Source organism: Halichoeres trimaculatus, unplaced genomic scaffold, assembly GCF_033239565.1.
Source record: "Halichoeres trimaculatus isolate MK-OKI-2021-1 unplaced genomic scaffold, fHalTri1.1 fHalTri1_scaffold_11, whole genome shotgun sequence".
Classification (NCBI taxonomy): Eukaryota; Metazoa; Chordata; class Actinopteri; order Labriformes; family Labridae; genus Halichoeres; species Halichoeres trimaculatus.
Window position 1 is genome coordinate 21612958 of NW_027437189.1, and position 131646 is coordinate 21744603.

Below are 131646 nucleotides of genomic sequence, written 5' to 3' on the forward strand. Positions count from 1 at the left end.
AACGAAATATAGCTTCTACAGGGAGCTTCCTTTTGAAGTTTTAGCAACCTTTTCTAATGTTAGTAATTGGCTTTTTCCATCACTTCCAGAAGTTTCTCTTCGTATTACGGTTATCTTTTGTTTCTTACTCTGCTTCAGTGATCCCATAGTGGCATATATTAAGCTCCTGGACTCTGTGGAGACTAGTTTATAACTATCAATACTTATCTGTAAAATTGATCAGATATACCCACATACCCTAAATCTTTTGTTGCAAAAAGGTTAAGTTCAGTCAGTATCTATAATGAATAGAATGGCAACTCATAATCTCTCGTTGATTTGTCACTGTATAACACCCTTTCAACCTCTATTCTTGGGCAGAATATAAAAGGGTTCATTCATTCTGTCCCATCTCCTAAAATGTGTTATTTTTAATAACTGTGATAATTTAACTTAATGTTGTCTTTTCTCATCTTAACATTGTTCATCTCATCCCCTGTGTTTTCCTGGGGTTGTGTTGTGTAAAGACTGGTAACTACAATGCTTAGACACAGGCAGGGGCGTTTCTTGGGACAGGGAACATTGGGGGCTGAGCCCAGATTCCACTGGGAATTTTAGGGGATCCTTCCCGGGACAAAAGGTACATCTCAATGCTTTCTCTAGCTCTGTTGCGTCTTGTCTACAGCCTGGTACTGCCAACATGTACTTAAAAATGTGTCAAAATTAAGTTATATTATACTCATAGTTCAGGATGATGCATGTATAGATAACACGATTTAAAGCCAAAAATAGATGTTTGGTAAATATTTTGACTGAAGCCCATTCATATTCCCCCTCATTTTCAAAAAAAGTGTTAGAGGTTACATGATTTGCGATTTAAGTTTGTTTTTGTTTTGTTTTGTATTTTTTTGTTTTGTTTTGTTTTGTATTTTTTTGTTTTGTTTTGTTTTGTTTTACACACCAGGCCATTAAAAAATATTGAGTGATGATGCCCACAGACTATATCAGGACTATATCAGCCATATTTCCCCCAAAAAAGCACAACACATGAGTATATTTATTTAAGATTTAAATAAGATTTATTCAAAATTTATTGTACTTACTACAGTAAGTGAATAAGTGTACTCCCAAGTGGAATGTTAAATGAAGATCTAACAATATAAAAAAGAATATATTAACAAAACACTCTAAGGATCAATAGTGATGATGATTTAAACATATTTTTTCTTTTAATATATTGTAGCAACTCTGCTGTTAGGCTTTTTTTTTACACTTTTCACTGGTAGCACTGGTGCGACCAACTTTCTCAGTTGGTCGCACCAGCACATGATTTGGTTGCACCATTTATTTATTTATTTATTTAGTTAGTTAGTTAGTTAGTTAGTTAGTTAGTTAGTTAGTTAGTTAGTTAGTTAGTTTAGTTTATTTATTTATTTATTTGTGTGCAGTAACTCTAGATATGATTTCCTAAATATGTTACTGGAAATATGAAGTGACGTCAACAAGCACTACTTGACAAAACAGGTTATTTCTTTTATGTACCTTTAAAAGAAGACAACAAAAATGCTTCTTAAATAAAAGCAAAGAATTGCTACAGACATGCCTGTGTTAACATTTTAGGGTTATAATAGTTAAAAACATTTTTGTTGAAAAATAAAAGCAAGGCTAAACATAAAACAATGACTAAAATTCTTCAGTGAGTTTACAAAACTTACTAAAGTAACCCAAAATGAAAGAGAAAATGTCTTTAGTTTTTGTCTTTATCAATCTGTGTCACAAATAAACTCTTTACTTTTAATGATCAGGAGTGCTGACAGGCTGCCAACACTCCTGAATACGGAGGGAGTCTCCCATTTTTTAACTCTTTCTCCAGCTGGTCTCCCAGCTTGTTATTTCTCCTGATTATCCTCCAACTTTAAGTTTGCTCCTGTGAGCTCTAATATTTTTCTAAGTCAAATCAAGTCCTGTATTTGGATGTTATATCCAAGACTCAAAGACCACCCACCCCTCTCTCTCTTAGTTGGAGTTAAAATTGATAAGTTGATGAGTTAAACTCTTGCACTGGTTAAAAAGTCGATTCATCCAGTGATTAGCCCTTATATGCACAACATGCTCTAACGTACATTGTTGAGTTACATCTGTCTTAAGCCCTGGTTCTCCTGGCCTCATAGAAGTGCAGAACTTTATGTTGCAGTGAAAAATGAGTCCATAGTGACTAAAAATGTGACAGAAATGTGACAACTGTGCCGTGCTTAAGCAGGATTCACTTCTCTGCTTTGGAACGCTTCAGAGAGGTAGGCTTTGGCACTTGGCTGTGGCACCACCCAAAGTGTCCCTGGGTCAGCGCCACCTTGCATCCTGACAGAATGTGCTGGAGGCTCGCCTTGGTGGTACTGCACAGTGGACAGCCTTCCTTGCTCCCGCACCACCGAGTAAGGTTCCAGGGGCATGGGAGGGAGTCGTAAGCAGCTCTGACCAGGAAGCTTATTCTGTTCTGCGGTGTCCTCCAGCTGATACGCCTCTGCACAGTAGCCTCCCATCTTGTCCAGGCTCCTTGGCTACCCTGGGATATGGCCTTTATGTGGAAGCGCTCCTGCTCCACCCTGGTGACCTCGTCCACCACTATGGTCTTCTGCTGCCTCTTGGTGGCTTTTGACCAGAACTGTTGAAGACCAGCCCAGCCTGGGCCACCGTGACCTGTCTGAGTTGACCCCATCACCTCTTTGTGTTGCAGGCTGGAGATGGCATTCTCAACTACAGCAGGCGCTTTCCACTTGGGGCCTGTGCGGATTGGGACTTTTGCACTTCTTATGAGTTGGTCAGCGGAGTTCTTCATCTCTAGTACAAGGTGTGCCTTCTCCTGCTTGTACCCGAGACTGATGGATTTCAAAGGGAGCTCCAGCGTGTTCCAACCAAAGAGGCCTGCGTCAGAGAAGCAGTGAGGCAAGCCCATCCACTTCCTGATGTACCTGTTGGCTAGGCTGTCCATCCTGCTGACCTCTGACATGGGGACCTCACAGCTCTTTAGTGGCCACATCACACGTTGGTGTAGCGTGTGCTGGTAGCACCACACCTGGTGCTTCCCTGGCTGCGGTCGATCTTTGATAGCCCCTCAGCAAGATGTTGCTTAGCCTGCTTCCCCATCTGTCTGTCAGACAGGTCTGCAGTGTACTGCCTTTCCAGACTCTTGAGGGGTTTTTCAGCAAGTTGTCAAATTTGCTCTCCTCCAGCAACAAAGGTGGTCTTGTCTTGGGGCACTCCTTTTCTTATTGAAATACTTCTTGATTTTGCTGCCTTTACCTTCATTCTTGCCCATGAGATCAGCTCATCAAAACGCTTAAGGAGTCATGCTGTGTATGGCGCTGTCTGGAGGATCACTGTGACGTCGTCCATGTAGCTCCTTTGCGGTGGGAGCCTCTCCCCTGATGGTAGCCTGATGCCTCTGACAACCTGCCTGACCCCTCTGAGGATGACTTTGAAGGCTGTCACAAACAGGATGGGGGAGATGGCAAATCCCATGACCATTCCTCGCTCCAGCCGTTGCCATCCAGTTGTGCAGCTTTCCAGTGAAAAGCACATCTGCAGGTTGTTAAAGTATCTGGTGATGATGTTCTTCACACACTCAGGGACATGAAAGAAGTCCAAGGCAAAGTCAATCAACTTGTGCTATACTGAACCTTACGCATTGGCAAGATCAAGCCACACAACGTGCAGGTCCTGCTTCTCCCTCTTTGCCTGTTGGATTTGTTCCCAAATCATGGAGGAGTGTTTAACACGTCCAGGGAAACAAGGGATTCTTGCCTTCTGGCAGCTTGTATCAATGTACTCATTTGCCATGAGGACGTTGACCATTCTCCTGGCCAAGACAGAGAAGAATATCTTCCCCTCAACGTTGAGCAGGGCAATGCTTCTAAACTGGCTGATGGTACTGGAGTTTTCCTCTTTAGGTATAAATATGCCAACTGTAAGAAGCATTCCTAGTGTCATATCTAATTCAAGGATCTAAATATTGATCTAAGAACATCTGTTTTTATTTCTGAAAATGTTTGGGCTCATAACTCTCCTCCACAGACGGGTTTCCCTCGCCGCACCCCTCAAACTCAGACCTGGCCTGGGATTTGAGCGTACCCGGCACCCAGGTAAGGTAAGGTGAGTGGGCTTTTTCAGCAAGCCTCTGCTCACTTAATACAGACTCTCTGATCATTAGCTGGATGTTCAAACTGGTCGGTACAGAAATCAGTGGTTAGAGTCTCAGAGAGTCTGTCGGCTCTGTAACACAGGACAGGTAGAAACTGAGACCCATTTCCTCATCACCTGTCCAAATAAGACATATATTGGAGACATATTTTTCCCCAATTGGAAAAATTTATAGCTCTAATTTCTTAATATCTCTGAAGAGGAACAGATCCAGACAGTTAATCATGTTTTATTAGGTAACAAAAACATCCTGTCCATGTAAATATAGATCATTTTTGTCTATTTTTGTTATCTTGTTATTGTTTGATTTATTTTTATTGATGTAATTACTCCTTTTGCTGGTGATATGTGTTTACTTGATGCTTTCTCAATCCTTGTATCAGAATACTGGCTTTGACAGCTGTTGTTATTGTTTAAAACTTCATGCTGATAAAGTTTATTTTGAATTGGAATTTTCAGACATCAACACATGGAATGTTGATGATGTCATAATGTGATGTGACATACAAGAGTATCCCTTCATCTCTGCATCTGTCCCCTAATCTCTGCATCTGTCCCTTCATCTCTGCATCTTTCCCTTCAAGTCACCTTCCAAACAGCTTCACCCAGACACTGGTTTTTCATTTTACAGCTAGACTTGGATTGGACCACGCACACTCTGACATTATCGCCCACACTCTTAAAGATGTCCTTTTTTAAAAGAATGGCGTTATCTTTCACCCAGCTAATGTGGGCTGGCCAGGATTCTACAGATCCATCTGAGTTAGACCCAGAAAATATTTCAGTTGTTGAACTGGACGACAGGCCCAAACCCCCATCAAGAGAGGAGGCTCTTAGGATACTTCACGAGGAGGAGCTACGCAGTAGAGGCTTGGTTTGCGGCTTGAGGGTTTCCGCCAAAGATAACGAGCCCTTACATTGCACATGTGACAGAGTTGATGAGTGTCCTGTATTGAGACGAGTTGAAATCATGAAAAAAGAGGAGAAACCAGAGACCAGAACAGAAATTCCTACAGGACCAGACCACACTTTGACACCACAGCCTGCTGACCAGCTGCCGGAAATGGAGGCCAAAATGTCACCTCCAAAAGAGCTTTCAGCTCCAACATCTGAGGGAAAATCGGACATCCAGAATCTCCAGCCGAAGGTAGGGACAGAAGACAAACCAGAGACACCAAAGCCTGCTGACCAGACAGAAGATAAGGAGAGAACACCAACCCCTCCAAAGGACAATTCAGCGCGGAAATCTAAAGAGTCATCAAAACCCAAAAAACGTAGATCCACCAGGTGGTTCAGAAGACTCCTTGACCGTCTTAGAAATACTCTTGAGCCCTTTTTGGAGGTACCTTTGGGGACTTACCTTACAGGGCTCTTTGTAATTGTTAGTGTGACTTGGTATACTCTTTTGGTATTTCTGTGAACTTGTCTAATAGGTTCATAGCTTTTTCCTGAAAAAGCTAGGAACATATAAGACCTTTTACTAAGTCACAAATACAAGGTTTACTCCGAGAGCTTCGGTTTCTTCCTATGATGAAAAGATTCAGAAAAAAAAACTTTAGAGGTAAAACTTCTCCATGCTGAAGAACTTTTACCTCTAAAATAGAAGAGCACCAAGTCACCCCAAATCTAAGCACAAGGAGGGTTTTATAATATCTTTTCAAGCAGGTCCCCGGAACCGTATTGCTGTTTACCGTAATTCCTTTTACTTCGCTTACATTGTTTTTTGTTGTATTATGAATTGTTTTATTGTTGTATTATGAATTGTTTTATTGTTGTACTTATGTGATATTAACTTCTTTGTCTTTTATTGTTAAGCAGCTTGTAACTTTTTTTTGAAAGGTGATCTACAGAGAAGGCTGGATTGGATCGGAAGTTCCTGAAACATACCACACCAGAGGTTTACTCCGAGAGCTTCGGTTTTCTTCCTTTGAATTAAAGATTCAGAAAATAAATTATGGGTAAAACTTAAGAGCTAAAACTTCTGCCTGCAGCAGAAGTCTAAACTATTATAGTAGAACAACCAACAGACATCCCAACTGTATTGGGTTTTTTCTTTGTCAAGCAGCTTGTAACTTTTTTTAAAACTGTTTCATTCAGCATTAACTGTGAGGCTGAATGTTGAAATGATGCTCAGCATTTCATCTTCCAGCATTTGCTGCCAGATAATGCTTGTTAAAACAGGGCCAGGCATTTCAACATTCAGCATTTGCAGCCAGGTAATGTTTGTTAAAATGGGGTTAGGCTGTTCATTAGTCAGCATTTGCCACTAGGTAATACTAAATGCTAATATGGGCCATGCATTTAAATATGCATCATTTGCTGCTAGGTTATACTGAAAGTGGAAATTGGGGTCAGCATTTCAACATTCAGCATTTGCTGCCAGGTAATGCTGAAAAGGGGCTCAGATTCTCATCATCCAGAATTTGCTCTGAAATTGCCTACCCCTAGTTTATCTTATTCTTTCACACATTTTTGGCATACTACTCCTCCAAAAAGAAGAAGTAAGACTTCTCTCTGCAGAAAAAGTCTAACCTAATATAAAAGTTAAAAAATAAAAAAGAAATGCATGAGGATGAGCTTTGATAATTTGCATGTTTTCTTGTTGCTTCATAGGATTTCTGAGACTCTTTAAATTAGTTTTTTCTATGACATGTGTAGGAAACTCACGTACAGTCCCAATTCTGTCTGACTGACAGGTGGGTCTGTGGGAGTGCAAAACATGTAACACTAAACGTGTTATTGTGGGTTTAGACAAGAAGAGTGTTTTTCAAGTTTCTGTGAAAGTTTCATCAAACATTTAAACAGTAGTGCTGACACCTGTTGCCATTTATCATTAATATATGAGTGGCGACAGTATGGCGGATGAGCAGCTGATCTGGCCTTTAATATAGGAAACAAGAAGCTGTCCAATCTTAAGGCTTTGGGAAGTTGTTAGGCTGGGTGTGCAAGCCTCTGCCCTTGAAATATTACCTAAAACTTTGATTAAGGAATATCCACATGTAGAGGTTTGAAAATCTGCCCACCTGTAGTCTGAACATTTAGCATTATGAACTTCCTCTTTAACCCTTGTGTGGTATTGGTATTGTTGTTACTTAGCCAGTGTTTATGGGTCTATTTATGGGATAGTGTATGAGAAAAAAAGTTTGGTTCTCGCAAGACAAAAGAGGAAAATGTGCGGGAATGTAAGAGTAGAATGTGATGAATTTGCAACACTGTTTCAACTTTCAAGCATGCACGCACAAATACACACAGACACTTACACACACACCTTGTGATGGAACAGGAGGGGCAGAAAACACTATCAGTACACCCAGAAAGGAGGAAGACAGAGTGGGCGCACACAGGACCTACATGTTCCACACTTTTATGAGCCCCGGGTCTAGTGGACCCAAACACCCTGTATGTAATATAAATGTGTAGGGTGTGTGTATAAGTATGTGGTCAGAGAAAATGTGTTTTGATTTTGTTTTTTCACAAAACATGAGCCAAAGCCAATACATTTTAGGTTGAAAAAATAATCGTTTAATTTTTCTTTTGATGAAAACAGGTCCCACAGACCCGAATGCCATACAAGGGTTAAGTTAGGCCAGTGGTTCTCAAACTTTTTATCAGTGACATACGCCCTATGACATGTATTTTTTCCGCCAAGTACCCCCTAAAAAGTGTAAATTAGTTTTGGTTGGAAAAAAAAAAGGTAAAACAGTGCTGTACTATTAATGTCTATTGGATAAAGTACTCAGTTTAGGAAACCTAAACTTATTGGGATTCAAACATTGATTGAATAAATAAGGTGCTCTACACATGTAGCAGGATGAGCTGCATTAGCCTACTCTGGGTGCTCCATAAAATCCCAGGAATCCCCAGCCCCCCTCAAGTGTCCTGCAATACATACCCCAACAATAAGCACATGTGTACAACTTAGTTAGTCAAAGCACATCTGTGTAGTATTGTTAATAAAAACATGTCTACATAGGCCAGGGGCAGACTGGCCATCTGGACGATCTGTAGAAGTCCAGAACGGCCGGTCCGTTGGCGGCCGGTTCGACCAGTGGCAGCCGCCGTCGGGCAGAACCGGCCGTTGACAGACCTGCAGCACCTGAACCGGCCGTTCATACACCGACAGCCCCCCCCCCCCCCCCGCCGCCCCCGCAGACAGCAACGGCCGATTCTGTTCGACTACGGAGAAACGACGATCTCAAGTTCCCCCATCATCCACCATGTTGCGGTGGGTGGATGACATGAGAAAGTGGCCGGAGATGTCATATGGTGACATTTTTAATTACTTTGTGTTGTCCCTCGGCGTCGATGGTGCAGCTATGAAGAATTACAAGGGCACAGAGGCATACCAATATCTTCATAGCGGCAAAGTTGGTCGGTCGTGTACTTTTGCACACAGAGGGTGAGTTTGTCTTTTTAAAAGCAGACGTGAACCCGAGCCACGCCAGTAGGGCAAGCCACTCGGCATGGGTGTTAGTTAGCGCTAGCGGAGCTGTGGAGACAACCGGATGCCCCTGCATGGCTGGACTGGGACGGCCGTGCAGTCATGCAGCCGCAATATTGTGGGAGGTAGATGTCAAACACTTTGTTCTTCTTTTGATCATTACTATTTTTATCAATATTTTTATCACTACTGAAGAATTTTTTATTTATTTAACCTTTATTTAACCAGGTAAAAGACCCATTGAGGTCAAGACCTCTTTTACAAGGGCGACCTGGCCAAGAGAGGCAGCAACACATGTCACAGTAGACAAAACAGAGTACAGCAACAGAGATTAGAATACAAACAATAAAATGCAGGAGTTATTATAAGAAACAATTTAAGAACACAGGCACTGTTGAATGAATTCACGTTGTCGGTTTCTCAGGGTAGAGCGGAAAACTTCCAAAGAAACAAGTTCAGTCAGTTTCAGTTCAGGTTGGAGGGCATTCCAAGTAGAAGGAGCAGAGTAACGAAAAGCTTTTTTTCCTGTTTCAGTTCATACACGTGGAACAGAAAGATACAAGATGTCATTTGACCGTAAAGCATAATGGCTTTTATTTCTCCTAAGAAAAGTGCTTAAATAGCATAGACCCAGGCCAAGAAGAGCTTTATAAACCAGAGTCATCCAGTGTGTATATCGCCGTATATCCAAAGAGGGCATGCCAGCTTTAGCATACAGTTCACAGTGGTGGGTGAGGCGACTACAACCTGTGATAAACCTCAGAGCACAGTGGTAAACAGGAGTCAAGGACTGAAGGCAGGTGGTGGAAGCAGACATATACACAACATCACCATAATCAAGAACCGGCAAAAAAGTAGCCGACACCAAAAGTTTCCTGACTCTGAGAGAGAAACACGACCTGTTCCTATAGAAGAAATCAAGTTTTGCCCTAAGTTTAGAAAGTAGATTTTTCATATGCACTTTGAAAGAAAGGTCCCTATCAATAGTTAATCCGAGGTACTTATAGCTGGTAACCAGCTCTGGGGTTTTACCTTGGAAAGTTCTAATTGAGGGGATTTCCTCCAGGGGAACAGATGCCTTTGAAAAAAGCATTATTTTAGATTTATCAGCATTTAAAACCATTTCCAAGTTTTTCAGACGAATCTGCACTACATCAAAAGCAGTTTGCAAGAATTCAAATGCCTGTGCAACTGACTGTGAACAGCAGTAAATTAGAGAGTCGTCAGCATAAAGATGATGTGACGCATTTGGCAAGTTTGCACACAAATCATTGATATAAATTGTGAACAGAATGGGTCCTAAGACTGAGCCTTGTGGGACGCCTTTTGTGACCTCAAGAAAGGGAGAACTAACTCCAGCCATCTGAACACACTGTAACCTATTTACTAAATAGTCGGCAAACCAAGCGACTGCTTGTTTAGAAGTTCCAATCTTGAAGAGAATTTTTTAAAGTAGATTGTGGTCAAAGGGTTGTACTATTAAAAATGGTGGAGCCAGAGGCAGTAATATGTTCCTTTATGTATGAAATACATGTTAAAGGTTGTAAGTTGAAACATTTGAAACTTTGAACTAATTATTAGCTCCACTGTATTTTGTCTGCACGTTAGGTCGTATTACAGTGTTTCATGGATATAGTGGGAGTTGAAGTGGTAGTTTTCTAGCTGTTGTGATACACCACTTGAGGAAAGTGATATTGATTCATTGTATGAATACTTAAAGTTTGAATATGTTTTGCACTTTCTGTGTTATTAACATGTGTTTTTGAATATATACACAGCTACAGAGGTTGTGACAACCTGCAAGCTAAGTATCTGGTCAAATTTCTTAATGGTACAGCAGAACAAGGTAAGTAAATAAAATTAAGGTAGGTAAGGCCTGCAAGAGGTACGGTAAGCGGAGCAGGAAGAGGTACAGTAAAGGTAAGGTAATGGTAGGTATACATTATTTATAACAGTAATTCTAATCACTTGATCACCTGGTGTGGGAAATATTCAAAAGGTAGGTACATAATTAGGTAAAGTTTGATATTAATGAATGCAATATTTTTCATTTACAGTTTTTCTCAGTTGCTTTGGTTCACTTCTCAGATCAGAATTAAAATTCTCATAACTATTTGTTCAATCTTCACATCATTGTGTCACTTGTGAACATCAAAAAAAGCAGTTTCTCATTTCTTTGAACAAGTTGTAAATGATTTGCTACATCAGTTTTAATGACAGACAATTCTCTGGTGTTTCCTGTTATGTCATGTTGATCAAACTTTATGACAATAGGTCACTGTTGACTAGTGTCAGCCTCCACAACATTTAGAATTCTAAATCAGTCTGAAATTTTTACAGGACTGCATGTACAGTTTTTCCCTAAAGAAACTGTCCCATGTCTACATTTCTGCTTTTTTGTTCTATGCAGTGCAGTCTTTTCCTTTCTTTTTTTTTACAATGACATGGTCTGTCAACAAATTGCAGTGCAACAGTAAAACCATAAAAGTGTAAAATACATATCTTGCCCAGTCTCTTAAAATCTTTCTCTCACATACACCAAGGTGTAACTTAGAATTTACAATAGTTGTCATCAAAATGTTCACTGTTACTGACAACATGACTAAGCAACTTGACAGTCTTATCAGTACATAATGACACAAGGACTCGACATTTTGATGGAACTGACATGTTCCTGAATTTCCCCACAGGGATAAATAAAGAATTTTCTATTCTATTCTATTCTATTCTATTCTATTCTATTCTATTCTATTCTATTCATTGACACAGATATTAATTTTTGAGAGATGAACAAAGGATTCTGAACAAGAGGCTGGCTTTGGCAGGTAACCATAGTGATTTGCTATTTGTACAAATGTTTTGAGAAATCATTTTGAAAATGTTGAGGGACCATTTGTGAAGTGTATCACAGCGACTGAGAAAAAACAGTAAGAAAGCTGTGAAAGTTTGAGGTGTCTTTTGTTATATCTCAAATATATTCTTATCAAATGATCATTTCTGGTGTCAGGTTGAAAACGCTGTGTCCAGTGGGGTAACTGGCATTGCCTGCTCAGATGAACAGCCGCTCTGGAATGTGGCTCCTTAGCGGTGGGAGCCTCTCCCCTGATGGCAGCCTGATGGCTCCGACAACCTGCCTGACCCCTCTGAGGATGACTTTGAAGGCTGTCACAAACAGGATGGGGGAGATGGCAAATCCCATGACCATTCCTCGCTCCAGCCGTTGCCATCCAGCTGTGCAGATTTCCAGTGAAAAGCACATCTGCAGGTTGTTAAAGCATCTGGTGATGATGTTCTTCACACACTCAGGGACATGAAAAAAGTCCAAGGCAAAGTCAATCAACTTGTGCTGAACTGAACCTTACGCATTGGCAAGATCTAGCCACGCAACGTGCAGGTCCTGCTTCTCCCTCGTCACATGATGGATTTGTTCCCAAATCATGGAGGAGTGTTTAACACTTCCAGGGAAACCAGGGATTCTTGCCTTCTGGCAGCTTGTATCAATGTACTCATTTGCCATGAGGACGTTGACCATTCTCCTGGACAAGACAGAGAAGAACATCTTCCCCTCAACGTTGAGCAGGGCAATGCTTCTAAACTGGCTGATGGTACTGGAGTTTTCCTCTTTAGGTATGAATATGCCAACTGTTAGAAGCATTCTTAGTGTCATATCTAATTCAAGGATCTAAGTATTCATCTAAGAACATCCGTTTTGATTTCTGAAAATGTTTGGGCTCATAACTCTCCTCCACAGACGGGTTTCCCTCGCCGCACCCCTCTCCACTGACATGAAACCTGCATACACAAACTCAGACCTGGCCTGGGATTTGACTTGAGCGTACCCGGCACCCAGGTAAGGTAAGGTGAGTGGGCTTTTTCAGCAAGCCTCTGCTCACTTAATACAGACTCTCTGATCATTAGCTGGATGTTCAAACTGGTCGGTACAGAAATCAGTGGTTAGAGTCTCAGAGAGTCTGTCGGCTCTGTAACTGTAATTTCTTAATCTCTCAGAAGAGGAACAGATCCAGACTCTCCTGGGTTTGTCTGGAGACCCTACATGTAACCATGGCTGCATTGTTTACATGTGAAATTAGCTGTTAGCAGCCTGTAGCATGTCAATGCTAACTAGTGTAAGGCTTGATGATTTCCCTCAAGGTGAGGAGCAGGAGGTGAGGACGATGTGCTGGTTCTCGGGTGTGAGCTGGGAGGTGATGACGTGGACTTGTCCTTCCGTCCATCGTTGTTGGGAACATGGGATCTATCTCTGGTGGGATGGACGAGCCGTGCTAGCCCAGCAGCATCGTGCTGTTCACAGACGTGGCTGACAGAGCTGACATCGGATGCCTGCGCCACATTGGAGGAGCTTCGCCTGCTGTAGGCAGACAGGATCCAGGAGACAGAGACTGAACAGACTGCTGGGGAGGCTCAGTCCTGGACCCTGTGGAGGTGGAGAGTGGCTGGGCTGGAGAGTGGTGGACGGGAAGTCGTCATCTATTTTCATATGGACCTTTTTGCACTTTCTATACACTTTCTTACTTTTGTTTTCTTAAATGCTGATGTGACTCCAGAATTTCCCCTCGGGGATAAATAAAGTATTTTCTATTTCTATTTCTATTTCTAGACAGTTAATCGTGTGTTATTAGGTAACAAAAACATCCTGTCCATGTAAAATATAGATCATTTTTGTCTATTTTTGTTATCTTTTTATTGCTTGATTAATTTTTATTGATGTAATTACTCTTTTTGCTCGTTATATGTGTTTACTTGATGTTTTCTCAATCCTTGTATCAGAATACTGGCTTTGACAGCTGTTGTTATTGTTTAAAACTTCATGCTGATAAAGTTTATTTTGAATTGGAATTTTCAGACATCAACACATGGAATGTTGATGATGTCATAATGTGATGTGACATACAAGAGTATCCCTTCATCTCTGCATCTGTCCCCTAATCTCTGCATCTGTCCCCTAATCTCTGCATCTGTCCCCTCAAGTCACCTTCCAAACAGCTTCACCCAGACACTGGTTTTTCATTTTACAGCTAGACTTGGATTGGACCACGCACACTCTGACGTTATTGCCACCCATACTCTAAAAGATGTCCTTTTTTAAAAGAATGGCGTTATCTTTCACCCAGCTAATGTGGGCCGGCCAGGATTCTACAGATTCATCTGAGTTAGACCCAGAAAATATTTCAGTTGTTGAACTGGACGACAGGCCCAAACCCCCATCAAGAGAGGAGGCTCTTAGGATACTCCACGAGGAGGAGCTACGCAGTAGAGGCTTGGTTTGCGGCTTGAGGGTTTCCGCCAAAGATAACGAGCCCTTACATTGCACATGTGACAGAGTTGATGAGTGTCCTGTATTGAGACGAGTTGAAATCATGAAAAAAGAGGAGAAACCAGAGACCAGAACAGAAATTCCTACAAGACCAGACCCCACTGTGAGACCACAGCCTGCTGACCAGCTGCCGGAAATGGAGGCCAAAATGTCACCTCCAAAAGAGCTTTCAGCTCCAACATCTGAGGGGAAATCGGACATCCAGAATCTCCAGCCGAAGAGAGGAACAGAGGACAAACCAGAGACACCAAAGCCTGCTGACCAGACAGAAGATAAGGAGAGAACACCCACCCCTCCGAAGGACAATTCAGCGCGGAAATCTAAAGAGCCGTCAAAACCCAAAAAACGTAGATCCACCAGGTGGTTCAGAAGACTCCTTGACCGTCTTAGAAATACTCTTGAGCCCTTTTTGGAGGTACCTTTGGGGACTTACCTTACAGGGCTCTTTGTGATTGTTAGTGTGACTTGGTATACTCTTTTGGTATTTCTGTGAACTTGTCTAATAGGTTCGTAGCTTTTTCCTGAAAAAGCTAGGAACATATAAGACCTTTTACTAAGTCACAAATACAAGGTTTACTCCGAGAGCTTCGGTTTCTTCCTATGATGAAAAGATTCAGAAAAAAAAACTTTAGAGGTAAAACTTCTCCATGCTGAAGAACTTTTACCTCTAAAATAGAAGAGCACCAAGTCACCCCAAATCTAAGCACAAGGAGGGTTTTATAACATCTTTTCAAGCAGGTCCCCGGAACCGTATTGCTGTTTACCGTAATTCCTTTTACTTCACTTACATTGTTTTTTCTTGTATTATGAATTGTTTTATTGTTGTATTATGAATTGTTTTATTGTTGTATTTATGTGATATTAACTTCTTTGTCTTTTATTGTTAAGCAGATTGTAACTTTTTTTTGAAAGGTGATCTACAGAGAAGGCTGGATTGGATCGGAAGTTCCTGAAACATACCACACCAGAGGTTTACTCCGAGAGCTTCGGTTTTCTTCCTTTGAATTAAAGATTCAGAAAATAAATTATGGGTAAAACTTAAGAGCTAAAACTTCTCCCTGCAGCAGAAGTCTAAACTATTATAGTAGAACAACCAACAGACATCCCAACTGTATTGGGTTTTTTCTTTGTCAAGCAGCTTGTAACTTTTTTTAAAACTGTTTCATTCAGCATTAACTGTGAGGCTGAATGTTGAAATGATGCTCAGCATTTCATCTTCCAGCATTTGCTGCCAGATAATGCTTGTTAAAACAGGGCCAGGCATTTCAACATTCAGCATTTGCAGCCAGGTAATGTTTGTTAAAATGGGGTTAGGCTGTTCATTAGTCAGCATTTGCCACTAGGTAATACTAAATGCTAATATGGGCCATGCATTTAAATATGCATCATTTGCTGCTAGGTTATACTGAAAGTGGAAATGGGGGTCAGCATTTCAACATTCAGCATTTGCTGCCAGGTAATGCTGAAAAGGGGCTCAGATTCTCATCATCCAGAATTTGCTCTGAAATTGCCCACCCCTAGTTTATCTTATTCTTTCACACATTTTTGGCATACTACTCCTCCAAAAAGAAGAAGTAAGACTTCTCTCTGCAGAAAAAGTCTAACCTAATATAAAAGTTAAAAAATAAAAAAGAAATGCATGAGGATGAGCTTTGATAATTTGCATGTTTTCTTGTTGCTTCATAGGATTTCTGAGACTCTTTAAACTAGTTTTTTCTATGACATGTGTAGGAAACTCACGTACAGTCACAATTCTGTCTGACTGACAGGTGGGTCTGTGGGAGTGCAAAACATGTAACACTAAACGTGTTATTGTGGGTTTAGACAAGAAGAGTGTTTTTCAAGTTTCTGTGAAAGTTTCATCAAACATTTAAACAGTAGTGCTGACACCTGCTGCCATTTATCATTAATATATGAGTGGCGACAGTATGGCGGATGAGCAGCTGATCTGGCCTTTAATATAGGAAACAAGAAGCTGTCCAATCTTAAGGCTTTGGGAAGTTGTTAGGCTGGGTGTGCAAGCCTCTGCCCTTGAAATATTACCTAAAACTTTGATCAAGGAATATCTACATGTAGAGGTTTGAAAATCTGCCCACCTTTTGTCTGAACATCCAGCATTATAAACTTCCTCTTTAACCCTTGTGTGGTATTGGTATTGTTGTTACTTAGCCAGTGTTTATGGGTCTATTTATGGGATAGTGTATGAGAAAAAAAGTTTGGTTCTCGCAAGACAAAAGAGGAAAATGTGCGGGAATGTAAGAGGTGTTGAATTTTCAACACTGTTTCAACTTTCAAGCATGCACGCACAAATACACACAGACACTTAGACACACACTTTGTGCAGGAACAGGAGGGGCAGAAAACACTATCAGTGCGCCCAGAAAGGAGGAAGACAGAGTGGGCGTACACAGGACCTACATGTTCCACACTGTTATGAGCCCCGGGTCTAGTGGACCCAAACACCCTGTATGTAATATAAATGTGTAGGGTTCAAGGGTATAAGTATGTGGTCAGAGAAAATGTGTTTTGATTTTGTTTTTTCACAAAACATGAGCCAAAGCCAATAAATTTCAGGTTGAAAAAATAATTGTTTCATTTTTCTTTTGATGAAAACAGGTCCCACAGACCCGAATGCCATACAAGGGTTAAGTTAGGCCAGTGGTTCTCAAACTTTTTTCAGTGGCGTACCCCCTATGACATGTATTTTTTCCGCCAAGTACCCCCTAAAAAGTGTAAATTAGTTTAGGTTGGAAAAAAAAGTAAAACAGTGCTGTACTATTAGTGTCTATTGGATAAAGTACTCAGTTTAGGAAACCTAAACTTATTGGGATTCAAACATTGATTGAATAAATTGTGTTAAAGGGATGGTTGCTATTTTTTGAATATACCATTTTGAATCTTGCGTACCCCCTGGAGTGCCCTCGCGTACCCTCAGGGGTACACGTACCCCCATTTGAGAACCACTGAGTTAGGCCCTCGACCCGGATAACAACAACAACACTGATGCTATCCTCTCTGCATGGCCCTTGACCTCCCCCACCACCTAAATCACTGCAGAAAGAGGACAGAGCTGGGACAAGCGGCCTGTTGAGGCTACAACTCGTCTCCCCTGGGCCAGCTGTACACTGTGAAGTATATGTATATAAGTAAAAAAAATTGTCCTGAGCACGACGTGTTCAGTAACGGTGTACTCTACACTGTATGTTAGTTGGATCCACACAGGTCACGTGTACCAACGACTACCGACACAGAAACAGACTCGGTGGTACAGGCAACTTCAAGTTATTCTGATCGTCTGCGCACAGTGAAGTGAAATGTAAAAAAAAAACAAAAAAAAAACGATAGCTTTCTTTTAAAGAATACGTCGGACAACATCAGTAGACATGAGCACATTATCGCCATCACCGTCCAGACGTTCATCAAATAAGCCTACAAGGGCCTTGCAGTGCTCGTCGGTTGTGATAAGATCAGAATCGCTTCTTTACTCACGGTTCTTTAGAGCCTGAGATTGACCCAAGCTCGTCCAGAACTAGTATATCTGATCAATTCATCATCTCTGACCACAACATAAAGCGTGGAGGCCCTGTAGGTTCTCAAGCAAGCAGCTCATCGCCACGAAGGCTCGAGAGCATGTTTCCTATCATCTCCGATCGGAGCAGAGCCAAACTCAGACCAGATCAAATAAGATCACGGTGTAGGTTTTACAGAATACTCACTCACTTTCAAACACACCTTACATTCACTCGAACAAGCAGTCGCCAAACTCTCACACACTCGCTCGACACTCACACCATTCAGTCTTAGCGGGGAGTCACTTCCGGGTCAGCTTTTAAAAGTAGAAGGGGCCGCATTGAATCATGGGATATTGAAACCAGTGCACGGCAGTATGTCGCCTCCATGTGGTCATTCTTGGGAAAAACTCCCACCCTTAAATTCTTCTTGTTCATATTTTATTTACTCTTTGAAACTTTAACTGCATATTTTAAGCTGTTTTGAATAAAAATGATAAATTCTTCGGAAAATTTCTAACAAGTTATGTTTTCAATATTATTACATTTTTTTATCACCATATCATACAAAGTTATCCATCTTTATACAACATCAGAGTGTTTTGGTAGAGCAAAATATATTATTAGTTTTTATGTACTACAATAACAATGATAAAGCCACCATACATTTTGAATATCATACCTCCACAAAATTGATGATTCTTTAAATGAAACAACAAGTGCATGCATGTACTAGTAGACATACTTGAGTACTTTTTTATACAAAAAATAAAGATTTATTCATATCCAAAGGACATATTTTTAAGTTTGTCCTGTCGTTTGAATCCTCTTATCCATCTTATGTGTTACATTCATTAGATTACTTAGATGTTTTTGCACTTGAAAGACCTTACCAGCTATCTGCTTTAGCCCAATATCCCATCTACATAACATGGAGTAAAAGATCTCACTGTTTGACATGTACTTAGTATGTTGACTTTGCCTGAGAGCTGTTGTTGCTGTTGTTTTTGTTGTTGTTGGGGTGTCTGTCAGCATCAATGGGCTGGGTGGTAGAAGAGTTTAATGTTACTAGTGCCGTGCTAGGCTGGATTTAAGCTGCATTTGTGTCTTCTGCAATTAACTAATCTAGCCTTGTATTCCATGTGGGGGTTGTGAGGTAATCTTGAATGGCGTAACAAGATTTCAGTGTCTACCACTATTGACTGAGGCTGGCACAGAGTTGGAGGATCCTTCAGCAACAGAGACATGTTGGACTAAGATGCTGCTAAGGAAAAGACAACAGAGAGACTATGTGAGGAGGTGTGATTCTATGAACATGGAGTAGAAGAGGGCGACTGTGACCAAACAGAAACTAAGGACCTCCACCGTCCTGCCATGGAGGGGTCAGCTGCAAAAAAAGTGAGTCTTTGGAGTTGTCCTTTAACCTAACCCCTGCCTGTTGTGGTGACCATCTGTCAGTGGGTTGGATAGATTAGACTGAACATGCACTTTTATTCCAGTAAAGCTGTACTTTGTGGGAACCTTATATTCTAGAAAAAAATCTTAATCTAATCCGTACAGTCTCTGTAAATTCACTGTTGAGACAATACCAGATTGTTTATACAAGCGATACAGCCACATAGTGGGACCTAATATAGATATGTTGTGAACATTTGACACAACATTATTTAGTAGGTTAAATCTATTATTCTCACATTTAGAAACATTTCAGATGGAAAACTTTTAGTCTATGAGTCTCCATATGAAATCTGATTTCAAAATTTAATCTTTGGATTAAGATTTTATAGAATACTTGAATGCTATGCCAAACAACATCCCCACCCATTATTTAATGACACTGATTTTACTTGTGGTTAAAAGTGAAATGCTTTTAAAACATATATGATTCATGTGTATGTTTTACAGTAAGAGTCATTTTTTCGTTTTAACTAAAAGTTCCACGATGTCTTAAAACTGCTTATTATCAGAACAATAGAGCCATATGTTGCATGTAAACATTGACTTCTGACGATTATACAATTCAGAGCGCTCTGGAAATCGGGTGGAGTGATTTTGCTGGAATCCATCCCAGCCCCACAGGATCTGACTGGAACAATGGCTTCTGTCATGTCAGGTTATCTCCCAGCTCAACCTCTCTGCAGGGCCAAATGTTAGACAAGATTTGGAGGCTTAGGCCGGAGACAGGAACAGCAAAAGGCACGATCTCAAAGACAGGTCTGAGCTACTAGAACCCTGGCATGAAAACAGTGTAAAGCAGAAATATTCAGTTGCTATTAATGGTGGATTTGACTTTATCTGAGATAGGCATCACAGTTCAATTACATCTACCAGCTTCTACCTTTTCGATGTGTCCCTCCCCTCCATGTTATCTGGTTTCAGTGGGTGTGTTCAAGGTACCTGTCCCCTTGTATTACAGTGAGACCTGAGGCTGAGAGTCCACCCTATGTTGTTTGTCTACTATTGCAACCCGTTCAGATATTTACATCCTTTTTGATTAACCTCCTGCCGACTGTTTTGTGATGTTCTGCCAAAGACAATGACTGTCAGTCCAAATTTACTGTTACATCACCTTTGTGCCCCCAAGTAAACCCACCTCACCTGCTTAAGCAGGGCATTGTCCCTTTATCTCTTACGTCATCTAATTATGACCTCTGTCCCATCAGGTGAAGATCAAATTAAATAAGGCGCACTGACAGCGAGGTGCAGCAGAATTAACGTCTCTGTCACAGCTAGTGTCTGTGTAATCAACAACCTGTTTAATTACTAACAGTGTTCTTTTCTTTCCTCTGTTAATGCTTCTCTACGAATAGAAAATAGGATTTGGACATCTCAGAAAAGGTATGTTAACCGAACAAGTGCATAATAATGTTTAAGATTTGTTTGTTTTAAAATTATGATAGGGTAAGTATAGGTTTGATGATGCAGCAGGTTAAAAAAAATGCTATTATTTTAGCGCAACCATTCATATATTTAGCCTCATAAACTCGGTCAGTAATTAACCAGAACATACAGAGATGAGATTAATTGAGTTTTAAACTCATAACTAATAGATGAATGATGGAACTATATAATGTTAGATAACGTGTCATGGAAAAAGACTGTTTTTCCATGTATTTCAGTTAAATTGAATGACTTAAAATTTATTTTAAAGTATTGTTTAAAAAAGATGGATAAGTCTTGTCTTGTGCAAAGTAACTTGTTTAATCTTTTTTTTTTATTGTTTCCTGAAATGAAATACTCACAAGATAGGAACCCCCCTACTGAGAGGCCTTTCAGAATTTTAACAAGTGTAAATGTTATTAGTTTTAAAAGTTAAACATTCAAGTCATCATATAGGAAATTGTTTTGTTTTGGTTTCCTCAGAGACCAATGCTGGTCATGGGCTGTTGTACCGTCAGTCCACAGCAGACTGCGGCAGTGATGAGATCACTCACCCCAGGAAACTGAACGGTTCCTCGGTGGAGACACCAAGCTACCATCACCTGCACCGAGAGCTCATGCTAAGCCATAAACGGTAGAGAAAAACACCTCTATCACTTTTATTTTCAGTTGTTTATCTTTGCATTACAGCAGAGCAGTGAGTGTGTGTGCCTTTGACTGACCGTGCAGGGGCCTACTACCGGAGAAGAAACCAGAACTGAAGCGAGTGCTGGAGCAGCGCAGACTGGATCTGCACAAAGAGGAGGAGACGGCTCCCTCTGATCTACAGACAGAGCTCCGTAAGAGGCAGCAAAAACTGCAGGAGGTGAGAGGCTTGAAAACTTGCTGAGCCATCTCATACAAAGAACAGTTCACATTGCATACACAGGATGAAGTTAATGTTGCTTTGAAGAATGCACTCTGGCTTTATTTAACTTTATTTCATTTTGATTTGCAAACCTCCTGCTTCTTTGAACATGTAAATGTGTTCTTTGTTTGCCCAGTATGAGCAGGAGGAGATAAGGCGGCGAGAAAACCAGCAGAAGATCCCAGAATTTGTCAGAGTGAAGGACAACCTGAGACGAACACAGACGTCTGAACAGTGAGGCTCCCAGGCTCCCATCAGCCCCTGCAGTATCTCACCAGAGTGGCCCTATCTTTAAGTTCACTGTCTGCTGTGTTACACATAAAAGACCACAGAGACACAGACACAGGACACTTGTCTTAGTGTAAACTAATCTGCAGAAAAGGAATCACGCAAACCAGGGAACAAAAGTGAAAAAAAACAGCATTTAGAAAAGACATATAAAAGCTCTGTCACAGTTTTGTCTCAAATGAGGGACTGGCCACCAATTTTTATTTAAAATTGTGTTGACGAGTATTTGTAAAGGGAATGCTTCTACTGTTCAGGGGCTGACTGTTTTGTATGTTTTTTATTATACTTTTTTCCAAATCAAGTTCTCATTCATCATCCTGAATACAAGGAGTATAACATCCTATTCTTGTTTAGATAGGTCACATCATTTCAAGTCTTTACTCTCTACAAGTCCAAGATATGGTTGTTAACAGAGGTATTTCCAAACACGACTGTTTTATATCAACAGAAATCCCCCCATTGTTGCACATTTTGCTCTGTTTCTGACTTTCTTTTTAGTGTGTCCATATGCTGTGGAAATAAAGGCTTGTATGGTTTGCAGAGAAGTGTTGTTTTGTTGGACACCATTCAAAGCAGTGGGGATTGATTTGCATGCAGCTCTTCTCCCCGAGGACTCTCACGCTTCTTTCACATGGATATGGGACTTTGTTTAATTAGCCGATCTTTTCATTCCATCACGGCACAAGAGGAGAAAGCACAGGCCATCTGGTGGAGACTGTTCAGGATGTATAGGCTGGGAATACCCCAGGGCCTGGTTAAAGCACTGGAGACATTTGGGATAGTCAAGGAAGCCATCGACTGAAGGGAAACAAAAGTAGTCTACTTGCTATTTCAGGAGCTATTGCATTTCATCATATCTATTGAAGAAATCTAACCCAAAGTGCTCCATGCAGGCAGTTATCTGTTGTCGCAGTTGCCTGAGGTGAAACTAAGTATAACCACTGCTGACATTGATGGTTAACTTCCTGTTGAACTGTGTATGTTTTCAAAGCTACATAAAATGGCTCTAAATAATTATATTAGTGTATTTGCAAGTCTTTAATTATCCAATTATTGATCACTAGAAATCATAAAAATAAACCAGTCATTTGTAGCACCATACTGACATAGAATATCCATCAAAATGTGAGTTTTTGAACTGGTAGATTTTCAAAATTGAAGGTTTCTTTTGTGCCCTGCTGAAAGTACAACTTGTTATAATTGCTGCCTTTATATTACATACAGATGCTGTATACCCAACAAAGGGTCAGTGTTTATTCAAAAAGGAGATTCAATATACAGTAACATTAATTTTGATAGAGCAACTGTGAAACAATGTAAAACTTTCCCCACTGCACATGATGTTATGTTGAAAATTTCTCTTTAGGTCATAGCACGACAAACTATCAAAATGTCTTTGTCTTGTTTTTACTCTTGTGTAAGAAGGAGCAAGCAAAACAGTGTTGCACAGTCTGCAATGAAACCCAACAAGGATCAGTCCCTTGCTTATCTGAAAATTAATTACACTTTGCCTTACATCCAAAAGTGAAAGTCAAAAGGCGAGGTAGTTAAAAAGATGTGCCAAGGAAAACAAAAAGACAGTTCATCTAAAGGTGAACAGAGAAACAAGTTTCATAATTAATTGTCTCAATTTCATGCTGAGTGCACTTAAAGACTTCCCTTTATCACATCAATGTTATGAGTAAGGAGATGTTTACCTACTAATCACTTCCCCTGTGATACTAACCATTAAGACAATGAACTTTATGATTTTTATTACATTCCATAAAGATATGATATACATGGTTTATATCATCAGCACTATCTTGCTGTAGGAAGAACTTCTAACCAACTGCCAGTTGGTCGTATACCAATATATGTATGTGTTCTAGTAGGAGCATACTGGAGGGTACTGCATGGCGCAGAAGAATATTGTGCAGCTGTTTTATTTCAGGATGCCTCTCACTCTGTACAGGTCACAGACCTCAGATCCACAAAAAAAAAAAAAAAAAAAAAAAAAAAAAAAACAGCCTAAGGCCATGCTTCCTCTTCCATGTTTACATTTAATGTCAGACTGAGGAACCATCCTTTCTTCTACTCCGTGACATAGAAAAATCCTGCATGGTGAACCAGAAATTTCACATTTGGATTTATCCATCCATTTCATCTACTTCCAGTCTTCAACAGTTCATTAGTGTTGTTAAATGGCCTAGGGCAAGGCTCTTTTTCTTATTCTGATGTCTGAATGATGACTTTTTTGATGAAGCTCAACTTATTGAACCCACATCACAAAGTCTTCTCTTCATTATTAAAACTGAGACTTGCTTTTAACAACCACTATGAACCTGTGCTTGAAGCTGTTCTTTGCAATTTCTCTGTAGAAAAAACTTAAATCTTTAAGTGTTACAATGGTCTGTCTCTTTTCCATTATCAGTTGCCTTTTCCTCGCTGTTTTACATCGACAATACTGTTTGTATAATGCTCAGGAGAATATGGTATCACAATGTGTTCCAGCACGGTTTTAATAAATAAAAGAAAGTTAGGACACCTTTAAGAATTAGTAGAACCAACTTTCAAGGCTCGGTGAATCCTTGCTGCTGTGGAACAGCTTTAAGTTGTTGAGCCATCGCTGGTTCACAGAAAAAGTCTTTTTGTACAATTGTTTAAGGTTTGGCAAACTTATATTTTTTAACCACTGTTAGTTCACATTTGCACCATCTCAAGCTATTCACTGAACTTGAAATGCTTGAATTTGAATTAAATCAGACAATACAAAACAAAACAAAATAACACAAAATTTAATTAAAATTAAATAAAAAGGAAAGGGGAAGATTTCCCTAACTTTTGACCAGTAGAGTAGCTCCCCAACAACAAGAAGGAAAACAAGGGATGAGTTTGTTGTTCACTCCTGGCTCACCAGCTGTCCCTGGTTTTACCCAAACTTGTCTGTGCCTCCAGCCATGTGTCTTTTGTGCTGCTCCCTGAATTAAAAGCCCCCCCACCCAGTGTGTCGCGTGGTCGCGTGCTGTGTCAATACGCAGAGCGTGTCTGGAGAGTCAGCATCGCCAGGCCAAACCATTTCAGAAGAGTTGAGGGGGGTGAGGATTCGTTATCAAGTTAAAAATAGTTTTACGTCATCAAACTTTTTTCTTCAAAAACCCAATTTTTAACCTAAGTGATATTGAAACAGTGACTCTTGAGTTAAAAAAGAGATAGGAGTCGTTTGAACAGAAGTAATAAGTAAAGTTTCTTTGCGCCCCCCTTCGACAGGAAAATGGAGTCGACTGAAACAGATGTCCAAGCGCTACTCCCACATCTGACCAGAGAAAGTAGGAAGAATTTCTGCTTGCGGTGAAAGGATGCTGTAGAGGGGACGATATCACTCTTTACGGTAGGTACATAATATTCTGAAGTTTAACAGCATAATATGAAGAAGCAGGAATGATAATATCAACCGTTATAAGCCAAAATCGTGTGTGAGTGTGTGTGTGTATGTGTGTGTGTGTGTGCTTAAGTCGGTAAACTTTGGGGAACCCTTAAAAAAGTGCATGGGTTAGATATAACTCTTAAGGTGTAACGTCTGCTATGGACATTTTACTAAGCTAAGTGGGTCAACTTTAGCACAAGATGCTCTTTATTTACTTGGGTAGCGTAATTTAATGCTGTGCTGTTTTCGTTTTATAAATAATCAACCGTTTGAGTTTAGAGAGGAATTTGTTGTTAGGTTGTTTTTCGTACATAAAATCTACTCGAAAGTACAGTTGAAGATTATATCTCAAAACACAAACAAATGATAAATTAGTGATGATGCATTAACGTCGAGTGCAACAATTTAAAACTTAGGACTTGTTGCAGATTCAATTTGACCTATATCGCTCTTTTTTGCTCAGAATAGTTCCTGGTGATGAGAAAAGCCAATTTCTGACATGGCTGCACTTTTCTATTTTTTTTAAACTCAATAAATTATATTAAAATAGTGTGAGAACCGTTAACTGTTTCAGTTTGCCCATAGGAAAGAGCAGTGAAATGAATGAGTTCAGAGCAGCTGTGTTAGGAAACTACCTTGAGCTTTTTTTTTTTTGTTTAATCCTTCCCAGTGAATTGGACCACGTATATTGAACAGGTTGCATCCACAGATAAACAGGGCTTTAAGAGGGTCAACAAGCTGGTTGTTGGCAGTTGTTTGTGCCAGCAGCAGCAGGATAAACACAGTCTCCTACAGTCTCAAACAATCCTCATGTTGACAGACCTGCAGTGCTGCTGTGGTGCTAAAGACAACACAATCTGTGTTGTCATGCTCCTGGAGTCCACCAGCTCTTTTGGCATTAGGGGGTGAAAAATTGAAACCACATCCTGTCAGGGACCCCAAGCTGGTCATCAGTGTCCGATCGGGGGCCTCAGAAATGATGACTCAGTAGGACAAGAAGTCGTGAACCCCAGGCAGCTCATCAGCCTCTGGAGAACAATGGAGCATCTCTTCTTGTCTTCTGTTTTTACGCTGTTGTTGGCCTGCAACAGGGCTGGTGTGTCTGGCCAGCATATGGCCTCCAGTGACTGGGAGCAGACTGATGCGGTGCCTATTACCCCTGTATTGTCTCTTCTTGATAACCAAGACCCTTTTACAACAAAAAGTTTTACTCTAAGAAGATACAGATACAGACTATCCAAGCTTTATGTAATCACAGCCTCTTTCTGCATTTTGCAGCAGTCTGCAGACTTTCCTCACTAAGCTCTGCTCCTCAACACAAAGATAATAGTAATACAACACTTCATTTTTTTCCCGTTCTGCTGCTGCTCTCCCACATTGATACACTTTTCTTCAGGCGGCCTATATTGTGCACAGTGGATTCATTTTGCTGAATGGATTTTGGCTTTTCATCAAGCTCTGAAATAAGGCATGCTGTAAAGTCGTTTGGTTTCTTCCATAGTATCAGCATTCAGTGGAGAATCTTAATTACAGGGTTCGAACAGGCCTTGGTCTGGTTTCAGGCATCCCTCACTGTTTCCTCGGTGAGGCCGGTCCCCATTGGTAATTCCAGGGCCGACCACAGTGGTAATGAGCGAGGCGGCGGTGGAGGCATTCCAGGGGATCGCAGCTCCCGGGGCTCATGGGAAAGGGCGGTGGGGGAAGTCTGGGAGACAGTGAATCCACATCATGATCTCTTGCTATAAACACTCACTTCCGTAGATGTTAGGCTTGTGAGTGGCAAGGATGGGAGGGATGGTCAGCTTTCTTGTCTGACACACTCGTAGAGAGTGGTCATCAGCAGTGATCACAATTAAGATGTTTTGACTACATCAATGAAGGTGGAGACAGTGCTATCAGCAGCCATCCCTTCAGGAAATGGATTTCTATTCCTGTTACTCTGGAGAAGAATGAATTGTTTTTGGTTCTCCCTTAAAGTAAAATCTCAACACTGCAGGTATTCATAAAAACTCTAATGAATCGGCATCAACAACTTGGAAATATGCTTCCCAACCACACACCCACTTACTCAGCCTAGACCTCCAACCACAGACTCTTGTGAAAGTCTTCAGAGACTTATGGGGTGAAAGTGGGTAAATCCCATATCACCCTGCCTGTCTCTGATTACCAGGCTGGATTCCTGTTGACGTCTTTAGTTTAAGATCTTTACAGTGTGGAGCCATGTGTCTGTGAGTACAACCAGCAGAGTGAAACAGTTACAACGCTCCCCTCCTACCACTACAGCCTTGTCTCAATATCAGCTAACAATGTGTCATCAGCAGATATTGCACCCACAGCAGATTATTGGGGCCGGCTGGTGGATACAAGCCCTTTGTTGCAGTGTTGTTTCACTAACTCGGGCTGCCTGTCTTTTATTGTGCTACCGGCTGCTCATCGCTGCGTCAGTTCACATGAGCTGCTGTGCTGAATGGCTCAGGCCTATGGGATTCACAGTAATATCCTGTTAGAGGAGGTTTGCATCCACACCAATCTGTGTCTTCCTGGTCCCTACAGGAAAAGGCCTGATACTAATCTACAAACACAAGGGATGAGACAAGAGCTGGGATTCAAAGCAGCTCTACAGTAGCAGCCCTTTCATTCTATGGTATCAGCTTTCACATCCCCTTCCCTCTTTCATCTCAGACTAATAACACATCTTTCACGTCTTTTATGGATAGATTTAACATGAGACTGCTTGAGGAGTCATCAAAAAGAGGAATTATAAATCGTGTGTGTGTCAAACTGCAGCAAGGCTGGATAATAGTGTCATTTAGTCGTGCTAGACACGAAACATTTTCTCTTGTGATAAGCCTTCTAGGGGAAGTCCAGAGTGGTGGTGGGCATGTGAGATGCAGAAAAAACAGATTGACCTAAAAAAGAGAAATAAATAACTGTTTTTCTCTGAAGTGGTTTCACTTCAACAGTCAGCCTTAGACCTCCATGCCAGGGCTTAATAACTTTGACTTTTTACCCAGAAGTTATCTCCAATTTGTTGTTGTCACTAGAGCTGAAACGATTCCTTGAATGATTCGAGGTACTCGATTACAAAAAATACTCGAGTAATTTTCTCCGCCTGGAGGAATCGTTTAATTTGAAAACACATCAAAGAGTGGTATTTCAAATAGAGCTGAGGCCATATTAAGAGAGTTTTCAGACCCCTCAAGCTAACTCTTATACAAAATAGCAACTAGCAACAAATCTAGCTTCTTTTCTGGAGTTTGGAGACTAATGGGTCATTCTACGAAACAGGTGCCATTTGGGTCCGCAACATTTGATGAGATGTACAAGGCACAAAAAATGTGTCAAAGTGTGTTTACAGATTTTGGAGCTACCAAAGCAAGTGCTCTTATTCACATGCTGTATCAGAAAATTCTATTTCTTAAAGAGAAAAATTTTATTTGAAAAATAACTGCTCTTTAACTAAACAAAAATGTATTTTATCCGATTACTCGATTAATCGATGGGATTTTCAGTAGAATACTCAAATACTAAAATATTCGATAGCTGCAGCCCTAGTTGTCGCTTGTTTTCTCGTCCTGTCATAAACCCTCTCCCCATCACGTTTTTGTTTATTATCAGTCAGATGTTGTGTTGAGGGCAAACAAAGCTGGGAGCAGCCATAAACCTGAATAGTGCTCGCCTGGTTGTGAAAGTGTGTCAGTGAAATGGGCAGCAGTGCACAGGAGTCAGCAGGGCCCCTTGTGATCTGACGCTGCGTGGACAAGCCCAGCATTGAGACATTCTTCCACTTCAAAGCCCCCAGAGGGTTTTCTGGACACTGGTTGAATAGGAGCAGAGGGAGGGGCCCGCGGGGAGAACAGGTGCAGTCCATGAGTGGGGTAATTCCTGCTGCCATCTGCTTTCTCTTTCGGGGTCCAAGCTCTTTAAACGCCCTCTGACACGCCTCATGGCAACACGCTCCCCTCAGCCTGCCGTGCCGTGCCCCGTCACCATGGCACCATGATTCAGATTAACCTCTGCACATGTGCCGAGTCAACCGTGGGGGTCTGCCCCTTTTGTGACAAAGCATAGGGGGTGAAAGAGAGGGTGGAGGAGGAGAGCTGCATTGATAAGTGTGTGAAAGGACACTCGCCAGTCATCCACTTTTGTTAAGTAGAGGAGCAAATCTGAATGATGCCATGTGGTAGAGATACAACAAGAGAATTAAACGGCCTGTTTAGACTAACATGATAAAAATGTGCTCATTTCCACAGGTATTTATCTACACTCAAGGCTCAAGAGTCACGATGACAGCCATCGAGAGCAGAGAGGAGATCAGTGACACAGACAGTGGGATTATTGTACACTCTGGTAAGAGCTTCAATTAATCCTACTTTAACATCTGAGTTCCAGTCATCAGTTAACATCAACGTGAAATGATACAACAAAAAAGGCTCAGTTATCCACAAATGGAGCTAAATCCGGCACACCGTGTGTTACTTTGTACTCACGTCATTACTTCAAAGAAATTTTGATTTACTGGGGGTGCAACATTTGAAATAATATAAAATTGGGGATAATTTTGCAGCATGACAGTGACTTGGTGTTGTGGAAAATCTAAAAGACTTCTCTCCATGCAGCAAGGAGAAGAGATAATGCAACAGCTATATAATAATACTTCAAAAATAAGCAACATATAACCATCATTTACAAATAATACAGGAATTAACATCAATAAATTCCCAAATGTGCTTCAGTTATTCACTTACAGGTGTTTTTAAAATATGATACCAGGTGGAATTAAATAATTCTTGTTTGCAGTGTAACTGGATGTTATGTTAACGGCTGTGCTGTGCTGATCTAAATCCTGAAAAGGAAGCCTGATCTGATCTTCTGTGTGTTCCTGCAGGTCCTGACAGTCCCACGTCCCCTGTGAAGGACCTCACCACCAACACCAGAGCCCTGAAGCTCAAACATCAGTCTCTGGAGGAACGCCTGGAGCTCTGTCTGCTGGAGCTCAGGAAGCTCTGCATCAGGGAGGCTGTAAGTTATTCCTGGATGAGTTACCACCCAGACCTTATTTCATATTTCTCACGGATACAGAAGCTTGTAATAGCTTTAGATCACTAGTCTTTATTGTGTTGTACTTTTGTGACAAATCTTTTTCTTTTTGTATCAAATGCACTTATATTATGCTTGTATATGAATATATTTTGTCAGCTTATTTATTGCCACCAGTCACTGACCTGTGATGATTATTTCACTTTTATCCATGGTTTTATTTCTCTACTTGTTATATAATTTTTTAACTTATTTCTACATATTTTACTTATTAGCTGCTTCTACTTGTTCTTTAGCTGTTATTATCCGACTTTTACCCATGTTTTGTTTTTATCATCAAAACTCAGTTTTTAACTTGTTTCTGCTTATCTTCACGGCGTATTGTGATGAGCACTGCACGTTAACATCCTTGTGCAATAACTTCTGGCCATGCTTGCCACCGACCTCTTGCATATGTTACTGTTGTATGTTGTCTAGTATTTTGTTATTTATAATACTGCGTCCTTGGCCAGTAGTACTGCTGTCTAAGACAAATTTCCTGCAAAGGACAATAAAGTTGATCTATGATCTATGATTATTTCAAATTTACAGGAGCTAACAGGTAAACTTCCAGCAGACTATCCCCTGATGCCAGATGAGAAGCTCCCTCGGGTCAGAAGGAGGATTGGAGCTTCCTTCAAGCTGGACGAAGGTCTCATCCATCTTAATAGACAGGTACAGGCCACCACCAGCTCTGACCATTATGACAGAATAGAGACGGAAGCATAACAGCCTGAAGTTAATGTCTGGATGTGTCTTTGTGAAAGGACTCAGAGCTTCAATCTTTAGAAACTGACCTGGCGCTCCAGCAGCAGATTTATGAAGCAGCTCGTAAACTCTCTGTGGAGGAGAACCTCAGCAAACCGCAGAGGAAAAGCCGACTGCAGCAGTGCAAGAGGGAGGAGAAGAAGGTGAAGGAGCTGCGGGAGGCTGTGATTCAGCACAAGATCAAGAGTGAGTGCAACTCACCCTGCATCCCCATCGCAAGCAGCCAAAGCAAAGGTGAGTGACACTGCTGCCCCCTTTAGGCCAAACTTTGAGTTGCATTATTGAATAGAATATGAGTTTGACACACGCTAAAAAACCTCTCTCTGCAGATCTGAGCATGTCTGATGACAGCTCTCTTTCTGATGTCGTGGCCTTGGATGATGGTGAGTCGCAGTTACATTTACATATTTATTCAGTCTCAGTATAATTTACTGCCAGACTGAATGTGACCATCCTCCCTCATGTGGACTGATGTTTTCTATCATTTTGCACAGATGTGGACTCCCCTAGCCCACCGTCTCCTCCAGAGTCCAACTCTTCCTTCTCAGACCCCCTACATCTGTCAGCTAAGACCCTTCAGTTGTCCCAGCAGTCGTCAAGTCAGCTCAGCATTGAATACGAGCCCTCCCCCATCCAAAACTCTCCCTGGAAAGAGTCCAGCTTGGATCAGCCCTACCAGAAGGTCACTAAACCTCAATCTGCTCACAGCAGCAGGTCCAGGTAGGAGACTCAACATTATATAACAGCTCCTCAAATACTTAAACACTCGAGTGCATGTGTGGCTGTGGCGAGGCAAATATAGAGAAGTTTGTCAGTAATAATCAGTGTTTAATGTCGTTTGTGGGACAGTTATGTCAGCGCCTACTGAATGTGTGTGTCTGACATAAGATCTTTTCTGTGTGTGCCGTGTGCAGCAGTCCAGCGGGGACCCAGGTGTCTGCAGAGAGCTGCAGGATTCCTCTCTCTCAGTTTGTCAGGAACTCAGCCCTGCGTCAAAACCACTCCACCAGTGCTCCTTCTACCCCAGAACTGCACATCCGCAGACAGTACTCCCAGTCCTTCAGGTAAACACAACACAGACTTTTTTAGTCGTTCATACAATCATGAGTAAAATCTCATCAATCTTTTTTTTTTTTTCATTTTTTGTCTCCTCAGACTTCCCAAAAGTAAGCCAGCAATTGACAAAGAGTTCAGCTCGGAAAACAATCGAGGGCGAGTCAGACTGCCGCAGCGGCGCTGTGTGGCTGACTACACACTGCGTTCTCCAGAGTCCTCTCCCCTGCGGCCTTACCAGTCTAGCTCTGAGGACAGCAGCTCCGAGCACTCCTCCTCCTCGTACATCAGCTCACCTGGAAGAGATGGACCTACTGAGATCCCAAAGCTCTGCCCTCCGCCCTACGGGTTCCACTTTGGAGCACAGAAGAAAGGTTACTCCAGCTTCTCCAGCCCACAGAAGAATAACAACACGTCTCAGTCCAGCCCCGGCTACACCAGGCCTACAGCAGAAGATGGTCCACTCTCCCCTCAAGAACTGGGTACGGGGAAGGTCTTTCTGTCCTCACCTCCTGTGACACGCAGTCCACAGCCGAGACAGTGGCAAGAAGGAGCGTCGTCTCCAAGAAGGATCCTGAAGCCCCCTCCGCCTTACACCAGGTTGGTCAGAACACCGTCGCTGAAGGAGTACCCCAACCACGCCATCAGGCTGATGCCCCGAGAGATCGTGTCAGAGGAGCTGAAATCCTGGCACCAGAGGAACCAGCTGCAGAAGTTACGGCCGAGCTGTGGGGATCAGCTGAGTGTCAAGAGTCCCACCTCACCTCACCTGCCTCCATTCAGACAGGTGGGTACTAAGATTGATACAGCTTATACACCTGAAGCTGATGTGCTCTTACATCATTGGCAGGTGAATGAATCAATCCCTAATCTGTCAGTTAAAGTCTCATTTCATGACTCTCTCCTCAGGGTTTGGGTAACGTGGTTCTCCAGAGAGCTGCAGATGGGACTCCAGTCCAGTGGTTCATTGCAGAGGATGCTGAGATTGTGAGCCAGGTGTAGCTGACAGCTGCCTGCTCTGCCTTACATTCAGTAGGATGCGTGTTATTCTCTAATATTTATCTTTGTATTTATTAAGGCTTTGGACTCTCTGCGAGATGTATGTCGATCCAGAAAACTTGGACCTATCAGTTCCCTGATGAGCCTTTTCTTCTCTTTTAACTTAAAACTTAATGTAAGGTGTTGCACCACTTTTATTTATTTGATTTGTTTGAATAGATGTTCCTAAAGTTCATTCCTAACATTTCCTGAATGTGTCAAGTGGATCAAAGTTACTGTGGTCTTCAATGTGGCTGACACACTTTTTGCACAATATAATCACTTACAGATTCTTTAGAACATGTTCCCATTTTCTGACTTAATTTCTAAAGATATTTAATTATATTTATCTGAGCAGGAACTTCCCCTTGCAGTGAATAGACTTAGGGCCAGAATGTCACCATGTCTTCCAAAGCAAAACGCTCTTTTTAATATATATATATGAATAGTGAAGTCTAACATCTGTCTAACCATGACGTGTAAGCTGAATTTTAATGCTACTATAAGCTTGTAAAATCATCCACTTTTATTGGTGGTTTGATGAATGTTTTAAGTGCAGTATGGAGTATTGATACTAACCCAGTGATTGTATCAGTTTTGATATGTTTTGTATTTATAATAATAAAAAAGTCGACTGAAAGTAATACTTGTGTCTGTCTTTGGGAGGGATTTTTTTATTATAAAAACAAAAAATGTTTCATGAAACCATAAAATGCCATCATAAAGTGTTATAGGTTTACTTGGAGTGAGGAGGGTATTTCAGCTGGTCTCTTCACGGTTAAGTCAGATGTTAACATTATTACACATTCAGGGATACATCATAAAGTTTCCAGTATCAAGTAAGTTAATGTTACCACACAGGAAAGCACAAACAGGTAGGTGAAGAGGAGCGCCCAGCGACAGCGGTACAACCAGTGGATCAGGGGACGCTGTCTCCACAGAGAGGCAGACCTGAGGAGAGCAGGCAGTCAGTCAGAGGAGAAGCATGAGGGGAAATCACAGAGTGGACCAAAGAGTTCTTCAACATATGTTTGACTTACGATCCTCCAGAAAGCCGTCTGTAAATATTCAAACTCTTTTTATCCTTTTCCGCCTTTTTCTTTGCTAACACTTTGTTCTTGTGTCTCTGCCGCAGAGTATCCAGCGGGGAGCTGGAACAACAACAACAACACAGAGAGATACTGTTTCAGTGAGATAGTAATGTACGAGTTGAAGAGCCTGTATTGGGGAATTTTGGGCTGTAGTGTAGCAGAGGTAGCAGATAAACTGTTACAGCAGAATTTATTTTTTAACAAATTAGATACAGTCTTCATATAACATGAAATAGCAACTCTCCATGCCAATTACCTCCATTCTACAAGCTTAAGATGTTTTGGTTATGAATTTTACCTTGATACTTGTAACTATTTTTAATTCAAATTATACAAATTATAATTCAAATCAAAAAAAAAATTTAAAGTACACTGTCTGGGACCCCCTATTTTTCAGAGGAAAAAATATTTGAGGTCTATTTCTGGAATTTTCAAGTCGCAGAGCAGCTTTGACCACTCATCTTTTTCCAGTATTAAAGCAGCTGCTACTATTTGCTGCTATTGACTATTTGTTTTTTTAATAATGTAAGATTAATTTTTCCATCAGTTCTTTACTTGCTCTAAAAGTCAAGGAATCTGAAGAGAGGGTGCTCTATTTTATTTGAGTCAAATGTCGCCTCTAAGTAAAGTGTGTGGTTACTTCGGCTTGTTTCTTTCGGTTTTTACTTTATTAATATTCCTGATGTACAGTGAATACACGCCGTACTTCTTGTTCTGAGTCTTCCTGGTGGCTTTTGAAGGGAGGCACTCTGGGTCAGGTGTGGTTGAGGGTGAGGGCTGTGGAGAAGGTTGAGCAGCTGATTGTTCTGGTTCAATTTCTTCTGGATCCTGAGGCCTGAAAAAAGAGACAAACGACATTAAGGAAATCCTGTTTCACCCAGATGCAAACTTTAAAAGTGAATTGAATTCTGACTTGTCTTCTGCTGAGTAGTTGTTGTCCTTCGTGGTAGAGAAGCAGCTGAGCTCTGAGTCTGGGGACGGTGACCTGCAGGTTGAGGAGCACTTCTTGCTGGAGGAGAAGCAGTCATGAGACACCTGCTTCCTCAGGTCTCGCTTAATCTTCTCCTGTGGAGACATATTTTTGAGTCTCAGGATGAAAAATGTTAAGAAAGTTTCTGACACCACTGGAGAAGCCTTACCTGAATTTGTGTTGGAATTAGAGATACACTGACTCTACGCCTGCCGCTAGTCTGACAGAGGAGAAAAAGTAAAAATCAGAATGAAGGAGTTAAAAAGTGTCTGCACTCAGGTTGGAAATCAGACCAATTACGTTTGTACCTGCAGAAAGCATTTCTTTCTGGTGTCACTGTCTTCTGGATCTACAACAGAATGTGTATAGTCAGTCAACCACAGCACATCAGAAGAAAAAGCACGTCAAAATAGTGAACTTTTAGAAACCTGGTGATATCCGGTGATCGATGGAGTTTCTGCAGGAGTTTTGCTGCTGGATGGTCTTCCTGGCTTCCTCCAGCTCTGACACATTTCTGTCGTGTTGTCTCTTCAGATTCTCCACATGAGCCACCATGAGCTCGACAGCCCGACTCACTCGAGCCTCCTGTTACGACAGCATTACCCAAACGGTTATCTACATACATACTCCAGATTTACTACAAATGCAGAGTGAGGCACTCTGAGGCATGAACAGGGGGTCATTTGGAAATTCTGGCACTTTTCTGGATCTTGTTTTGATAGTTCTTTTGTCTTGGTTTTAGTTGGGTAGATCTTTTTTTATGTTTTATCACGCTTTTTTCAATCAATAAGTTATTTCAAAATTTGATACAAACCATGCCGGAGAAAAGAGTCTCAGCATACCTGGTGCACAGCTCCAAGCACCTCCGCCGTGTTGGAGATCCGCTCCACAGTCCCACCAAGGATGTCCAGAGACAGTTCCAGCCTTTGCAAGATCTTACTACGCTTACTGTCCAGACACAGCCCCTTCAGCATCTGAAAATACACACGTGTTAACCTGCTCCGTGATGGTGATATCAATGCTCGTTTTAGATCACCTAGCTCTGACTGCACCTCCAGTGTCTCTCTGCCTCTGGTCAGTTCCAGCTGGATGTTCTCCTCAGCCAGGTTGCGGGCATGTTCCTCCGCCTGCAGCCTCTGCTTTAGGGTGTACTGATCACACCTGAAGGCCAAGGCGATCTGAGCAAAGGTGCTCTGAGGAAAACAAAAATTTAGTCAAGAACAAAAACAGTCTTTACATTTAATGTAGCAGTACAATTAAGATGTTTTGTTTTTGTTTTAATTTATGTTGTCAGGAAAATATGTAAAAAATTATCTAACATTACTTTTTTACTTATGCCCCAGCTTTGGAGGGTAGTTAGTTTAAAGTCACAGCCTGCTTACTACTATACAAAAAAATGCAACATGAGATTGTAATTTAAACATTAAAGGGACATATAACAATTTCAAGATCTGTTAACTGAGAGCATTAAAAAAAAAGACATAGACTTTGCAAATATACTTTATGATTCCTCTTTAATTATATATATATATATATTATTTATTTTAGGTATTTTTTTAATAATTTGTTCAATATTATTATTATTATTATTATTATTATTTATTCTATTGTATTTTATTTTATTATCATTATTTATTTTTATTAATTAATTTATTTTTTCACTGTTATTGTTTCACTTAAGTCTTCTAATTCTTATAACGGTATTTTATTATTAATTTATTTTCTAGTTATTATTGTTATTACTATTACTTTGTATATGTATGTATGTGTATATAGCTTATTATTTTCTTTTCCTTTTTTCTAAATATTTAAAATATTTTATTGAATTATTTTGTTTCATTTTATATTATTATTATTTTTTATCTTATCTTATTTTATTTATTTATTTATTTTTCTTTTTCTCTTTTATTCTGAAAAACTTATATGCATGTTCATTGTAACAAATGGTAAATTTCTGCTCACCTTGTGCCAAAAATTCAATAAAAAAAAAGAATGTTGAAAAAAACAAAAAAAAACAAAACAAAACTTAAAACCAAGACTACTCAAAGCTTATTTGATTGCTCCAGCCTTTAAATAAACAAATTACATTGAAGACCATAACCACCGTCCATAGGCTCATACAAACAGGGAAAACAGTTCAACTAGTTTTAATATCACATAATTAAGGTATCTAAAGGTGGACAAAAAGCGGTCAACCTCACCTCCAAATCTTTCTCTGACATCTCTACGCTGTCAGAAAACAAGACATGTGAAAGATGAATAAAAGGCAGATCTTATGATGTCATATAAAGCTGCTGTGAGAGTCTGTATTACAGATATAACAGAATGACAGTACTGTACCTGTTCAGGCCCACACGCTCTATGATTGACAGCTCGTTCCAGCTGATGACTGGCTGCTCCTCTTGGCTGGTGTCTGTTTTAAAGATAAATCCCAGTTTAATTTCAAAACCCTAAAAGTGGGACTTTTCTTTTTCTTTTTTATCCATCTGTTGCTGTTACCTTCATCACTGTCCTCACTGTCCGGCACGGTCACAGGACAGAAGTTGCTAGTCTGTGCTTCAGGCTAGTTAGGAAATTATTAGTCGAGAAATATGACTCATCTTGCATCAAAAACATGTGCAGTTAGTATGAACACGAGCCAGCAGGACAGTCAGTAGATTATCGTACTCACCTCTGTACTCATTGTGTCCTTTTAGAAATAATGTGAGTGCCTCTCAGGTGAAATCCAGGCTAGATTCCTCAGATCTTCTTTTCAGTCAGCAGTGGATTTCCCATTGCTAGTGAAATCACTAACATATTTTTGTATGTATCCAAGACCCAGTCCGTGTTTGTATCATTTCTCGCCTCAGGCTTTCTCCAGCACTGAGAATAGATAATCCTATTAAGAGATCCACAGTCAAAGCAGAGCAGGGTGACTGCCACGGGAGGCTCATGGCTTTACTTGTTGCTGTGACTTTATGTTCACGCTGGTGTTCTCTAAAAGTGATGATTCAAATGTAAAGCTTATGTAGTCTCCATGTTTCACATTAGACACTCTACTGCTGGTGGCTTAAAACACAGAGTATTTGACTGTTTTGATTTCACTGTTGGAAATAAAAAGCTACATTTTACAGATGACCATGTTTTCCAGTCTGGAGGGTGTCCTTTAAGACTCTGTTGTTCCTGAAGTAATCATTTTCTTTTGAGGGCCTCTAACTGTTTTCTGTTTTGGTTAATTCAGACTGTTGTATTCAAAGTATTCCATAAACAATATGTAACTGTTGAAGTCTGTCATTGTCAACTCTTATAAATTCATACTGATATTTAACTATTTTGTATCTTTGTATTTGCAACTTGCACTTTTTTGTGTAAGATGTCTGAGTTTTTGAAAAGCACTCTATAGAGAGGCAGCATTCAGCTTCTATGCTCCAAATATCTGGAACAAGCTGCCAGAAAATATTAGGTCTGCTGAAACTCTTAGCTCATTTAAATCCAGGTTGAAGACCCACCTTTTTACAGCTGCCTTTTGTTAGAGCATTTTAACAAATCATTTTAATATCTTGTCTTTAATTTTGCACTGCAAATTTTATCTTAAAATCTGTTTTTCAAATCTGTTTTCAAATCTATTTTAATCTTTTGTTTTTTTTGTTTTATTGTATCTTTTTAATTAATATCATTTTTAATTGAATTTTAATTGTTTTCTATAATTTGTTCTGCCTGTAAAGCACTTTGAATTGCATTGCTGAAATGTGCTATAGAAATAAACCTGCCTTGCTTTGCCTTGCCTATAAAGTGTGTTTTACAAATGGACTGTGGCAGTAATTTGAATGTAACTTGAAATAAGCTCGTTTGAAACACGATCTTCACATTGAAGATCATAATATCAAAATTAATGTTATTTTCTTTGCCCAATACCAACAGTTATGGAAGAAAAAATGTGGATAACTGCTAGATGTCTTACAAAGACAACTGTGAACTTAGTGACAGTAGACCTACAAGTTTGTAAAAATTCTTAAAAGGTACCTGAATTTTAAATAAAAATCTACCCATTAACATTTAACAGAGTTAAGAAACCAGAGTTTTAATTCATAACCAACCACAGAAGAAATGAAAACCCCACACAGCCGTCTTTGGAGCACGTCCACATTTTATTAACAGAAAAGCTGACATTTTAGTACAGGCGCTGGGGCTTGCCCATGGTGCTCTTGACGTAGAGGGCACGCACGTTCTGCCAGTTCTTCTTCAGCAGCGACACCAGGAAGTTGACAGCCAGGTGGATGTTGTACACAAGCTCATCCTCAGTCATCTTCACGTGTCCTACTGCGACAGCCAGACAGAGCACCTACACCAGGGAAGTAAAACATTCAATGACCAAAGAGTTGAATACACACAAAACAAAACAAAACCAACACGCAACCTTTGACTTATGATGGAGGGATCAAAGTTACAAAAAACAAGAGTCAGCTAATAAGCTAAAGCTTTAAGAACCAATCACTGCTGCCTTACCTTCTTCATCTGGAATTTGATGGTGGATTTGACCTCATCCACTTTGGTATTCATGTTCTCGTTGTGGGTAAGCAGGGAGGGGAACTTGCCAGCCTTGTTCAGCCCAGGGCCCAAGATACGTGGGATCTGCTTGATCAGCGACTCTGAGGCCAGGAAGGCATCGTACTTCTTGGCTAATAAAGGGAAAAGTAATGATACTTAAAGACAGTCTGACTTAGAGGTCACAGATAAGCCTGTACTGGGTCATGTTGTCAATTTCATACCAAGCTTCTTGACCAGTTTCTTGTTCTTGTTGAGCTTCTTGAGAGCCTCAATATCCATGTGTGGCAGGTCGGCAGCTTTGGCCTCATCACAATGCTGCTGGTCTCCCAGGACACACACAGAGAACTTTGGCCTGGGCAGAGTCTTCAGCCTGTGTGTTGGAAAAAAATCCAGACACTGTTCATAATATTTCAATAAACTCAGAAGCATCCAAACAAAACAAACCAGTACATGGAGAGGAAACTTGGTTGATCCAGTGGCAGAATAACTATAATGCACCATGCAATAGAAAATTTCTTACCCATACCACCACTGTAGCTGCGTCCAGCTCGCTTCAACAATATGTTAAATGGTCGGCTAGAGGACAGGAACTTACCAGCTCCGCCACTCAAAGCCTCCCCTCATGTTTTAAGACCCAGGGTAGGGGTCCGTCTGCTTTGCCTCCACCAGTCAGGACTGGGTCAGCTCAGTCAGACTACCCAGAGTACTTCTCCATGTCTGCCCCTGGCCTGTCTGGACTATTTTACTTTGTTTTCCAAAGCTATATTTGCCATATGTCAGGCTGTTTTGATACTCAGACAGGGCTGGAAGCACACAGGGAAAAGGTTGGGTGAGACAGTAAAAGGTCGAACCTGACAGTGCCGGAGAAACGCTTGTCCTTCTGGGGATCATAGTTTTTCAAGCTGATCTGCAGCTCCACTGACTCCACAAACCTAAAGCCAGACAACAAGTTAATAAAAGCCATTCTGACATTTAGCTAACAGGCCCCAAACAGGCTCTCATGTATAACACTTTCATACAAACTTACTTCCTTGGCTTGGCCAGAGAGCCCTGAAGGACCTCTTTCACAGCTTCATACAACGTATCCCTGGAGACCTTACTGTAAAATAAAGGTTTAGTAGAATTATAATGCAGCAAAACTAATGTGGAGATTAGCCCAAATCATACTTCTGATCAACAGCAGCAAAGATCATCAGACAGATATATAGCTTAACAAGATGCATAAAAATATAATCTAGGATGTGTAATGTATACATTCGATACAATAATGTTTCGTCAAATGTGTCTTAAATCTTCCGATGGCGATGGATTGATTATAAATCTTAAACGTGATGTGTTACACCGGCAGATGAAACGATGGCGTATGTAATGTTGCTTCATATTTGAGGGAAAAAACACCCAAACACACTAAAATAACGCAACGGGAGAACAACAGACGCTTGTATACGCCAAAAATACTTGATAAAAATATATAAGTACAGTTATTCTGGATCATTTAAGCTCAAAGTGTCTCTTACCTCATTTTAGCGGCTGGTGCCTCTGTCCTCGCTACGCTGGAAAAGGAAGTTCCGTGGGAAGTTACGCACAATAAAAGAGACCTTGATGACGTCACCTGACGCGACGTGTAGTTTTAGTAGTCTTCAGGCATTGTACAACAGCACATAACTTGCAGATCGGCAGAAAGATACTAAAGCTTTACAAGACGTTTTTAAGGATTGGAACTTCCTTTTTGTCTGATACGGCTAAAATTTTGTCGGCTGCATTGCTGTTGAGGAAATAGGTCTACAGGTAACGGTTAACAATAACAATTTCTGTTATGGAAATGTCTTTTTAATGTTTGTTTTTTCAGCCAAAAAATAAAGTTAAAAAAAGCTTCGAGTTAATAACTCAAAACTGAGAGATATTATCTCATTATTTTGACTTCCATTTTTTTCAATTCATATTTATTTACTAATTCATTAATTCATTAATTTATTTATCCTGCTGGTGAAAATGGGCTTGCCTTAGATTTTGATAAATAAATCAACAGCTGTGGATTGTGTTTTTAAATTGGAAGTATTTTATTTGCATTCAAAGTTATCACACACATATTTATACCGGGAAGGTAACACAACACAACAAGTTTAACAACTTTAACAACCACAGTCAGGAAATGGAAGGTCTTCATTTGTCTGAGATTCTTTTCAAAGCCGCTTGAAGAGGTTTTTTCAGGAAAGTCTCATTTAGCATCAGGCAACTGGACAGGGAGTGCTTGTGTGCAGCATTTACCTAGAAAACGAGAGCAACAAGATTAAAAATTCAATTTTATCCTAAACAACAACAAAAAAAAATGCAAAACTATGCAAAACTTACATTACTGCTGTATTTAGTGAGGACTGTCAGCATCATCTTTGCAAACTTTACAGACTTTGTGAATTGAAGACCCTGGCTGACGAGCTGTTCAGTGAACTGTGTAAACAGCTCTTCACTTAAGTCCAGCTAAAAAACCCCAAAGTAAACTCAGTGAAAATAGATATTGTTAAGAAAGCAGAAAATAAGTGCTCTTTTCATGAATAAATGACAGATACCTTGGAGTCTAACAGGCAGTGGATAATAGAGAGCACAGCCTCACTCCACTCTACTTTAAAGGTCATTCTTGCAGAAAGAAAAGTAAAAGACAAGGTTATTATACACTAAAAAACAATACGTTTGTTTTTAATATGTGCATGTACATATAGTTTATATATCGTCTTTTTTTCTCTTACTGAAGCACCAGCAGTTTGTAGTGGGAATCAATGCAGTCCTCTATCAGTCTATTCAGCAGTTCAGCCTGTGGATTCCCTAAAAACAGGATAACATAACAGAGGATCAGTTCATACAAGCCAGGGGTCAGGAACATGATGTATATTAGAACCAGAGCAATGAACCAATGACAGGTCCAGAGCTGCAGTTTTGGAATTTATTTTGGTAAGTGGCATTAGTGAGTGACTGTAACAACATATTGTATAAAAAGACAGACAACCTGACAGCAACCCAAAAGTGAAAGCGAGTAAAGTACAGGTAGTCAACCTAACCTCTGCTTTGATAACAGATGGGACATGGGTCAAACTTAAATATCAAAATCCATGATGTTTATTTTTTTCGAAGATAATCTTTCTATCATTACATTATGCTCTTATCATGGGGGGTTATGTTCAAACATTTATGTTTCTAAGAAGGTAAACTTAATTTATAGATTTAACATATTAAAAAAGTATGATTTCATGACTGACAGCTCCATGCAGCCCCTGTGTGCTATTGAAGCAGTGAAGGTGGAAATCCTTTGTCTCTGTCTATATGCAGTCAGTGATTATAACTCTTCCTCACCTATGTTTGCAGAATGCAGAACTGGCTCAATCAAAGCATGGCACATTGGTCTGGGGCAATGGCTGCAGAGTGACATCACTGCATTGACTAAACATCTCGAGGCTGGCTCTGACAAAGACAGCACCTGCAGATACAGAAGGATTAAATCTAGTAAGCACATGGCAACAAGGTTAAAATAGTTTTGGATTAGTCATTATAGTTTAGTTTTAATTAGTTTTAGAGCAGGCATTCTAGTTTTTATTTAGTTTTAATTTTTGCAAAAAGGTTTAGTTTTAGTTTTTTCATACCTTATTAACCAGGTGCAGGATTTAAAAAGGTTAGTCTAAATATTTTGTAAAACAGATTATTTTCCAGTCCAACATAGTGCTCACTGCTCAGTCAATGCTGATACTGAACTGTTGGCTGCTGCCTTAAACACATAAAAATAATATAAACTTAGTATAAAAAATATAAACATAAATTATATAAAATAATGTTAACATGAATTAAATAAAAATATAAAAAACATAAATTATATAAAACAATATAATATGAGCTTTAATAATTAGAAACTTGGACTCTGTAACAATAAAGTCAGACTCACATGAAATTAAACTATTACAGATGCTCTGATTCATTGCTCCTGTACGTTTCGTCGCAGCACAGCGCACAGCCAGTCAGTGCAGTAAACAAGCACGTCCCAGTATGTTGCTATGATGGTGCCGTACGGTGCTGAGAACTGCCCGAAAACTGTCGTAAAATTGGTTGGGAAAATGTGTCGGATTAATTTAAATCCTAAAGGCTATTAATATTGTCAAAAACTATAACTAAGGACATTTTGTCTTTAATTTTAGTTAGTTTCAGTTAGTTTTGTGAACACAAGATACAGTTTTAGTTTACTTATCGTTTTTGTTTTCTTTTCTAGTTTTTATTAGTTTGAGTTAACTGCAATGTATTTTAAATTTTAGTTTTCCTTTTTAGTTTCGTTTTAGTTAACTATTATAACCTTGCATGGCAACATGTGGTGCGCCCTTTGTATCATAAGTGAAGTACCCTTTCCAACAGGAGGCTCTTGATTACTGTCGTTGCTGTGCTGAAGCCTATACCGAGTGAAGGGGCTAAGATGCAGCTGCACAGTTTGGACAGAGTCTGCTCAGGTAAGTCAGCAAAACCCAGCATGCGACAAAACAATTCCACCTGTGGAGGAGAAGTGTATAGACTATTGTAAACTCTTATATTGCATTTTACACTTGTGAATAAAAATATTTTAAAGACATCTTTTATGCATAAACAGCTACCTGGGCAGGATCACACTCATTCAGCACTTTGAACACATTCATGGAGCTCTGATCCCACTGAACAGAGACAGGAAGAGAAGCAATAGCTGTTGGACAAATGCAACTCTCCACTTGCATTAAATATGATGGCTGTATACAAAGAAATTTCCCCTTACCTCTGTCTGACCTTCCAATAAGTCTTTTATCTGCAGAACAACGACCTGAAGAAACACAAACAAGACAACTGATTTTCATCACCAACCTGTGTGATTAAAATAAGATTATCAGCCATTCAGTCTCCACCTTTGTATGTTCAGGAAGGTCATCGCACACGTCCGTCATTGGCTGAGGTTCTTCGGCAGGAGTCTCTGTTGGAGCATCCCTTTTTGATGACTCTTCTTTCAAGCTTTTCCCCTCCGTTTCAGGGCTTTCACTGATACAAAGATCCATCTTCATACGTTTGCACTGTGGTCCTGTTTCCCCACAATCTGAGTCCAGAGAAACAAAGCTCTCCTTTCTCTTTCTTTGAGACCCAAGCTCTGATAAACCAAACACACCCAGAGCTCCAGATCCAGGTGTTTGGCTTCCAAAGCACTTTGCCCATCCTCCAGTGTCATGACAGCCGACCAAATGCTGTGAGAGCTCCTCAAGTCTCTGGCTGCAATGTGAAGTGTAAAGAGACTCCTCATCGTGTGCCCCCTTGTTTCTCTTCAGCTGTTTAACCAGGGCAGTGACCCAGGGGCCTGAATGGTGGTCCTTGCTGAGGCATTTGAGCAGATGGAGGACAGTGGTTTCAGGAAGAAGTGGCTGGACCAGATGGATGAAAGACAGCAGGTTTTGTTTGAAAAATGTTGGAAACAGACATACCAGGGGGTGACTAGAAAAAAAAAAAAAAAAAAAGATCACTTCATGGAATTAATCATGAGATACTAAGATGATATGTTGAGGTTTATCGCACAGTTAGCAGGTCCCAAGTTAAAGCAGGGATATTGTTTTGAGTGAGTTGACTACACTTCATAAAACACCCAGGTGAATAACAGTGATAGAAAGAAAAGGATTTCCCTAAAACTTAAAACAAATGTCAGCTGTATTGGAGCTGTTTACCTTTTCCGGGATATTTCATTGATGATCTGACAAGTTAGACTTTTATGCAGGTTTTGAATCTTGGACTTAGTCATTAATTTACAGATAGATTCTAAAGTAGTCCAGTTGAAGGGGACAAACTCCACTGCTAATATAGTTCTCTCAACAGAAAATGAAATATTGAAAAACCCTTGAAAGTGAGGTGGCCGTTTAAGACCTTTTCTGCTCAGCAGTGCGGGGTCGTTACCAAGCCTTACACAGATTTCCTGTTTATCGCCAACTCGTGCTTTGTATTTTACCAACGTAGTGTAGTTGAACTTACACAGTCAGTGTCTGGTCTTCGGTTTTACCACAGTTAATTTCCTCCTGACACAGTGTTTGTATAAAGCTACACAGGGACACCTCGCTGGTTCGCTGCAGCCTGTAGAAGAGGTCCAGAGCTCTGAATGGACCGGAGGCTCCAGAGAGGAGCGCCCGGACCAGCAGCTTCGACTGTCCGTCCAACCGACTCAGAAACCTACTTTGATCCATTCTTAAACCCAGTTCTCATGATGGTAACCTGCTGTCATACTCTGAAGATACCCGCTGTTGTGTCAACCGACCCTACCCGCCACTTTGGTTTACTTCTTCGAGTTTTTCCTCTCTAAAGTGTGGCACCACACTCCCATCTAGTGGTCAGAAGTAACTGCAAGAGGTAAATGAGGAGCAGCACACATCTTTTCAGTGACACAAAGTGTGAAGCAATGTTTTATTTTCAGTGTACAAGTCCAACTTGTTTAAAAGACATAAAAGCTTAAACATTCAGTTTTCACCAAATGTAGAAAAGGAGGGATCATCATTTGAGGTGGGAATCATCAGTAGTGGATTTAAGCAAGTAGGGTTACAGTACACTTTCTATCTATAGAAATTTAAAACTACCATCCACTCAAGACTTTAAAACAGCAAAGTGACAATCTGCTTAGACAGAGATCTCATCTTAGCATTTAGGGGGAATTCATCAATCTGCTACAAAATTTCAATTACTCTGATGAGAAGGCCAATTTAACCCAAGTAGCATCAAATTACAGTAGATTCAAGGGGCTTTATCTGTCCAATGGAAAAGGTTTTTTCTTTTTTAGGGCAGGGGAAACAAACTCTTTGCTTCAGAATATGTAATTATATCCTAGATCTTGTTTAAGGCTCCTCAATGTGCTTCAACAAGGATCCACAACAGGGTCAAAACAAACAAGCAAATCTTAGGCCAGTTTTTGGTTTCAGTCACAGACAAAAAGAGATAAAAAAAAAGACTCCAAAAGCCTAGCAACCATATTCCCCAGCTATGTAATAATGTAAGTCATAGTCATCATTGTCATCGTCTTCGTCATCATCGCCATCTTCAAAGTCATCACCACTGATTAGGGTCATGGCTATAAAGAAATTGAGCAGATCTACATCATCATAGTCATCTTCATCATCAGTTGGATACTGTTAAACAAGAAAAAAATGTTAGGGAAAGCACATACCAACACTATCATGTTCATATCAACTTGAGGAACAGCAGGTAATGGATTATATTTACCTGAAATGACCCACGGCGTGACTCTTTGTTATGGCGATAAAGGCATTCTGTTTTGAAGGGGCAGGATCCGTGTCGAGAATAATAGCTGCAGCTTTTTTTACTAAAAACAGAGGAAAAAGTTGCATTTATATCCACATTCCCAAACCAATCTCAACAGTTTAATGACTGGTGAAGTGTATCATTTTGGATTTAGTTGTATCCGTGGCAGATAGTGTGTTACAACAAAGCTGAAACCGTTGGAAAACCAGTTCTACAAACTTCATTTGGTGGGCTCACAGCACAATAAAGCTTCAGAATTTAAGTTAAAAATACTTTTGTTTTAATTAAAAATGTCAAAAATGCATGCAACTCAGATCTACAGGGAATGTTCATAATTCACTAAGTGAGCATAAACTAAACTGAAAAAAGGCAGAGCTAACCTTTGGCTCTGTAAAGGACTGCAAAGTTGCAAAAAGAAAAAAAAGTTACTCCATGCATGTCCATTATACAGTGCACGTCAATACTTCAACTTTTGGATGGCAGTTATATCTATTAGTACATTATATTATTATGTATATTGTTATTTTTTATATTACATTCCATTGTAGTCCTTTAATTTGATCAGTGCCCTTTTGCAACATGTTTTTTCTCACCATGTGCAAAAAAAAGCATATTTTGAATTTGAATTATATCCAGACCTGAGGACAATCATTTCAGTACCATTTAGAAAGTACTGCATTGAGCTAAACAGCTAAAATTAAGAACACTTTCATTAGTGGATACTTTACATATTTACATCTCATATCCTTCAATTGTCAAATGTGGTGGCAAAAAAAACTGTTTGTTGTCCTACCTGCATTTGTCTTTAAAGGCAGAAATTACTCTCTCTTTTTCTTGTCCTTCAACCCAGTATTTGTAAGGCACATAAAAAGCAGATCTCACTCTGCACTGTGGGCAGCTCCTGATAAATCAGACAGTGATGTGTTAGAGTATTTCCTACAGCACTGTACTGTGCACTCTGCAATGCATTGAAATATTAATGACACCTACTTCACTGTGTCTGGCCCGAAGTCTTTTGTTTTTCTCCACGTCATGATGCATGGTAAACAATAGGAGTGGTTGCAGTTGGGCAAGAGTCCAAACATTTGGCTTCTTGCATCTGCTCTTTCATACACCGTTTCCATGCAGATGCCACAGGTCACGTTTTTACTTCGATTGTAGGCGTCTGAATCTTTCACTGACAGATGGGTACTTGGGGCCCCCACAGCAGCAGCACTAGCAGCACCAGCACAAGCTCCCCGATCACCATCATTACCATTGTCTGTTGTCTCACTCATCAAAGCCTCCTGAAAACAAAACACTGTCAGCCAAAGCTCTTTATATTGTTTGTAACATGCCCTTGTAAGGTAGATCACACCTGCTTATTTTGTCTGTCATGGACACATGCTTGAACAAGGTCTGACCGCAGGACAGATCCCACAGAAGCAACAAGATTCGAGCCAGGATCTACTGAGAAGAAGGAAATAAAAAGTTTGGGGGACATTCTCAAAACAGTAGAGTTGTTTCACCTATGATATCAGATACCTTGAGTCTGTGCCTCAGCAGTATCGGTTGCCAGGCACCCAGCATTGCGTTGAGGACTTGAGTAATTAATCACTGACTCTAATCTGCTGATTTTCTGCCTGGACATCCCCTCAGCCTGCAAAGGAGCAGGCACTGACCCTCTCCTGTTAGGCGGAGAATTAACAACACTGGAGGAGGAGATGGTAGGCACTGAACTTCTTCTGCCTGTCGGCACTCCAGGTTGTAGAACATGGAGATACCTAATGGTTTAAAAAGTTGAATTAGTCAAGGAAATACGTGTGCACCATCACAATATTCAATTAAAACACAACAGGGGGAGAGACCAATGTCTTACCGGCAGAATGGACCATACCAGCATCCACCTTTCTGAAAGTACCTACATACTTGGGCTGATGGTAGAGCTGGCAATTCATGTCGATAATGACACCTTGAACCAAAACTGCAAGAGCCATTTATAAAACGTCTAGAATAAAAAAGGATGAAAAACAAAACATTTTAAGTATTTTTTTAAAGACTTGAAGGCGTCTGTCACCCTTCATTGAAAAAGTAAAATCACGGTTACATTTCTGACTTATAGAATTTACTCTACATTGCTAAGAAATGGATGGATGGAAGAGTGTAGTTTAGGTTGAACTGTATCATGTCAACAGCTTTTGGAAGCCAATGACAAAACAAGTCGAATGGATGTTGCAATAAAAAACAGGATTTAAAAAAACAGCTAATTTATTTTTAAGAAAGTCTTTTAAACGTGCTAGCGTGTAACATTGCGCTAAAATTAGATCTCATTTTTCCCACGCAGCCGTTGGTCCTTGAACACCTCAACAGTTACTGTTTATATGCTGAAGAAAACCAAGGCCTTCAGCTGCTGGAAGAAGGTTCCAACAGCCACTTCGACAGCTAACTTGCCGTTAACAGCGGTTTAGTGTAGCCTTAAAGCAAAAAATAACATGTAACTTTTACGTTCAAAGAGCAGTACTGCTGCTAGAGACATCAACAGGCTAACGCTGTACAGAGACGTTTGATTTAAGTTCTTTGCTTACAACCACCCCAATTTTCCTTCCTGTTGTCTATGTGTAACGGCTGTGTAAAAGTTGGTAATATTGTCAAAGTGTACCCTCTATGAGTGTATCTTTACACGGATACCGGAGTTGAATGGCGGCATAGCAGTTTAGAAAGTTACCAACAGAGGCACAAAGACACCAGTTTCCTCAAAGATAAAGCTATTTCTGTTACTTCCCAAAAAATCACCTCTCCGTTGTTTTGTGGGTTATATTTCTTCTTACCGACAGATACTTCCATTACGGACGGAGTCCATCCTCCGTGTGTTTTGTGCCTGCCGCCAAGCCCACTCCATCCTATTACAGGGCTAAATAGTTAACAGCCGGCTTCTTCAACTAATTAACATAGCAACGAGCCAATAGCAACGAGACGTTGACGCTCGTGCGTTACGTCCCCCCATTTCCCCCTATTCGCCAGTCATTTACACGCACGTCTGAATTCCTCCACAAATTTAAGAATATGGGGTTTTTTGGACAAGAAATTGAGTTGACAATATGTAGGCATGTACGGTGTCATTTGTCCCACATGGTTAAAAAATGGAGAAAAATCAGTATTAATGTTTCTAACAAAGTTTATAAGTGAGATGTGACTAAACTAGATCTGCATATTGGTTACAGGTGACTAAAAGGATGCAATTAATTCAAGTCGTAACATTTTCTGTGATAAAAATGTCCATCCATCAGTTACACAGGTATAGAGGTAGCTTACATCAACAGCTTTTTGGTGAACTTTCTTGTTTTATCCATCCACACTCATTGCTATCTTGGCACACTGCACTTCAGTCAATAATGTTATATTTGCACCAATAGCAGGAATTAAGGCAAATAAACAGTCAGATAAGATGGGACAGTGGAATAATGTAAGAGGTCATACATTAGAGGTAGATAGGGATCAAGACAGAATAAGAGCACAAGAGGAGAGGACTGTGTGCACCAGTGCTGACATACTGAAGTCCATCCAGAATGAGTACAGTGAAATAACAGAATTACAACACAGAGCAGAAAAACAGAGGGAAAGATGAACCCTGGCTACAGTATAGTAAGGCTGTCACATGTTGGGCCTCTCAGACTGCATACAGAGAGGGTACGAACATATAGGGAAGGTTTATGATACCAGTAATTGGATGGTAATTCCATCATTTTTTTGATAATGACATTGTGGTACAGTATGCTGGTTTAATGTTTATCCTGCTAAGGTGCAAAACCAAAATTACTTATCAGGGAAAAAATGTTGGTATGCTTGATGATATATTTGGTACAACCTAAACTAAATAGGTAGGCATGTAATACAAAAGAAACAAATACACTTAATACATAAACAAGATGATAATTCATGTTTTGTCCTAACAAATATAATCACAATTACAAATAATTAGTAAAATAATTACAGATAACCTAAGAAAAACTGTAAAATGGCAAGTTTATGATCATCTGCATGTCAACAGAAAAGAAAAAACAAAACATGCGGTCCCTTGTACTTCAGTGGGTCATGTGTTTATAGTGTCAGCTTCAGGAACAAAATCTGTGCAGCATAGTCCATATTAAGTTACCGCTTAGGTATATGGCTTTAAGACAAAACCTGTGTAACTTGGATCTCCACATTTACTGACAAATCAAAAAAGGGTATTGCACAGACAGCTGCTTCGAGAGAGTTCTACACTGCTGGAGCCAGCCCAGTTTGTGTTCTAGAAACCATATGGCAAAGTAGCAGTCACTGATAATGATGGTGATGATGATTATGATAATCATGATGATAATGATGATGTAAACAAAAACAAATTTGTGCATCATCAGCTTTACCAAAAGTCTGAAAACAATCATTCTATTTCAAAGGCATTATGAAACTCTTGCACAGTATAAATTTAAACTTGTTTCTAAATTAACTCTGCCAATGGTGTCAGGCCATGAAATGCTTTCCCTTCACTGGAAACACAGAGCCGAGGTGAATGAAGAGAAGCTCTCTCTTGACACTGCTCTGGGGTCAGCTTTGCTATTAAGATGTAACAGGAGCAGCCTCAGTTAAAAAACAAAACAAAACAAAAAAACATACCACTCTCTCTGTTAAGTGACCGTTGTGGGAAACCAGGACTTGCAGCAAATGATTCCAGATGCTCATCTCTCTCTTACACATACACATTCACAGACACACACACACATACACTGCTGTGCTGAGGGTAATGCTGACATTGAGAAGACTGCTGATTGTTTTAGCCCTACCACGTGACTTTGCCTCATCTGCACTTGTTAAAATCCATGCCCATACTGTATGTGGAACAGTGCTTGAACTGAATGCAGTGTATTATTACAAATGTCAATTCAGTTTGTAACAGTATTGCTTGATGCAGTCCGTGCTGATGAATACTAATACATGTCTTTGTAGATCTCTTGTAGTAGAGGGTGAAGTGAGGTCTCTGACTCAGTCTTTTTGATCTTTTGGACGAGGTGAACGTTCTCTGTAACCAGCTGACGGAGATCGGCCATCTTCTGAAGCAGCTTGGGGAAGAGGTAGACTGAGTCAGAGTGGTTTGCTTGTAAGTGAAGGTCCAGGGCCTGGAGGATGTTGTCCTGACTCTGCTCCACCTGCTTCACGTTAATTAGCCCAGGACGATCTAAGAGAGGAAAGGACATCCTTTGAGCCACATTTCACTCTGAGCAAACACACAACAGGGTTCAACAGGAGAAGTCACTCCTTATCAAATGAAATGTTACGTACAAAGAGTAGCAATACTTTTTCAGATTTATGTGTATTGTGTTGAAAAGGATTAGAGCGTGGCTTGACTGATCATGTCTCAGCCTTGACTTAAGTAAAACCAAAATACAACTCAACAACTGAGACTGTCATTCAGGCTGAGAAGATTGAAATAGTAAGTTTTAAAAACTTGGCTAAGTTTTGGACTCAAACCTTGGTTTCATGAAATATGTTACCATCAAATGCAACCTGGAAAACTGACACAAAAACTGTCACTCAGTCAATGCAACCACAACTTGTATGCATGCCATATCACTTCTTGGGGAAACTGTCAATAAAGCACTTGAATCTCTGTACAAACAAAACCTAAAAATACTTGACAAAAACTGATACGATATATGCACTGAAGGCTACTGGAGAAACATCTTTTGAGCTTTGAGAATTTCAACTTTTCAAATTTGTGCCTTATTTATGAGATTGTAAATGGTTCAGCCCAAGATTCACTGCATTCACAAGAATATCTTTGATAAGACGTTGCTCTGTACCCTGTTACCATACTGCCTTTGGGAAACCAGCTTTCTCAGTAAAAGCCTTAACTCAGGGGAACGCCTTATCAGATGACATAAAGAACAGTGATTCTCTGAGCAGCTTTAAAACACAACTTAATAATGTGCTAAAAGACACCCAACACTGTAACCACAAATCTAATATTAATGCTTTCCAATAATAATAACAAAGTTTGTGTGTGTTCAACACTGTAATACTTTTAGTGTGAACTGTCTAGGGAAAGCAGATGTAAACAAACTTAAAACTAACTAGTACGATGCATTAAATGGTAACATTTATGTTCAATATTATACATGGTCCCTTTAAAAATAAAATAAAATAAAATAAAATAATTTCATTTTAAAAGAAATAATTATAAAATCATCTTTCATTAGGCACTGTTACATGAGGAGTTTTTCGTCTTTCCGAATGGAATCTTTCCGAATGACTTTTCCGAAAACAATAGTATATATGGAAAGGAAATATTCCAATCTCTGGTCTACATGCGCCGTTGTAATCAAACAGAATAGTCAATGGGACATGCGCAGAAAAACGTTAACATCACGAGATTTATCAAAGCTGGAGGACAACAGTTTGTTTATTAAGGTGTTGCAATAGTCCGTATTGCGAGTTTGTCGTCCGTCCAGTCTTGAAATTATGTTAATTTCTTTCAAAGTTTGGATCAAAAACAAACTTTCAGACGCCATTTTTAAAGGTGAGGAACGTCTCTAGTTGCGTGTACGTCATATCTGAGCATGCCCTGAAAGAACGCACCCTGACAACTTTCTGTTTGAGTGGATACATGATACCTCAATGGGTTTGGGGAAAGGAATATTCCACCCCTGTGAAACTGATTAAATGTCCTTTTGGATTGGTGCTTTTCTTTCGGAATGAGGTGTATACAAAGGTTAAACTATTTCCGTTTGAGCAAACAAACCGAATGCAAGCGGAATATTTGGGTCCATGTAAACGTGGCTACTGTTTCAGTCAAAATAATTAATATATCATCTCTCAGCATAAACTGCTTGGGTTTGCCGAATGTCAGTATTTATGCTTTATGAAAACACGTGAAGATGCCTTCAGTGCTCTATCTGTCAATCAAATTTTGGTCTGAGTGTTTTCAACATGGCTTACCTCATTTAAAATATTGTTATGCCACCCTATAAGAAAACTGGATGTAGTGCTTCTTGTAGTAAAACTTTTGGAGACAAGTTGACCTATTTACAAAAAAAAAAAATGAATGTGACAAACCTATTCTTTTAGTAAAAAAGTTTTCAGTCTCACCTCCACAGAGGATAATGGCAGCGACAAACAGGGCCAGGTCGCTGTCATCCAACTCTAGAGCATTGAACTTAACAGCAAACTCAAACTTGGGCTCCATGATCTCACTGAAAGGTTTTCTTAAACTGCGCAGGAACTCCCTGGTCACAAAGCCTTTACCGTTGGCCACCAGCAACCCGTCTTTGTTCATAAGGGAGGGCAGCATGGCAAAAATAGCCTCATGGACGCCATACTTCAGTAGAGTCACCTGCAGAGAGCCAAAAGGAAACAATTCATTAAGTAATGATTGAGCTTGTAGTGAAACACAATGAGCAGGCAGGAGACTCACCTGATCATTGAGGAAGAGGTCCACAAACCCTGGAATGCACTTGGCAAACTCTGTGAGCTCTCGCACAGTCTCCACCGTAGTACACTGGCAGCGGTAGAACACATGGACCCCGATCTCCTTGGTTAGAGGTGCACCTGGGACTAACTGGCTCCATACCAAACCACTTTCTGCCTTCCAGAGTGTGTCCACATCGTAGATCACAAACGGCTGAAAGGAGGACAGAATCATTTTTCTCATGTTACCAAGTTACTTTAAGTATTGCAACTCCAGTCTACTTTGTGTGACATTTTTGGAAGGTAAGGTATGAACATAATAACTCGCTATAAATTAAAAGTAGGTCCTTTCACCTGTTCTCAGGTTAGTCTTTTAATCAGAGACAGTTGCAGTTAAAACTCCTTCATTTTAAAGTTATTTCTAAAACCAGATCTTACTGAGGTGCTGCTGGTTTTTCCCGTCAGGATACTGCGGGCCCTCTTCTTGGTCATACTGAGGTTCTTCAAGTAGGCTGTGTTGACCTGTTTAGCTAAGGTCTTTAGGTCTGAACCACCTGGTTTGCCATTGTTCAGTTCTTCTGCTAGGAGACCTGCAACCAGTTTCTTCCTCTCCGCCTCAGGCATTCGTCCATATCGAATCGCTGGGTAAACACACACGTGCAAACACACAGACAAAGCTTATTTTGAGTGGATATGTAAGCAATAACTCACCTCATCAGTATTATAGTTGGGTTTTATCTTGTTTTCTGAGCATGTTCAGGTTAGAAATGTATACACTTCAAAATTATTATTGAAGAATTGGCCAAAATCATTTCATCATATTTTAATCTCACCATCATGGGACATTCCCAAAGACAGGCACTTCTGGAAGCGACAATATTGGCACTTGTTTCGATTCTTCTTCTGAATCTTGCAGGACCGCTCACAGCGATCATATTCGAGTTTCATCCGTACAGTCCGTCGAAAAAAGCCCTGAAAAAAGAAACAAAACAACTTGTTCAGCAACTTGGACAGCACAGACCTGCTTTTATTGAACTTTGTAATCTAAATGAGCTTTCCTGTCTTATTTAAACAATGAGTTACCTTGCAACCCTCACAGGCATGCACACCATAGTGGAAACCAGAGGCCTTGTCTCCACAGACCTTACATTCCACACTTATCCCAGCCCCTGTACTGTCTTCACGGCCAAGACGCAGCTGTTCGGACAGTGAGGGTGAGGAGGTGTGGGATAAATCTACAAACAAAATAAATGAAAATCAAAACAAATCTATCATCAGCTATTTCTCTTCAGGTTGTGGAAATGGGACTTAAAAAAAAAAAAAGTCCTACCCGTGTAGCTGGATGTGGCACTGCTGTTCTGCTTGCTGTGGTTGTTCTCATCCTGATCCGGCGTTTCTTTCCCTCTTTTCTTCTTATCCTCTTTCAGACCTTTAGAGGCAGGCACTATGTCTGCCTCTTCCTTGCCCTCCTCATCTTCACTTTCCCTGCTCTTCAACTCCTGAAGGTCTGTGAGCTCTGACACACTCGTCCCCCCACAGCTGTCTGAGCCTCCAGACTCTCCCTCGGGTGGCGTCCACCTGACATCAGCCGCGTCCTGGGGGGATTTAGGTTCAGAGTAGCCGTTCACTCGGTCATTCTTCTCTGTTGCAGTTTGCTGAAACCCTTCCATGGCTGCTGTTGAAGCTGACTCAGCGACCCCCCTCCTGTCACGTTGCCATCATAACTCCACTGTTGAAGAATGAAACACTTTGTTTATTTTTTATTTTTTAAAGGCAACATTACAGAAACTATGTGTATGAATTTTTGGATTTCATTTAGAGCAGTAATTACCACCAAGTAACTGTCATCTAGCCTAAAACATTTGCACATCTACTTTCCTCTTGAATTCAGCACGCCAGTGATTCACAGTTCATTTACAGTAACCTGCCACCAGTCAAACTCACTGCAAAGCTACCGTAGCTTTTTAAGATGTTCTCGCACCAAACACTTCCCTAATTTTCCATTTGATTATGTTTGCAAAAAAAAAACATCAATTATTTCTTAAAATTTGTTCTTAGCATATCAATTTAACTGAATGCATTCAACAATCTGACACTACTCTTATAGATGTCCTCTCCAGAGTTAACCCTATACTATTGGTTTTGTTTTCAGCAGCCAGGGTATGTCCTTGATAGTAATAGGCTTATGACATGATATAGGCACGCCATGCAGGCATGCCTGGATTACACGCAAGGCAAGTAGAAAGACAAGCAGGGGCCCCAGACCATTAGGAATCATGAGTGCCTGTAGTTGAGCATTAAAATAGACTTGCAACACCATGCTAACATGAGTGATGGGCATAAAATTTTCTCTCATATGGAGTGCAAATGAAAAAAGATACATCGTAAAAAAATATGACATTCTCAATCGAGAAAATATGTAAACAGAACAAGTCTCAAATATTTATTTGTGGTTACATCAGCTGGTTGAATGGGGGAACACACACAGAATGGCTCAATCTGGTAAACATGTTGACATCTTTCATCCCTGACTGTCACAGGAAAACTCTCCAATGAGGTGAAAGATTGGGCCTTAAAAATCACAAGATTTCAATAAACGCTGAGCACCTGCAACTAAGGATTTGTATGGCAACTGTAGTTTGTGGTCTCAGTTTACACTGAACATTTCAGTCTGTTCTCTCCTATCTTGAAAACAGTCAACTTTGTCTCTTCTGGAGCTGGGAGACATCTGTATTATTGTTTGTCTGAGTTTCATGCTAGGGTGCACAGTGTACTTGGTGGGTGCGTTGAGGGAACACGGTTCATGCACTATGTACACAGTGAGCTGTGTTGATCGCTGGTGCAGGCAGTAGAGGGAAAGGGCTTTGGGGGTGGGGGGTTACATACTTGCCCCGCGGCCCCCTAGTGGATTAATCCGTTCATGTATGTAGCTGCGCTTTCACTAACAGTTTCATCCCTCAGACGTTCAATAATGTTTTTTCAACATGAGTCCTACCATCACATGATCACCCAAAGCGGGGCAAAGAGGAAAAACTTTGTTTGACAAGGTTTTAAGAGAGAGCTTCTCTCATTAGGATTGTTAGGACTTGTCCACCAGTCAACCTGTCACACTGGTTTCTCGGAAATATCTGCTAATAAAACAGAATAGTATGAGTCACTGGTAGGACGGTAATTAGATAAAAGCATTTTCGACACGCGAAAACTCAGTCATGTTAAACCGTGTTTACCTTAAACGTTTTTGTCTTTGTTAACTGAAACATGATCAAGAATAAAACTGAGGAGCCCCAGCCGTCGAAGTGTCAGCACTGCTAGCTAACTAGCTAAGTTAGCTAGCAGCACCTAACCTTGAGTGTTGACTGAACTACTACTAGCTGTTAGCGTGGAGCTGCTGCTGCTGCTGACCCACATTCCCGTGTGTGCCCTTAAATAACGTTAGCTCGCCTGCCAAGTTAGCTTACCTCTCTCAATGCAGCTGCTGGATCAGGAGACTTTTCGCTGTGGTCAACTACCGACAGTCAACGCAAACAAGCGACGAGCACAGTCCTGATTCTGGTCCCCGGATCGAGCGGCTGTTGACAAGTTGTCTGAAGTCGCCCACAGGAGTGAGCTAGCAGCAGGAGCTAACGTCAGACTGCTAACATAAACTTTAGACTGATTCAGGCCTTCGTGTTGTAGAAATCAAGCCGACAAATCACCGAAGTCGTGATAAGAGAAAGACAGTTTTTCTGTTGCTGTATCACATGCAAGTAAGCATAGCTGTCTGATAATCCTTCACCGACTTTCTCCTTGTTGCTCGTAGCTTTGCTTTGCTTTGCTTTGCTTCACCCCCTTCCCTCTAACCCCAACTCTCCTCCTCCTCCTCCTCCTCCATCGTCACATGCCAGGACACACACACACACACATACACACACACACACACACACACACGCACACAGGGGTTGAGTCCTGTAAACAGCATTCTAGACTCTTAATACTTTTGTGGGTTACCGTATCATAAATTTATTCTGCATTTTTAATGATTTAACGTTAAAAGCTTTTATCGTATCTCTTGATTTACAAACATGGAGGGTCAACATGCAGTGAAACCCCCAAGCTAAATTTGTACTTTAAATCAAAAAGAATTCATTTGACCAGAGTTATTAGAGTTAAATTGCAAGCTGTAATTGTGGAATAAGATGTTTTATTTATTTATTTTTTAATTTTTGTGATTTTTTTTTCACAGATTATAGAATACTATACAAAAATATTTGTTCCAGCCAAGGATTGACCTAAAAATAACGCAGGACAAATCAAGACTTTCAAAACAACTAGATTACTGAGGTTTTAATGTAGTTTGCACAGTTTGTCTGTGGATGTCTCTGTTTACTCATATGAGCCTTCATTTCCTGACAGTGCTATCAAACCAGTCAGTGATGACACATTTCGAAACTGAGCCGATGAGGCATCAAGCTCAAATTCAAACCAAAGTGGATGGGTACTTTTACAAAGACAGCAATGTGAACTTCACCCTGTTCCACCACTGTGTGACATATATCAACAAAACTTTTAGTTGGGCACTATTACTTGAATACAGTGTGATTTTTTTTAGCACTGTATTGTTGCGCTGTGCCATGAGAAGTTTGAATCATTAGTTCACTCAAAATGAAATTTATTTCTCTGAGTACTGCAAGTCATCAAAAATAGAAAATACAACCAGATCAATGCTTTACTTCGCTCTTTTATTTACAGATATAAGTAACAGAAGAAACAGGAAGTATGATGTGTCTGTCTTCTCTCTCTTTCCTGTTTATCAGAAGTCATATTCTTACATTTGTGGTAAACTTTAATACTGATCCAACTTTTTACTTCAAAGGGTCAGCCTACACTCAATCCTCCAAAACTACCAAAACTACCATTACAAAATGAAACTGTGTTATGTTTCAGTATTACAAAACAAACAAGCTCCATTGTTATAAATGTAACTTTAGCCTTAAAACATGCCAACCTCCTTTCAGGATCTTGCTTACAGCTCATTTTATTTGCACCGAGGTATTTTTTTAGGTACTTTCTTTAGGACTAGCCCAGGTTACAGTTAGAGATTACTGTAGTTAAGCAGTTGATTTTTTAACGCAGCTGTCCAATAAAATATCTTAATCTTTTGTGAAACAAGGTCAGTAAATTCAACATCAGTAGAAATGGCAGCACTGTAAAGTTTGGTTTAAAGTGTATTTTGTATAGTCATTTCTTGCACCCTCAGTGAAACTCCTGCAGCCCACTGGTTCTGATTTTTTAAGGGATATCCATGTCCCCATTTGAGGCATGGGAGTGACGTTTCTCTGAATCACACACGGCCCTGTTGTCAACGTTTTCTTTGCTCTCCTCGTCCTGATTCTCTGATCCTGATCTCCTCCTGAGACGCAGCCCAGGATCCCTCTGGGACGGAATCTGGATGGCCGAAAAAGAGCTTCCCAGTGACGGTCTTTTTTCTACAAGCAAAAACAGAACAAAGCACTTCAGAAAAATGTAATGAGACTTCCTGGGAGAAAGATAAACTGATGCAGGTCAGCGGTAGAAAAGTTTGTCGGAAAGGATGCTAGTATAGAGAGAAACGTAGTGAAAGATCAATATCAAAATATCACATATATTTTCAGACGGGCTATCCAAATTAGCGATTATCTATGTTTTCAAAAAAACAAACTCTGATCTTGAAAAAAAACAGTATCACACAACAAAACCACTTAATAAAGCACCTTTAAATTCCAATCCCACTGTGCAACACAATCATTCTTCCATTAGTTATCAAGGGTTTAATGCTTGTTTATCAAGCAGATCCTTCGTTAGGTCAGGCAATGCAGTTTTAGCCCTTTTGTGTATACTTTTAATTTGCAGAAGCTATTGAAACAAATTTCTCTCACTTTGCCGAGGTCAACAAATCATTAAAAGAATTTTAAAGATGTGTTTACAAATTTTTCATTGAAGTCCAGTGCCTTCCTTTTATGCAATGCTATTCGAAGCTTTAGAAAATAAAAATGAAAATGAAACTAAGTGACGTTAAAAAGTGGCCAATGCTTAGTTGAGTTCAGTGGCTTGTGGCCTGACCAACAGTATGTCACTGGGCCAACAGCATGTGCCAGACCCCCTTGCTGTATACCACCATTGTGACGCTGCACATATTTTGTCTTTGTTGACAGTATGATCACAACAAAGTGAAGTAAATAACAAAATGCACACGTGTTATAAAATCTAGTTTTCACATGCTGATGTGATGGGAGTATTTAACAGCAGATAAAATGTGATTCCACATCACACTGTTATACCATTACTTGCAGCCATCGACAGTCATAAATGTGCCTGTGAGAAAACTGCTTACTTTTTGTTGACAGAATCAGGCTGGCTATTCAAAGTATTTCCTCAAGGCAAATGTGTCTGTGATGTGGGATCAGGTCCTGTCTGCTTTGAATTAGTCTGACTGGCTGTGGTGGCTAGGCTATCAGGCTAGCTGCTGGCCAGGGCTAAATAGCTCTTATGTCGTCATCATCAGTGCTCTGCTTTTTGTGAAGAAAACTTGTCTGTACCAGGAAAAAAAAACATTTTTATAATAACTACAGCTGGCTCTTCTATATGAATATTAAGTCAAGTAAAATACCTGTGACAGACAGAAGGAATGGACAGGAAGAGTCTCAGTGAGCAGGTAATGAAATTCAGGCCCTGTCATTTAAATAATATTGTTTTCTTTTCTAAATCACAGTGTCCAACATCCCCTATGGACAAATATTTTGCAGAACCTCAGCTGGCTCCACATTTGTCATTTTAAATAATTCATCACACTGCAGAGGCAGCTCATACCTCCTGGTCCAATTGGTCGCATCAGCCTATTCATCTGTACGTTCCAGTGTTTGACGTTGGTGCTTGCCTGGCGAAGTTTCCTCTGTGCAGCCTGATAATAAAAAATTATGCAACTTATCAAAACACATCTTTGTCTGCTAACAATAATAAAAAAAATCTGCTGCTGGCAGTACCCCAAACTGCAGCTACAGCACACTCAACATAAGGAATCTGTATGATGTAACAAAGTTCTTGTTTTTTAAAGAAGAAACGTCTTGGCAGTTATTGAAGGGGCACTGGCTGAAGTAAGGAGAATAGATATAAAACTAGCACTTTTACCTTGTAACATTATCAGCTATACATATTATAAACAAACTTAAAAAAAAGAAGTCATTTAAGGATAAATGCCTCAGTAAACTGAAAATAGATCACAAGCCCAGGACAATCAGTTTGACTCTATTGACCAGAACATCTGTTTGGACTTTGAGTTCATTGAACCGTTTTGAGGGAAAGACCACAACAGTTGTCTGTTTTTGTCCTTAAAGGCTGCTCTATACTGTATACTCTAATATGTTGTTCTGTCTGTCTGAATTTAAAAGCCACAGTCTCAGTTAAATTATTATTTGTTTGGTTTTAGTTTTTTTTTTATCTTTTAATGTGAAATAAGAGAAACTTGTATCTGTTTTTACCACAACATCCTGGTCCACCCTGTGCCGGTTGGCTCGGACCTCCTCCAGCTGCCTCTGCGCCTCGTCCAGGGCCCGCGACTTGTTCTCCATTTCCTGTTTCAGCTCCTGCTTCTCTCTCTGCGTCTTCAGGATGTACTCCTCCTGTTCCTCCTGCAGGGACATCAGGGCCTTCATTTTCTCCTCCTCCTCGGCAAGTAACCTGAACAAGAAAGAAATCAGGAAAATGAAAGAATAAAGAAGAAAACAAAATGTTATTTAACCATTTCAGGCATGTGTCAGAAATCTGTAGTTTTTTTTTTATTTTTTTATTCTTTACAGATTTATGTGATAAAGTCATCGGAAATTTAAACTTAGACAAATTAACCTAAACCCAGAAACAGCAACACAAAAGAAGTGACTGATGGCAGCATTTAACAACTTCCTTTGTTTGCAGCTCAACTTCCTCAGGAACATAATGCAACATGAAGTCGTTCTGCCTGCTCACAAAGATTTATCCCCTCTCACAGTCAGCAGATGATTGTTTTCAGGCTCATAACCCAAACAAATGACTTCTTATCATACTGAGAGAGTGTGTCTAGGTGAGAGTTAATAAGAGAGATTTAAGGCAGTATTAAATACCCTACCCTGCTTGAGCGTAGCGGAAAGCCTCTTCATCCAGCCTGGCCTTGATCTCCTGCTGCAACGCTTCCTCCAAACGCTTCTGCATCTCCTCAAGTTCCTGGATCCTCTTCCTTTGTTTCTCTGCTTCCTCCTCTTTCAGAGCCATCTCAGCCTGCATGCTGACCCGTGCCTTATGTCACAACAGAGTTAACAGTTAAATCGATGTGCCTTTGAAATAAAACAGTTTCATTCATCTTCTCCACCTGCACACTCACCTCCTCAGCCTCTCGGAGCTGGATCTCCAAAGCTTTCTGGAGCTGTTCATGCTGCTGCCGCCTCCTCTGCTCATCTTGCTCCAGCAGAGCCTGAGCCTGTTTTTGCGCCTCCTTCAGGAGGTCCAACTCTGCTAGCTTACGTTCCCGTTCCTCCTGCAGAGCCCGCAGCCTCTGCAGCTCCTCCTCCTTGGCCTGCCGCCTCTTCTCCCTCTGCTCTCGCTGTTCACGTCGTTTCAACTTCAAATCTTTGTGGAGGGATGTTTTGCCCTCCACGTGCAGCCTGATGGCTGTTTGAATGGCTGCACAGAGGACAGTGGTGAAGGGTGATGGTAATGACGGGACTCATCAGTGATCAGAATTAGTAAAAGTTAGTCTGCTCTGACCTGCTGTCCACTCCTGTCTCTGCTTGGTGTCTGAGGCGCTCATCTCATAAGTCTTGGAGAGGGTTTTCAGACAAAACATGCATCTTTTTCCATCCCGATCTGGCAGCACCTGGTCAAAAAATACAGGAAAGACTAATTTCATCACAAATATCCTTTCCTCAAACAATGTTTTTTCTTTTTAAATCTGTTTTGACTATTTCTTAAAAACAGAGAAGTGATGAGGAAAAAATGTTGAACTCACTGGAAAAAGGGCGTTTATGATCCATTTTGTACGACCAAACAATATTTGCTCATCGTCTACTTCCTATAATGAAGCATGATTTTAGAATGATGGCTTGTTTTTCCTGTGTATTAACATAGCAGAGTGTAAAGTGCCCCTGATGAAAAATAACAGTTTTTTTTTAAAGGATCTTGTTTGTCATTACTGCATGTGGCATTGATGGGCTAATAATTGACTTTCAGACTGTGTCAAAGCCCCCAGAACAAACCAGGTAAGATCTGTTGGAGCTTGCAGCAAAGGCCTGACTCATGAGAGAGGCTGGCCGGCTTATCTGGAGTTCAGCTCAGTTGAGCTTTGGGAGATTTATGGGGAAATCTTATGGGGAAACAAGGAAAAACTAATCATGGAACTTTAATAAACTTAGTGGCTCCCGAACTTTTTGGATTATGGCACACACATATGAGGCTACCCTGGGAATGTGAACAGTTGTGGTCATTTTTTTTTTCAGCTTTAATCTGAATCTAAACAGACAAAAAAGCAACAATGAATGATACTGGATTTTCTATAAAGGAAGAAACAACTAAAATGTCCAGCTTGGACCTGCAGCCAATGAATCACGTCACATTTTGACACTGACTAATTCTGACTTAAAAGTGCAATCTAGGGGATAGGGGGATTTAAGACCTACATCAGCATGTTTAAGGGGAACTGGTGTAACACATGAAAGCTTGTATAAAGCCTTGTGTGGCTGCAAAGAGAGCTGCTTGAAATCTAGTAAAAAATAAAATAAAAAGGCTAATACAACACTATAGAAGAAACTGTCAGCATGGATAGAGAAAAGGATTAATTTACATAATTAAGGTTCTTTTTTCCCACTTCTTATCTTAACTCAAAGCTAGAGACTGGAGCCTACATGAGCTGCTACTCAGAAGCATGTCCAGAGGGATGGCACAGAGCCCCTTTGACTGAACATCCTTAACTTTGACTATTTACAAAGTTTGAGGCAAAATAATAAAATATATTTTTTTACAATTTACCACATTTATTCTTCAATATATAACCTTGAAATGCTGTGTTCATGTCCAGCATGGAAAATCGCCTACTCTTCCACTCCCTCACAGTCACAAGGATGCATTTGGGTACCTAAACATGGTACCTTTTGATTTTACATGAATCGATACCCGACCTAATTCAGTAGCCATCCCTACTCAAATGTCTCCAGGTGTTGGGCTTTCTTTCTTTTAAACTGAGGTTTTTCTTACACCGTTATTTTAAGTCCTGGCAAGAGCTCCAGTGATAAAGAGGTATGCAAAAGAAAATTCAAAAAAGCTGTGATAATTACGTATCCATCAACCAATATGAAACTCTCCCAGCTTCATCTTGAAACACCTTGGGGGAGTCCCCACCCCCTGACTGTGAAAGGCTGATGTAAGTGATACGTTTGTGTGAAATGTACAAAAGAAAGCAAATGAGCAGAGTGTTTTACTTCTCTGAACAAACTATCAAAGGATAAACTGGTATCAATAGCCACGGTTCATTCCTGTTTTAACAATGTTTAGCTTTGAAAGATGATCGTCCCTGCTTGCTTACTTCCACACAGCAGTTTCCATCCAGCGCTATGTTGCCCTGGCAGTCTTTACGGTCCTCCCCTGTGTAGTAGGACAAGTTGCTGGGCCTTAAAGTGAACCAGCGTTCCTTCCAGTTTCTCCTCAGCTGACCTTTCTTCCACAGATAACCCTGCAGCAACCCAAACCAACACACACATGCAGTATACTGTTGCCAACACAATGCAAAGCAAGCCAGGAAGCGAAACATATTCCTCTGCTGTCTGACATGCCCTACCTCTTTGAGGACATCACCAACTATCTCTCTGTAAACCTCCTCTATAGCCATACTGATGCTGCCTTTATCCATTCCTCTGGTGAGCTTTCCTGAGTTCATCATCCCTAGAAAAACCCACACAGTGATGCCGCTCTGCTGCACTGAATCTTGGGAAAAGAAGTCCTCTAATTCCCCGCTGTTGAACTCCATGCTCATAGCCATGCATATCTTCTTAAGGAGATACTCCACCTGAAAGGAAAGTAAAACAAACACCTCAAGATTCAGCATCAAATTTTTTAATGTTGTTAACAAGTGTCTTTCTGGTGTGTTTTTCTATTTTTTTATATACATTTTAATTATTTTACAAAGCCTCCCTCAAAAGTTTCTTTGGGGAGTGAGGCACACTGAATTTTTAGCAGGCAGATTAGAGCAGTTCAGCCTAGTTGTGTCGAGGTGACTCTTGATAAAAATATATTTCAGGTTTTAAACATTATTTACTGCACTGTAAGTACATGAATGTGTTGGTTTGTGAATGTTGTACCAAAATTTAGCTGGCGAACCTCTTTCTTAAATGTACTTAAAAAAAAACTCCTTGCCCTCGAAATTCAAGCTTCTCTCTTGGCAGCTGCCATACAAAACACACACACACACACACACACACACACACACACACACACACACACACACACACACACACACACACACACACACACACAACAGGAAACCAAAACGAGACTTTGCAAGTGAGAAACAAGCCCACACTGCTGCATGAAAAAAACACCGTGTTCCATGATGGCAAGAAATGAGGTTTCAGCCAGGGTGTATTTAGCAATTGTACAAGATCCAACACAGTTTTGAGGTCACAGATTACTAACTACAGTCTCCAAATGTAACCCAAAAACAGAGCTCAACAACCTGAGATATCCATTTGGTTAAATTTAGAAACAAGTGTCTCTGTCACCCATAACAGCTACTGTAACCTCAAGACAGGTACATTTCGTTCCCAAGAGCAGAAAAAAAATTGTTTGTTTCTAGTTATGCTTAGGTCAGCAAGAAATGCCATATTATGAAAGTAAAACACATTTTTGAGACATCCACTGTGTAAAGACAGTGAAATAAGAAAATATCTGTATTTCCTAAATTTTGTAGTTGCACTCACCTCATCGGGGACCATAACCAAAGGGTATTTGTCTTCAGACAGAAAATTAAAAAGGCACCAAAGACGAAAAGCATCCTTCTCTGGCAGAACCGTGTTACTAGTTTTGTCTGTCTGGTAGTTTTTTTTAGCTGTGAGAGTCCAACAGAGCTCATCCACGTCTTCCTTTACAAAAGAGCCATCAACAACCTACAATAACAAAGTGTAGGGATTGAACAAAAGATATCACTAGAAAGCATTGTGAAATCATTTAATTAAAAAATAAGAGATTTTTTTAATCACCTTATCCAGAATGTACTTGTTAAGGTAAGGCATATAGCCTTGACTGGAAACTGGACCATCATCATCATCCCTGAAGTGCTCCTCCAGAGCCACTGGGTCATGTGGGATGGACAACACTGTACACAGATTGTGTGACAGAACCTGGTGCCAGAATTAATATATGAATATTTGTTAACAATACATAAATAAAGTATTTGGAATAGAAAGCAGAAGATTGAAGAGAACTTTTGTTAGAGTAAGTAGATCCTACATATATCTGCTACAAAGTCAGAAGATTACATTGTGAGTGACTGCACAACAGGTAACAGCACTAACTTGAATAACCATTGTTCTATTGTTTCAAGGCTTTACTCAATAAAGACATTCGTTTACTGTTACTACTTTAAATTTCTCTTTAACTGGAGGTGTGCAACCCCCAATGATATCTGTTGCATGTTATCAGACAACCAGTCTCTGTGTGTTGAGCCATAACCACATCCTGTCTCTAGACTCCACTGCTCTATGACATCTGTTAGTTTTGAGGCCACTGCACGCAAACTGCTTGCTTCTGAGTGCCTCTTAAGATCACAGTGCTTGTACACAGGCTGCATGCATGGAGGGGATAAGCCCAGTCATGAGGCTGGCGGCTCATTGTAAGCTTGGAGGGGCAGGCATCACTCTCAAGAACATGGAGGTGGCTGGAAATAGAGTCTGATCTACAGCAAGACCAAGTGACATAATGATGAGATCAACAGAAATACAGTGGCCTCATTGAAGCTCTGTGCCAGAGACAACAATCGCCAACATGTTTCAATTTTGTCCTCTCTCTAACTGTAACAATGTCTGTTAGACGTGCACAAGCTCATGGGGTGAAGATACTCTATTCAGCAGGCTGTTCTCTGCTCAGGTCCAGTGTCAGAGAGCCCTTTGCACTACAAGCTGGTACATGGAGACCCAGTGCAAGCACAGCTTGGTGATGAGGGCGCCCATTCATTTACAGACTGAGAGCAAACTGTTACTCTCGTGCTCTTGGGGACAGAGGTGCATATTGTGCGCTCTTTCAGCAGTGAAAGCATTTCACTCAAAATAAAGGGAACAAATGTGTTCCTTGTTAAACAGCATGCCATTTATAAACAGGGTTTCACACAGGAAATATTGAGGATGACAATAAATTTAATACTGTATACACCCTCCTAAAAACACAGAACCAAATATCTCCAGGGCCAAACAACAAAATAATTTCTGATGCTTAATTTGCTGAGAAATTCAAATCTTCCTCAGGGTGAGTCCACGTGATGTAATATGAACTGTGATAGGAAATGATGCAGCAGACTGAAGACGTGAGTAAATTCAGACAACAAAAAGTCCTTTTAAAGTTATGTAGAAAACCCTTCACTCACCTTTAACTGAGACTTGGACACCTTACCACTCTTCTCCAGGTCCAGAGCTGTGAAACCGTACCAGATGGACTTAAGAAGCTCAGACCGCAGGTCCATAGCTGTCGCAGAGTTACTCTCTGGTTTCCTTCTCTACGTCTCGTCTTCTTCCCTCTGCTCTTGTCACAGGGCCCTTGGGTGTCAAGCAGACACCCACGTTTTGTTGCTGCTGTCAGACAGGCATGGGGCTTTAGCAGGGTGCTGGCAGCGACACCTGCAGGGTAGCCATGGTCACTGACAAAGAGGGAGGGTCTGATGTTTATTTCATGGTTTGATCCTACCTACAGTGGAGAAATTCATATTTTTTTATTCTTGCAGAAGAATCAACACAGTGTGCCATAGATCCATCAGACTTTCTTTTCACATACTTTCTTTAAACTGAGATGAATCTTTTAAAACATATTTGACACTAATAGGTTAACTTTGTTTACCTTATACCACCGAATTATTCAATACGGTGTTGTGCAGTGTGTAATAATGTACATAATTAAATGACTCATGTAATGAGGTTGTGTAATCTTCCAACAAAATGCCATTCCATCATATACACACTACAACTTACTGTATATAGTAGCCTTAACTTTACTTTATATCACTTCTTCAGCGTTTGCCTGTTATCATTTGCCAGAGTACGTTAGCTGACCAAACCTTATAAAACAACAATTAGCTCGGAGCGGTTTTAAGAAACCGCAATATAATTCAGAAAAAAACATGTTGAATAGCTTAACTAGTAACCCAGGAGGTGCTGTGACAAATGTCGCCCTCTAGGGGTTTTCTGGTTTGAGGGTGAACCAAACAGTGTTCAGAACTGTGTAGAACTGAGATTTGTAAAGTAGTGATGGGAAACTTGATTCTTTTTACTGAGTCGAGTTTAAATGAGTCACTCACCAAAGTGAATCGGACTTTTGAGTCATTTGAGTCACTCGAGTCAGTTACCCAAAAAGTGCATAGAAATCTATATTTCAGAGAGATTCACACCAGCGAAATGACTAAAAAAGACAATTAATACACTCCAATGTGAAAAAAAGAGCGAAAGATCAACATATATTAAATAAACTTGTTTTTCTATCTCACAAATAAAATAACATTAAATTAGATAAATATAACTGAGAAAAATTACAAAGTTCAAACAGTGCAACATTACAAAAAATAACTATGTACAATAAATCTAAAGTAAAATAAAACCTCTTGACAAATATGAAAATAAACGGAATAAAAATAAAGTGTCAGCAGTCATCAAAAAAATCACCCCTCCTTTAAAATGAATTGTCCTCACAACAAATTGGCATTTAGGAAAATGATCTCACGAACCTTACCAGGAGTGAGATGGCAATGCTACGTACGTTCGAGCTGGCGAGTGACTCATATGAGTCATACTGTGAGTGAGTTAGTGATCCGTATGTACTGTGGGTGAGTTAATGACCTGTATACACTGTGAGTTGAGCCATTCTACGTACCAGCCATTCTCCCAGGATGTGAGTGAGGGGCTGGGGTACCGTGAGCTTTGTACTGAGTCAGTACATGAGTCATTTGGGTCGAGGAATAATGATTCTCGAGTCAGTAAAGTGATTCTCGGGTATTGAACGATTCGTTCATGATTGGCACAACACTATTGTGAAGGCCTGAAACATGTCACTCCAACTGTTTCCAAATCTAAATGTAGAGAATCTTTGTGTGATATTATCTTTTTCAAAAAACCGTATCTGCTAGGTTTTCTGTTGTGTTGTCAGTCACTTGGTGGTGTAGCCTAGTACAAGGGCTAATTGGTATTTCAAATAATTAAAGTTTAAAGAAACGGATTTTGCTGCAAAGTGTTCTTGAGTCACATTATGTGCACTGTTTGTTCCTTTCTAGGACTGTTTATTGGTATTAAAAACGTATACGCCGTTCCTTTAGTTTTTATTAATGGGCTTTCCTATTATACTCCTCTGTGGTGCCAGCAAGCCGCGGTAAAAGCTGATCACGTGGTAAAACAACTTTCGCGTCGTTTCCATGGTGCTGTTTATCTAAATCTCTCGCTCATTGGCTGACGCCCCAGCCGCAGCCAGATTGGGCGCTGTCATTGGGTTTCATGGCTTCCTGTTACGACCAATAGCGAAACGCGCTTTTTACAAACTGCTGCGAGTTCAGGAAGTTGACAGCCCCTGCGGTGTGAAAGGACAATCGAGGGATCTTTAAACCTTCACAAAACGACTGAAAACCCGAATCATTTGGAAGCAGCTGTACCACAACGGGAAACCCGGAATAACAGGTGCAGATGACTTAGACCTTCTCTACTTTGAGAGTAAAATACATACAAATGAACTGCTTTATGTGTGTATTCAGCATTCGCATTTGTTAACGTGTGAAGAGGAGCCCTTTGCTCGCCTTGAAGCTAACTCCTTTTGGTGTGCTAGCATTCAGACACAACGCTGTCTCGTTTTCTGTGTGCTCGGGCTTAAATGCTGTCAAAATTTTTCTTTACTTGTCCATCGGTTGTGGTACTTGGTGATTATCGTTATGCTTGTTTTTATTCTCATTGTCTTGGTGATTTTTCACGCATGGCTACTCATAATTCGACGTCTGTTTATTTTTTCTTTTCATTCGTTGCTGATCTAGCTGTTCTCTACTTATTGCTGTCACCATGGATTCCTCTCCAATACTCCGCCTTCAAAGTCAGGACAAAATCCGAAGTGACTTTCTAAGGTAATTCAGAAAAAAGTATCCTATAAACTGCAGACACATTTGCACAATGTTCGGGATACCTACTTTTGCCACTGGTCAGGCAGCAGATTCCACATGAGCTATCCTTTTGACCTATATTTATACAGCTGGTTCCCTAGCACTTACTTTTCACAGTTTTTCAGACAGATTTCTTCTATGGCTGCTTGTGTTTGAATGCATTTTGGACCAGGAGCTTTTGCATCTTTGGTTAAAAAAATGCAAGGCTGCAGGGAAACATTTCAAAAGTAATGCAGTACTTTTATTTGCAGTGGTTAAAACTCTTTGTCACTGATAGTAATGTTTCTCCACATAGAATGAAGAATCAACAAAACAAAATGCCATCTCAATCAAAGCCTTACAAACCCCAGCCTACACCTCATATTCCCGATAAGAATATTGAAAACAAGGATCCAGAAAACGCACAAATTGGAAGGAAACCACCTGTACGACCAGGTGTGAGTAGGCTCCCAGTGCTGGCAAAGTCTCTCCATCTTCAGACTCCCTCCGACTTCAGTCAGTCACACTGTAGATGGGAGGAAAAACCTCTGGCTGTAAGTGCCCCCTTCCCCTTTTATAGATCACATTTAACTCAATCATATAATTGCCCATGTTCCTAATAGTATATGTTTTTTTTTTTTTGCAGGGTAAGGCTAAGAAGACAAGGCCATGCACCAGGCCTATACCTTTTAACCTCTCGCAGCCAAAGAGCCTGCGAGGGAAAACTCAGCAGCCCCCTGTACTTACACAAACAAGGACTGGCTCTCATCCTGTCCAACCTGATAACAATTCATACACCGCTCGTTTAAGAACCCAAAACGTTAATGCAAAATCAACTAAACACCCTGCTAAATTCAGCAGCAATGTGAACTCAAGCACAAGCACTGGGAAGTCTACAGTGAAGGCAGCAAACAAGACTTCTCAACCGCTTGGACAGTGTGCCTCTTCCACATTTAAAACCTCAGCCTGTTTGTCCCAGCCTCTATCAGCTGTTTCTAATAACGTTTTGCATCAGGACCACAGCAGCGTGTCTTCTGCTCAGCTTACCGCCAGTACAGAGGCCTGTTTGGATAACATGAATCAGCTCACTCTCAAAGAACCAACTAAGTTCTCCCAAGCAAGCCAGAATATACAGCTAAAAATTTCCTCAGGTAAGTTAGGAATGATGTGTTCCTGAAATGTCATTGCTGTTTTGCACACCATTTTTATTGTTGTACACAGTTTTACCTAGTAAAGTTAAGTTGCTCTTATCAAAGCCTTTTCTTATAAAAAAAAATTACCAGTGCAACCGTGGGAAATGAGCATTTCTTTTAGAATGACGTAAACCTTGCACTTTAGCCCTGCACTTCCTGAAAACCTGAAAATTTTTATTTGTAGAATTTGTCTTCACTCAACTGTAAAGACACTTTGAGAATACATTATTAGTCAGACTGCATTGGTTGAAGTCAGACTGGCCCAAGAATTCAGTGTGCTGTTTGTATATGGTGATACACTATCCACCAAATAACTGTAAACATTGGTTTTGGCTGTTGTTTTCTGCCTGTTTGCACACACTGCCTGTTAACTAGTAGAATTTTTTTAATCTGCTACAACGCTGCATTTCTGTAGAGAAATTAATTTTAGAATAGAATAGAACTTCATTTGTCATTGCAACAAGTGCAACGAAATTGCAAAAGCCCTTCAGTCAGTGCATAACATTTTAAAGTGCAAAATAGCTGCCATGTTCAGGTGCCTGCCTGACGGTAACAGATTAAACATGTGGTGTCCGAGGTGAGAGGGGTTCTGGGGTTTTTTTCCCGCCTTTCAGAGGCAGCGGGAATGGTGCATTTCTTCCAGTGTGAGGAAAGTTAATTTTACCTGTCATGTATCATATAGTTGCTATTCCTAAATATGATTTAGAAAACTGCAGTCGTTGGGATTTTCATGACGGAATGCCCCTGTTTTCAGTTGTTTCGTTGAAAACTAGGACTATGTTTTTTGATGAAAATTTATTTCTTTCAGAAAAAGTTGAGAGTTTCACGCCAGACCACGCAGCATTGCTTAGTGTCCTCCGAAATGAAGGAGTAAGTGCAACAGGTCCGGGATCTGCATCTCCACAGTCTAAACCCTATAACTATGTGGTGAGTTGACTTTTTGACTGTTGTTTGCAGCCTTCCCTTACAGTGTCTTTTGGACTACATGCTGTCCTGATAATGAAGTGTGCACTTATAATGTGTTTTTTGGGGGGGGTCAGAGTTTTGATTTTTGTGTTTGAAAATTAACCTTAACACTGGAATTTTCAATCAGTGTTTAATATTTTTTTCATGATTCATTTGTTGCAGCCCAAGCGAGTGTCAGTGATGAAGAGTCTGCAAAAACCTGGAGCCTCTACTGGTAATCAAAATATTTAGGATGACAGTATTTGATCACTGCATGCAAAAGGTGATGTTGTAGAGAACATGGTGACATCAGGAAACGTCAGCTTGTCTTATTGTAGTTCTGGTGCATTTATATCAATGAACAGCTGACTGAGTCTTGATAAAAGGCATAGTTCCACATCAGGAAACACTCCTGTTCGCGTTTCTGCTCTGAGTAAGAGAGGGTTGGAGATGGAAAGAGTTTGCCTGGAAAGCATTAGCATGCAGTATTAGCAGGGTTTGTATGGGCCCTGAGTCAGGCGCTAATCACCTTCGGCCATTTGTTGTTTTACACTGCGTCCCAACTTATTCTTTAAGCTGCATCTTTGTGTATATTTAAAAAAAGGATGTTGACTGACCTTTTGAAATTTGTTAAGAAGTCAGATAGTGAATATATTTCTTCAAATGTGTGGTTAATACAATGCTTCCTGAAGTTCTGTAGGCTGTGTTTTTAAATAAATGCAGAAACTGCATTTTCTCCTGATATATTTTTTTTCAGGAGAGGTTTTGTACTTGCCTTTTGGGCCTTTGCCGCTGGTTTTACCATCCTATATCCAGTAGAGGCCGCAAAGCTAGCCCTACAGGAAGCTAAGAGTCTTCTAGAAACTTCTTGTTTGATTCTTGACGGTTCTCGGCTTGATAATGTTCAACAAGCTTTTTCTACGCTGGGTTTTCTCTCATTCTGACCCTTTAGCACATATTTTCTTAGTGGTTTGTTGGTCATACTGCAATTTCCTAGCCATATCATATTCTATGATATGTTAGCAAGCATTCACAGCTTTCTATTTCCCATGATAAACCTGGCTAGTGTGAAGCTGGCTCCTGAATATGATATGTCTGACTTCTCATAAAAAAGCAGACTTTGTTAACTGTTTGTAAAACCTCAGTACCCAATATGACTTAAGATTGTTTCAGAGTACATGAACTGGTCTTTACATGTCAAACAAAGCAAGTCAAGCCTGTTAACTTTGTTCCTCAGCATCAGGGAAACAGGTGCTGTTCTCCCCGGACCCTGCAGCACTACAGAGTATCCTGCAGAATGAGGGAGTGAAGGCTTTGGGGCCTGTTGGTGCCACACCTCGAAATCCAGTCCGTCCATCAGGCAGAGGCACTTCGGTCTTTACAGTATGAAAACACTATTTTTGTTTTACAAAAGCTAAGATTAATTGTACCAGAGGTCTGCACCTTTTAGCTAACTACAATGTATTTGAAACACACTCTGTGTCATCTTCAATTGTTTCCTCTCTCAGGCTCAGAGAGTCCCAGTTAGGAAGAATCAGTTAGAAGCTGCTGGTGGACCAGTAGGTAGGATGAGGATCTTTTATTTTTTAATTTAAACTAAAACCATGAATTTTTATGCACTTTTACCTTTCTATATTATTTCACATTAACACAGCATGGCTGTTTTATTCTCAGCTACAGCGCTAAAAGAAACTCCACTGAGGAAATGGACTCCGCAGAGAGTCCGTGACACCAGACATCAGCCCATGTCTGCGATGGTGGGTACACATTTACTTTTTGATCACCCTGTGTTCGTTGTTTATTTTAATATATCTCACAGTTACTCTCTTATCTCACAATAATGCCGTTCTAAGAAATGGCATCTGTCGACGCAACAGTCCCCGTATGGCAGCACTCCTGGGTTGAGAAGCTTCAAAACTAACCTTCAGCCACGTCAGGAGGTAAGAGAGATAGAGAGATGTTTAAAGGGTTGTTTCTCATCATAATCAGCATGTGGAAAGCATATTGTTTATGTTGATGATGATGATGGTTTATCTCTCAAGCAGCTCATTTGCATCTGCAGCACATCACTGTTAATTTATACGACCTTCTCATGTGTTTTCAGGAAGTGGTCCAGAGATTATTTGATGATAAAGAGGACCAGCAGGGTATGAATGTGCTGGAGAAAGATCCAGAGACACACGCAGAGCAGCTCCTGGTAAGAGTCAAATCTGAAGGAAGTGACCTGAAGAACAGTCCACGATATGAAGGAAAGATGGGACCCAGTAGGGATGACAGGGATGATGAGGAGAAGAGACAAGAGCATGGGATTGTGGAAAAACAACCATTCTTCCAAGCACCACAGAGGGAGTCAGTCATTTTTTTCTCAACGGGCAAAAAACTGTTAAGGGCTCCACGCATTGAAAAGCAGGAGCAGCATGGCCCAATTCCATCAGAGCAGACAAATATGCCGTCAGTGCATGAAGAGGAGTCAGAACTGACCTGTCGGATCATCCCTGCTGTCCAGAGTCAGCACAGAGGTACCACTGACATTTCCTAGTCCCCAGTGTAATCAATCACACAGTGTTGTTCAAACAACCATCATCCTTGTTTCTAATTTTGATAAATGTATCCATCACAGATCTCATTGTACAGAGTACATGTTCTAAGAGCCCTGCAGCCATGCTGCTGCGTAAACGCCTCCCTCAGCTGGAGGAGCTGCGCCTGGACGAGGAGGTGGCCACCTACACATCTGTGACTATCGAGGCTGCGCCAAGGCCTCGCTGTGGAAACCCAGTGGCCTCCATCCTGCAATTTGAAGAGTTCTCTGTGAGTACACAAAGAAAAAAAAGTTATTTAAGTTCTATATGAGGATTTTTTACATTCAACATGCACAATAATGTCATTTTGAAATATCCCTTAATCAGTTTCTGAAGTCAAGATAAAAAGAATTTCCTGCACAAGTCACCAAATAACCGAAGACATGTTTTTCTCGAAAACACGAAAGAATTAAAAACAATCTCTAACATTGCCACACATAAACGGTCACATCCACTGAGGAATTTAACCGTTTCAGGGGGCTTCATTTATCTTTAACATTGATTGAGACACACACAGTTTGAGGCTAACTACCTATGAGGAACTTTTGCTCAAACAAGGAAAGATCAGTGATTATACGCAATACAAAATGACAGCCCTTCTATAAGTAATTAAAGTGAATGATAATACAAAAAAAAATTCAAAGAGAGATTTCAGAGTCTGACAAGCTATTGTAAACAAACAAAACTGAGGATAGTTGAAAGTCCCACTTTTTTGTTGTTCTAGTTAAAAAAAGAAAGAAACTGTAAACTCACAGTATTTTATTTATCCATAAGATTTTCTTTCCAAAATTCAAAAACACAAGATTGAGGCTGGATATAACAAAAGCTTTTTTCATTGCTAAGTGTTTAGGCTAGGAACACCAAGAGTTTGAGTTTAGACCCTTGCTTTGATACAGAAAGAGACACGTTAAGCTATCAGTGAAAGTAACTGTATGCAAAATGTATCAAACAAAAACTTGATCTGACTCTTGTTTGGGGATTTTATTTTTTATTTTGGACAGAAAGAGATTAGCTTTTGACCTCTGATTTAAGAGTTTTATTTCATGAAGGGCTCGGAAAAAAGGTACAGAAAAAGTCTCAAATTTAATGTTTATCAATATTTTGTACCAGGTTACCTAATTTTCTAATATCTAACAAAAAACAAATAAAACATATCCCTCACTATTCAACTGCATTTCTCTGCTGTGCCCCTAAAAACTTCATTTTGTTTTCCAGAGATTCATACCAATCAGCTGCGGCCTCTCGTCCGGCCCTTCTTCTCCTCAGAGCTCTCCACTGCATGAGCGATGACTTGCACAACAAAAACACTAAACCATCTTCTTTAAGTGACTCGCTAAGCTTACTGAAAATACTAACACTGGTGTTTTGGGCCTAAATGCTAGTCCAAAGAATGCTGCTGATATATTTTTATAGAAACTTTTTTTAAGCATAATGTTTTCTTAAAAAAGGTTAAATTCCTGCCAAACAAATGCCTCTTTTATTCTGCAGGCACTCATGTTGGCCTGTAATGTAGATAAATGTCTATTAGAAATTGTGTTAACGACTTGTATGAATACACATATCGTAAAAATAATGTATGAAACGATCACTGGGGACTGAATCTCTTTTAGAGCTTAAGTATTCATAGTGAGCAGGATGGCTCGAGTAGTTTGTCTACAAATTTTTAACACACCAGACTCTCTTTGTGTACAGATTGATGATTGTTCTTGGTGTACATTGTTAATAATAAATTGCTACGTGTCAATGTCTGGTCATGTTTGATTTAACTTAAGAACTTTTGAATTACAGGAAGGGCTTGTCCAAAGTGTTATGCTTTGGTAATCATATTTGCATCCAGTAGAGGATCCAGGTATTAGTGCTATTTCAGCACAAGCAGTTTTGTTGCAGATGCAACTTATCAATAAGAACAGTTTTCTACAGTTTTTGTCAGTAGTCTAAACGACCAAAATTTCATGTCAATGAAGATGTAAAGTTTCAATTTTTTTGCTTGTTTAAGCCATTTATTTAGCAGGATATGCCTATGTTTTGTATTGCATACATTTATACATATTTGTTCTTTTAAACTTTTAGTAAAAAAAATCTGTTATTGCTTCTTTCCCAAAACGAAATATGCCTTTATCAGCAATTATTTGTCTCAAATATTTTAACTTTTACTTTATAGTTATGCCCCATGAGTCTCACAACTAGAGGCATTGTGTGAAAGTTAATAAGTTAATACTATATATATGCATATATATATATATATATATATATATATATATATAAATATATATATATATATATATATATATATATATATATATATATATATATATATATATATATATATATATATATATATATATATATATATATATATATATATATATATATATATATGCATATATATAAATAAATATATATTTTTTTCTAACTTTCCCATGTATTAAAGATGGATATAGAGTAACAATGCTGGGTGTTCATTCTGTTGTGTGCATATTTTGCTACATTCAATTTGTGTTCGAAATTCCAGAATCTGTCTGTGAACTGCTCAGAAATCATTCATTCATTCTAAAAAATAGTTCAGGATCTTCCAGAGGATCTCCTTTAGATTTCCCAAAATGATGAGGTCATTGTATAATTTCCTATCCAGATCATTGCACATCAGAGGGAGGGCTTAAAACACCAAACTCTGCCCATAGACTGTATAATAAATTGATAGTCTCCCTGACGTCACCCATCTGTTCCTGAAACAGAGTTTTGAGGCAAAACAGCTGGTGTGGTCATACTGGCTTTAAGTCTCCACTCTAACAGCTGTAGGGCATTCATCAGTCACCTGACCTGAGCTGTGCCTCTGACTGGGTGAACTCATGATCTTAATATCTTCTAAACAAATGAGTTAGAAAAAAAAATCATCACCCATACAGTGTGTACCAATAGTCTAATAACTGATTCATACATGAGACATCTTTCTAGGCTGTAAATACGTAAATTTCAACACTTCTGCATTGTCCTATATTTTTTGACCAGAGGTTGCTGTTTGCTCTGCCCTCATTGCCTCTCCAGATGGCTGGCCAATCAGATGAATGGGTTTGTAGAGTGGGGAGCCTTAAAGATACAGCACTAAAATGAAGTGCTTCAGACTGAAACTGACATAAATGTTTTTTTTTAAATATTAGTGTTAAAAATGGATTGCTTTGAGCTGCATACTTGTATATGCAGTTTATAAAGCTTTAAAAAAACACTATAACCCCTCTTTAATACAATCTTCTCAGCTTATTTACATAAAAGAGATACCTTGATCTGGCCTGATGAAGAATTAAACCCATATTTTGGACATGACAGGGTGAGCTTGCTGAGATGTTGCTGTGCCCCATAAAAAAATATATTGAATTGCAGCCTACAAACTCACCTCATGCCAAATCAGCATAACTTTTATGACTCTGTCTCCATGAAGCTCATGACCCATTAACATTTTCATGACCATTAGCAGTAGCAGTAAGAAAGTCTCAGTTTCAACTGTGAAGAGGAGACTTTGAGATGAAGGTTTTTAAGCTCAAACCACTTGTTTATCTGTTCTATGATTTCATTACAGAGTACCAAGGGACAATACATTGCAATAAAAAAGTTGTAAACTTGGGGGTGTTCTGAAATTTTTGACCAGATGTGAACATTGATGCCGATTTCAATAAAAAAAAATCAACCTGGTATGTTTTTAGTGATTTGATTTTTCCTTATAAACCCCATACAAAAACAATCAAATAAGTAAAGTTATACCATCTATATGTCTGTCAAAGTTTGTCTTGTCACATGAGTGTCATGTGTTTCTCTGTAACTGTCCACTGCAGGTGGTCACTGGCCCTGATGTATATTTAGTAGTGCTGTGTGGTAGTGAGTGGTGGAGGGTGTCAGTGGGAGGGGGCTCTGGGGCAGGGTTAGGAGCAGTTAGTCATTAAAGCCTGTGCCCTCACTCGTGCCTCCCCTGTGGAGCAGAGACTGAAGAAGGAGCAGCTGCACTCTGTTCTTTCTCCTCTTCTTTTCCCCCTCTGTCGTTCCCACCTGTCTACCTGAGCCGGTTCCTCTTGAAACATGTCCAAGAATCTCCACCCAAAAATGGACCCCACAAAGATGGGGGTGGGACGCTCCATTGCAGTGCTGACGTCTGGAGGAGATGCCCAAGGTAAGCAGTGAGTGAGGTGTTTTATATTATCCTAGCATTGAGTTCAAACATTATAACACAACAAAACGAGTAAATCTTATTGGACGGTATCTTCGCTGCTGCTGATGCCCAGAGCACTGAACACTGAATCCCAAACAGCTGTCTTCTGTCTCATGAGGGCCAATAAAGTTTTATGTTAGATCTCTGTCTGCATGAAGCGCACAGCGAGTTCAGGAGCCCGAGAACAGAAAGGGCAAGACACAGTATTTCCATGTGACTCTGTGAAAGAGTGTCAGAGTTAAAGGTCAACAGTGGTTGATGCCTGAGAGTCTTAAAGTGTGCATGATGAGAAGTTTATGTCATGCACGGGACACTTCAAGTGTTTGATGTCAATCCAACAAAGATTCAAGTGTCAGTAAAAATGACACAGCATTAAGAGTCTCATGGTTTGCTTTCACTATGGTGCTGATAAATATTATAGTTACAGAGTTTAAATTAAGGAGCAAGTTAAAGCTCCTGATGGGAGATTTTAGCTGATTGTGAAACAGACTAAAATTATTGATTAAGCCCCTCTATGAGCTACAAAGGCTATAGAAAACAAAAACCATTGGAAAAAAAACTGACAATATTTAGGCCTATGTGCTTTTTGGTGTTTTGAACTGCAGCTAGGGGGGGGGGGGGGGGGGGGTGTCAGGACGAAGCAATGCACAGAAAGAGCTTTTTTCATAGACAGATGGAGTAATGCATTTAACCTTCCAAAAAGACAAGATGACTTATTAAAGAGGCTACAAGGACTATCTGGAAAAGCTAGGGTTTTTCCAGAATAAAGACTCCATTTCCCATGAGCACTTGCACACACTGTCATAATGGTATGTTCCATTTACATCAGAACTGGGGAGAGGGGAGTTGGAATGACATCATCTCTGAGTTGAAATCATTCCAGTTGACAAATTGGTATAAAAATGCAACAACACATCTGGTGCTTGTCAGTCAGGCTATTAGCTGTTGTTAGCCATTGTGAGCCACTGTTAGCACTTCCTGCATTGTAGTTCCCGCATACCACATGAAGAATGTAAATAGCACAACAGCAATATTTTTTATGTATCTATTTATGCAGATTAAACAATACTATATATACAGCTGATTTAGTGCAACAAACACTAGTCAGAAATGCTTATATAAACCAAATATTACCGTTTACTTCTGGGGCAGCCATCTTTGATAGTAAACTTGGGGGTGGTATGGATCCGCCGACTTCCCGGTAGGAAATTCCGACCTCAGGGGGCGTTCCAGTTGAAAGTTCCTACTCGGAACTCATAAATTCCATCTTCCACGTATGAACGTTACGCACCATTGGGACATGACTCTGGCTAAGCGTCTTTTTAGGATCCAAATGAATGGAGAGCAGATCTTTTTAAAGATTTTCTTTCGTAACTTTTTTAGCAGATACACCCCAACAAGACGATGTATTTGTCAACAGTTACATAGCGCTGCTGTTAGGAACGTGCCAACACACAAACTTTATAAACTCAGTTTGTACTGTAGTTTAGCAACATTTAGCAATATTCACAGTCCAGTTCTCTGAGACGTGTCCACAAAGTGTAACATTAGAAAATCCTGGTCATGTCCTGCCTGTGCTCAACTCCCAAGCAAAGCAAACAAAACCTCACTTCTCATTTTGTTGAAATACCACTGCAGACTAAGTGCTGCATGTGAGTTGTAATGAACATTATCACAAACAGTTTAGCCCTTTTAGCCTTTAGCCCGTGCTTTATCACTCTCCTGTTTCGCTTTTTTTCTGCTCTTCTGTCCTTTTTCTTTTTGCCAGTCCAGCTACAGAGTCCTCCGTTACCATAAAATTAATCCCAGAAATCCTTTTCAGCAGAGAAAAACACAGATGTCTCTTCTCACTGCTTAACTTTACCGGCCGGTGTGGTGTTGTCATAGAGTCTTGTTAAAGTTGATCTTATTTGTTTTGTTTTTCAGATCATAAAGTAGCCAGCCTCTTCCTTCATTTCATTTGTTTAAAGACCAGTTGAAAACTCTGCTCAGGGGCTTTAAAGCTACTATTATTATAAACTTGTGTCATGTTCCATCCTTTCCAAACATGACTCTTACCCTTTGTGTTAAGTCTTTATCCCACTAAGTGTTCCCTCATTTTGTGTCTTCAAAGCTAATTTTAGTGGCTCTGACCTTTTTCTGGTATGGACAGAGAGAAACGCCCCCAATCCTCAGCTGCTGTCTGCTGAAACAAGAGCTGCAACATGCCAGCCTGCTCTGCCACAACACAAGCACTCACCCTGTGGCCTTTAGTGTTCCACACATCCAGGGGCAAGATGGTCCACAAGACATACAGTACTCCCCAACCCGGCCTCTGTCCTTTTCCCTATGGTTATTTCTGTCTCATCTATTCAGATTCAGGGTTGCTTAAAGGTTAAGAAGAATGGGTCTGTGGATCTTGATATGATGACATGTTGAATGCAAAGTGCCCTTGTGTTGTATTGTGAGTTGAACATACCTCACAGAATATGTCATTTTTGTGTCTCAGGTATGAATGCAGCTGTAAGAGCCACAGTCAGAGTGGGACTCTACACAGGAGCTAAGGTCTTCTTTGTTCATGAGGTACAGTACAGCTGGCAGTCGGACGTTTTCCAATGATAGTGCAACTAAGTATAATAAATCTACTCCCTACTACTTTAAGAGAGATTTGTATGTCATCAAAGCGAGTTTCACTTCAGTAAATAAACCACAGAGTATGTTACCATGTGCTGCAGGGCTATCAGGGTCTTGTGGATGGAGGAGACAACATCCGCCCGGCCACATGGGAAAGTGTGTCCATGATGCTTCAGCTGGTGAGTGAACTACAGCCAAGTAATCACACGCAGAAAACGGCACAGATATGCAGCATACGCAAGAAAGCAAAATGTTGCAGTAAAGCTTTATACATTAAAAAATAAACAGAAGACTTGTTTCATTTAATTCAGGAGGGATTTCCCTGAAATTTACATTGCTGGTTCTCCGCCATTCAGATGGTTTCTAGATATCTCCAGTCTCCTCTGTGTCCTTGTCCATCTTCTAGAGCAAAAACTCTGCACTACGCAAAAGAAACAAACCATAAAATCAAAGACAGAAAAAGGAGAAACCTTTGATTATCAGTTTTTTTTCTTAGACTAAGACCATGGTTTTGTTGTGCACATTTTCAATCAATCAATCAATCTTTATTTGTATAGCGCCAAATCATAACAAACGTTATCTCAAGACACTTTACAAAAACATTTACAGGTCTAGACCTGTAAATGTTAATAAAATTTTATTAGCAGAAACCCAACATCAAGACAAGATAAGGAGTCTTATCTTATCTTAATCCACCATGAGTACAGGACTTTGCAGCATTTAGCAAGTTACAATGGCAAGGAAAAACTTCCCTTTAACAGGCAGAAACCTCAGACAGAACCAGACTCATGTTAGACAGACATCTGTCTCGACTGTGTTGGGGTTAGTGATATCCATCTTGATATTCCTGTGGCTACATCAGCTAAATGGAAGTGCTTGGGAGTCTGGTCTTGGGGGTCAAGGGGCATGTATTATTAGAAAAAAATAGAGTGAACATGCCTTCTTTCCATAGAAAGTGAGCTCTATTGTTTGGTCCCAGTTATACACAGGCCTAGAGTAGTGATATATAGCACAACTCATTCAAAAGACTGACACATGCAGTTCCTCTGGGGCCGGTGCGTTCAGGGGCCAAAGCTTCTTGGTTTTCTGGAAATGTGTCCTACACGGTGCTCTTACTTATGAAAAATGTAATTAGGTGGAGTGAACGTGTCAGTGCGAAACAGATATATGTTAAAAGAGTCTCTTGAGTCTCTGTGCGAGGTGACTTTCTCTGCACGCCTGCCATATGCTGCTTTGAAACCCGTTCAAATCAGTGTTAACCAGAGAGTCCAGGAGCCCTTGGGCATCGAATAACCAACCCATGCATGGGCCACCCCTTACGAAAGAAAAATATATGTACCAATATATTTTCTGAAATGTATTGTAATATATTATTGATATATTATGATATACATGAAATAATATATTGAGGACACATATACAATATATTATATATTCATGAAATATATTGCAATATATTGCAAAATATACAAATGATTGCCGCTTTCCATATATTGCAATATATTGGGAAATATATACTAAATCTCATATATGGGAACACATTATCTAATACATGACATGATATTTTCCAATATGCTGCAATATATTTTTCTTTCGTAAGGGACATTGAGGGGTGACCTGCAAGGATAAGTTCCCATGAGTAATATGGTAGAGAGATGGTTTCTTCATTGAGAGAACCAGTTGCAAATGGAGCATCCAGGTGTAAAGAGCTTCCAATGGACTATTTTACTGGTATGTCCCATACAATAGTCAGCATTCAGTCAGATTTAGCCAAAAAAGCAGTTTGGCCTAAAAAATGAACTCAGCACCACCAATGTTTAATATAAAGTGAAGGTTGAGTGGAGGTCTGCCTCAAACCTGAATGAGAGACACAACCGTACTGTTAATGTTGGGACTCCCAGTTGTGTTAGCATACAGCTATTCTGTTCCACAATCATCTTTCTGTAAAGCATTATGTAGTCCGTTATAGCATTTTACACTGTTCTTCAAAGCAGGAATATTTTTCATATCAGTAACTGTGTCAGAAACAGCCACTCTGGATGTTTTAGGGGGGCACAGTGATCGGCAGTGCCCGCTGTAAGGACTTCCGCTCCAGAGAGGGTCGTATGACCGCTGCCCGCAACCTGGTGAAGCTCGGGATCACCAACCTGTGTGTGATCGGAGGAGATGGGAGTCTGACCGGAGCTAATGAGTTCAGGACCGAGTGGAGCGGACTTTTGATGGACCTCGTCAAAGCTGGTAAAGAGACAAATGGAGAGGCTGAAATAATACAAGTGAAATCTTAAAATCATCTTTTTGTAAGTCGTTAGCATGTGCAACTAAGTGCTAGCCCAATGGTAAAAGTCTTACTTGGTCTCAACATGCTGTCAACTTTACATGTAGGCCCTTATTTAGAAAATAAAAGCCTAAGCATTAAGTTTCTATCACTGATTTTTAAAATTATTATTTTCCACAGGTAAGATTACTGATGACGAGGCAAAGAAATCCTCCCACCTGAACATCGTAGGCATGGTGGGCTCCATCGACAATGACTTCTGTGGCACTGACATGACCATCGGAACCGACTCTGCCCTGCACCGCATCATCGAGGTGGTGGACGCCATCACTACGACCGCACAGAGGTAAAGCACACCTGTTACCCTCTCTTTTATCCCAGTGATGTCTTTCAACACGAATGGAGCTCCATCACAGCCGCAAAAATAAACAGAATATAAGAAAAGTGCATTTTTATCTTGCTTTACCGACGAGATACTGTCTGTTCCTCCACAGCCACCAGAGGACGTTCATCCTGGAGGTGATGGGCAGGCACTGTGGGTCAGTACCTAGTGTGGTTAGTGTTTGTACATGTGCGGATAAAAACAATTTTACATGATAAAACTGTCTTAGATTCAATAATATCTCATGGCCGGGTGCTTCATGATGTCAGCTTTGTACCTGCAATGTCCCACAGTTTGTGTAGCTTGTCTATAATCACTTCTTTCAAATCTTAACTCTAAAATTAAAAGCTAACAAGGTGGGAAACAAATAAAAAGCAGCTAAATATAGTATTTGGTAGAAATTATATCCACTCACCTTTCCTGTGTGTGTCTATTGGCAGGTACCTGGCCCTGGTGACAGCTCTGGCCTGTGGTGCAGACTGGGTGTTTATTCCAGAGATGCCTCCAGATGAGGGCTGGGAGGACCACCTGTGCAGAAGACTGACAGATGTAAGTCCGTTCACATTTTCTGAAGATGCTCCCCAACTGTTTTTAAACACTGTAAAAACTGTAATCTTAAATGTATTTAAAACTTCCAAAAGAATTAGACTATTGTTTCCTTTGATTCCAGCAAAGAGCCAGGGGCTCTCGTCTGAATGTGATCATTGTGGCTGAGGGTGCAATGTCAAGAGATGGCAAACCCATCACCTCTGATCAGATCAAAAAGGTTAGTGTTGCTTTATAATTTGTGGGTAGTCAAGTTTTACATCATATCATGTTTAATGACTGATTGTTTGGTCTCCAGCTGGTGACTGACAGGCTCGGCTTTGATACTCGTGCCACTGTTCTTGGACACGTACAGAGAGGAGGGACACCTTCAGCTTTCGACAGAATCCTGGTAATTATTTTCTTTTCCTTTTTTTAACAACAAATTTAAAAAGTGGTTTGCTACGTAACCACTGTTTCTCAAATCACTACACACACATAATGATCTGAATCTCCCTTTGAATGTGATCCAGGGCAGCAGGATGGGTGTGGAGGCAGTGATGGCACTGCTGGAGGCCACTCCAGAAACTCCAGCCTGTGTGGTCAGTCTGTCCGGGAACCAGGCGGTCAGACTGCCTCTTATGGAGTGTGTGCAAGTGGTACGACTCGACATTCTCACACTAAGACTGAATACACCACCTAGCTCTTTCTGGGTATTGATTCATTTCTCATTAAGGAAAGTGATTTTGCTTGTCTCCCTCTTTTCTTCAGACCAAAGATGTGACTGCTGCCATGGCTGAGGGTAGATTTGAGGACGCCATCAAGCTTAGAGGAAAGTAAGTGTTCAGCAAATCTTAAATACAATGTGGCTCTATTACAAAACAAATGAAAAAAGTTCACAGGGTTTAATGTAAAAGCAGCAAAAGACAGAAAAGACAGAAAGACGTTCAAGCAAAAACAAAACTACATAAATGATTTATGCCTCGACTGAACCTAAATGATAATAATCACAGTCAAATAAAAAGAAGCTATCATCTCTGTGCTGTGAATCAACTCTAAATCTTATTCCTGAATTTTAGGAGTTTTGAGAACAACTGGAACACATACAAGCTGCTGGCTCACATCAACCCACCTGATGTGAAGGTGAGGAGACTGTGCTTCCTTTACCTGACCCTGCTGAGACTTTTTCATAAAAACATCAATTTCATGTTATGAATACTATTTCCCCCACTCCCTCTTACTAACAGAGCAATATCAATGTTGCTATAATGAATATCGGAGCTCCCTGCGCTGGTATGAACGCTGCTGTTCGCTCAGCCGTCAGGATGGGTATCATCCAGGGTCACACCATGTTGGCTGTCCACGACGGCTTTGATGGACTGGCACATGGACAGGTGAGATTTCCTTTCTGTGTTAAAATTGGAATGATCCTGTTAAATCTGAGCAGCTGTCAACACTAAACAAACATATGAGACAAAAAAGGGTAAATTTTAACCACTTGAATGTTGCTCTGCAAACATAGTGCAGGAGTGGTATTAGTATTAAAAGTAGATTTATCCAAAGACTTTTTGTCTGAAGGTATGAAGACGCAGTACCTGCACGGTTTAACATGACTTGGCTTGCTTTGCACAGAGAAAAAATTAACAATAACATTCAATGAGTAAATATAAAGCAAATGTATCCACTGAACAACAAATTGATTTAAAAAGGAAACATGAGTGATTTTAGTGTGTTAATAAGACCCAAAACTCAGAACTTCCTGAATGATTTTCTTGTCCCCCTTCTCTGCAGATTGAGCCGATTAACTGGACTTCTGTGAGCGGCTGGACTGGAAAGGGCGGCTCGATGTTGGGCACCAAGAGGTAAAACCAGAAGAAAAAAAAATGTGTGTTTTATTTTTTAAAGTAATATGACTTCAAACCTTCTGATCTTGCAACCGTCTGTGTCCCAAAGGACTCTGCCAGGCAAACTGTTGGAGGAAATCAGCCAGAACATTGCAAAATTCAACATCCACGCTCTGGTGATCATTGGTGGGTTTGAGGTAAGATGCAGCAGCTGTTGATCGCTCAATCTTTGACCAAACCTGCTGTGAAACACATTCATCTAAACTTCTCTCTGCCTCTGTAGGCATATGTAGGAGGCCTGGAGCTGGTTCAGGCTAGAGAGAGATACGAGGAGATGTGCATTCCTATGGTGGTCATTCCTGCCACTGTCTCCAACAACGTGCCGGGCTCTGACTTCAGCATCGGCGCTGACACTGCCCTCAACACCATCACCTCTGTCAGTGCCTCAACAGCAGATAAACCCACATATGATATGTACAATAGAGATAAATCTTGATGCATTTCTTCTGTTTTCTTCAGACATGTGACAGAATCAAACAGTCGGCTGCAGGAACGAAGCGTCGCGTCTTCATCGTGGAGACTATGGGGGGATACTGCGGCTACCTGGCCACTATGGCTGGTCTGGCTGCAGGAGCTGATGCTGCCTACATCTTTGAAGAGAAATTCAACATCAAGGACCTGGAAGTGAGCTGACTACTTAAAATCCTCATCTAGTTTGGATTGCAGAAATCTCTGGGCTCAGATTGTGGTTTTGTGGATTTGGCTTTTAGGTGAATGTAGAACATCTCCTGGAGAAGATGAAGACAACGGTGAAGAGAGGTTTGATCCTCAGGTGAGTTTCAGTCAGGACTAACTTAAACGTGCAGATGATCCCAATCTATAACCTTCAAGTAACATAACAGCAATTTACAGTCGTATAATAATCTACGTAAACATCCATCTCTTTTTCTGAAAATAGGAATGAGAACTGTAACGCAAACTACACCACAGACTTCATCTTTAACCTGTACTCAGAGGAGGGGAAAGGAGTCTTTGACTGTCGCAAGAATGTCCTGGGACACATGCAGCAGGTCTGTTCATGCACTGATATGTCCATTCCAGGTTTTTTCCTCTTCCACATTTCACTCGATAACATGTCTGTTGATTCTGTCGTCTCGTCATTGATATATGTATATTTGCATCTGGGAAATCCTTAACACCTTTGACTTTTCTTCAGGGAGGCACACCAACTCCCTTTGACAGAAACTTTGGCACAAAGATGGGGGCCAAATCTGTTATCTGGCTGACTGACAAGCTCAAGGAGTGCTACAGGCATGGTATGTGGCCCTGAAATGAAATGTTTTAATTCTCATTTATGAAACACTTGGTCAAAAAGCAGAACCTTAACTTGCTGCAGGTGATACGCTCCTTAGTGAGAGGGTCCAAGTATAACCTTCTTCAGAAGATCTGAGGCACTGAAAGGGGTGTTTAATTCAAAGCCTCAAAGTTAAACATGCCGTGACAAGTTTCTGCCATTATTGTTGTCATTAGGGCAATATGATGTCCTATTTAGGCAAACATGATGAATGTAAACAGGTAAAGTCCTGGGATAAACTTGCTGAAGCAGAGACATTAAAAACATTTAACAAAGCATCATGGAGGATAAAGACCACATTTTTTCTTTATCTCACTTTCCCGCAACCTTTGCTCCGTTTTTACCTGATGTGATGCTGTCATTTCCCCTTTTTAATCTTTTTATCTTCTTCTGTCTTGACAATATCACACTCATTCACCACTAATCTCCCTCTGCTAAATATTTCCTGTCCTCTCCCCGATTCTCTTCTTTGTGTTGGATTGACAAAGCAATTTGTAAACATTTTGTTTTTGAAGGTGATATAAAGATATTATTATTATTATCATCATTTTTATTATTATTATTATTATTATTATTATTATTATTATTATTATTATTATTATTAATATTATCATAAGTGAAACATAAAAAAACTGGAATACAAGAACAGGACTGTACATAATTGTGTCATAAAACCAGGAAAATATTCTTTTTATAATATTTCTCATACACATTTTGTTATTAATAACTTGATTCTTTATTTACAGGAAATGATTTATAGCTTTCAGAACTTGACACTGCACTGTATAAACCTCTTAAAGCTTTTTTCATTTTCAATTCTTATGCCATAAATATGTATTTCTGTTTGTAGTCTAGTAACTTTCTTGTTTTAGGATGGACTTTTGCACTAAATAATAAATTATTTAATGTTTGGTTGAAGCTCATATATCTGTATAGTAGTCTCTTCAGTCTATAGTCTCCTTTTAAAGCCCAATTCACTCTGGAATATCAATTTCAGTAGAGATTAACATAAATGGAGATGTCCACAGGCAAAGAAAAGCAGCCTGATTTCTATCCTTTGTTTACATGCCGAAAAGACAACAAGAGGCATTTGATATTTTAAAAGTATTTCATGTGAAAAAACAGGAGGTGAATCATTGTGGAAAATTAGATAAGATTAAATACACGAAAAAACGTATTAGTGCACAGAACATTCTTTCATATCTACAGTCATGAGCAAAAGTTTTGAGAAGTTTTGAATTTTGTCACTCACTTAAATTTGATTTATTTTGTACCTTTTGTTGATGTTTTTTTATTTACTTACATATATAATTTACTGATATTGTGATTAGAGTGATATCAAGAAAGTATATCCTTTAGTGAATTTTTCAATAAAGAATTAAGTGTCAAAAAAGGACTGGAGTATAACCTCCACCTCTGCCACCAAATAAAAAAACACTGTTTTATCATGATGACTGATTATTTTTGACAAATAAAATAATTTTTAACTGGACCTTTTTTATTATTATTTCCTGAAGGTCGTATCTTCGCCAACACACCAGACTCTGCCTGTGTGTTGGGGATGAGGAAGAGGGCCCTCACTTTCCAGCCTCTTGCTGACCTAAAAGAAGACACAGACATGGAGTAAGAAACATATTGACCATTATTTCGCTGTATCAAAGCAACATGCTTTGTTGTGAATACGTGGAATGATCCCTCACCTGTCTATTTCAGGCACCGCATCCCTAGGACACAGTGGTGGCTGAAGATCAGACCCATCATGAAGATCCTAGCCAAGTACAACATCAAACTGGACACATACGAACATGCTGACATGGAGCATGTGATCAAGAAGAGGAGTCCTCTCGGGAAATAGGCTTAATTTTGATACAAAGGCGCACTTAGAAGACAAAGTGAGGAAATTTTTCTTTTTCATCAAAAAGTCTTCAAAACATGTCCACATGACCTATTTGAAGAGCTGCTGTTTCTTTCATTGTAATCCTAGATATGCTTTTCTGTCATGCAGTTTGTGTTGGTAGTCCAGAAACCTTCAGTTTAAGAATTTTGCAAAAGTCCAAGATTCCAAATAAAGATATATTTAAAAAAAAAAAAAAAAGCTTTGGTTTTCATTTTAATTGAGTTTTTAAATCAGTTTAAATTAATATCCTATTAATTTGTATTGGATTTACTGGTATAACACCAATGAGCAACACACTTAAGAGCTGTATATGCTGGGTTTCAAAGGGCTGTGTTGACAACGTTTTGTGAACCTTAATGTGTGAGGAAACACTGACACACAGACAAAATACAGTTATAAAATGTTTGTGGTCCCAAAATTCATATTTATTTAGAGTGAGAAATCCATTGTGATACTAATCCTCATCGTTTGTATCACTGTCAATAACTTTTTCCCAAAGTTTTCTCTATGTATAATTTTACTTACCACCAAGACACAGGTTTTATCTAAACTTGTTTCATATGGACCTAAGTACAGTTTTCAGATAGACTTGATCAATCATTTGACTAATTGTTCAGTTGAGAGTCTCTCCCCAACAGAAAAATAATACAGGAAACAGTAAAATCTACATTTTTAAAGGATCAGAGGAACCTGAACGATTGAAAGTTCTGCAAGATAAGTTTGATAAGTTTGATAAGGTAATACTGAGTAGGCAATGTTTGAGCTTTCTGTGCACATCAAAGGTTTTCAGTAGTTTATCTACTGCAACTGAATGCAATACAAGTTGGACAAAAAAGTGATCACATCAGTGCTACTTCTCCCCTCTGAAAGGTTGCCAAGAGACAATTCATCAACAATTTGTCCCTGATCACCCTGATAGCAGTGTTTCCACTCAATCAGCAGGAATGTTTTGTCCTGTAATAGGAGTTTCTGGTAAATGCAGAGAAGAAAAGGTTTTTCAGACATTTGTGCTTGCATGTGTGTATGTGTGTGTGTGTGTGTGTGTGTGTGTGTGTGTGTGTGTGTGTGTGTGTGTGTGTGTGTGTGTGTGTGTGTGTGTGTGTGATCAGTGATCTGACTTTTGTATACAGTAGTCTTAGAATAATGTAATTAAATAGCCTTAAAACTATGTTATACCCATGGAGTTTTTAGTCAAAATGTTGTCTTTTTTTCCCCCTTTGGGATCACAGGTGTAAATAAGCTTTTTAACCAACACTTAGCTCTGCAGTAATGTGGATGGCACCTGTCAAAAACCATCCCATAAAGCCGGAGGACCTTATTCTGATCATTAATTGTTCAAGGAATTTGACCCCAAGCTAATAAAACAAAGAACACTCAAAAACATCATTCGTGGTGTTTTAGTTTGAAATTAAAGTTAGACACATTAAATAAAAAAAACATCATCCTAGGCCTACATCTACTTCTATAAGAGATATATGTATATATGTACTTATAATCATCACCGTCATCATCATCATCATTATCATTATAATTATTATTATTATTATTATTATTATTATTATTATCATAATTATTGTTATTGAATGCGTGCTCAATCGCAACGGGATGAAAAGAGGGTTTCAGTTCATCATTCCAGTTTTGTTGGTTTGGTAACTTCTTAATTCATTCATTTACTTATCGTGTCTAAGTTAGGGAACTTTTCGTAATTAATAAGTTTCGTTTTACACTTAAAATAAAATAAATGCACAATGCCGCCAGTGTTCTTCAACATGTACTTTGAATTGTGGCTGCCTGTTTTTAAAATAAGGGCTTGTTGTTACAGCAGACAACAGAAAACTACAGTAAATCCGGAAAAGGAAAAGGAAACGGGTGTGCAGAGGTCACGGAGACCTCGCGGTGGCAGCCGGGACGTCGGCGGACTGTATGCCTGCGCTCAGGAAGGTGCGTGTCCCCAGTGTCCGCTCCGGTCGCCCGGTTAGGAATGCGCCTCGCGGAACCGGTGTGTGCTGTAATACCTGAAGGAACAGCAGCGGGGACTGTGGTCTAAGAAGAGTCATGGTTTGGCAGAGCTTAAATCAGAAGTAACGTTACGTGCAAGTTTGATTCATTGAGCTAGCTGGCGTTGGCCCGCTCCGTTGATTCAGAGCACGCTAGGTCGTTAGCCTCCGTTGGTAGCTTATTAGCTAGCCGGGTAGCTAGCTAGTTAGCTAGTTTGAGTGTTGCTGGTCAATCCAGTCTCAAAGGAGAGAACCAGACTGACTGCTGAACCCAACCTTTACTTCGGGAAGAGGAGGTGGTGGCAGGCGGGGGCTGGGAGAACGCGAAGGGGGTGGAAGTGAGTCAGGAGCGGCTGATGAGTTCAGACCAGAGCGGAGAGCCGCCGCTGCTGCAGGAGGAGGCTGATCCCGGACCGAAGACCGGTGGGAAGGACGAGGCTCTGCTGGGGAGCGAGGGAGGGTCAGGCGGCATGGTAAGTGAGGCCTTCCTTAGCTCGTGAGCTAGCAGGCTGGCTAGGCGACTGGAAATCTGTTAGCACAGTATGTCCCTCTCTCTACTTGACAAACGTTGTTCATTAGGCAGCTAAAATCATTCCAAATAACACACATATTGGTGTACCCGGTTTTAGCTTGGCATCGGCTTACTTCCCATTTGCGTAATCACTTTCTGTTGGGGTTTGGAGGCTAAATGATATCGATTATTAAACGAAAGAAGCCATAGAAACCAAACATATGGCAGCATTTGCACAACAACCAACGTGTAACTTTCAGCCACAGGCGGGTGGATTTACACACTTGGAGTATATAGTTATAGTCACTTCATTGCAGCACCTTCACAGTTAGCTAAAGCTAGCTTAGCCATAGTAACAAGCAAGCTCATTAAGTAGTTTGCTGAGTAATCATTGGCCTGTAAGTTAAGTTATAATACCGAAGCTCGGTGACTTTTGTATGATTAGAAAAGAAGATGTGTTGATTTATTCATTCTGAAATTGTATCTGATGGATGCTTTGATTATTGGGCAAAGGATGAACGGTTCAATCACAAACGTTATCTGTTAGCTAATCGCGTTGCTAGCCAACTTAGCTAGCGCAGTGGCATGCGTTGCAAATACCTGGCCTGTGCTGCGCAGCGCAGTCAGCTGACATTACTTGGCTTGCAACGGCCTGTAACACAGAAGCATGCATTGTAACCAATGTGTCAAGTTTCACAGCTCATAATTGACTGTTCTCCCTTGAATGACACATAAACCATAACGCTCATTCAGCTCTACCTGGAAGAAAGAAGTGCCTTGAAACACATTGTGACCGGCAGCTGAACTTGTCAGGCCGAGTGCTTCTGCGGGAGGGAGCTGGATCTGTGTGCAGGTGGCAAGTGACAATGTCAAAAGAAATACTGGGAAACTTGACAGTCCACAGCATTGGTGATTAGTGTCCACCTGCCACCCACATAAGTTTGGATGGAATACACTTAGTTGACACTTAGCTCACATCCATGTCTGTATGCCTTAATACGTACAGTATGTGATCTATTCTTGGTCATAGATCTCTGCAGTGTCAGGGTTTCCTCTGCCAGTACCCAGCCCCTTTAACACTGAGAGTCATATTAAATCCTTAATGTAGCTCATTAAAAACTCATTGTATGTTTTATTTTTATGAACTTTATCATCAACAGTTATTACCAAACAGACATACTAGGTGCAAAAAGCTTCTATAGTTCTCCTGACTCTTGACTCAAGGGGCTTGTGACCTGTCAGCCTCAAGAGATCTTCAGGCCCTATGTTGCCAATTCATTGTACTTTTCTGGCGTCATGTTAGATACCATGGAAACAATGATGTGAAGGTGTTCCCACCTTTTCAAGGATGTACCAGGTGATTTTAATTAGTGGCCCTTCAATAAAGGGTTGAAGTAATTGATGGAGCCAGCAGGTGTGTGATGGATTGCTGTAACAGTCTTACTCTGTCATCGACAGTATGTTGTTCAGACTTCAACTTCACCCTCTCGTTATAAGTTTTAAGCTGCTAGGATTTTGTCTGTTTGTGGTTTCATCATCCCTGACGTGCCTTCATATACAGTAAAAATTTAATACTCAACCAACCAGAGGTCTGAATTGTAAGTGTCATCCACTTGCATGAGAGCAAGTGTTTTACTCTTTTTCCATGCTAATTGCTTTAATTGCATCATGTTATTGTGTCTCGCTCAGTTTTCCAGGTTGATTGTAATGGCCTAAAGTCATTTGGTCTCACTCTTGAGAGCTATGAGGTAAATTTAATGAGCTGGAGTTTCTCTGTGGTTACTGCTCTCAGGCCAGTACTGGATTTAAGATGCACCTTGGTGTGTTTGTGTTGTAAACAAATGAGTTTGAAAGCATGCTGCAAGCCATGTTATGTACAGAGTAGTCTTGAGGAAAGTCAAATGTTTGGCAGGATTGACTTGACACATTCGAACATTTGACAAGAAATCTGAATGAAAACAAATGTTTGATCACAGAAAATACATTTGTGTCAGTAAAATCATTTTAATGGCTATTTTATTCTGCTTTTAATGTCTCCTGAACTTGCTGAAACTTTTCTGATTGTGCTGTTTCTCATCTGTAGGTCACCTCTAAGGGTGCCGGTTTGAACCCTAATGCCAAGGTGTGGCAGGAGATGCCCGTGGCCCCCAGTGAGTCTGTTACTAACAGTCCTCATTGGCCCCCCTCCAACATCAGTGAAGGTGAGATTTGCATCAGCTAGATTTATTGAACTTAATATATTAAAACTGAAAGGGCTTTAAAGTTAATAAAGTAGGTACAAATTTAGAATCAAATTATGACATTCGTGTCTAATAATGATTTTTTTTTCTTGGTAAGAAAAAACATTGACTTTCCAAACAAAGAAGTGGACTGCTGTTGGTTCTGAATAACACCCTTTACCTTGTTCACAGGTTATTCTGAGTCCTCGTCTGCTGGGTGCAAGCCGTACACTGTGGGATTCACGGCCCTGGATGACAGCAGCTCCACAGCAACAGCTGAGATAGCAGTTAATGGAATGGACCCTCCAGAGTTGGGATTTTCCCCCGCCGAGTCCACCACAGGGACGTCAGGTCGGTCACGTCTCCACTCACCAACTGAGACTAAAACAAAGATTTATTTTCTTTATAATTAAAGTACTGGTTGGTTGGAATGTAAACCTCACAAATGTTGAGTTCACATATCAGCTGATAACCTCAGCAGCTGATTTAATCATTGGGTGGAGCCTTTGGGTGAAATGAGAACCTGCAGACTTCTGGCTCTTGCTGCCTAATGGTTATACTTATTTCTGAGACTTTAATAGCCAAATAACCACAACCTCTTTAGAGCTGCAAGACATAACTGCCTTCAGAGGCTCAGCTGTACTCATCACATAATGCTCTCACGCATGTATGACTAGATTCAGGATTGTCCAGAGCATCAGGTAAAGATGGTCCGATAGCCTACAAGACCCCGAGTCCCTGCATCACTCTTGTAATATCTGCATCATTTACACACACACACACACACACACACACACACACACACACACACACACACACACACACACACACACACACACACACAAGCTGTGTCTAAAAAATCTCCCACAAATGTATTGGTGGTAGAAGTAAAGAGGATAATGGAAAATAGATAATACGCTCTCTGCCAGTGAAGGCCATAAAACTGCTTATGAACTTCTTAACTGCTGTCTCTTGTGAGTGTTAGTTTGACAAAGCTGTCAGCTCTTAAAATAACGTGTGCTAGGATTTATAACTGAACTTAATCTGCATGCAAGAAAGGCACCAAGGTGTGGGTCTTGAAGTTACAAAAATGGGCTTTTGTGGACAATAAGAAAGTTTATACAGGATGCAGCTCTGCAGGTGTAAAGAACAGGCTCTGACTTATATGAAAGGCTTATTTACTTACTGACCACAACTGTTTATTGTGTAATCCTGAAAACTGTGATCAGGGGACAGCTCTGTCAATAACACAACAAGGCAGAGGATTATGGGTCTCATAAAAGTTTTCTATTCAGCACACTTGTGCCCACATTTCACAAAATGTTTTATTTTGCTTCTTGCTAGACTCCAAATCTGAGGAACAACCAATCTCCTCTGAGAATCTAAGAGAGTCTCTGAAGAAAGAGCTTGAGTTTTATTTCTCACGGTAAGAGAAAAGAACCCAGTTTACGTTTTCATACTTTGTGGTTGAAGTGTTCCAAATCAGAAGTTTTTGATCAACTTTTTCACTTTAATTTTTCAGGGAGAACCTCTCTAAGGATTTGTACCTGATGTCCCAGATGGACAGTGACCAATTTGTCCCTATTTGGACTATAGCCAGCATGGAGGGCATCAAGGTCCTCACCACTGACATGGACCTCATCCTGGATGTATTGAGATGTAAGTTAAATGTATAGAACAGTGTTTTGATCTGTAGTTTAGCACTTTTGATGTATCTAGATTAAATTACTGTGAATCTCCCTCAGCCTCACCGATGGTACAAGTGGACGAGAAAGGGGAGAAGGTGCGTCCTAATCACAAGCGGTGCATTATCATTCTGAGGGAGGTCCCTGAAACAACACCTGTTGAGGTAAATAATCTGATGGATTAACTTCACAAAATGTACATATCACAGGAAGCGTCATGTCAGGGTTTTTTTTATTACCTGTATGAGCCCATTCTTTTTCTGTGCAACAGGAAGTGGAGTCTCTTTTCAAAAATGACAACTGTCCAAAGGTGATAAGTGTTGAGTTTGCACACAACAACAACTGGTACATCACATTCCAATCAGACACAGATGCTCAACAGGTAATTCAATTTAAAATTAGCTTCTCTTTACGCTTTCTGAGTGTTGAGCTAAAACACTGCTCACTGAATGGCCTCATTAACTCTTTTTCAAATGCTCTCCAGGCCTACAAGTACTTAAGAGAGGAAGTAAAAACATTTCAGGGAAAACCCATAATGGTGAGTTTGCAAAAAGCCCTAACTCATTTTGGAAATGCCCCTTTGTCAAGCTGTGGTTAGGTGTTTGACTCTGATGTCTTTTTCTGTAACACTGACAGGCCAGGATAAAGGCCATCAACACATTCTTTGCAAAGAATGGCTACCGTAGCATGGACAGCAGCCTCTACGCTCAGCAGTCCCAAAGCCAGTCCCAGTACAGCTCTCCTCTCTACATGCAGCATGTCTACCCCCAGCAGCAGTACCCGGTCTACGGCATAGTACCTCCCACCTGGACGCCTTCACCCACACCGTATTTTGAAACTCCCCTGGTGAGACACACTGCTATGACATAATTCACAGTCATGCAAACCTACACTGATAATAATTTCCAATGCTCCTTTGGTTTATGTTTTACAAAAGCAAAACTGAGTACCTTGTCGCTCTGAAACGACATGCGGCTGCCAGTTGGTCATTGCTGCATTGTCTTTTTCGGTGTCGTAGAGGACAGGCACAGGGTCCATTCAAATGAGTTTTTGAACTGTCAAGAAACTTAAGCACACAAAAATTTTGCATAGCAAAGAGTTAGAGAAGGTGCATGGTATTTTCTTAGACTGTTTTACATCAGAGATGCAGCAGGGTGCAGTTGAATGAGGACAGTGTTGTCATAATATAAAATGTATATAACATTAAATTGTCAGTAAGATGTTATATGATACAGCCTATCAGGGTTCCTGCGGATCCTTGACAAGTCTTAAAAGGCATTGAATTCATAATTCTAAAAGTAAGGCCTGAATTGGCATTAAAAAGCCTTAAATCTAAATTTCAAAAGTCTTAAAAATTTGAACTTATTGGTAAGATTTATGTTGGTTTGAAGTAAAAAAAATAATTTGTAGCATTTATCTATTTTTCTAAATAATTTCCTGATTTACTCTTGTGGCAACATCCGGTAATCACAATAGCGGAACTAACAAAACGGTGATGTGGTTGCACCAGGAACTTTTTGCCCAGACGCATGTCTTGGTTCTACCTAGGGTGCCTGGAGAGAAAAAAAACGAGGGAAAATTGCCAAAAAAATCAAAAAGTGGCTTAGGAAAATTGATTACGGCCGCAAAATTAAGAATTAAATTTGAAATTAAATTTCAAAAACTATGTAAAAATTTCAAAAATGGTTGTGACAGTGGCCAAAAAAGATGAATGGGGGCAAAATAGGCATAAAGTTGTAAAAATGGGGTTAAAAAAAGGTCAAAAGTGATGTTTTATGTAAAATAAACATTGGGTTAAAATGGCCTCTAACCCAGGTAATTCATGTGGTGTTTTTGTTTGTTAGTTTTGTTTGTTTCAATTGTGGTTCGTTTTCAACTTGTTTTTAAATTTGATTTCCAACGTCATTAAAAAAGTCTTAAAAATTCTTAAATTGAACTTGCCTTGAGCTGTAGGAACCCTGCCTATGTACAGGTTGTGAGTGAAGCAGATAAAAGATATGAGTTCTTTCTGGCATTTATACCAACTTTTCTGACTGCACGTGGGAATTTTCAACCATAGTTTTTTAAGTCGAAATTTACAATTATACAGCATACCTTTTTTAATACTAACAATAAAAAGTAAAGTCATAAGCACCCAAATGTACTGTCTGTAAGACATGTTAACATGATTTATACATCTTTAAGACACTCAAATGACTTTACAAAACTGTATTTCAAGAACTGTTTTTTTCCTCTACTTTAAAAATGTAGTTATCGATTTTATCAAACATAAAAATGAGTATTATTGTATCAGATTTAATTATGTGGTATTTAATTTCAAGAAATTAGGTCAACCGTATTGAAGCATGGCTCACCAAAACTGCAGGCCAGATGTAAACCAATGAAAAAACTGACATTGTATTTTTTCCTGTAAAATTAGTAAACACCTGTGAGAACTTTTTCTTCTTGTATTTTAAAAATGAGCAAAGAAGAAAATTGCATAATCTAAAGTCTGTGGACATCAACACACGTCTCTTTTTATTGATTGTAAGGATGGACTCTTGTGTATGCTTGAAATATTCAAAATCACAACAGCTTCAGCCACTTATCAACATCTGTGCTGCTTGTGGGCATTACTGTTTGAAGCTGGAATTCCCTTTGGGGTTTCCACAGACATGAGGTAAACTATTGAGACCAAGAGTTCATAATTTGATGTCAAGTTTCCTGTAGTCTCTTGCAGAATGCGCAACTGCATAAAATGGCTGTGGTAAATATAGGTGTGTTTTTTGTTTTTCTTTTCCAGGCACCGTTCCCCAACAGTAGCTTCGTGAATGGATTTGGCTCTGCCGGACACTACAAAACCGGTTCTAATTCCCTTAATATCACTCGCCCATTCAACAGAAACCGGTAAGAACTCTGTCTCAATGCCGTGTGTCGCTCTACCATTTTACCAGTTGGAATGTTTTACCACTTGTGTCAGTGTTTGCATGGTGTGAACCGTGAGCATCAGATCATCTGCAATTAAATGTTGTGAAGAGAAAATGTGACCTCACTGGGGATTTCACTCCCTGTCTTCTTACTGTCCCCACAGTGTCCCCCTCTATTCAAGAAAGAATGTAATAAATGCCTTCAGGTACAACTGCCATACCATACAATAAGCTTCATCGCTACCCTCATCTCTTACCATACTGCAGCAGTGAATCCATTTACGGGCCAAAGCCCTCTGCCAGTCAGATTTTTTACAAGCCATTAATCCTCTGTCAGTGTGTTTGTTGCTGGTTAATGAACACCTCAGTTTTTCAATGTCATTTGATAGATGTAGTCTTCATACTACATGGCAACAGCTTCTAGCTGATTAACTGGCTTTATATGATACAGCCTCCTTGGCTCTCAAGTATCCTCTTTTCATCAGCATTATCACATGTAACAGTTCCCCTCCATTCAAACTAACCACCCATTATAATTTTTTTCTTGGTTTTATGGCTGCTTTTTTGTCAGTGATTGTATTTCTTTGTGCAATGTGGCAACATTTTATGTATAACAAAGACAGACAGTTTTTAGAATAGCCTAGGTCAACCAGCTCTCAAGCTTTCATCTGTTTGCTTTCAGTCTTTGGGAAATAAAGGGATGACAACTTTGCAAGTTTGATCAGATGCTGAAAAAGCAGCTTCACAAAGAAATAGTTTGTCTGGATTCAAGCAAAGTCGGCCCAATGATGAGATCAAGATGCGCATAGAGGGAAACCAGAGAAAGGAGTAACTGGCTTTGGTTCTCTCTTTCTCCCACTCATCCTCTCTCTCTCTCCTCTCCTTTACCTACCAAAGTCAGGTGCTTCAGTCTCGTCCCAATGAGCGTTCAGATTATGAGATCTGAGGGTCAAAGACTGTTGACGAAATTAAGCTGTGAAAATAATGCTGCTTGGTTTTTTGACATCTGTCACAAAGTGTTATTTGTGTCATAACATTCATGATAGCTGTCTTTTTCTTACAAGGATGTTGTCAGCTCTTTACAATGGGTTTATAAGTGTGCAGATAGCAGCACAGTTTTCTTCCATCAGTGTCTCCACTGCTTTAATCAGCTGTAGCCCAAGATCTCCCCTGCATGTCTATACAACCACCCTCAGGACACAGCATGCAGTCTAATTTCTCCACCAGTGTTTTCCTAGGGACTCGCTTAGCTGTGCCAGCCTTTGTCCAGCTGTTTGACATTGAACAAACAGCAGTGGCAGTTTTCTGTCATGACTTTTCCACGTACAGAACTATTTAACATGGGTTTGACATAGTCCATCATTGGATCTTATTGTCTGTTGTAGCTGGTCAATTTAACAGCTGGAAAAAGATTTTAATGTGGTACTTTCATTTTCAGAAAAACTTAGTCAAAAAGCTGATAAAAAAAAAAAAGCTCCACTGGAAACACTGGTTTTAAATTTAAGTAAATGAAGAATCAACCCTACCCATCTTCATTTTTCTCTTTTTAATAGAAACCACGTGAAGCCCCAGGTGAGGACGGGTGACTTGACCCCAGCGTCTATAACTCCAGTCCCCTTGGAGAGTCTGACTGGATTGCGCAGCCCGCAGCCTCCCACTCCTGTAGCTGCAGCCACAACTAACCCAGTCCAGACAGCCTCGGACCTGAGCTCAGCGTTCTCTCATCTCTCCTCTTCCTCTTCCTCTCTGGACCCCAGTGATGACAACAGCATGGCTGGACGGGGAAGGTAAAGCTAGTCTGTAAAAGCTGCTCGTAGTTTAATTAGTAACACTTGACAGGTACTGACTAGAAAACATAATATATCATTTGTCGTCCATCAGACGGAGCACAACGTACAGAGGAACCCGAAGGAGGCGAGAAGATGAGCGGATTGCGGTAAGGAGAAACTTTTATGGTGACTTTAAATTGATGAATTCATGAGAAAGAAAATCTCGAGATCTTACTGTGGGTTTGTTTCCTCAGAGGCCCATACCGTTAGCAGAGGTCAAAGTTTCTCCCCCCAAATTTGACTTGGCTGCTACCAATTTCCCACCTCTTCCCGGTTGTGTGGTCAGCACACAGGGGGAGCCAGTGCTGGAAAACCGAATGTCAGACGTTGTACGTGGTTTGTACAGAGACAAGGTAAGATGGTATAAGAAGAGTTACTGTTGGATCTCCACTTACAGTTTCGTTTGAATGTTGATCCCTAAAGTGATTCTTTCTCCTTTCCTCAAGACTGAACAAGCCAATAAAGAAGCCACTGTAAGCCCAGCTTCAGGCCAAGCCGTGGTCACGGAAGACACTGTGGCTGTCACAAGTCCTGCTCAGGCTGCTGTGAAATCTGCTACACAACCACTTGGACCTCCATCCACTGGGTATGAACGTCGCTTTGGGCTTTTTGTGGAATTACAGTTTCACAGATGATGTAGAGCATCTAAAGTGATGAATTAAATGTCTTTGTCCTAATCGAACAGCATCACTCGTCAGGAGAGGAGGGTCGACCGCGTAGAGCCCCCAGCTCCAAAAGTGTCCCACAGTACACCTGTTCAGACAGTGAACTCCTCCTCCTCCACCTCTACATCTTCTCCCTCACAGCCTGTGCCTGCCTCCAGGCCTCAGCCCTCTGCTGCCTCAACTCCAGTGACACCCAGTACGCCGGCCCCTGCTACAGCTACTGTTTCCACTCCTGCACAGGTGAAGATCTGTTTTTGATAAAGTGTTTGACTTGAACACAGTTGTCAACTGATTTTTTTTCTTCAAACTTGCAAAAACTTGTCTTCCCGATGATGAGATCTATTGCGCATAGAGGGAATTGAGGTAGTGGACTGACTGGCTTTTGTTCTGTCCTTCTATCTCCCACTCCTCTTGAGTGTTTTTCTCTCTTTTCTTACTCTGATCTTTCTGCCAAAAGTCCTGGATGTTCACTCCCAGCCCAATGAGCGTTAAGATTATGAGATCTGAGGGTTTGACAAGGAAGATCATAAATAACTGTGACTGAAATTCAGTGGTTTTAATACTGTTCTTTTCTACCTCTTGTTCAAGGAACCTCGTAAGCTCAGCTACGCCGAGGTATGCCAACGACCACCCAAGGACCCTCCTCCTGCTGCCCCCACTCCAGCTCCCTCAGGCACTGCTTCAGGCCAGCCCCTACGCGAGCTGCGTGTAAACAAGGCGGAGGAGCTGGGCTCCAGTGGCGGAGACAAGCAAGAACGAAGCCACGACAGGGAGGGGGGATGGGAATGCAAGGAGAGCCGGCCACCGCGTGAACGTGACTCTCAAGGCTACTACCGCAGTAATGGCCCCAGAGGCACAGGGGGCCTCAAGTTTCGGGACCAGAGGCGCCCACCTCCGGCTCGACGCAGCTCCCCACAAGGAGGTTACCGGCACACTGGCAAAGAGCAGAATATTCCACCAGTATCGCCAAAGTAAAAACTGATGATGAATAGAAAAGATGTATGAATATATATACATGGATATATATATAATTATATAAAATGAATAACATAAAAGCAACAACATTATGGTAGCCACCTTCCCCTCCTGGAACTTGACAAGAGAAAAGCTTTTAAGTGACATTAAGACCAGGACATCCAGGACTAACGGGCTAAATGACATCTGAAGAACTCTGAGTGAATTGAAAAGGAATATCTTATTCTGGCCTCCAGCAGTATGCTTAACAGAATTTAAGTGCGATTTATCTGGAGCCTGTCTCATTTATGCTCTGCCAGGGAGAGGTGGGATGCTGGGCCACTTAAATGGCCCTCTACCTTTTTTTATTTTAATGAATAGATGTCTGCAAGAACAATATGCACTAAGAAGAAAAGAACATGCATATGTCATGTACATATACAAAGACATCACTAACACGCAATGAGACATCTTTTTTTTTCTTGTGTGCTTAGGTTTGCAAGTATGACTGAAGGGTTGACTGATGTCTGTGTATGCATTGATTGTTCAGCGAAATGATTGAAGTGCTGCAGTGTGTTGTGGCACTGATGTAATGAAATGGATTATTATATTTGATTTTTACATCAGAGATTCAGAATCATTGTCCTGAAACTGGACAGTGTGATCTTCTAATGTATAATAATGAATTGTGTTCTATGGTGTGAAATTTTGATCCTGGTTTGTAATTGGCTTAAATTGTTATCAGTCAGATATCAGAAACTGTCGATGTATGCCGCAGTCAGATGTGTGGTTTTGTTTGAAGCCGAAATCCATTTTGGGGGTGCTTGCTGGCCTGTCGGCCACGGCAAACCTGCTTGCCTGGTCCAAAGTTTTTCTTGTTAAGTTTTTATCTCTCTCTGAACCGAACACTCTGATTCAGATCATTGTCATGTTGATAATCAGTCAGGTTCTCTGTTTACATGTTTGTTTGGGTGTTAGGTTGATGTTTTCTAAGAGAGAATAGGTTGACGAGGTGTGAGATTTGACTGTTCAGTGCGCCTGAAGGTGGTTTAGGTGAGGTTTGGCTTTTCTACATCATCACAGGATATCCAGGTTAAGCTTATATCTGTGAATTGTTCTTAACAATGGCATAGTGTCAAAACTAGGCAAAGGAGTGCTGTTAGCTAAAGATGATAGCTACATAATATTTGGCAGCCAAGTTGTGGTTATAAGGAAAATTTGGAAATTTTCACGTGCTATGTGCCAGCTGCCTACGATCATAGTGTGCTAGGATTAAGTATGATTTTTATTGATGAGGTCTGCTAAATGTAGTTTTGGGGAAAACTTTTGGCCCAGTGAAACTGGATTTTGGCAAAGCGTAGAGGTGTAGTTGCCGATGCTATATTATAATAACCCTTCACTAGAAATGTGTGTGGGAGAATGTAACTGTTCTAGTACTGAATTTTCAGAGGGAGGTTTTTGAACGCAGGTATCCACCAGATTGTTTTGTGCTTTTAGGGTGAGTTTGCTGGTTTGTTTTTATTGTTTATTTTTTTCTTTCCTGATTTTTTTTTTCTTTTTTGGAAAAACAAACAGATTGACTTAGAATTTGAAGTTTGACTCACTGTATGTATTGCTTTTTAAAATTATTTATTTTAATTCTGATGCACAACGCTTTTCTCCCAATCTTGGTAGGCTGGTTTCCCCAAAGTTGTGTGAAATCGCATTGGCAGAATAAAATCACGCATATGACATTTAAATACTGTTCTGGATGTCAGCTGAGTGGAAAAAAAAGAATACTTGATGCATTGACTTTGGGTTTAGTAATGCAGTAAAAAAATAACCAATCACTGGGATTGTATTTCTTTATTAATGAGTATGAGCAGCTAGTGGATTAGGATAATTAAATAAATGCACTAACTTTTTTTTTTTTTTTTTAAAGAAAAGAATCTTACTCATGAGTAATGTGAAATCATTTAGAAGCATATGGTTGATGTTGACAGGCTTGCAAATACCACAGGAATTGCTCCCCCTTCATTTGTTTGGGTTACTTTTTTGTTAATTTGGGTCAGGTGGCAAAATGAAATATAGTAACAGATAAACCAAGTGTTTGAGACACAATCCTAGAACTGTATGAAATGTCACCAAAAATAAATTATTTTGATTTGGCTTTCAAGTGTTGCATTTCTTTCAGTTGATTTTGTGTTGTCTGTGTACACAAACATGTGAATGTGTTTTTCAACTTAACAGAAAAAAAGGTTGAAGTCATCAGGCCAGGGAGTCAAGTTCATTTAAAGAAGTATAACTTTTTTTCTTCTTTTTTAAAAAAAAATATTGAGTCTTATTTAAACCTCATAGTGGGGTTTTGTGGGGGTTAAAGATAGGGTAACGGGGTAGGCTGGATAAGGTTTTAGGCTAAGAGCTTTTACAGAATGAGTCTCAGGAACATCATCCTATGTTTTTATTCAACCAACACTTCAAACCCTATAAATTGTCCAACTTCCATTCACATTTAACATTCTTTAGTAAGAAGTAATGTAAAGATTATCAACATCCTGTCAAAGACTGAAAACAAACCAATTCAGTCTTAGTTTCAACACATACTTGAACAACCATTATCCTATTTCACAGATTCAAACTAAAGCAAAATAATGCTAGAAGTGTAATGTCCCTCGACCCTTGGTGACATGTATAGCTGGGTTTCCAATAGTCTGTAAACTTCTAACAATGAATTCATTTCATTTTTCATTTAAGTTCATTCAGACAAACTTGTTAACTGAGCGAGAAATAGCAACAAAGCAACATGGTAGTCTGAAAAGGAGCAGGCTGAAGCTGAAGCTTATTTTACCCGCCCCCAACACAAGTTACACTTTAAAACATATGGATGGCTACCAGTCCATACATCACAGCTTTAACTGAAACTACCAATTCTTTTTTTAAGCTGATATGCATCACAATGCTTTAATACAAGACACAAAACAAATATACGGGATGCAAAGACTTTTCGACATTTTTTTTTTTTTCAAACAGTGATTGGTCATTCTCAGCATAGGAATTTAAAATGTTTTGCTTGGTTTTCTTTTTGAATTGAAATAATGATAAACAGTCTTTTTGCTCTGGGTCCAACTTGTTCCCAATATTAACCCCAGCAACAGAAATACAGTGCTGTGTTATGTTTGTTCTTACAATCTGTTTTTTAAATATTTCACCTCCTCGGAAATTAAAAACCATATCTCTCTTTTGAAACAATCCCTGGATGTGAACAGGTAACTTATTGTTCTTTATGTTATACATAAACTGGGCTGTTTTAAAGACAACCAAGTCCCTAAATTTTAAAGCTTTCAGTTTAATAAAAAGTTTGTGTTTTCCCTGTAGGTCACTTTATTTACAATTCTAATTGCTCTTTTTTGGATCACACAAATTGGATCAAGATTAGTTTTATACCTCTTCCCCCTCACCGCTACGCCATAGGTCATATAAGGGAGAACTAGGGAACAATACAAAACATATAAGTTTTTTTCATTCGGGGACTCTTTGACTTTAGAAAGTATTCCAAGTGATTTGCATAACTTTGCTTTAATATGGTTTATGTGAGGTTTCCAACTACGTTTATTTTGTATAATTATTCCAAGAAATTCTATTTATTTCACTTGTTCTATCTGCGTGTCAGTTATTACTAATTTTTTGTCCACATCAGTCGTACGATGTCCAAAAATGTGAAATTTTGTTTTATGTAGATTTAAAGTTAATGTATTTGACCCAAACCATTTCTTTAACATACTTAGTTATTTTCCAACTGTTTCTATCAATGTATCTAAATTTAGCCCACTACAGAGTATGTTAGTGTCATCAGCAAATAGAATAAAATGTACTACTTTTGAAACTAAACATAAATCATTAATATATATAATAAATAACAAAGGGCCTAACACTGACCCCTGAATTGACTTTGAGACATTACATTTTTAATATGAATTGTGTTTTAACAAATGAGTAACAAAGATTTTCAAAAAAAAAAAAAGATGGCTCTTGGCACTGTCTTTAAGTTTCCAAATTTATTTTCAAGATTAGGATAGGTTTTAGATTCTAGATGTGTTTTTGGATCCTTTTAATTTTGGCAATAATTACCCGTTAACGGGTAAGCGATAGAGCTCAAATATGACTGGGAAAAGACTCGTGAAAAAAAATAGTTTTAAGCCAATCTGTCCACCTGGAGCTGCTTGACCCGTCAGTGAGCAGTGATATGTAGACACACTTGCCCTCTTCACTAGTCCACATCTCAACATGGTCATCAGCCAGAGGCACTCGTGGCATGTGTTCAGATGCCTGCGGTGCTGCCGTGTCATACATGCCTATATTGGGACAGTCAATACATTTAGCGAGGCCGTCACTGCTTGTCGGGCACCACAACGACTTGTACTTTGAGAATCACGAGGGTCCTTTGAGATGTCGCAGATAACAACCAGCAGTTAGACAATTGACTTGTTAAATAACGGAGGATATAGGCTGAGTGAGAGGGCGTGGCTGCGTGCGGTGACGTGCTGTGTTTATGTCAAACCGAACAGCAAACAGTCAATACGGTAACCTGTCAGACCTTCAAACCGTGGACCATAAACGGTACGTTGTCACTAAAGCATATTTTATTCACAGCTTTCGATGTATGGGACATTTAAAAACGTGTCCAAAATAATTTGGATTTAATGCCAGTTTATTTTTTTCTGCTCAACTGTCGAGTTTTGTTAGCTTTCAGGCGCTAGCGTTAGCTTGCTCATAAGCTAGCTTGGTGCTGCTAGCTGCCGGAGAAAATGTAGCGAGGGTTTAAATATCCCCTTAACCCTGACTGTCAGCATGTGGCTGCATGCCAAGAAGCTTTGTCAGTTTAGATATTAATGTTCAAAAATCGTTTTAAAAAGCTGTCACTCGGTGTAAAGACACTGTCACTGTCGCAAGCTATCCAGCCGTCTTTGTTTTTGAAAAGTGAGCTAACGTTAGCTGTCACTATCACTCAGCTGTTTACGTGCATACAGATTCTGCTGAAAGTCAGCATCAGACGACTTTTATTAGCCCCAGAGAAAAACATTAGACATCTGATATTACATCTACAGCGGCACAAAAATCGCTTAGTGTTCGGACTATATTAATTTAGCCCGAAATGGGGGTCATGAAATGGGTTTTAATATGTTAATTTGGTAAATATTGTTTCGGATATTTTGCAACTGTGTGCGGTTGTCATTATTTGTAATGCACTATAAGTTATACCACAAGATAAACATTTTTCTCCAGTATTATTCATAAATCATAAAAGGTGATTCATGTTCTATTTTTCCATGTTTGCAAATGCTTTTTTCCTGTATCAAATGAACTAAATTCTTTGTATTTTGTAGATTTCTGCCATAGTCAAAGTTGTTCACTTTATAACACAAACTGCCATGCTGGTGTACTGGGGTTAGAATGAGTCTGAAAGCAACATGTAACTGTTCATAAAACAAAATAAGTAACAGATTTTAACATTTTTCAACATGTCTTTCAGCGTGCCCTTGTGTCACCCCTGCCTGGGTGACATGGTCCTCAGTTACACATGAGCTCTACTATGTGGTACATCATGCAAAGCATTCAAAGTAAATACTCCTTGTCTGAGCGGCTCATCCGCACCATCGCAGCCATTCGCTCATTTCCGCATGATAATGTAGAGGATCTTATTCGTAAGGTAAGCCTATTTACTAATTTGCATCTAGATTAATGATAACACTTTATGTCATAAGTTGACATGGTTATCTTATCCATGCCCAAGGGTGCCGATGTCAACCGGATGCATGGCACATTGAAGCCCTTGCACTGTGCCTGTATGGTCGCTGATGCTGACTGTGTGGAGCTGCTATTAGAGAAGGGAGCAGAGGTATGTTACAGATGATGACACCCTCACATATCATCATTTCATCTCATATCACACATTTCTCATTTATCCACTGACCACTACTTCATGTTATACTCTCTTAAATTCAGTCTCTTTATTACTCAAACGTCTCTCCACAGACTTTCCCATTCCACTGTTTTTTCCTTAAGTAGTTTAGATTTGTCCCTGACCTCTTATTACATGCTGTGTTATTCTTGCACCCATATACTGTATGTTGCTTTAACCGTCTCTTTTGCGTTCTGCACTTTTACAAACATGTTGCACATTAACCTGCAGAGCCCCTGCACTTCCACGTTCTTTAAAACTTTATGGTCTTAAACAGTTAACATTTGACTCTGTGGGTTGTTAGCAGTTTAGCATCAGTTATCTCACAACATTACATTTTCTTATTAGGTGAATGCTTTGGATGGATACAATCGCACAGCACTACACTATGCAGCAGAGAAGGATGAGAGCTGCGTGGAGCTGCTGTTGGAGTATGGGGCCCAGCCAAACGCCCTGGATGGTAACAAGGACACCCCACTACACTGGGCAGCCTTTAAAGATAACCCAGAGTGTGTGAGGGCCCTGCTGGAAAGTGGGGCCTGTCCCAATGCTCGGGACTACAACAATGACACACCTCTGAGCTGGGCAGCCATGAAAGGCAACCTGGAGAGTGTCAAAGTGCTTTTAGACTACGGGGCCCAGGTCCATGTGACCAACCTGAAGGGCCAAACCCCCATATCTCGACTGGTGGCTCTGTTGGCCCGGGGCCTTGGCACTGACCAGGAGGAGGAGTGCTTAGAGCTGCTGTGCCGGGCAGCTGGGCGGTTTGAGATCAGACGAGCTGACGGCACACTTCCTAGGGAGCTGAGTAAGGATCCCCAGCTGCTGGCGAGGCTCACAAACATGGTGGCTCAGGCTCCAACGCTTCGTTCACTGGCCCGTTGTGCTGTCCGGCAGAGTCTTGGTGTCCAGTACCTTCCCACTGCTGTCAAAGAACTTCCTTTACCAGAGACTATAAAAGATTATCTACTGTTGAGAGACTGAGTTAAGGTTACCTTTGGCTGACTATTAAACAGATCACAGAGCATTTTTTTGGCAAAGAAATGTCTGCATTGAGTTATAGGCAATGATGTGACTGTGGCCCCTGGTTAATTTAACCGTCTTGGAAATAAATATAGATTTGAACCCTGAGAGGGTTTGTAAAAACCTCAGCAGGTCTTTTTTTTAATGTTTATTAGCTGTTGCACAGTGAGAGCAACAGATAAATAGTCTGATTAGTTTCAGATGTAGGAAAAACAACTACACGTCCATGTACATATTGCTTCATAAAAGGATCATAAAGTTATGCAATCTCTGGGAGCACAGTTCTGGCCTCTAAAAAACAAAGTCTTGATACAACACTGTTGTCTTAGTCCATCCTGCATGTAGACAGACAGACAGAAACCGTCACTTTGTTGTCAAATTTTCATAAAGCTAGGTGTGTCAATCCTCTCACTGCTCACAAAGGGCCTGTTCATCTCTGGTCAGTTCAATACCTCTAAAGATGAGAAAACACCCCCAGTGGTTTGTCAAGGAAGGAAAATATAAGGAAAAAAAATGTTGAATTTTGAGTTTGGTGTCAAAATTAATTTATGGACATTGCAATGAAAGTCAAAAATGTTTGATAGGTTTAAAATAAGGACTCATTATGCAGCGATGCAGACTCTCCACAAATTGTGAAAGATGATTAATTTTCTAGTAAGTGGTGCCTGATAACGTGTCATGATATTTAGTTTACATGACTCTGGCATTTCTCTCTTAATAATGTCCCATCTACTCATGCAAAAATATTGATCTTTAATTACTAAGGGGAGAAATAGAAAAAAAAGCATCAAAAGCCTGCAAAATATTTTGATTATTTTCCTGTCATGTCTAATTTACTATTTATTCAATCTTATTTTAGTGAAAGGTGCAGTTGCCAATCAAGTATATACATTTTATTTCATGTTTAACTCGGGGTGTTCTTGGACTTAACTTGAAAGCTTATAAAGTTTCTCTCCAGTCCAACATTTTGCAGCAAATAATTAAAATCTATTTACTTTAAATTAAATGTTAGATAGCTTGACCCAAGAATGGCATGATGACTATGTTTTTGTCCTTATGGAGTCACTAAAAAGCTTGCAAAATGTACTTATGTTTTTTTGTATGGGATCTTTTTGAAATCTGTTTTTGTGCTCGAGTTTGTTTGCTTGTTCTGCTGCTGTGTTTAAAAGTTAACCCCTTAGATCTTGTCTTGTGTAAACCTGCAAAAGTGCTTTTTTTCTCTTTGTCATTGTAATGAAAGTAAATGCCTTTATATCAACTTATATTTCCTTTGCATTTTCTTCACTTAAGTGTCAACCTTAGCTAAAGCCGACACAAATGTTTCACAATTAAGCACCATTATTTTCACAACACTGCTTAGCTGAAGAAGTGAATGAAACCTTACAGAGACACAAACACTGGGTCATATTCAAACTATCATCTTTCTCCAAACTGAGGTATAATTTGCATGAGCTTTTAGTCACTGCAGACATTTTGCTTGTCATAGGAGGAAAGCCTAGGTGTTACTAAGAAGAATTAAGAAGATTAGTACAGGCTCTGCTCTGTACAAGTGTCCCAGTGAGACAGCATGCACAATACCATCGCCCTTAAACCTGCACAGCTAAATCCAACCCAGCCATTATTAACCTTATTATTTTCACTTGCTTCTTCTGCACTTTAAATACATTTTGTAGAACCCTGTTGTAACATGTACCTACACCAGTTGTGAAGCATCTACTCTTCTGATAAAGTGGATATAAACATGTGAAGAACATCATAGCAATGATATTATGGTTAGGGTCCTTTCACTCACTGATAGGAGTGAAATTGTCTTAGTGACTAAGCTTAAACTCAGATTTAACACAATTTAATTAGCACTCAGAAATGTTCACTGCTAACTTAAAGTAGGTGAAGAACAACGAGGAGTTTAAGAGTGAAATCTTTTTGCTAGTAGTTACAGCTGAGATCACTTGGTTCTTGTATTATTACAGTTTAACTGCATTTATTTGTCTCAATCATGATCAGACATTACTATTAGAGAGCCAGATGAGCCCAAGCATAAGAAACCACATTATGCATTTACAATCAGAGTGTCTACTTTTAAATTATCTGAACTTTTTTGAACAAATGGGTTGGGATCTTCTCACACCCATCATAAATATAAAACAAAAAGGGAACAAAAATTGGCATCCAAACAGACATATTGGCCTAATTTGACATGATAATATTCATGTATCAGTATAGAGAAACGTGTTGACAGTCTAACAATTTCTGATCTAATTTCAAGTTGTGTCTCTTAGAAAACAAACCAAAACAAAACGTTTGACTTGGTGTGTTGTTCCTTCAGTTATCCAACAGAGGTCTCTCTTTACTTGTGTCTGAATTCGCCATCAGTGAACTCTGATTTGATCATCGAATGTGATGTTAACTGTACGTTGTATATTGAAGGAAAACTGTGATATTATGAAACAGTTGCTTTGGGTTACATCAGCTGCCTTGTCTTTAATACTTGATGCATTTCAGTCATGTAACAAGCTGGTTTGTCTTTATTCAAAATTCTACTGTTAAAGCCTTTTCATTTATTTAGTTCTTGTGCTTTGGCCCATTGTTTGAAGCTTTTCTATGATGCTGCCTTGAACTGGCACAGTCGGGAGGTTAACTTCCAAGGAGGAGGAGAGCAGGGTGAAAATATCAGGAAGGAAGTCTGGGCAACAGGGGAAAAGACCCCCCTCATTGTCAATGTTCATTGTGACTGCTTTTATGTTATGATCAAATGTCTACAGTCTTTAAAGCACAAGGTATATTGACAAATACAATGGCCAAGGAAACAAATATGGGGAAGGAAGAAAGGAATAAAAGGGAAATTGTTTACATTTTAACATTCAGGTCAACAGCAGATATTATATTAATAGTTTACCTTTATTGGAAGACAAGCTCTATAAACCTGAAGTATTTTACTACCCACATGTGCAGAGCTTTTAAAATCTGTTTAATAATATTTCTAGAAAATTATTGTACACTATATAGAAGAAACTCAAACCCCCTTTTAGGACAAAGAGGTTAAATGTACCAAGAGTTAAAAAAAAAAAGAAAAGAAAAAAACAAGAAAAATACAAAAAAAAAAAACTTAAATCTGAGTATGGACATTGGGAAAAATATGAGGAGCCTTATTGAGGTACTACAAAATGAGTAATTTTGAAGTGATGAATGTTAAAAAAGGCACTATCCAAGAGCATTATTTAATGACTTAAAAATCCACATACCCTATGTTCTTATTTTTAAGGCTCTTTATCCTTCAGCTCCTATTGGCTGCTTACCACCAAACTGTGGCACCATATCTGTAATGGCTTCATGTATGCTCAATTAAACAAAGAAAATGCAAGTATAATGCAAAATTCTTCACTCACATTTCATAGTGATTACTTTAGATAACATTTGATTTGAATAACAAAAAAGTCATACGTTTCTAAACTGTCATTTCAATGTATGAAGGGCTGAACATGCAGAGTATCAGCCCCAAACACTTGATACAACATATTTAATTATAAAACTATCTTTAAAAGGTTTTATTCATTTATTCATTTATTGTATTTATACTCTACAGTATTTGTACGGATGGAACTGTAGAGGTCAGGACCTAAAATATAATCCACGTAATTGTATAATTGGACAGCCTTGTCTTTATTACCTTGATTTATTTTTAAAAAATCACCCAAAGTGTAACTTTTGTCTGAAGATGTATTTTTAAATCGTTGTTCAATTGCAAATGTACAGTTTCTGTATCTGTTCTTAGCATTTGGGGAGTAAGTGAAATAAATTAAGGGGCTTTGATTGTGCTTCCTGAGATGCAACTTTTTGAAGTAAAAAACTGGTCTTCCTAAAATAATAACCGGTCAACATTTAGAAGGATTAAAAAAAAACTTTCGTAAGGTGAAGAGTATTACAGTGTTGCAACGGTGGGCGTTAGGCCCATATACTGTATAAAACAGGTTAGGCCTCTACTTTTTTCTCTGAAAACATTGCAAGGCGTCTGGCGACGAGAGCTCTCGTGAATTAACGCGATATTTCGACGTCAAGGGGAGTGTCAAATTCCAAGAGAGAGGAGAGGAGAGGGGAGACAGCAAGAGGGGCGCGAGGGTGAGTTTGTAAACACTTAATTACCTTTAAAATCTCGTTAGATATTTCAAATACACGAAACGGATCCACAATGTAGCTCGGTGTGTGAGTTTTCAGTGTTTTTGGTTGTAAAAAGTAGACGTCCTTCAATTTGTCAAAACTGTTGTGGCAGCAACAACGTTTCATTCGGACCCACATCTCGCCTTGCACCAAAGTGTCAGTCCGCTAACCAACTAACTGTAAGCTTTTTTCAGTTTGTGTGATTTTGACTGTCTGTAAAGCCTTTGAGAAACAGAAGTTCACCTCAGACACTAGCAAAATAGTGTCAACGTGTCTTTATTGTCATCGCTAAAAATGGTTGTAGCGCTGTTATTGCTGATTTTGAGAGCAAGTTCGGCCTGTTGTTAACGCTAGCCACACCAGCTAACCATTAGTTTTTCATGGATGCAAAAAAGTTGATTTCGGGGTTTTAACCAATAAGATTCGAGTGGCCGACGTTATTGACAGGGCCGAGAGCCGTGTACGCAGCAGATGCTTTTGAGTGACGTGCTTACAGCCAATTGCTGAAAAGAAAAGGCGGTCTTGTTACGGTAAAAGGCAGGGCTTCGTTTGCCCGTCCGTCGCCAGACGGTAATGAAGACCGAAAAAGACAAACTTTTCAGACCGTTCAGTATAGTCTGGAAAAGGGGACCAAATTACGTAGAAAAGAGTATTTTAATGCACCATAGCTTCTTAACATACCGCAAAACCCTCGGAGAATATCAGTCCATTTGTCTTTTGGCGGCAGAGTATGCTGAACCGATAACTGGGTCTGCAGGAAAAGTCTCCAAAGAAATTCAAAGTCTCAAGTAATATTGATATCCATAGTATTGCAATGTGAGCTGCTCAGCGCCCCAGGATCCGTATCCCCATGCATGTCAACACCTTCATTAGGAATGTAGGTCATGTTTTTGGCAGTGTTATACCTCATTCCATCACATAGAGTTACACCAGAGAAAACTGCACCCTGTTCGGTCCAACCACACATATTGACCCACTCTGGGTGATGATATAGCTTTGAGACTTTAGGCAACATAAATATTATTAGTGGTAACTAAGAGAAACACATTACACATATGGGGAACAAATTTATTCATTCAGATATGCTTGCACAGCATGTGTCCAGTAAGTATGAATTCATCCTGTCAATTTTTTTGATACATTATTTGATTAAGGTGGAAAGAAACATTTTTGAACATCAAAAAGCATTTGTAGACCTGTGATGACACTCAAAAAATATGATTTAGTTTTTCATTTTTTAAATTAATGTTAAAACACAACAATAATGTGAGACAAAACAGGTACAAAGTTGTCATCCGAAAGTCAAATGGACACAGTGTTTCTGATTTAATTTTAGAAAACTACCCGGAGTCCAGCCGGCATCATCCTGCATTGTATCGCGGGTTTAGCTTTTAGGCTTGGTAATGCAGACACTGATATAGAATTTCATTTGTTCCATTTACAAATTCTCAGGTTTACTTTCGCTTACATAAACACTCGATGGCTGTGGCACTGAGCTTAAAAAGTCTGCCTCTGATGCTTGAAGTCTAACTAACAGGATTGATTGTAATTCATCAGTTAAACGATCTGTTAATTGACCCATAACTCATAGCATTTATTTCCTTTACTTCACATGCGGCGCTAACCCCATTCACACTCTCCCTTTCTCTCCCTTTCTGTTTTTTTTTTTCTGGTTTTTGCGGGGTCTCCCCTACCCTCTGGCAATTCAAGCCTCAGATTCCAGAGTCATGGCTGCAGAGCGAGCTATTAATACAGTTTGTTTAGTCAGTTTCCTAGCAGGCTGCATCAAACACTGGATGGCTGTGGCTGATTATAGCCGGGACTCGTTCCCCTACACCTGCTGAGTCTGAGAAATCCAAGTTAACGGTGAGACTTTGGCCGCGGCTCAATGAGACAGGACAGGAATTAGGGCGTTTTGAATGCTTCTGTGTCACCTTGGATGAAAGGAGGTAAAAAATAGACAGACTTGATATCCATACCTGTAATGAATACCTGAGATTTGTATCAGGATAAATGTGACTGCCAGACTGATTTATTGTTGAGGTCTGCAATAACTGTGAGTGTTTAACAGCACACTGTGAATAAATACCTAATCAACCAGGCTACATGAATGAGAAACATCAATTATTGTTCAAAAAGATTAACAGCATTTTATTCAGGATACATGTAAACGAAGCAGAGAAGTGTAAACAGAGCAGCGAATGAGTCTTTATGATGCTCTTTAAGGTAAATTGTCTAAGTTATGCATTAGATGCTGCAGAAACGAGTGTAACGCATCTGTTTTAATCAGGTTTAAATATTTGTTTGGAAGCTTTAAAAATAAATGGTCTTTTTCCAGCCCTGTTATATGAAAGTTGGTCTGGAAATCACACATGTTGCCAGTCTGCCAAGTTAATGTCTAGCATGTCCTTAGTAAGATGTAAACTCTGAAATCTGTTTCCGCTCCGCACGCCAGATGTGTCCGTTCCTCATGCTCTCCACACCCTTGGTATAACGAGCTCCACCAAGTATCACGTTTGCAGACGCATCTCTGCACAAATAGACTCAGTGGATTGGGCGAACTTGTGAGGGTTCTGGCACCAACCTGTTGCCTTTCTCCTGAATACGGGAGGTCTGCTTTTATCAGCCCTCTGGTTTGCACAGAGACGGATGAGGCTTTTGCTTACACGCACAATGCAGACCCCTTCTCCTGATGAAGAAACGGAGCTAAGCTAAGAGACACAACTGCTGGGCCTGTTACGAGCCCAGCGTCACGGGAGAGCGTTGTATTCCACCGCAAGCCTTCAGTAATCATGTGTTGGCTCGGGGATAGCTGTCTTCAGCAGAGAGAGGAAGGAGGAAAAAAATACCGAGTTCAACTTTGGGAAAACTTTCAAACATTCATTCCTGGCCAACGTTATGAATAATCTGTCCTACTCAATAATGTCAGGCGACATGCTCACACCGTGTAGTTCATACAACTAAACATCAAATTATGGCAAAACAAAACATATTGAAGAATACAGTGCAGATGCTGCACATCTCAGGTTTTAAAGTGCATAAACATGATGAATTAAATAAATTATCAATGCTGTAAACACCAAGTCAGAACAACACAGAGGTTCAGAGGCTTTCACGCTAACATGTTTAGGAAAGAGTACACACTTCCTAAGTTTTAAGAGGGAGTGTCAGAGCATTACGGATGGATGCCAGTCCTTCACACGCCTGCTTCAGCAGAATGAGTGGAAGAATGTTATTGAGCAGAAGTCGGTGGCTTTGGTTATGAAAGCGTTTTCGCTTGTACACACTGCAAGCTCCTTGATGTGTGTTGCCAGTTGCTGTGCTGTCAGTGGGACAATGTTGTGTAATAACAACCAGACGTCACTTTAGGCCAGTTAAATCATTAATGTCCCTCGTCGGTTGTCATCCCTCCACTTCAGTGATTTCAATCCGCGGTTTGTCTTGACATGGTGTGTACTTCGGCTGTAGGTGATTGGGTGATGGAGAGTGCAGTTTTAGTTTGTGTAGCTCTAATATTCCAAAGAGTGGGATGTAGAATTTGTCGTCTCTTGTAAAACTTTGGAAGTGTACTAGGGATGCACGATATTGGATTTTTGCCGATATAGCAAAACCCCTTTTGGCCGATAGCGATACCGATAATCACAAGTTTGTTTGTTTTTTTCACTGTAAAGAAAGCTAAGTCTATCCTGTACTGGAATTTATATGTTACTCTTATTGTGACGGTCTTATTGATTAAGAAACACACATAAAACAAGAAAAAAAAACATTTGATTTTACCATAAATAAGAAATGTATTATTTTTTCAAACTCAAGACATTCAGTATTGAAATACAGAAAAATAATTTCTTTAGATCACATGAACTTTAAATGTACAATGCATTTTTAAACATAACCAAGTTGCATTTGATTATTTTAGAGCTACTGTAACAACCTGGTGACAGACACAGAGCTCTGCAGTGCAAATAAATGAAGTGCTACATTTTATTTAAGGAGCTTATTTTTCAGATGGAAAATAATAATAATCCTAACTGAATAGCACCTTATCGGCTGTGCCTACTGGCAGAAATTTTCATATCTGCCGATACCGATAAACGTGTTTTTAAGCTTTTATCAGCCGATATCGAAATTGTGCCGATAATATCGTGCATCCCTAAAGTGTACTTAGTTCATCTAAATCCAATTATTTGTGCAATCCCTTTAAGTTCTGTCAAACCTTATTATACAAATGCAAGTATTTTTAAAAGTATGTGTTAATTCAGTTTTATGGAATCCCTGTAACACTCATTTCAAGTTTTCCCAACAGTAAGCGTTACTTTGACCCGCTTGAGTTAAAGAGGAAAAACACATCCGATGTGAGCGATACAGGAACTCTTCATGTTAAGATTAAGTATCAGTTAAAGGAAAGAAAATAAACTTTTAATTTGAAATAATTTTATGAATAGTTGTATCTTTCAGCATTATGATAGCAACAAATAAACAAAGTGAGACGCTTTGGTAGATGAAAGTTTTGATAGATGATAGGTTTGATAGGCCCCGCAGTGAGAGGAACGGTTCAGTCAATGAGGAGAAGACCGGAGGAGGCGGTAAGAGGTTGGGAGGTGCTCGAGAGGTGAGAAAAAGGAGTGGTAATGAGAGAAGGAGGGATCAGGAGTGAGGGAAAATGAGACAGAAGGAGAGAGCGATGTCTTTGTGTTAACAGTAGCCGTGGCTCTCTCCTGGAAGCGGCTTCTCATTGGCCAGCCTGGAGCCCCCCTGTGTGAAGGAAGTATCACCAGGGAAACTTCGTCTTGCTGCCTCTGTGCATGTTTTCCTCCTTGCCAGGGTTATTTTTAAATAGCGTTCGGCTTCCTGCTCAGACTGAGGACTACAAGCCACAGCATCCCTGTTTTGTTGTTTTCAGGATCACAAATCAAGACAAGTTGCAGCAATGTTCTCCTCTTCTCCTCTTCCACAGTTACATTGCAAACTTTTTGCAAAAATGGGGGATGACCGACCTTTTGTGTGCAATGCTCCTGGCTGTGGACAGGTGAGTCCTCTCTCTCTATGGGTTCACATGTGTGCATGATGTTTTGAAAGTTTTTCCTGCAGCTACCTGGAGCTACTTTCTCTAAGTGTGTTTAAAAAGAAGATGAAAGAAAGAAAAGGGAAAATTCGCCCTGAAATCACTTCTTATTTGCAATTTCAGTGAACTGCATGAAGACACTCAGACTTCTGATCACACTTTCTCTCAGTGCCAGACTAAGCCAACTTGCTTTGATTTTAACACTCTTAATGAGCATGGTAGCACAGATAGCGTCCTTGCTAGCATGCTCTCTCTTGAGACAATGCTGTCTCCTTCTGTAATGACTCACTGGAAGCTCCAGTGAATAATCAGAGCACAGTCATTGTTTCAACCTGTCACTGTTGACTTCCAGCGCCTGCAGACACAGGTTTGAGCCAGGCAGTGACTCAGCTGAGCACCAATAGTGCATTCACATGCCAGCAACGTGGTGTGTTGTCAGGGCTTGGCCTCGTATCACAGCAAACCAAAAGAAATGTGCTCTAAGAGTCATGACTGTTCAGCGCAGGAAATGTCACGTCTGATGCGGAGCTTAATGAGCTGTCTGACGCTGTCTTCAGCTGTGTTTCCTCAGAGTTATGAATTACCTCTCAGGTCTGGGGGAAGAAAGTGTTTATGAGGTTTCGTAACTTTTGTGATTCATCAGCCTTCTTCGCTCTCTGATCAGAGGCCATGTGTTCATGGGCTTTGTGGTTTAAACAACAAGCATGTTCAGCGGTGAAACATGCATGTGTGGGATAAATAAATGATGATTAGTTTGTTTTTTCCCCCTTCTCAGAATATCATGGACACTGAGGGACAGTCAACCTGAATATTTTAACTTGTCTCTCATGTTGTACTCTACATTTTTCATGTGTGGATACATTTTTCAGAACAACAGACTGGCATGAAAAATAAAGTGATGACACTGTGGATCTGCAGCTACAGATGTTTGTCCCAGAAAGAGAGAAAGAGACCGGGTGGCTCTGGTAGCGTTGAAACGGTCCACTAACGTTCACAAGCAAGCATTAGTCGCTGAGTTTGGGGGTATGCAGTTTGGTGGCACTCAGGGTTTATCACAAAAATCTGACTTGAAAAACTGCAGCTGGGATCTATTTGGTGAAAGCAGCTAAACCACACACAAAGACGAATGACAAGAAGAAAACAAAAGCTTTTAAAGCTGAAATCTCTCTTTAGAGGAGAGAGAAAAAGTGTCGATTTTTGACTCAGAGATTCGATTCTGTCACACAGTGAACCCAGGCTAGTGTGATGTGAAATTTTAAGAAGATGTTTTCCTTGAAACGTTGTCAAAATAGGCCAATTTTAGCTGCACATCATTTGTTATCTGACTTTGAAAATGCTAAAGGCCATGATCAGGATTTTTTTTTTTAGCGACAGTTTTTATTGCCCTGCTCTAGGGCTGCATCTGTTTAGTGATTTAAAGTAAAATGATAAAATCTGGTTGTGATATCAGCTAAACTTTAAAAAGCTTCCTGCTTTTCTTTTATCATGTTTGGTGAATTTGATTTTTGTCCTTTTTGACACAGAAAACTTTGTTTATGTTTATTGTTTTCAGAGTTCCTATTGTGTCAAAGCTCTTTAACTGTTGCCCTTTACAGGCAACAGTTGTCTACCGGGAAAGTCTGAATCACGCCCATAATAGAACAAGAATGATTGACTCCTGGCTTTGCTCAGGGTTTTCCTTTTACAAAGTTAACAACAACAACCCCCCCCAATTTCTATAAAGCCCAGATCTCAGTGTGTGGGGAGGGGTAACCCTAGCTGCCTGTATCTCATACAGGGAGATTAGCTGGAGATAGTTTCCTACACAGGACCCTGCAGTCTTGCTCAGAGGAAAGAGACAAATCAGACATGCAGTTGTATTGGTGATGCTGCCTGGTGGGGCTAAAAATAAGCCCCCTGACACTTGACTGTGTTTCCACTTTGCTCTCTCACGTCCGAACTCGCAACTGCAACGCAGTGCCCCCAAAATAGGCTCCAGTTACTGGTGAATAGGCTTGTGTCTGAGCCAAGATGATTCCTCCCCCGTCTCTGACTGATTCACCACATTACTTCTCTAAAGAAGAAGCAGCATGTCTCTGACAAAGCTGTTTGTTCTCTCTTTGAGGTCTGATTTACCTTAATGCCAGACCTTTTACAAAAAAGTATCAGAACATGAGCAGTAAAGAGACAAACTGTAAGACGTTTTACAGCACCTGAGTGTTTCACACTGAGCTGCACGTCTTTTGACTTTGGGCTGCTGTATTTACACTTCGTCAGCTTGTCAGCATACTCTGCCATTTACATTCCCTAACTTACTGATGCCAAAGCAAAGCTGGTTTTATTAAAACTGAAGCTGAATAACTGTTTTGTTCGTTTTTCTGAGTCCATGTATGATGGGTTTTGTAAACATATGGAACTGTACACCACAGACTCTTTTTTTCATTGTAGTTACTATCATAATTTGTACATAACCAGCATTGGGCTAAATCTCCAAGAGATCATCTGTCTGTGACTACTGCAATGTGATATATGAGTTACATTAATGTAGGTCTTCTCTTTAGGTCACTAGGACAGGTAGACATTTACCTGCAGGCTTCTCTATATAATGTACTTCTCTCTACTCGTTTTTTCTATCATTTGTCGCAGAGGTTTACTAATGAGGACCACTTGGCTGTTCACAAACACAAGCACGAGATGACACTAAAATTTGGACCAGCCAGGACCGACTCCGTCATTATCGCAGGTACTGTTTCGGAGCACGGCTTAGTAAAATATCCATTCCCGGGTTCAAATAAGACTGATATACATACGTCACCGCCGGTGTGTTCCAGCGCTGTTAACACAGCTCCAAGAAAAGCAGCTCAAAACGCAAATTTATGACATAAGATTCTATATTTAATTTCAAGTGTGAACTTAGTGTGAAAGCGTTATTTGCATATTTATCTGTGTTCATTCCCTTTTGCCAGACCAGACACCTACTCCCACCCGCTTCCTAAAGAACTGCGAGGAGGTTGGTCTGTTCAACGAGCTGGGCAGCTCCTTTGAGCAAGATGAGGACGAGAAGAGAAAAAGCTCTGTAAGGATGGCATGGGTTTATTAAATGTGTTTTTTTTCTACAGTTTTTTCATCTGTGTGTGTCCCTGTATTTATTTTTGTGTACAGTATGCAGTGACATGTCTCTTTCATATTTTAAGAATTGATATTGTCAAATAATTATTGTTTGCGTCAGCTTTTGTTGATTTAAACTACCCCAAAAAGGACTTGTTCAATGTGCACAGTGTGTTTATGGCGTTTATAGAGGTGTTAACTGTGTCATCTGAGCATAATTCCCTTTTTGACTGTCCGGTTGTCATTAATATTTTCAGTGATAAGTTGTGTCAACCCTTTATCCCTCTCTTTCTCTCCTGCTCTCCCCAGCTTCCTGCACCCAACTCTGTTGCTTTGGACATGAGCCTGCAGACGCCATCAGAGGTGAAGGTGAAAGAGGAGGAACCTGTAGAGGTCGACTCCTCGCCACCACACAGCCCTGATTCTATCTCCTACTCGTCAGACAGCAGCAGTGAGGCTCGGGTTAAAGGGAAGGTACGGATGAAACTGAGGGGGGGGGCTGAAACCTGAGGAAAAGGTACAGCTGATGATGTTTGCCCCAGATGATGCCTGGCATGTTGAAGCCATTGTTTCTGTTTTTTGAAAAGAGAAAAAAATGTAATTGGAAATTGTATTTTAACAGTTTTGTGTAGCTTAACCTCACTGCTGTTCTCACAGGACACACCACCCAGGAGTTCAGCCCCCACTCCCACCATTGTGCGTCCCGGTTCCCTCCCGCTACACCTTGGCTTTGATGCCCTTCAGCCCACCATGCCGTCACCAACATCTGTCATCACACAGACACCACCTTCCAATCGAACCCTGGGGTGAGTTTATCCTCTGACGTCTTAAGAGCTCATTCCCTTTTTAACTTTTCCCTCAAACAACTCGGGAACCTTTTGATTAAAACACTTTTTTGTTTATATCACCTTTGTATTCTTAATCTGCTGGTCTATGACTGAAGCTTTAAACTGTCAACTCCAAGATGTTCTTTATAGCTGCTCATCCTTACAATCATGAGGGGTGGGACTTAAAAGTGATACTCCGGGATGGAACAAGTTGGGTCCTATCACAAGGTTTAGGGCAGAAATTACCCCTACAGCAGTGTTTTTGTGCAGCAGAAGCCCAGGGCACCAAACATCCCCTCCCTGCTCCTCTGCCGGTTTCCTCTGCACTCAGACGGGGCCATTTTTTACTTGACCAAAAACACAAATAACGGACTCCCACCGAAAAACTCTGATAACGGTCTGCATTCACGCTTTATTGAGAGAATTTTCAGCGCTTTACTTTCGCACAAAAACACCGCTAAATAAGGCTCTAGTTCTCATCGTGTCTCTTCGTCCTGGCAGACTACCTGCGTTTGTTTATATCTGGCACGCCGTGCGCGCGGACTGATACACTAAGCGGCGAGCGCCTCGTAGCCAGCTGTGGCTCCGCAGCGGAGGTAGCGCCATTTTACGCCATGATGAGAACTAGAGCCTTATTTAGTGGTGTTTTTGTGTGAAAGTAACGCGCTGAAAATTCTCTAAATAAAGCGTGAATGCAGACCGATATCAGATTTTTTCGGTGGGAGTCCGTTTATTTGTGTTTTTGGTCAAGTAAAAAATGGCCCCGTCTGAGTGCAGAGGAAACCGGCAGAGGAGCCTTTAAGTAGTATCACTTTAATGCATTAATTAGGATTAATTAATTACAGAAAAAAATGTGTTAGAAATTGTCCCATTTTAATGCAGTTTATTGTTGCAGACAACACGCTATGTTTCTCAGTGCAGGAGTTCCTGGCATATCAAACATAGCCATGCACAAGGTGACACCCCCCAGTGTGGAAAGCACCCTAGAGACGCCAGGCTGATGACAAACATTGTGAAGGGGACAGCTGAGACGGTGTTGTTCAGCTCAGTGGATGGAATATCTAAGTAAAAAAAAATCTAATGGAAGTGTAGATAAGAGCATTCCTGTGCGCAAATTATGCAACAAAGAGTTTTAATATCATCAGAGCAATTCTCGCCTCGGGCACTCGATGTGTAGCGGCCAGAGATTGTGTATGATGGAAGTGAACACGGACGCCAGAGCCAGTCCTAGGATGAGCACACAGCGTCACCAACCCACACTTAAGTTTACAGAAAGTCCTTAAAAACTTTGATCTATTGGTTGAGCCTCGCAAACATTGCCTGCTTGAAATGCAGTAATGTTCCTTAAACTGAACCTTGTATTTAAAATGTAGATTTGATTGAAAATAGACATACAACATAAACAATAAACATGATTTAGGGCATGAATTTCATGACCAGTGAGTCTAACTGCCTGGTGATGTGTGTGTGCTCTGCGTCAGTGTGTCTCTGTCGGAGCTACAGTCGCTGCTGACTGTCAGTTCTCAGCTTCCCATCAGCTGATGCTTGTGTGAACTAAAGCTGATATACTCGCACTAAACTATGACTGTGGGTGCATAGCGTTGCATGCTGGTATTTATTTAATAGGTGGTTGTAGGTTTAAGGTGTTCAGTTTTTTTCTAATTTGCTGAACAGGAGATATGACTTCACTCTGAGTTTTCAGGCTGATCCACTGGGAGCTGTCAGCTGCTTCATATTCGCACAGTTTTGATGGATGTGTTTGTTTTATTTACCCAGTGTGCCCTGTTAGTTGAATAGTGCCTGTGGAGGGATGTCTGTTTCGCCAGGATAGGACACTAACTTCATTATTTCTAAAATTAAAAATGTTTCATGAAGTTGTGAAAAGACAAGCCTCAGGAAAAACACCCAGTTGTTATTTTTTAGATCATCTTTCTGTGAAACTGAGTTCAAAAGCCTTCCCTGTTAGGCCCTGAAACATTGTTTCAGCTCATGTACATGTCATTGCATTGATTCAGTGATCTGCCATGATCTATTTTAATTGAAAAATGTTTGCTTCTCATGTCAAATTGATATACGATTAGATGTGATTAATTTTGATGAAGTAATTACTGATTATTTTTTTAATCAAGTCGCACTACTAATACATATCTTTTTATTTTTAATGAATTCTTTGTTAATATTGACAAATGGTGTTTTGCTTTCACTTAATGAAGATAGATACATGTAGGCATTATTAGAAATACACTTTTTACTGCAAAAAACTGAAATCTTATCAAGTGTTTTTGTCTTTTTTTAAGTAAAAATTGTCTTGTTATACTTGATATGAGTCACTTTCAACTTATCAATCCAGAAAAATGTCTTGTTTCAAGTTAAGAGCACAAAAATGAGGTTTGAATCGCTTGTAACCAGTAAAAAAAAATCTGCCAATGGAACAAGAAAAAATTGCTTGAAAATTTCCTTGAGACTAGAACAATGTCTTAATACAAGTAACTTTTCTCTTGTTCCATTGGCAGATTTTTTTTACTGGTTACGAGCAATTCAGACCTCATTTTTGTCCTTAAATAACTTTAAACAAGACATTTTTCTGGATTGGTCATGTGAATTTGGCTCATATTGAGTCTAAAAAGGAATTTTCTACTTAGAATAAGACAAAAACACTTTATAAGATTTCAGTTTTTCCAGTGTATCTAATTGCAGTGAAAGAAGATCAGAGAATCCTTTTCTTATTCTGCCCCTCTCTTGTTCGCCTATGCAGCTCTCCGACCAGCCACTACCCCATGATGATGCTTCCGTCTGGTCACGCAGTGCCCGTGCTCCCCGGTCCAGGACAGATACCCTCTGTCATTAATGTAATGCACAACCCTGGCGCTTCATAAGCTGTCACTCAACTTTCAGGCTAAGAAGTTTGTAATAAATATGTGGTTGTAATTTTTTTTATCATCTCCAGCTTGTCCGACCCATGTGCATGGTACCCAACATTCCTGGGATCCCTGGTCCTCCCCTGGGAGGCAGCAGCAGCGGCTCTAACTCCCCCTCTGGCTACAGCATCCACTCAGAGGCCAAGATGGTCAGCGCTAGATTAGCTCTCTATTTTTGTCTCCTTATCTCTTCTTTTTGTCTTCATCCTCACCCTCCAGCCTCCCTCTGCACTGGCTTACTTGATTCATCTTATGACTTTTTATTGCAGTCACTTGTTTATATAACTCTCAGACCACATCTCTCTACAGTTCTTTTTTATCAGATCTCATTTGTGCTCTGCTTTCTTGGATTGTAACTAATTTACATGCTGTTTGGCCACAAGATTTTTCAATCGATTACAAAAAGTTTCAGGGCATTATTAGGCAACATTTCCACACTAATACACAGAGAATACAGAAAACCATTAATAAGATAGAATAACATTACAAGCACAAAGTAAATAGGAAGGGGTGTCAGACAGGGATGGTGTTCATGCTACCCAGTAGTTATGACTGTTTCTCTGTTCTTAAGTGGGCTTTCATTTACCACAATCATGTATTTTTAGACTATTACCCCAAGCTGCATAATGTACCAAATCACAAAAAAAGAAAATCTTTGGAAAATTGTTCCAGAAATATACAACCTTATTTGGCTTACATCATCTGCAGTGCCCCAGGAACTGAACCAGTAAAAATGGTTGAGATGAAGCAGGATGTCACATGAGTGTAGTTCTGCTGGAACAAGCTGAGATACTGTGAGATACTGTCAGGTCAGCATAGGGGGAGATCACTGCTGAGTTAGAGCACCTTTTCTTTTATTTAGTCAGTATTGCAATCATTTCACCTCAGTTCTTGTTTTCTTTGCTTTTGTAGTGTAGAGATTTTTTGAGCAGACTGTTGGCTGCGTTCTAAAACTAATAGTCTTTATGTTGGTAACTTTTCTCTTCTGTAGCGTCTGAAGGCTGCGTTGTCCCAGCAGAGCCCGTCAGGACACAGTATGGGGATCATGGCCATGGGCAGCAGCCCAATGGTCCCTCAGAGGGCAGAGCAGAGTCAGCTGCTTGTTCAGCACCCAGATGCTCCTTCACCCGCACAACCTCAGGTACAGAGTTTTATCAATATTTAAAGATCTGAAAACAGTAAAAAGTGATTGAAGTGATTTGTGTGATATCACAATTAAAACCTGTTCCAGTCACATCAAACCTTGGCTTTACTTCTTGTAGTGACAATGTGCTCTGACCAAAATACTGCAACTATGACTCAAACTTCCCTTTTCTCTCTTGTCTGTCTTCCGCTCCCCTCCCCTGTCTGTTGGCTTCCTTCTTACCCTTTCCCCCTGTTCTCCGTCTAGGTATCTCCAGCACAGCCTACTGGTGGGCGGCGGCGGCGAACGGTAGACGATGACCCAGATGAAAGAAGGCAGCGCTTCCTCGAGAGGAATCGTGCGGCAGCATCACGCTGCAGACAGAAACGCAAACTGTGGGTCAGTTCTCTGGAGAAGAAGGCTGAGGAGCTCTGCACCCTCAACGTCTCGCTGTCGGTGAGTGGGCTTGGAGTGGGTGGGCTGAGGTGAAATGTGGCCTGTAGGAGGCCCGAGTTGGAGTGCATGTTGTCCCGCTGGCTTTGTGCGGTGCATGGTTTTTGCTATAAGTGGAAGTTTGTGAGGGGATTTCTAGATAAGTAAATCAGCTTGTGGAATTTTGGGTAATTTTACAAATGGATGAAGTTAGAGGCTTCATAACCACCACCCTCATTACCACTGGTTTCACATCCTTTCTGTGTTTTATGAATGTTTCAGGTTATTTTTACACTTAGTGACCACTTATCCAACAACCTTACAAAAATGGAAACTCGACTGCTTAGTTTTTCTTTCAGAGCACCTCTTACCAGATACACATGATTAACCTCGCCATCTCTCTGCCTTCAAAGGTGCACTAAATGTTTGAATGAGTTATTAAAACTTCTGTGTGAATTATTGTCTCATCCTCCAGAATGAAGTGTCTCTGTTGCGGAACGAGGTGGCCCATTTGAAACAGCTGTTGCTGGCCCACAAAGACTGTCCTGTGACCAACCTACAGAAGAAGACTGCCTACCTAGGTAAACCCTTGATTTTTCTATATTTGCCATAGCTATTTGACAAAATATGGAAACTAATAAAAAGAAATGTGGCAAAGAGCATTAAAATGTCCACAACTTTTCAAATTTCTCATCAGTAGTGAAATAATGGTCAAATATGTGGTCCAGTTTTCTGAAAAAAATCTGCCTTTTTGTCATTTTTTCTGTTTAGCTGCAGAAGAGAGTATGAAAGACACCTCAGAGCCCACAGGATCCCCTGCCCCTGTGATCCAGCACAGCTCGTTGGCGCCCAGCCCCTCTGCAGGGCAAAACGGCCTGAGCTCAAGGGCAGCAGCTGAGGCCATGGCTATGTCTGTGCTGGCAGGAATGGGCCAGCAGCAGAGGTCTGAGAGCGGACCCTCTCACATTATCATGGCTGCACAATCTCAATCCGCTGCCAGATGATGAGCGATGCCATCGCAGCCCAGAATTGGCTCACACTCATCACCCAGGGGTAAAAAAGAGCAGTGGACCCCCAGTCTCCCCCCTCCTGTATTCCCAAATCTAGAAGTCAGAATTTCTCATCTACTCCTTGCTGTGCTCCTCTGCTCTCTCTGACCCTCCTGCAGAGCCATAATGCTGTGGCCTGGAGCCCAGCGACAGCCTTCTGGGAATGGACCGAGACTTTTGAGAGAGCTTCCTGTTCACTTTGCCATAGACTACAGGGGCTGGACTCCACCCTCACATCCTCATTTCTTCCCTCTCGTGCTTCCCCGCTCATCTCTCCCTCAGTCAGAACGACTCCTCACTGGACTATAGGATTGCATGGCTCTGAGTGTACTTCCTAACTGCCTCGTGTGGACGCCGTAACAACACGTGTGTCCAACACACTGGTTTTGCAAAAACACTCATGATCAATTCAGGCACCAAACAACACACAGGGCTCCACACTGTTTCAGCAGGGCATAGTGCCTTGTTGATCCTCAACATTTTTAGCCATGCAGACACACCCACACACACACATACACAGGCCATCACAGTCTTTCTCCCTGTACACCCCTGGCTCCAAAGATGCAGTTGTCATCTAGACATCAGTGACTTGATATTCATTTGTACTCGTGAATGGTTTCACCTTGAGGTGATCTCCACCCAGACCCCAAACCTTACCTCATTCAAACCCCTCTGTGATGGAATAGATGAACTGTGCGTGTGATTGGCTATGTGTGTATATATTTATGTACATCAGAACATAGCAGTTTGCTTACTCCTGATCTCATACGTTAATAGCTGGATTGTTAGCATGTGACTTTTTCTATTAGGGTGTTATTTTGTGGATACAGTAAGCGCAGCTATATTTTTTTATTAATTGGCACATCCCAAGATCAGTCCACAGAACCAAAATATGCTAGATTGACAGTGTTTTATCTTAAGATTAGTATGTTTGAGGATATCTTTTTTTTTTAACCTGAAGGGAAATAAATCTCCTCCTCTTCTCCTCTCCTCCTCCGCCTCCTCCTCCTCCTCCTCTTCACTTTGATCTAAAATGGGCTGTTTATTAGTTTGTTATCAGATGCCTTTTCCATTTTTTGCGTATATTTCTGGTGACTGCGTTTCTCTGTGTGGGCTTTCGACTTACTGTAACTGTTATTTTCACACTTCTCAGGATGGTTGCACATCCTTGCTGCTCGTTGGAAGTGCGATGAACCGATCAGTCTCTGCTTTTTACCAAACCTAAACAAAGCCATAACGACAGAAATGACCCTCTCTCTCTGAATCTCCAAAGACAAACCTGGCACTTGTCATGAGAAAGGAAGTTCAGTTCTCGACTGTGACACAATCGTCTGTACAGAGTTACTTGTTACTTGCACTTGTTTGTTACAGTCTGTCATACTATGACTCATATGTTTGCCTTAAGATCACACAGGTGCCTCTGATATACCCACAACAAGGTTTGCTCATGTGAAAACACATTTGAGCCTCAGGAAAAAAAAGTCTGTATCCAGTCTCTTCAAGAAATAACAACTTAAGAATGCAAGGTATACAGAGGAACAGACTTCTAAATGCCTTGAAACTAAATTTTTAACCATACATCTCTCTTCAGTGGCATAAACTGAATCAACGGTGGTCTGTCATCTAGTGGAGAGAAACAGCAAAGACATATTAAAGCTCTGAGAGAGGATATAAGTAAGATTTCTTGTGACTTAATCTGACTGCCTCTGGTTTTAAAGAAGTCCCACCTAAGTACTCAAATAGGATATCAGTATTTTTTTTTGCAAAAATCCCAAACAAGAAGTTTGCTTTTCTTCTCCCTGTATAATTTTCTCTTCTTCTGCCTGAAACCATTAAACGTTCAAAAGATGTGATATACTGAAGACAGATATCCGCCCATATATGGGCGTTTTATGCACTAAGGTAAACAACTTCTGTTCCTTATCTCCCAGTTTTGTGGTCCTCTTGGTCTTTCAAAGATATCAGGTTTCATTAGAAAAAAATAAATGTCTTTTTCTGTGCTGTAAACATTAATAAGAACTTTCTTAGCATTTGTATGACCTTTCAACTTTGACTGTACCTCTTGTCCGACAGTCCTGGCGGTGACCCTGGTGCTTTGTTATACTTCCTAGCTAGTGCTTCCTAGCTAGTGCTATATCAGGCTGGCAGCCCCCTTATAGACAATTGTTTATATGAAATGAAAAGTCAAACTATATTTAGCTGTCATATTTTCATGTAATTCATGTCATTGGCACCTTTTCTGTAGTTTCTAGTTTTCTTTTGTTGTGTGTTATTTTCAGCACTATACAATCTCTGTCATAACACGTCTAATTGTACTGTTTAATATGAAAACTAATTACTTTAACTCACAGGTTGGTTTTTGTCTGTATGTCTTCTTGAAAGAAAAATGTCATTAGTTGCTGACAATAGGCTACACCCCCTTCTTATATGTGTGAAGATGAATTCAGTCCTGTCTATTTACTGTCCTTGTCTAACTTATTTTTTTAATTGGGAAACTAACCATCATCCTCACAGTCTTTGGCATATTAATGTTAGCTTGAAATCTTATGAAAAGAGCAATCTAAGGAGAAATGCAACAGTGTGAATGTTGCACAAAGTGTATTAATGATTTTTCACACTCCCAATGTTGGACTGATAATTTCAAAAAATGTTCTTGTACTGTACATATCTGTACTATATGAATATATTTACTTTTCCATGCATGTCCTCCAAGTGGAATACTATGAACACTTACAGTGCTGCAGTTTTAATTAAAGAAACTACATCTTAATAAACATCTGTTTCTATTTTATTCCAAATGGATTGTTACCAAGGAAGAATTATTTAGTTAGAACAAAGAATGGTAGAACTTTGAATGCTTTTGTCGAAGGTGGTGCTTCAACTGCTGTGTATGTGTATTTTAAATTTAGGGACATAAATATTTCAGAAATCTGGGCTATGACCTTTTT

The 131646-nt window shown here is 40.2% G+C and overlaps 12 protein-coding genes and 1 non-coding gene across 20 annotated transcripts; 7 read left to right on the plus strand and 6 right to left on the minus strand.

The window, feature by feature from the left end:
* Window positions 1-17414: 17414 nt before the first annotated feature.
* On the minus strand, window positions 17415-17730 carry LOC141800089 (small Cajal body-specific RNA 2). The gene has a single exon (XR_012599294.1).
* A 1105-nt stretch (window positions 17731-18835) lies between these two features.
* Window positions 18836-21515, plus strand: LOC141799446 (protein FAM107B). The gene is made up of 5 exons (XM_074681691.1): window positions 18836-18859; window positions 20272-20299; window positions 20825-20975; window positions 21071-21206; window positions 21385-21515. Exons 1-5 carry the CDS (start codon window positions 18836-18838, stop codon window positions 21484-21486), a joined length of 441 nt encoding a protein of 146 aa, XP_074537792.1. The 3' UTR covers window positions 21487-21515.
* A 3284-nt stretch (window positions 21516-24799) lies between these two features.
* On the plus strand, window positions 24800-33509 carry inavaa (innate immunity activator a). The gene is made up of 10 exons (XM_074681690.1): window positions 24800-24906; window positions 29196-29292; window positions 29831-29964; window positions 30574-30696; window positions 30789-31023; window positions 31119-31172; window positions 31284-31509; window positions 31704-31853; window positions 31945-32629; window positions 32752-33509. Exons 2-10 carry the CDS (start codon window positions 29229-29231, stop codon window positions 32842-32844), a joined length of 1764 nt encoding a protein of 587 aa, XP_074537791.1. The 5' UTR covers window positions 24800-24906; window positions 29196-29228; the 3' UTR covers window positions 32845-33509.
* Window positions 33510-39049: 5540 nt separating this feature from the next.
* On the minus strand, window positions 39050-41082 carry rpl10a (ribosomal protein L10a). Its single transcript, XM_074681622.1, has 6 exons — window positions 40986-41082; window positions 40496-40567; window positions 40320-40400; window positions 39690-39838; window positions 39427-39599; window positions 39050-39262 (listed from the first exon to the last, which is right to left on the minus strand). The coding sequence occupies exons 1-6, from the start codon at window positions 40988-40990 to the stop codon at window positions 39092-39094; spliced, it is 651 nt and encodes a 216-aa protein (XP_074537723.1). The 5' UTR covers window positions 40991-41082; the 3' UTR covers window positions 39050-39091.
* Window positions 41083-41543: 461 nt separating this feature from the next.
* fance (FA complementation group E) lies at window positions 41544-45779 on the minus strand. Its single transcript, XM_074681750.1, has 10 exons — window positions 45475-45779; window positions 44373-44946; window positions 44246-44290; window positions 44091-44147; window positions 43846-43989; window positions 42814-42937; window positions 42213-42288; window positions 42036-42102; window positions 41821-41946; window positions 41544-41736 (listed from the first exon to the last, which is right to left on the minus strand). Exons 1-10 carry the CDS (start codon window positions 45681-45683, stop codon window positions 41632-41634), a joined length of 1527 nt encoding a protein of 508 aa, XP_074537851.1. The 5' UTR covers window positions 45684-45779; the 3' UTR covers window positions 41544-41631.
* A 99-nt stretch (window positions 45780-45878) lies between these two features.
* mkrn4 (makorin, ring finger protein, 4) lies at window positions 45879-49651 on the minus strand. Of its 2 annotated transcripts, none has more exons than XM_074680697.1 (8): window positions 49557-49651; window positions 48608-48736; window positions 48274-48512; window positions 48107-48195; window positions 47740-48035; window positions 47543-47650; window positions 46711-46810; window positions 45879-46616 (listed from the first exon to the last, which is right to left on the minus strand). In XM_074680697.1, the coding sequence occupies exons 1-8, from the start codon at window positions 49625-49627 to the stop codon at window positions 46449-46451; spliced, it is 1200 nt and encodes a 399-aa protein (XP_074536798.1). In that variant the 5' UTR covers window positions 49628-49651; the 3' UTR covers window positions 45879-46448. The 2 variants fall into 2 exon arrangements, with proteins under 2 accessions (XP_074536798.1, XP_074536797.1); XM_074680696.1 differs by having other exon boundaries at window positions 48107-48198.
* Window positions 49652-49892: 241 nt separating this feature from the next.
* Window positions 49893-58036, minus strand: ppardb (peroxisome proliferator-activated receptor delta b). The gene is made up of 8 exons (XM_074680695.1): window positions 57627-58036; window positions 55499-55897; window positions 55252-55403; window positions 55002-55140; window positions 54607-54809; window positions 54176-54382; window positions 53851-54094; window positions 49893-51940 (listed from the first exon to the last, which is right to left on the minus strand). Exons 2-8 carry the CDS (start codon window positions 55836-55838, stop codon window positions 51693-51695), a joined length of 1533 nt encoding a protein of 510 aa, XP_074536796.1. The 5' UTR covers window positions 55839-55897; window positions 57627-58036; the 3' UTR covers window positions 49893-51692.
* Window positions 58037-58884: 848 nt separating this feature from the next.
* LOC141800047 (differentially expressed in FDCP 6 homolog) lies at window positions 58885-67979 on the minus strand. 2 transcript variants are annotated; one of them, XM_074682504.1, is made up of 12 exons: window positions 67778-67979; window positions 66399-66539; window positions 66120-66305; window positions 64982-65209; window positions 64730-64876; window positions 63161-63223; window positions 62920-63028; window positions 62537-62835; window positions 62285-62451; window positions 61662-61860; window positions 60994-61084; window positions 58885-59633 (listed from the first exon to the last, which is right to left on the minus strand). In XM_074682504.1, the coding sequence occupies exons 1-12, from the start codon at window positions 67871-67873 to the stop codon at window positions 59437-59439; spliced, it is 1923 nt and encodes a 640-aa protein (XP_074538605.1). In that variant the 5' UTR covers window positions 67874-67979; the 3' UTR covers window positions 58885-59436. The 2 variants fall into 2 exon arrangements, with proteins under 2 accessions (XP_074538605.1, XP_074538606.1); XM_074682505.1 differs by lacking the exon at window positions 63161-63223.
* Window positions 67980-69902: 1923 nt separating this feature from the next.
* Window positions 69903-76989, plus strand: troap (trophinin associated protein). Its single transcript, XM_074681636.1, has 13 exons — window positions 69903-70064; window positions 70412-70498; window positions 70830-71067; window positions 71160-71664; window positions 72515-72633; window positions 72835-72886; window positions 73889-74034; window positions 74160-74214; window positions 74326-74408; window positions 74505-74591; window positions 74756-75170; window positions 75272-75459; window positions 76446-76989. The coding sequence occupies exons 2-13, from the start codon at window positions 70437-70439 to the stop codon at window positions 76518-76520; spliced, it is 2025 nt and encodes a 674-aa protein (XP_074537737.1). The 5' UTR covers window positions 69903-70064; window positions 70412-70436; the 3' UTR covers window positions 76521-76989.
* A 2281-nt stretch (window positions 76990-79270) lies between these two features.
* Window positions 79271-90399, plus strand: pfkma (phosphofructokinase, muscle a). The gene is made up of 22 exons (XM_074680848.1): window positions 79271-79389; window positions 81917-81990; window positions 82143-82220; window positions 84090-84279; window positions 84497-84662; window positions 84811-84855; window positions 85139-85247; window positions 85369-85464; window positions 85543-85635; window positions 85757-85882; window positions 85995-86059; window positions 86303-86366; window positions 86471-86617; window positions 87015-87085; window positions 87177-87264; window positions 87351-87503; window positions 87587-87751; window positions 87838-87899; window positions 88026-88137; window positions 88284-88383; window positions 89939-90044; window positions 90135-90399. The coding sequence occupies exons 1-22, from the start codon at window positions 79299-79301 to the stop codon at window positions 90274-90276; spliced, it is 2343 nt and encodes a 780-aa protein (XP_074536949.1). The 5' UTR covers window positions 79271-79298; the 3' UTR covers window positions 90277-90399.
* Window positions 90400-92213: 1814 nt separating this feature from the next.
* On the plus strand, window positions 92214-105202 carry larp4aa (La ribonucleoprotein 4Aa). 2 transcript variants are annotated; one of them, XM_074680846.1, is made up of 17 exons: window positions 92215-92788; window positions 94910-95027; window positions 95238-95396; window positions 96390-96471; window positions 96568-96704; window positions 96791-96894; window positions 97002-97112; window positions 97215-97268; window positions 97367-97576; window positions 99513-99616; window positions 99801-99842; window positions 101190-101423; window positions 101518-101572; window positions 101660-101818; window positions 101912-102051; window positions 102151-102370; window positions 102719-105202. In XM_074680846.1, exons 1-17 carry the CDS (start codon window positions 92672-92674, stop codon window positions 103103-103105), a joined length of 2433 nt encoding a protein of 810 aa, XP_074536947.1. In that variant the 5' UTR covers window positions 92215-92671; the 3' UTR covers window positions 103106-105202. The 2 variants fall into 2 exon arrangements, with proteins under 2 accessions (XP_074536948.1, XP_074536947.1); XM_074680847.1 differs by lacking the exon at window positions 99801-99842 and having other exon boundaries at window positions 92214-92788.
* Window positions 105203-107335: 2133 nt separating this feature from the next.
* Window positions 107336-111295, plus strand: asb8 (ankyrin repeat and SOCS box containing 8). Of its 2 annotated transcripts, XM_074680528.1 has the most exons (4): window positions 107336-107680; window positions 108594-108770; window positions 108855-108959; window positions 109371-111294. In XM_074680528.1, the coding sequence occupies exons 2-4, from the start codon at window positions 108642-108644 to the stop codon at window positions 110004-110006; spliced, it is 870 nt and encodes a 289-aa protein (XP_074536629.1). In that variant the 5' UTR covers window positions 107336-107680; window positions 108594-108641; the 3' UTR covers window positions 110007-111294. The 2 variants fall into 2 exon arrangements, with proteins under 2 accessions (XP_074536629.1, XP_074536630.1); XM_074680529.1 differs by lacking the exon at window positions 107336-107680 and having other exon boundaries at window positions 108628-108770; window positions 109371-111295.
* A 2791-nt stretch (window positions 111296-114086) lies between these two features.
* On the plus strand, window positions 114087-130012 carry atf7a (activating transcription factor 7a). Of its 4 annotated transcripts, none has more exons than XM_074682172.1 (12): window positions 114087-114161; window positions 119155-119226; window positions 121888-121984; window positions 122208-122317; window positions 122659-122823; window positions 123007-123155; window positions 125932-126025; window positions 126124-126243; window positions 127086-127235; window positions 127485-127673; window positions 128125-128230; window positions 128421-130012. In XM_074682172.1, exons 2-12 carry the CDS (start codon window positions 119179-119181, stop codon window positions 128651-128653), a joined length of 1461 nt encoding a protein of 486 aa, XP_074538273.1. In that variant the 5' UTR covers window positions 114087-114161; window positions 119155-119178; the 3' UTR covers window positions 128654-130012. The 4 variants fall into 4 exon arrangements, with proteins under 4 accessions (XP_074538273.1, XP_074538274.1, XP_074538272.1 ...); XM_074682173.1 differs by lacking the exon at window positions 114087-114161 and adding an exon at window positions 114194-114379; XM_074682171.1 differs by lacking the exon at window positions 114087-114161 and having other exon boundaries at window positions 119128-119226; window positions 128421-128702; window positions 128818-130012.
* Window positions 130013-131646: the final 1634 nt, after the last annotated feature.

Coding starts and splice junctions, on each gene's coding strand:
- LOC141799446 (XM_074681691.1), top strand. CDS start 18,836: ATGGAGGGGTCAGCTGCAAAAAAA. Junction 18,860..20,271: donor AGGGGTCAGCTGCAAAAAAA/GTGAGTCTTTGG, acceptor CTCTACGAATAG/AAAATAGGATTTGGACATCT. Junction 20,976..21,070: donor CTCATGCTAAGCCATAAACG/GTAGAGAAAAAC, acceptor CTGACCGTGCAG/GGGCCTACTACCGGAGAAGA.
- inavaa (XM_074681690.1), top strand. CDS start 29,229: ATGACAGCCATCGAGAGCAGAGAGGAGATCAGTGACACAGACAGTGGG. Junction 31,024..31,118: donor CGCAAGCAGCCAAAGCAAAG/GTGAGTGACACT, acceptor CTCTCTCTGCAG/ATCTGAGCATGTCTGATGAC. Junction 31,510..31,703: donor GCTCACAGCAGCAGGTCCAG/GTAGGAGACTCA, acceptor TGCCGTGTGCAG/CAGTCCAGCGGGGACCCAGG.
- rpl10a (XM_074681622.1), bottom strand. Junction 40,401..40,495: donor TCTCTGGCCAAGCCAAGGAA/GTAAGTTTGTAT, acceptor GTCTGGCTTTAG/GTTTGTGGAGTCAGTGGAGC. Junction 39,263..39,426: donor TCAAATTCCAGATGAAGAAG/GTAAGGCAGCAG, acceptor TCCCTGGTGTAG/GTGCTCTGTCTGGCTGTCGC.
- fance (XM_074681750.1), bottom strand. CDS start 45,683: ATGGATCAAAGTAGGTTTCTGAGTCGGTTGGACGGACAGTCGAAGCTG. Junction 44,148..44,245: donor TATTGGAAGGTCAGACAGAG/GTAAGGGGAAAT, acceptor GTCTCTGTTCAG/TGGGATCAGAGCTCCATGAA. Junction 43,990..44,090: donor ATGAGTGTGATCCTGCCCAG/GTAGCTGTTTAT, acceptor TCTCCTCCACAG/GTGGAATTGTTTTGTCGCAT.
- mkrn4 (XM_074680696.1), bottom strand. CDS start 49,627: ATGGAGTGGGCTTGGCGGCAGGCACAAAACACACGGAGGATGGACTCC. Junction 48,199..48,273: donor TGCTGAGGCACAGACTCAAG/GTATCTGATATC, acceptor CCTTCTTCTCAG/TAGATCCTGGCTCGAATCTT. Junction 47,651..47,739: donor TTCGGGCCAGACACAGTGAA/GTAGGTGTCATT, acceptor CTGATTTATCAG/GAGCTGCCCACAGTGCAGAG.
- ppardb (XM_074680695.1), bottom strand. CDS start 55,838: ATGGAAGGGTTTCAGCAAACTGCAACAGAGAAGAATGACCGAGTGAAC. Junction 54,810..55,001: donor TTTGGGAATGTCCCATGATG/GTGAGATTAAAA, acceptor GTGTTTACCCAG/CGATTCGATATGGACGAATG. Junction 54,095..54,175: donor ACCTCTTCCTCAATGATCAG/GTGAGTCTCCTG, acceptor GGCTCTCTGCAG/GTGACTCTACTGAAGTATGG.
- LOC141800047 (XM_074682504.1), bottom strand. CDS start 67,873: ATGGACCTGCGGTCTGAGCTTCTTAAGTCCATCTGGTACGGTTTCACA. Junction 62,836..62,919: donor GAGACAGGAGTGGACAGCAG/GTCAGAGCAGAC, acceptor TCCTCTGTGCAG/CCATTCAAACAGCCATCAGG. Junction 61,861..62,284: donor TTCCGCTACGCTCAAGCAGG/GTAGGGTATTTA, acceptor TTTCTTGTTCAG/GTTACTTGCCGAGGAGGAGG.
- troap (XM_074681636.1), top strand. CDS start 70,437: ATGGATTCCTCTCCAATACTCCGCCTTCAAAGTCAGGACAAAATCCGA. Junction 71,665..72,514: donor ACAGCTAAAAATTTCCTCAG/GTAAGTTAGGAA, acceptor TATTTCTTTCAG/AAAAAGTTGAGAGTTTCACG. Junction 72,634..72,834: donor CTAAACCCTATAACTATGTG/GTGAGTTGACTT, acceptor CATTTGTTGCAG/CCCAAGCGAGTGTCAGTGAT.
- pfkma (XM_074680848.1), top strand. CDS start 79,299: ATGTCCAAGAATCTCCACCCAAAAATGGACCCCACAAAGATGGGGGTG. Junction 84,856..85,138: donor GTGATGGGCAGGCACTGTGG/GTCAGTACCTAG, acceptor GTCTATTGGCAG/GTACCTGGCCCTGGTGACAG. Junction 85,636..85,756: donor CAGCTTTCGACAGAATCCTG/GTAATTATTTTC, acceptor AATGTGATCCAG/GGCAGCAGGATGGGTGTGGA.
- larp4aa (XM_074680846.1), top strand. CDS start 92,672: ATGAGTTCAGACCAGAGCGGAGAGCCGCCGCTGCTGCAGGAGGAGGCT. Junction 96,895..97,001: donor CTGAAACAACACCTGTTGAG/GTAAATAATCTG, acceptor TCTGTGCAACAG/GAAGTGGAGTCTCTTTTCAA. Junction 99,843..101,189: donor AATGTAATAAATGCCTTCAG/GTACAACTGCCA, acceptor TCTTTTTAATAG/AAACCACGTGAAGCCCCAGG.
- asb8 (XM_074680528.1), top strand. CDS start 108,642: ATGAGCTCTACTATGTGGTACATCATGCAAAGCATTCAAAGTAAATAC. Junction 108,771..108,854: donor TAGAGGATCTTATTCGTAAG/GTAAGCCTATTT, acceptor TCCATGCCCAAG/GGTGCCGATGTCAACCGGAT. Junction 108,960..109,370: donor TATTAGAGAAGGGAGCAGAG/GTATGTTACAGA, acceptor TTTTCTTATTAG/GTGAATGCTTTGGATGGATA.
- atf7a (XM_074682170.1), top strand. CDS start 119,128: ATGTTCTCCTCTTCTCCTCTTCCACAGTTACATTGCAAACTTTTTGCA. Junction 126,026..126,123: donor AGATACCCTCTGTCATTAAT/GTAATGCACAAC, acceptor TATCATCTCCAG/CTTGTCCGACCCATGTGCAT. Junction 126,244..127,085: donor TCCACTCAGAGGCCAAGATG/GTCAGCGCTAGA, acceptor TCTCTTCTGTAG/CGTCTGAAGGCTGCGTTGTC.